Genomic DNA, 144,179 nt, shown 5'->3' with positions numbered 1-144,179 from the left:
AACTTAAACTTCGACAGCTCAATATATTTTTGTACATGTTTTGTGTATAGAGAGAAAAAAATCTCTCTTAAACATATCTGTTCTGCTATGCAAGATTTGTCCCATTTTACCATGTTTTCGTGGTTCTGATGGTGAATTAGGGTGTATGGTAGCCGTTTTGTCCTATTAAATCACAGCACATAACATTGTCTGATGATTTGAGGGGCCCGGTGCAATACGTTTCACCCAAATTAGGCTGCGATAGCAACTGGAAACGTAATGTAAATGTCGCATTAGAAGGGAAGGTGAGAGAACGCATTATCAAGATCCAGGGGTGCAGCGCTGATGCCACTCGTGCCTCCTCTGTCTTATTGAATAATGCATCATTATAACCACAGGCTTGTTGTTAGAAGGACTTTGCTGGTTTCTTGACATAATGATTGCCCTACTTTTATCATGTGCAAGAGGGGGTATTGAATTGGCATTAATGTTTCAAATGTTTGCTACCAGCCAAAACAAAAGCCTAGAGATAATATAAACAAAAAGCCTTGCTAATAAAATCAAAGATCTAAAAAAAAAAATCATGCTTTTAATAAGAAGAGAAATGTGACAACCACACTGTATCCCATCAAGCAGTCTCCATTTATTTAGGATCCTGCATAAGCTATGAAAGATCAACAAATCAACAAGGTTCATATTGTAAAGTCAGTTTCAACTGATTTTATGAGTTATTGTTTTGATTGAGTTGCCTTCTTCTTACCGGCCAATTTATCAAGTACACCTGTAAATTCGACTAATAAGAACCAACGGTAACTAACAGTTACCTTATTTAGCTACTAACTATTAGGAATAATACTCAGTAGGCGGAGCATAACTTTACAAATTATTATTTTGGTACACACCCCTCTCTTCGACAACGTTTTAGGAAAACCTCTGAAAGGGAACATATGAAAAATTGACTTAAACTCTACAGATCACATAATTTCATAAAAATAGGGTCTCTGGAGTGTCTGCCCACCCATCAGCGTGACATTACAAAACCAAAGTAAATCTTTTGTCATCTGCTTATTTCCGAAAATGTATCAATGAGCGAGCCATTCTGCACTTCCGCTCCACTGTTTTGTAACAGTTGACACAATAACTAGCCCCAAATTGAGTTTTTTTTACCAATGACTCGACAGCCAGGGTGGACAAAGTTCCATTGCGAAAGAGCCGCCTTGAAGCAGCTGCCGAAGCACTGTCATGTATCGTCATGGTCCAGGTCGGCATTGCAAATGAGAATGTGTTCTCAATTGCGTTACCTGGATAAATTAAGGTTTAATTCATGAATTAATTAAAATGTAAAAGACCAAGGTAAACACAGCTGCAGTGTTAGCACAGATTAGCCTTAGCTAACAGGGTTAACAGCATTAGCGTCTAATAATAACGTTATAATATTGTTTTTCCCAACTTGTGGGCCGGAGTGTGGTGGGCATTTGTTTTTAATTATATCATGCACTACACAAATTGACAAATGTAATTCAACTGCTTGGTAATGAAGTGCTGCATCCATCAGTTATAATGCAATGGAATCTCTATGGGCGCTCACTTTAAGTGTGTATTGTGGGGAGGCTATAGTTAAAAAAAAGTATAATATGTCACCTTTAAATTGTTTTTAAGTAATTCTGTTTAAAAAAAAAACAACAACATGTAACTACATGGTGAGTAGCTTCACAATGACGATCAAATTTGAGGTCATGACATTCTATTATGCGTTATGAACTTGAAAATTTAAACAATCTTCAATTTAGGTTTACAATTTCAGATACAAGGAAAAGCTGAACATGTGATAGTTAGGAAAGAACAAACCTAAAGTGGGTTGAATGACTGCTTCTTTTTCAGTGGAAAAGCTTTATGATAAAGTGTTCGCGTCAGCCTTCAGGACAAGGGAGCTGCTGGGTTCTAAACACATAACCTTGTTAAGAAGGTCTTTGAATGGGCCCGGCTGACCAAAAGCCGTATATAAAACCTTGTTACACTTCCTTTGATGCACAGCCCAGCTCACACAGACTACATTCTGTCGCTAAATTATGTCACAAGACAATCCTGATGATTAGAAAGCTTGCTTTTTTTACATTTGAGTTTGGATCAGTGTTCCTGATCTGTGCCACTCAGATGGAAACATAATGTAATTTGCCACCTGTTACAAGTGCCACAGCTTTATGAAAGCGGCCCGCTGCACTTCCTCCTGCCATTTGTCTGACAGAACAGAGGTCATCTCCTTATGACCATGTCACAGGGAAGAGGATGTTCGTGCATTTGTATTGGATGTATGGTAACCCAATAACAAGAGATGATGGTAGTAAATTATGCTACACAAAATCAGCTCATTTGGTTAGTACTTTTCTTTGTGTTCTTCTTGCTTTTTTAAATAAATGCTGAATCCAGAGTGCTGTTTGGAAGCAAATACTACAACAGTGTATTTTTTTTTGATTACCTGAATATGACTCAAATGCTCCCCTCCTGGAAGCCGTCACCTTATCGTGGTGGAGGGGTTTGTGTGTCCCAATGATCCTAGGAGCTAAGTTGTCTGAGGCTTCAGGCCCCTCGTAGGGTCACCCATGGCAAACAGGTCCTAGGTGAGGGACCAGACAAAGCACAGCTCCAAAAACCCCTATGACGGACAAAATGAATGGATCTAGGTTTCCCTTGCCCGGACGCGGGTCACCGGGGCCCCCCTCTGGAGCCAGGCCTGGAGGTGGGGCTCGAAGGGGAGTGCCTGGTGGCCGGGCCTGCCCCCATGGGGCAATGCACCCGACCCCTATGGCCCTTTCCCATGGTGGTGAGCCAATGGGAAGGGGGACCCACGTTACCCTTTTGGGCTGTGCTCGGCCGGGCGTCACCATAAGGGGTCTTTGAGCCGTGCTTTGGCTGGTCCTTCACCTAGGACTTGTTTGTCATGGGTGACCCTGCCAGGGGCATGAAGCCCCAGACAATTTAGCTCCTAGGATCATTGGGACACACAAACCCCTCCACCACGATAAGGAGGGGTTCCAAGGGGTTCCAATCCTAATACAGGAAATGGATTTTGGCATAAACCTCGGAAATGTCCAAATTAATAGACAAGGCCTGGAATAAAATTAATCTAGCTCTTAAATAAATTGGAATACATTTTGTACTTTGTAAACAGCAAAGAAGACAATATCCCCTTATCTCAATAGAATGTTCTAAAGTAACCTTGAGTAAACAGAAGACATTTTTGTAACAATTCTGTAAGACTTTAAAAGAGTTTGAAAGTGACAGCAAAATCAGCTTTCCAAGTGGTGTCATTTAGGAAGAAAGATGTAGCCTACTGTCAACCTGAGAGATCAAGGGGGAATTATTTGTTGACTTTACATGCATATTAAAATAATAATAATAATAATAATGTCACTATCGTTCAAACAATATACAGTAAATCTCAAAAGTGATCATTTCTATAGTTGTAAAGGCAGTACTTTCTAATCAGCTCTAACTGCAGGTGTACCTAATTAAGTGTCCAATCTTCTTACCTGTCAGCATCACGTCTGGCCTTGCAGTTTTGTCCAATTGCAGGCATCTCAACCTTTGCTCGTGCAGTATTTTGAATTCCTTTAAAAGTTGTTTCAGGGGGACAGGCTTAACGTAAAGCAACTGCCTTTTTATCCTCATGAGTGTAAAGTTGTTGTTGTTTTGTGCCTGGGCTTTCGTGAAGCTGAAGGAGCAAAGACTCATAGTGGTGTGGTAAACAACAGTACCACATCTCGAGACAGTATCTGTCAGTTGCTGTGCATTTTAAACGGTTATCTTTTTAGCACTGCATTCGTTTATAACATGGTCTCTATGTGTGGTTACCACAACAGAAAAAGTACAATACATTTGATTTTTAAGGACACGCTCTCAATACAAGTTTACCGTCGCGTTGACGTTCCGTGACCTGATTGGCTACATTTCCCTAGCGTGACGCTTATTTGTGACGTTTCATCACACCATTGAGCCAATCCTTTTATAAGGCGGGATCTATGTTTGCTACCCGGAAATATTCGGTGTCGTCTGTCAGGATTACAGAAGAATTCCTCGTACACATTGAATTTACCTTTTACACCGTGAAATGGGTAAATATTTACCTTCTGTCTCTCGGAAACGAGGTGTTTTTTTTATTTTATTATTTTTATTAAATCCAATACGTAATCTGCTCCAGAACGCCCTGCTTGTTTTGAATTGCATAAATGTATGTACGTGCCGACAACATCGACCTTTTGTCAGTACTGTCAAATTTAGTATTGTCGTCATTTGTTATATTTGCCCCCCGAGATTAATGAGACCACCACGAGAATGCTAGCATTGAGTGCAATGTGATGCTAGCATTGAGTGCAATGTGATGCTGCACCGTAAACTTGCACAATATTTGTCACACTCCTCCGGTAATCAATGCCAGGGATCAAAGTCTCCGACATGGCGATTCAAGGCTAAATTGATTTTATTGATTTTGGACTATTCACTTCATCATTTCTCATCCCAATCATCACTCCTCTATACTCTTATCCGACCTGCGATTATAGCTGCTTTTTTTTTTTTTTTTTTTTTTTTTTTTTTTTTTTTTTTTTCGCCAGTGGCTTTGAATGCGCTGCTTTCACATAAACTAATCCCCTCTGTGATTATCTAATAATGCTCTCTTCCTTATTATCAAAATGGAGCAGATTTAAGGGTTTTCAAGACTGATGGGTGCCAAACAAAAAATAAAAAATTAAACCAGGAGACAAAGCAATTTTAAGGAGAGCGTGGAATGCGACTCAGATGAAAACACACGCCTCTGGAGCTTAACGTTTAGGGTCTCTCAATGTATTTTGTTGTTGTTTGTGTCCAATGAGTGTGTCATTCAAGTAAAATTGCATTGTAATCTTAATCTGGGGTCATGATGGGTTTTTACCAGAAATGAAAACATGTCATGGGATATATATCCACATATATGTTCCTACAGGGCATAGTTTATATTATATATCTTACTGTTATGTGTAATAATGTAGTTGGGCCGTTGATTTGATTCACTCTAACAATCAAATGTTTACGTCAGGTTTACATAGATTTGGACTACTCGGGAGTCTACATTCACCAATAATGTGAATATAATGTAAAACATGACATTACTTTTTTACACAGTGCAAAACATGTACATCGCGAGGGCACACATACATGTACATCTCAATAAATTTAGAATAGTGTCAAGCTTAATTTAGTTAGGTAGTTCAATTCAAAATGTAAAAGTCATTATAATAATGCTCTACTGCTGTTTGCTGCCAGGTTGGCATGACAAAAGAACGTGTTCTCCATTGCCTTACCGGGATAAAGAGAGGTTAAAAATAAATGATGGCTTCAGTGACGACAAGCAAACGAGCTCAACTACGGCGTAAGCCACGATGGAGTGAACGTGTGCAGTTTTGAGAGCGATACACACAGTAGATAGCGATTACGTCTCCAAAGAAGAGGTCAAACTTTCTTCCTATAAGATCGACTCTTACGTTGTCACTCCCAGTTGTACTTTCTTAAAAGTCTGGCAGGATTGTTAATGAGCAGGTTAACCTACTAATGTTGTCTGCACTTTAATTTAAAAAAATAAAAATAAAAAAATACTACCGCTGGTAGCTATTGTATAGCATACAGTAGTCATTTTGTGCATTGGTCCATGGCCTATTGTAAAGCTATTTGACATCAACATTTTATTTAATATTAATTATTCTTAATTAATTACTTTAAGAACTCTGCGATGTTCATGCAGCAACCTGTTTCTGCACTTTTCTGCACTGCCAATTTAAAATATTGTCGAACTTTTTCAATAAAGAGATGGAAATTAACATGTTATTTTTTATCTGATTAATCAAAAAAACATTCAACCGATTCATCGATTATTAAAATGATTGTTAATTGCCGCCCTACATTATAATTTACAGCAAACAAAAACCCCAAATTCCCCATCTCTAGGAATTAGAATATTACCTAACAAACAATCAAGAAACAATTGAAATAATTTTTAATGTAGAATTTAGGGAGAAATGTTTTCTTTTGAAAAGGATTTTACCAAGTGTTTAATGAATCTATATACTGTATGAGTACTGAAATACATTGAATTTTCTGCCATTTATTGAGATGTACCTGTAATTTAGATGTACCTTTACCTTCCAAGCATAGTAGATTAAGTAAAGCATAAAACATTTTTTGCATGTCAAATGTTATGTTGTAACTAATGTATATTCTCTTGGTGTCCAGATGTTAATGTTGGCCGTACCCCATGGCTCAAAGGAGTCTTGGGTGATTAGAGAAAGAGAGGAGACTTGATCGAGCATTAGTGTGTGAATACACAGACATGCCTCGAAGACCCCTCTGTGCATTTGCACACATTCATTTTTCATGAAACCCACTCATAACAATTAGTCTGGTTACCGCCTGGGTAATCTTAGCATCTGCGCAATGCATTTGGTCGGCCGTATGACATGACTCTTTTAAAAGTTTTGAGTTTGATGTCCTCATTCGTTTTCATAGCGAGGACATTAGCAGCTCTTGGCTAATAGGGCCACGAGCCTTCCTGGCCAAAGAAGAGGAATAAAGGGGGTGCGGTGGGGGGGAGGCCATGACAGTCCAAAGTGCTCAGGAAAATAAGTTTGATTTGCTCAAGCTTACATACACATTAATTTACATGAGAAATAGAAGTTGGAAAATTGGAAACCAGCACACTTATTTGCTTCATCTATTTTTCGGTGTCAATATTTTACACTAACGACGATGGCCAATGCCCCTTTTTCCATTGCAGGTTACTCTACTTGCTTCAGTTTGGAATGGTCAGTTTTCCACTTTGAATAAGTACCCTGTCAGTAGTCACAGGAAACTGTAAAAGCCATGCCATGCAGCGTAGCATGGCACACTAACAAACAACAAAAATGGAGAAGGGTCCAGAATGGAGCCAGATTGATTATAAACCGGGGAGATTATCGGCGCCGGTATTCGGCATTTTGACGCATATCGGTATGGGCCTTATTTTTTAATATAGTTCTTGTTGTTGTTTGTTTGTTTGTTTTTAAATCCCACAGCTGATCGGTGATCAATTCAGAACTGGGTTACTGGACTTTTAGTTAGATTTTTTTAAAAGAGGAGTTCTGTTGCCTAAACCTGTTGCAAATCTGAAAAGCTGTTCAAGAAAAAGAAAATGCTCAAAAGCATTTAAACAAAGTGTTGGAGTTTGTACTATTCAGAATTTTGATGCCAATATTTTCCCTTTATTGCAAATGAATATCTGCTCCAAATATCGGTTATCGGCCTCCCTTACTACTAATAATCGGTATCTGGATGGGCCGTGAAAAAAACATATCAGTCTGTCTCTTAATTTGTGAAGCAAAATGGAATTGCCTTTTTAGCATCCCCCAGTTTCCTTTAACCCCCTGCTCTTAACACCCCCATCCCGTCCCAAGACACCAAAGGTCAAGAAGAAAGTGATGTCTTCCTCTGCCTATAGGGTACTCCCTGGATGCCTTGCATCTCACTATGGCAGATATGCTCCAGGAATGTTCTTTATTGTGACCGTCAGTCTCAAGGTCAGCTCCTATCTGTCGCCCCCCCCCCATTTTCTTCCTCTTCAGCCATCTTTGCCTCCAGTTTTTTTCTTTCACTGTATCAGTAAACAGTAACACCCCACCACAGCTGGGGGTTTCATGATGCCTTGTCTGACGTATCTGTCTTTTTAATCAGTCCTTTTGCCGCTCCATATTTCTTGTGGGTGATTGAAGCAGACTTTTTAGAGGACTGGGGCAGCTGGGAGGCTTCTGTGTGCGTTTTGTTGCCTGGCATCTGCCTTCGTCACACCGGTCATAGCCCTATTTAGCTCGGAGCAATATTGCACTGTGTTCCCGCTGTGGATTGGAGATTGTTGTTTTTGTCAGTCAGCCATGCCATTCAGCTTTGAGTATCTGCACTCATCTTTTGTCTGAACAGCATGCACACGGGAAGAAACAACTCTCATCCGACCTGAATCACAATAAACTAAATACTTTTAAAAAGGTTTTATCATATCCCTGCTAGAATTTCTTTTTTTTTTTGTCCTGTTTCGCATTCCTGACTTTTTCCACGTAGCCTTGTGACTCTGCAAACGATGGTGTTTTGTGTCTGCATTGATTGGTTGCCTGGCTGACCCGCAAGAGAATTATTAAGTAAGTCGACCACATGTATGTGTGATTTTGTACTAGTGAGCTTCCACTTCTTTTTGTGCAACTGCTATACAATATGGCTCGGACGCCCTGTACTCCAAAACGGTATGTGACATTTGACTATTACACAAGAAGCATGGATTTTTAGATGTCCACAGTATAAGCCCTGTAAATTCAAATGCTTAATTTTTATAGGCACTCCAGCATTGACTGAAGTGTCTGCTCGTTATATATCTGGCAAGTGCTGCAAGTCTGAAAGGAAACTGTCAATAGTAATCCCCAGCTATTGATATGGCAGTGGGCCGGAGATGTAACTTGGCCCCCCGACTCTGCGCTATCCCTCAAATCCCACTACATCATAATTACATTAATATTGACAGACTCTTGACAATAGTCACATTACTATTGATAGGTAGCTGTCAATACAGTGTTTTCACAAATAAAACATATTCATTCATAACTTGTAAACTGCTCGATAAAAGGCTTTGAAAAGAGTATTGGACCCGGCTAGGTTTACTCCTCCTAGCAGTGCTGTTGTTGATACTGTGGTGGGGATTTTCAGCACCTGGCTATGTGTGTTTGTGCATCTACGTGTGTGTGTGTGCATGCGCGCACATGCGTGGCGACGGATTGATAGATTACGTTATCGCCGTATTAGCGCTCCCCATGGATCAAGGCTACTCTTGACAAACATACTGTAAATAGTCCAGACACACACGCCACATAATCTGCACTTTTTTCACATGAAGGCAAAACTTTAAGATTAAGTTAAACAAATGAAGCCTGTTTATTGGTTGAACACACTTTGAGGCTACTTTTTTTAATCCAAACTCCTCTTCCGTCACAGGCGAGGTTCTAGTCACTAAACATGGCAGCCTTTTAAATTCACCTCAATGAATTTGTCACACCTGCTTACTTAACACAAATTTCCCCCCCCCCCCCCCCCCCCCCATTTGCCATTTTGTATTGCTAATTCTGACTTCGTTGGATAGTAAATCTTCCATCCATTGAAACATCATGAATACACGGATGGGACCCAACCATTGCTACACATTACATTAGATCTTTCTTTTTTTTTCTTTCTTCCACCTCTGAGCCTTCTAAAGTGACCATCATCTCCCTCTCTTTCTGTCAAAACTGCCATATTTACCCCACTGAAATATCAAAAGCCTCATGACAAATCCTGTTCAGCGAGACACAAAAGCCACTGTCAAAAAGCGCCTCTCTCTCGCTCACTCTGTCACTCTTTTACTCTGTCTCTTCTTGTGTTAGTTAGTCGCCCACATCCTAAGCGTTTCAGTTGAGGAAAGGCCAGATAAAAACTGGGGAACCGAGAGCGCTTTGCGGCACAAAATGGCCCAGACGTCACAATGGCGCGATCCCATATGGAGTTGACTCCGGGGAGAGGAAGATTGTTCCACATTTGGCAGATGTTTACGGTGTACCAGAGACTGTGCCGTTAGCCTAATCTCTCGTGATGTGATTTGTATACACACTGCTATCTCCAGAGGTTGCAGGCACCAGGAGCCCCGGGCTTCGCCGTGTGTGTTTCTTGGATTGTGTGTGTTTATACACTGGAGAGAGACGAAGACCCCTCCCTACCCGTTCCTTTGGATTGCACAGCTCAAAGGTTGCATTAAGGATGGGTTTTATATGTGAAAAGTGATTTCCCTCTGTATGTATGAGGAGAAAATAGCCCACCAAACAAGATGGCCTTCACTTCAAGGGCCCCGATCCTCCTGACAACCAAGTTGTTCCGTACTTGTTTGACTCTGTAGGTACTTTCCTAAGTGTTGCTTATTAAATAGATCTGTTGTTGTGGTGCTGCTGGTTTGATAATGACATCAAGTCATGTAAAGTTTTCTCCACTCAATTAGTTGGCAACTTTGAATAGTCACTTAGGTATGTTGCGTATCCACAACTAAAGAAAGCCTCTTTGAGCTCTCTGTTAAAATGTTAAGTTGTGAAAAAAGATTGACATTTGTTGTGTTTTCTAGCAGGTATGGAAAAGGAGGACATCCAGGTAGGAGGATCTCTCACAGAAACCACTTCTGACCCACTGATCCCCGTCCTGCGCATCACCCAGCTGGATGCTCTCGAGCTCGACTCAGCCCTGGAGCAGCTGCTGTGGACCCAGTTCTCCCATTGCTTCCAGAATTTCCACCCAGGCCTTCTCACGCCTCTGGAACCTGAACTGAAGGCTTTGCTCCAGCTGCTCCTGTGGAGGTTTACGCTGTATCCTGACAGTACCACAGTTGGTCAGTCTTTACTGAGCCTACGCTACCACAACACCCTATCCTCATCTAACCGCTACAAGCCTCTGTCCCAGAGGCAGAAGTTGGCTCTGGTTCTGCTAAAAGTAGGTCCTCGTTGGCTTCACGAGCGATCCCATAACCTCCGACTGTGCCTTGGGTTGACTTCAGGAGGCCCAGTTTCTGAAGGTTACAAAAAGACCCTCCGCAATTCCCTGACTCTAATTTCCGGAGTTGCCCGTCTTGCAAGCCTTGTCAATTTTCTTGTGTTCCTCAGGAAAGGTCACCACCCAGTCCTGGCTGAAAGAATCATTAGAGCGCAAGCAGTTTTTAGCAAGCCAAACGTGACCCGGGACATTACATACCAATATATGAATCGTGAGCTGCTGTGGCACGGCTTTGCGGAGTTCCTCATTTTCCTTTTACCACTCATCAACACAAAGAAACTTAAGGCTACCATATATTCCATTGTGTTCGGGGGGGACAGATGTGGTGTGGACGGTGCACAGGATAAAGGGGGCGCGTGGCAAGAATGCACGCTGTGTGGCGAGTGGCCGACCATGCCTCATAAAGTTGGTTGTCCGCATGTTTTCTGCTACTACTGTATCAAAAGTCATAGTATTGCAAACAGTTGCATCACCTGTCCCAAATGTGGGGCAGAGGCAACACAACTGGAGCCTGTCAAAATAAAGGTGTTTGCCAGGCATTAGATGGAAGCAAATGTGAACGTGGCACCTCTGAAAATTGCGCCCAATGATGAACCAGACTTGTGGAAGTCCACAATTCTCTTCCTGATATCTTGGCTGATTGCTGTTAACATTCCCAAGTTACACAAAGAAGCAGTGTGTTTCAGGCGTGGAAAATTTCAAATACATCCACGTGTGTGTCTCTTATTTAAATGCTGTCAATGAACATACCAAAGAAATGACATTATCATTTGGGTTTTCCCAAATTGTTTAAAGGTATAGTAATCCTACTGTGAACTACTGACTTTGAAGAACGTAATGACCAATTGCCTAAAGAAAATAATAATAATAATTCTCTCATTATTCTTGCATTTAACCAGTAGAAATAATTTTGGTGATCCTAATTGATGTGAGACAAGAACGGTTTAGTCTGATTTAATGTCAGACGAGGGGGTAAAAAAAAGCTCAGGTGTCTTTTTATATACTATATGTAAACATGTGGTTTCAACTGTGTATAGATGGATACCGTAAATAGTATTAAGGATTCATTAATATCTTAAAGTGAGCGAGCAGGATGTAATGATTTTTGACCCTCCTTTTGATTCACAACTGTGTTTGAGTTCACGTTTTTATTATGTCTGTGTTTTTTTTTCTAAATACGTTAATGGTCAATGGTTAATGTATGCGCACGCATTGACAGTCCTCCGTTTCTCAGGCTGGACTTCGGACTGAACTATTTGCCTTTGATGCGCTGGACAGACTAGCGAGAACCCCACAGAGCATATTTGTAATAAAAGAATGTGTTGATTTATGCTCTAAATTCTCTTGGAGTCTGTATATGTGTGTGTTTGTTGAAATGGGAATATTTGTTCTGATGAAAAATGCAGAAAGTCAGCTGAATAAATAATGGGAGGAATTCCTGATGCCTCTCATCATGGCCAAATTAGCATTTGTTGTGTATTTTGTTCCTAAATTGTATTTCAACATCATTAAAATTGATTTGGGGCCTCCACTTGGGTGTTTATTCGGTTAAGTGGAGGAGGGAGATGAGGGAAAGTTATAACAATCATCACACTTCTCTCTAGACAGGCCTGGTCGTTCTAGCTCCCATTATCCATTTTCACAGCACCCCGACATCCTCGAGATCAAGGGGGCGGCCGGGGGCTTGGATTGACTCACACACTTGACAGCTAGCCTCTCTTCTCCCTTGGCCCTTCTCTCTTTTGCTTGCCTTTCTATCTCTTCCCCACTCGTAATCTCCAGGGCCCTTGCCCCCATAAGACTGTCGTAAACTGTACCAAACCTTGGCAGTCGTCTTCTTCCTTGCAGGCGAATTACTCTCTAATCCCTGTAATGAGTCCAAAGATGCTTATTTATGCTGGAGTTAACCTCCACCAAGTGAGCCCAGCCCCGGGCGAAACGAACCCCAGCTGCGTGAAGCCTTTCCTGGCTGACGAGAGGAGGGTGTTGGTTAGGGAGGGGGGCGGAACTCTACCGCCCAAGTCTCCCTCCACCCCCCTTCCTCCCATTTTCCACTCTGATCACTGGGATTTAATTACTGATTGCTGAAATCGTCAACCGTTGCTGTAACGAACAGAATCCTACCGTAGGAAGTTATCTCATATCAATGTGATCTAATGAGAATAAAGTGGGCTAATGCACAAAAAGTACAGCTACCTTTACAATTTAACTACTTTCATAAATACAAAGACGTGAGCAATCCGAACCCGTCATTCTAGTTAATATACTTATTTTTAAAAAAATCGGTCATCAGATCTACCCTCTCCAATGAAACACAAACCAAAACAAGCATCTCTCTAGCTCAAAAACTGTTTAGCTATTCCTTTTTTATTTAGATTTTCCTTGCTTTTGCTATGCACGGACGGAGATTACTGATGATAAAGAGGAAAAGTCAGATATTGACGATATACTGACAGCAGAAATTAATGCTGAAAAAGAAAGTCGTTACACGGTCACGCATCGTCAAAGTTGAGTGGGAAAACACAATTTGCTGTTTTTAACTTTTGATACACTTAATGTTTGCGGGAAAATATGATGCATGAAGATGGCACACCTAGTACTCCCCGCTACCACAAGATCCCCATCCCGTAGGCGTCTGTCGCTCATCAACAATTTATTGTTTTTACGTAGCAGGGTTAGCATCTTTTTACACTTAGTTTTGGGACAAATGTTTAAAATCAAAATGTACGGAGACGACACGTTATGGCAAGCTTTCTCAACATTTAACAGGCGCACGAGCGTTTACTTTACAGACGCCGAAAAGCTACAACTTCATAGTCTTAAATTGTGACTGCCCAAATTTGGATATTTCAGACCACTTCTAACTTGAGAAAACATCTTGCAGTAAGCTGCAGATGTTTCTATTGTTGTTTTGGCAGTGCATCTGGCAACATTAGCCCTAGTTTATGGTCAAATATCACAGTAAAACATGCTTCTTTGTGGATATGTGTAATTCTGTAATCTTAATCTCTCTATCTCTCTATCTCTCACACACACACACATACAATATCAATAAGTCTGGTCAGTATATAGCTTCTTCATTCAGTCATTTAAGTGAATAAAGCATATCATGTTTCTGTAGGGCCCAATGCATGTGTTGTTGGTTTTTGGGGCAGTTAAAAGTTGAAATGGCGGCAGGTGTGTGTGGACTCCCATATATTATTAGTCTTTTATTATATTTGACGTTCATGCTGTGATTTAAAAACAAAAAAAAAACAGCTACTCACCAGTTACTCTTTACTAGAGTAGGTTTTTTCACTGAGTACTTTATTTCTCTTACTCGAGTAAATATTTGGAAGATTTTTTCATTTTTACTTGGGTCATATTAATCTAAAGTAACAGTACTCTTAGTTGAGTACAATATTTGGCTACTCTTGCCACTTCTGGATATCTCGACTGAGATGTGTAAAATTTGATTTTGATTCGTCGTAATTCCAGTTCAAGATATATTTAATTCACCTCCATTCAAGATTTCTACATGTCCTTTTTCAGATATCTTGAATGAATGAAATGAATTTGCCGATATCTGTAACTGGAATTATGACTCGTCAGAATCAAATTGTTAATATCTCAAACTGCAGTGACAGATATCTACAATTTGTTATATACGTTGCAGATATCTGTAATTCATTAGCAGATAATGTAGATAAAATGATGTTGGTGAAAAAGATGAACATGTTACCTAAAACTCTACAGTAAATCAAGGTTTCATGTTGGTGGCAGTTTGATCTTGGAGCAGATTATTCCATATAAAATATTCCACTCTGATGTCTTATTGGATTTTTAGGAGAATGAGCATATCGATGTGAGGCTTACAAATGTAGATGAATAGTTTGTACAAGGTGTGTCAAAGGCTGGTATCACAAAAGCTAGAGTACATTTCATATTCACATTACATGTTTTTCCCTTCCAAGTTATCCCCCTGGAGTCTAATGCATTTTCTCAGCCTTCTGTTCGACACCTTCGTGCACTCCTGGAACTATTCCACCACAGCTCCGTCGCCACGACCATTTTGATGTTGTCCACGTTTTCAAAAAGGTCCCCTTGATGACCCATTTTTGAGTTCGGGAAAGAAGTTGCTCCAGCATGGCGATGTTCTGCTTGGCCAGGAACTGTCAGCTGCTCAAGGCATTGTAAGCAGGTGTTTTGTCCTCCTCTTCTCATGCACTGAAGGGAGCAAATTCCGCAGGCTCTACATGTGCTGGTTGGCCGGAGGACTCAACTAATTTGAGTTTGAAATATATCAGTTGTGACACCAGTCCTGGACCTTTCTGACATACCCGGGATGTAAAACCATCATCAAGTGGAAATTCCTGCCCCCCATCAGGGACATTTTGACTAATGAAGCCTGTGGTAATGCACATAAAGTCCAAGACAGGAGCAGCTGGTTGTCAATATTTTATGCACTACATTACATTCATGTACTTCGAGTCCCAGAAAGAGAGATGAGGGATGCATATATGATCACCGTTAATGCCACCGGGACACGTCATTGTCTTAACATTCCACGAGACTTACACCATAAACCTTTTACGCAGATATTATTCTACAACTCTTAATAGAGGTCCCCCAGTCCCTAGGAAAGATAAAGACGATGGACTATATTAAAGTCTGTTAATTGAGTGAGAGCATGGATTGAATTAGCCACGTGTTGGAAAAAGGCTCTGGTGGACTTAGGTAGGTAGCGAAGGCCGCATTAAGCCTATCTGTCTTTGGATCTTTTCCAATTCACAGGCTCCGTGTGGAGAAGCAAAGGAGGAAGAAGCTCCCATTCCCAGCGGCTATGCAAAGCAATCTGCACATTCACACGTAGCCATTTAGGGAGCAAATTGGCCATGTGCCCCCACTGACGAAGGTTTTAAGAGAAAGCGAATTATAGGGCATTGAAGCCCTAACTAGATCTCCTTCTTTGATGAGCCTCTTTATCCGCCGCTACCTCATCTCCATTTCTTTCATGTGAGTCATTGATTTTCCTGATTAAATCGTTTTTAAAGACAGAAAAGAATCTCCTTCTTTAATAATGGGTACTTGTACTGTATACTGTATTTTTTGTAGATTTGAAGTTAAAGATTGTACTTCATTCAAAAGTATATCATAAGCACAGCAATTATTGCAATACAAATGAAACCCTTATATTCAAAGTCATTATTTGTCTGCACTTCAGAGAGTTTTTGACACCTGTATAGTTTTTATTTTATTTTTTTAATTTATTTATCTTGTGGCTTGTCTAAAATGTCAATAAAAGTGCTGTATCGCTCATGTTTCATCTGCTCAATAAAAGACAAGCCAGAAATAAAACGGCAAAACATTCCTCCGAGGTAGTTCAATCCAAGTTGTGCTCGAGAGTTCAGGGCTTGGAGAGTTCTCTGCGCACCTGCCGGGCTTTGGATACCACCGGGCCCAATTATCGTAGTCTTCTTCCTCCTCTTAAGCACCTCTTCAGTCTAACAGGTCAGGGGGACAATCAATCACACCCAAAATAAGGAAGTCATTTGCTGCGCTTCCATCTTGTGTTTGCATCTCTGACCTTGAGGAAGAAGCATCATATTTGGCATGTACTTATAGAATTTGGACTACCCTAGAATTAGGTACATGTTCCTATGCTGTAAATTAGATATACAGCATGCTGTGGATTGGATATCCACAACATTTATAAGGAAACTAAATGCCTTGGAACATCCGATAGAACCGTTTGATGTTTTCTTTGGGGACCCACTGGGTGCAGTGGATAGGCGATGTCAAATATTGTGGCTTGTAAAAGTCTGACAACGTCAGATGAAAAGTAATGTTTGATCATGTGTTAACACCACAGTTAGGATCTGGCAGCTCGAGGCGTTAAAACACAAGTCAAGTTCAAAGATGAGCACTGTTTGAGTTCAAGTGAGGACTTTGGTGCGTGTTTGGAAGCGATAGAGATAATATTGACATCGATTCTTGATTGTTTTGTCTCGTTTTTATTTATGCATTTATTTTGACTCCAAAAAGTAAACAAGAGAAATGCTCCCGATGTCAAAGTTGAAAATATGACATTTTAAACTACATAATAAAATGTGTTTTTCTCATTTGTTCTGAAGGTCCTCCTGTAATTCCGATTTAAATTTACAGTCTTTACCTGATTTACAGTCTACAGTCTAGTCTTTTGAAGTTAGTAGAAAATTGTACGAAACATAAAGCATTATAACTAGTGCAATACTGACTTTTTTATATATGGATTTTTAAACTTTTTTTTTTTTTACACCTTTGCAATCACAACTATATGATTGTAGATTTTATGTGGTATAATTTGTGTTTAGCACAATGTGTCTGAGGCGTTTATGACATAAAACTAAAAACGACTCGTATATCTTTTTGTCCCCTTTGCTCAAAACCAGAAATAAAAAAAAGATGAAAAACTTTTCCCGACCGTTCCTGTTATTGGATGAGTTAGGACTGAAGTAGTGAGGGGATAGGAAGAACAACCAGAGGGCATCGTGGGGATTATACACAGGTGCACTGCAGTCCGCCTAAGGTCACATCTGTTTGTGTTTTAGGGCAGTGTTTCCCCAGGCTCTGAGTCAAGGCGCCCATTTAGAAAAATCTCACGGCACACCACGTAACAGGAATGGCAAAAAGAGCATGAATGCTGATATCTCCTCACAAACTGAATTAGTGGGAAATCTGGGCCTCCTTAATTGAAGACAAAGCTAATATACTCGCAGGAAGTCATGACTTATTCTGTTGTATGAAAGGTAAAAGGTGGATGCACAGGTTCATTGTACTGTCTGCCAACTAATTGAAGAGCATTTAATTGTACTGCCTTGTCACTACAGTACCGTATATACGTTGCTCGCAGAGATAGATAAAGATAGCAGCAGCTAAATGAGCAATAATCTGGGTGCATACTTATCGTGTCATGTGCAATAAACTTTGTCAAAAGATAAACTGTCTGACATTGGGGTTTTTTCACCCTGGTTCAAATAAAATTTGCCAAAGTTTAGGCACTTTTGACATCTTGAGTTTGAGTTAAGAAATTAAGTTATTACTTACTTAAGTGGAGATCTTGAATTAATTGCTCGAGTATAACATTTTTTTGCAAAAAAATAAATAAAAAATACGTGCAATATTTGGGGGTACGTAATATACATATATAATATTTACCAAAATCTGTCACATTGTATAGATGTTTAATGGTTAGTAGGTTTGTGAAACAGGTGTACTTTTACTTTCTACTTGTGCTACATGTGACCCACCAAAACCACTTGGAGTCCTAAATGAGCAAACACAACTGTGGTCTACATGGGTTGCCCAGGTGGAACCCACATAAGAACCATTCAGATACCAGTTCAAGCCAATATAGGCAAACACACGTGGTACACACCTGGTTCCCACGTAAAATTCCCCACTTGGAACCCACCTAAGACCCAGTCAAAAACCCACGCAAGCCCATGTGAGCTTACACAGGTGTGCACCGAGCAGAACCCAGGAGCAAAACCAGATGGAACCCATGCCCATATGCCCATGTGAAACCCCACACGGGGCCCAGATGGAACTGTTAGCTGGGTTCCAGATGTCCCAGTGAATTTCCTGTGACTTAAGGCACCAGCTGAGCTCTTTGAAACTCCTGATAAGCTCTGCAAATGTGATTGAACCGCTATTTGTTCAGGAATGTGGTGCACGTCTCAGAATTCCTTTTTGCCCTCAAAGAGATATAAAGGAAGGCATGTGTTTGTCTGGAGCACCAGCATACCTGACTTAACCTTCATATAATCACATGCACTTTCAACTATGGTGAAAGAACAATGTTTGATTCGATGAGTGGTTCCATGAGTAAAAAGAAAGCTTGCAAATACATTTGCTTGTGTATCAAATCAACTGTCCCTATTGAAATGAATTCAAGTGCCATTAATTCGTTCAAGCCCCCAATTAAACACAGCCGATTTGTTGTTTGTTGTTGTTTTAATAAAGAAAAATATCACTGTAATAAAAATGAGGGCCAGAGCATACCATAGAGAACATCCTAACCAACTGCATCACTGTGTGGTACGGAGCCTGCAACGCATCCTGCCGCAAGACTCTCCATCGCATAGCGAGGACAGCTGAAACGATCGTCAGAACCTCTCTTGCCTCCCTGCAGGACATTTACAGCACCCGCCTCACCCGCAAAGCCCTCGGCATTGCGGGGGATGCCACACATCCGTCACACGGCTTCTTCAGTCTGCTGCCATCAGGCAGGAGACTGCAGAGTCTGCGGGCCAGGACCAGCCGACTCAAAGACAGTTTTACTCATCAGGCTGTCAGGAATCTGAACACTGCCCCCTCTACCTCTTCTGTCCTCTGCCCACCTGAACTCAATTGTTATTTGTAGCACTGCGGGCCCTTCAGTACCGTAATTTCAATCCTCTCTATGTGTTGCACATATTGAAGAATTGAGAATAAAAGCATCTTGACCTTGACCTTAAATACTGTGACAAGGAAGTGAAGTGAGCGCTGTAGCAGCCTTTTTTCTTGTTGTTTTTCCGCCGTCATTGTGGTGTAGCAGCCCGGTCATTATCATACACTGACTAACATCATCTGCGACTGACTGGCGACCAGTTCAGGGTGTAGTCCGCCTTTCGCCCGAAGTCAGCTGGGATAGGCTCCAGCGTCCCGCGACCCAAAACCAGGATAAGCGGTGTTGAAAACGGATGGATGGATGCATGACTAACATCATCTGGCGGTCCAGATAGACCGTAATTGACGACAGGCCAATCATGGCCCGCGCGGCACTCGTTGCCAATCTCTGGGCTGGTGAGTGAAATCGGGAACAGGGAGTCAGCCAGGCGGGCAGGTGTGAGAGTCTCTCTCATCCTTCTTATTAGTGTTATCAGTTTGAATTTGTGTATTTGTCTGTTGTATCTGTGATATATACATAAATCTGAAAAATGTGATGTTCATCTGGATTCAGCCCCCTGTTAGACCTAAATACAATCCAGCGCAGTCATTTGCCTTCAGAAGTCTCGTCCTAAGTAAATGGCCCACCTGTGTAACTTACTCTCAGTATAAATATACCTGTTTTGTGAAGGCCCCGGAAGAATAGAAAAGCACTTCTTGATCCATTCATTCTTTAAAACTCTCTTTTCTGAGTCAACGTCCGAACTTTGAAACGGGCCATGTCTCCGGTGTCTCCGCCGTCAAATCCTTTCCGCAAATCTCACCAGAAAAAAAAACGAACAAACGAAGACGTGTCAGTCACCGGTAAACAATTTTGACCGATTGACCGTGAGTCCACATGAGACCCTCGTTTGCGCCAGGCGGAACTAGAGACTATCCCAGCTGACTACGGGCGCGAGGCGGGGTACACAGTGGCCTGGTCGCAAGTCAATCGCAGGGCAGTTATTCAGTCATTCATTCAGCAATATGTTTGTTAATGTGTTTACAGTCTGCAATGTTGTCGAGGTGCTCTCTTTCATCGTGAGATACTGTATATTTCTAATATCTTGGTTACATAATTTCACTACTAAAGGTAACGAACGACTTTCTCAATGAAAACGTTGAGGTTATTTTTTTTCTATATGTAAATGCAGATGCAGGTAGCGGACCTTTTTCGAGGATGCAGTTGACCTATGGTGCTAGGAAGTTTCGATACAATGCAAAAAAAAAAAAGAAAAACCTAAATAGATAACATAACATACTGTATGTACAGTATGTAGCAAAGAGTCGTCAGCTGTTTTTATTGTCAGTTACAAACGAGCCAAACGTTTGATGTCATCGCCCCAAACTGACACTGTGGACTCACTGTTGAGTCTTATGTTCTCTGTGCCAAGCTGCAGGAGTGTTCTCTAGCCACAAAGCCACACAGCATTTATGCACGTCCACAGTATGCGGGAGAACGCCGCGCTCTACCTCAAAGTCAAATTTAAAAAAGGCATGCTATAAAAGGGAGCATATCAGCAATTCAGAACACATTTTCTATCAGACAGAAGATATATTGCTGACTAAGTATTGTCAGATGTTGGCAAATTCCACATATTTTTCATATCCGGCTCCTTGAAACGCGGGGGCCGGCGCTTCAAGACTCAAAGCACATCATCAACAAAGATGCTGCCTGACCTCGGGAGCAGAAATGCAGCAAATTTCCATTCTGTTTTTTCCCCCAAATAGTTTCACCAATATAAATGCAATATCACAGGCTATAAATCATTTAGGAATTCATTCGAGAAAACACATTTATTTGTGGGCGGTGTGCTCATCAATAAAGGTGGCTCCCGCACAAAGTTTTATTTATATATTCATGCATTCAATAGATTCAGTTATTCATTTATTCACTCATTCACAAGGCCCAACGCATAAGCCCCCATGTGTGTGTTTACGGCTCTGTATGTGTGTGTGCGCGCGTGTTGACCTGCGGTGTAACTGTACTATGCTGCGGGCTAGTGCACTTCCCCAGGGGGCTCTCATCTTTTACTGAGCCCTGACAGAAGACGGAGGCTGGGAGAGGGGGTCCGCTGCATTAAAAAGCCTTTACCTAGCTCTGATTTATCACCCTCAGCCTCACACACGCACACACACGTTCACACACCCGCTAACCTCACACCGTCTCACCATTCCTCGCCGCAGCTCAGCTCTACAACACTCTATCAAACGCACACAGATGCACATTCACACACCATCAAACACACTGTCGTTCCATTTTAAGATGGCCGCCTTGGAGACAAGGGAGAGAACCGCCGATGCACTGTACCGCAGTGGCGATTTTACATTTGAATGGTAGCCTCCCCCCAGCCCGACATACCCGCCCCCACTTCAGTTGATGATTTTGGTGAGTGATCGGTGGCAAAATCAGCAGCGACCACGCCGCAGCAAAGCAGTGTGAAAGAGGACAGCCTTTAGTGATATTGCACGCTAACTGCACAGCAAAGGGAGAAAATATGAATATTAGTGTACGGGGGTTCTGAGAGTCCACATACATTCCTGCAAACACCCCCATAAAGCTACATAGCAAGCACAAATATATATTTTGCCAAGCGAAATTCACCGAAAATCCATTGTTTTAATTTGCTGAAACTAAAAATGAACAATTGGATGAAATGTTCTTGAAGTGAATCTATAAGCACTAAAACTTGTGCACCCATGCGTCCACAAAGACAACAGCACATGCTGCACTTTGTCCTTGAGAAGCTCCGAGACTTGTTAATCGTATTCATTCATTCATCCATACATATGGCTGGAATACATTTGCGCCAGCGCCACTCGGGTTATTGCCTCCGTTTTGATAAAAGGCAAAAAATGGAAGAGGAAATGAAAGAGAGAGAGAATGAATTTAAGCTCAGTGTTATTCCATGAAAGCTCTACATGAAAGCATGTGAGTGTTTTGCATTAATATTGGTCATTCAATAGTTTTTGAGGGTATCTTTTAATTGGGATTTGATTCTGAATAGTTGGAGAGACAGAGAGAATGACATTTATTAAAACACCTCAACGTATTTATTCATTGCATGCGATTGATAAAGACATTTATGTGACATTTGTAGGAGATCAATAATTTGGTGCATTTGGCTCTTGTATCCATGCTGAAGGGCGAGCGAGGAGGGCGACACCTGCAGCATCACACAAACATTTACGGGCATGCCGCAAAGATCCAAGCTGTCCGTCAGGACGCGTCGAACATCATTGCAAAAGAAATCTTTTTTTTCATCTGATTTTCTAAGTCTTGCGCAGTGAATGCCAGTAAACTTGACGCCCTCATATTTGCGGTTAAGCATTCGCAAATTCACCTATTGACAGATTTTCTTTTTTAACCTATCCCCCATTATTCACAGACAAAATGGCCTTTTGATGATTTTCTGTAACATGGCGAAAATTGTCAGAATATTTTCTTTGTGGCAAAATACTGTCTACAGTATGTGCATATGTACTTTGTGAGAACAGCTCTGAGATTGCAATGTGAATATATATATATATATATATATATATATATATATATGTGTGTGTGTGTGTGTGTGTGTGTGTGGGAATATTTTCACGTCATGACGTGTGCAAAGTCGGCGAGAATGTGACGAGTATCAGTCCTCCTTCTGGCCTGCTTTATTTATGACAAAACCAGACAGAGTTGGTAAATATTCAGCACCCACCGCAACGATTGTTTATGCTATGCATTACGGTAGCACGCCGCCAACGCACCGCAAGGGCCAACTTCAAAATAAAAGCCTAACAAGTAATACGTGGACATCAATGCCTGTTGTTTTGAAGCTGGCCCTTGCAGAGCGTTGGCGACATGTTACTGTAGAATCATAAAACACAAACCGTGATGTTAACTGTCCGTTGTGCCAATGGATGGTAGTCCCATGACTAGTGGTGTTGTGTCTACTGAGTGTACTAGTCTTGACATGCCTAAAAAGTCAACAGTAACTACTCACCCATGCGCACACACAAAGTTTATATTGATGTTCCTGATATTGAAGTCACTTGTTTATAAAAGCAATCACACTTTTGCCAGTAATCTGCATGCGGCTTGTGTGTAGAAAATGGAGGACGAGAAAGAGCTTTTGCCTCAAAACCATAATTCATTGTTGGGAACGCTACAATCTAGATTACATCTCTGCATCTTAAAAGTGTACTTTCCCCCATAAACAGCAATCTACAGCTCATAAAAATTCGCTCTGCTTCAGCATAAACACTCCCCTCGTCCTCTCACCCCTGTGCGCGTGCGTGTGTGTTTGTGCGTGCGTGCATACGTGCATTTGGCCGTACGGCATAAACAATCTTCTTCTCCCGTCAGGAGCACAGAGTGATCCATCAGCTTCTCTACGGAAAACCAATTTCACTGAAGATGTTCAGCGTTTCACACACACACACACACACACACACACTCAAACATACATCCACGGAGAGAAGGAAATGAAAGTGAAGGAAGAAGGACATAGGATGGTGAATTGAAAAAGAAAGATAGTAGGCACAACGAGAATACGGATGACTCGCCTTACTGTGTTTAATAGGACGTGCTGTTATTCGCTGTCTCATCATTTCAATGTGTTTACCCTAAAATGTTCATTATTTGGCCCTGCACTCATTGTGCCGTGCGGGTTTTGTGTGACTTCGCACTAAAAGGCAACCGTTTCGGCCGCGACACTCGTGTTTATGATGAAAAACGGAACAAAACCGGGTCGAAAAAGAACGAGTGGCTAGCAGGTTAATGGGCTTAACATAAAACAAGACAAGAATGACATTCTCCTTTTTCTATTTTTTTTTTGAGGATCTCCATTGCTGCTAATGACCGCCGGGCCTCCAAGTGCCATCTAAGTCTGTTCGAATTTAGTTTTTTGAAGATGAATGCAAATTAAAAAGCATTAGGCTACATTAATTTGTGGTCTTGGGCATATAGGCCACTTTCGGTCTGAGGGCCACTTAAGGCTGCCTTATTTTTTCAAATGACCTTGAAATCAAAGAGCAAGTTTTAATGATTTAGAGGGCTCTTAAAGGCTCGACAAGAACGGCAAGACACGGCCTCATTAAAATTTTCGTTTAAGCATTAAAAAAGCTTTTTGGTCCAAATGTTCCTGCCAAGATGCTGAGTTGATACGCAGACGAAACTGTAAGAATGGACGGCATCTGCTTTAATGTTAATGTATCTCTTCGGCCCTTTATCAAAGATTGTATAAATTACAAGACATGCATTTGGCTGCTTTACATGGAGGTAGCTACTACTTGTTTTTGGGTGTGCGCACGCGCGCGCGTGCGTGTGTGTGAGATAAATGACCAGCATTGTGATTGGGTGCAGGCTCTGTGAATGACCTGGGGAATGCATAGTGTCTCTTTATATTTAGCTTCTATTTCTTCACCGGCTGCTCTTTTGTTGCGCGTGGCATAATTTCACTTTGTGAGGTGAAGTGTGTGTGTGTGTGTGTGTACTGTATGTGTGTGCGCAAAAACCTTCCTGCACCATCTCGTTCTTCGTTTCCTAATTTCTGCGACCTGTCTAAAAATTGGGCTGGGCTGGGCAAATGTTTTCAAGTCACATAGAAAATGTCCCACCAAGACAACCCCAACATCTGCTGTACATACAGTACCAGTAAACAAAAAAAAACAAAAAAATCCTGGTTCTGTAAAAATGTATAATATAAGACAAAAGATGTTCAATCCATCAGTCCATGCATTTCCTATTCAGACCTTGTTCAGGGTTGTCGGGAGCCGGGGCCTATCCCGACTGACTTTCGAGTGACTCCGACTGGACGGGCTGGCAGTAAATTACAGGGCAAATAAAAAGACAGACAAAGGTGAGCAAACTGTTTGCTGATTTGTAACAGGTGTAGAAAGACAACAACAGCAAAAAAAATGTCATCTATTTTTCAGATTTACGCTCGTACCTCCAGCCGCTCCGCAACTTCTTGTCGTCTTGTGTGTTTAGTTATTTACAGCACTGACAATCAAAAACAACAACAACAAACTGCAAACTACACAGCACCCTTTGTGTCACAAGCAAAAACAGGAAATCAGGCTTTTGTCCGCTGGAGATGGCATCAAAAAAACACCTTGTTTCTTATGTCTTAAGCAATCCCATCTTGACGCCTTCACGTGTTCCCCATGTGGCGCTGTGGCGCTCCTCACAACACGTTGAAAACAGCACAAATGATCTGGCAGGGGAAGTCCCAGCGGGCAGCCATAACACGTTCATTTGTCGACATAGCTCTGCTGCACGGAGCCCCCGCTTGATTCCTCTCAGGTCGCCCCTCTTCTTTCTCTCTCTCACTTCACTTCTATCACCTGCTCATTTTGCTGTCTGTAGCGCCTACTTTCTTTCTTCCTCTCTGTCACGCTGTCTGTTGGCCTGTCTGTCTCCGTTTACTCCTCACGGGCCTCTTCTCACACCTCCTCCTTCCCTTTCACTTCAAAACACGTGCTAGTTGTCTGTGTGTCGAAAAAAACACCGGCAATGATTGCATCTTGTAATGCACATCGCAAGAATGAGACTGTGCGCATCTGAAATTCAATTTTTCCCACCTGCCTTCTTCGTTTGTTTGTTCGCGCTTCATGAATGAGAACAAGTAAACCGATGGGCCAAAAATAGACACGTCTACAGGGACAAAACGCACTTGCAAGTCACCTCCTCTACTGAGTCATTTGCTAAAACAAGCAACAACTTGAATGCCACTCAATTAAACCCACCTCATGTACATGCCTGAATGTTGTCTTCAGGATACACTACATGCATTATTTACTGTGAAAGTCAAGAAAATGTCAAATGAAAATCCATCTTTTACACTGATCCATATATGTAGATGAATGCCAACTTGTATTGCGACATACTGAAACTGGGCTGCATGGCCGTATTTCAACATAACGGCAACGCCCAAACGCACCTACAAGACGACCACTGCCTTGCTAACGAAGCTGAGGAAAAAGGTGATGGACTAGCCAAGCATAATTTCCAGACCTAAACCTATTGAGCATTTCTGAGGCATCCTCAAAGAGAAGGTTGAGGAGCACAAGATCTCTAACATCCACCAGCTCTGTGATGTCGTCAACGAGCAGTGGAAGAGGGTTCCATTGCATGTGTTGGTGAGCCGTGCTGGAAAACAATGGTAAAACACTCAACATTTTCACTTCCTCACTTGGGGGTTTACTAATTTGGTGTAAGAGCTGCCCCTTGTCATGAATATTAATTATTCCAAAACATTCCCTATATTCATGCTTTTAAATTATAGTATGTATTGTACCAAAATACATCAATGACTTGACCAGCAACGAGTCGACGTCGCAAAGTGTCATTTCTTCAGCTGTGTCCCATGAAAATATTTAGGTGACGGGTGCACTCATGTTTGTGTGATACTATATACACATATATACTCATGAAAAAAAAAAAAAAAAAACAGTGAGGTGACAATGAACCCTGCAGACTGCATGTTGGCGTTTACCCCCAAACAAAGACGCAGTAAATAAAAGCATGAGTCGGTGTCGTGCGTGTGAGCACAGGGGGCTTCCAGATTCCTCATGTGTAAAATGGTGGTTTTATTGCAGGTGGAGGAGATGCACTGTACGTTGAACGGAACCCAGGTGGTGGTGGTGTAGTTATTAATGGTATCTCCTGCTAATCACCATCCCGATGCTGAAATTGGGCTCACATTTGAGTGGGTTTAAAATAGAGCTCCCCCAGACGACATAGACTCAGGTAGGGGGAATAATGATAACAATAAGGGCAGAGAGACTAGAAATGTTTCAAAAGAAGGTGGCCTGCAAAAGAGCTTCTCTTTTGTCTTCTGCATGATAATGAAAACTCAAACATATCAGATGCTTGGCGCCTCTAACGGTGATTTGATTGATCCAAATCTTGTGAAGAAATCAAGGCTTTGAGGTAAGGAGATAATTAGCAACAAAATTCAGCGGGAGCAGTTTTATGTGCACATGAAGCAAGGACAAAGCCCTTTAAAAAAGATCAAAAGAAAACTCAAACAAGACATAAAACATCTTTGGATTTGCACCTGACTATTGATATGGTCTGTTGAATCAATGAACTGCTGAACTACAGGGGGTCCTCAGTTTATGTAAGTGATAAAAAGTCCCCTTCCTATGACTCCGACATAACATGGTGTCATAGTAGGGAGTCGCAACACATAAAGACTATCACTAATCTATTCTAAGGCAATAGTTAAGTCATAATTACAGGAAATATTTATTGGAAAAATTATACTGTAGTGATCAACACATTTTCCCTCACAATGAATGACTTTGGAATCTCGGCGCGCCTGCAATGCCGTAGGTGTCAACCTCATGCTCGCATGCCTCACGTACACACTGAATGTGCACTGAGCTGTGCAAAGTGTAGCATAGCTTGCAGCCATACTATACCGAGAACGCCCGATTTCGTCTGATCAAACATGGGGCCGCAACTACGGTGGCTGAGACAGGTCACAACAATTGCAAATACCACGACACGACGAGATTAACACACGACGAAAATGCAAACGCCTCAACGTAACGACATTAATCCATCCATCCATCCATCCATTTTCCGAGCCGCTTCTCCTCACTAGGGTCGCGGGCGTGCTGGAGCCTATCCCAGCTGTCCCGGGTGAACCCGGGTCCTCAGAACTGTGAGGCTGACGCTCTAACCAGTCGGCCACCGTGCCGCACGACATTAATCCACAACACGAATTATGCAATCGGAGGGAGCGGGAGCTCACTTCCGGTCTGCTTAAATGCTGCTATGTTGTGGATCAATGTTGTTATGTTGTGGCGTTTGCATTTCCATTGTGTCTTAATGTGTGTTGTGGTTTTAATACGTTGTGGGTTTTGCGTTTCCGTTGTGTGTTAATCTCGTTGTGTAGTGGTTTTAATGGGTTGTGGCATTTGGATTTCTGTTCATAGTGTTGTGTCGTGGCATTTGGAATTGTTGTGACCTGTATCAATCAGCCACTGTATGTAACAGTATGGCGGCAACAAATAGGAGACCGGCGGTACCGGCATCAGGTCTTGGATCCTCGTGGCAGGAAATATGTCACTTCTGGCTCACACTGGCTCACCATCTGCTCATTGTGGCGTATCGAGTGTTCGACCCGCTGCTCATTCCACGATATCGTATGTGTTTAGAAGCGGCTTGTTGTTTTTGATAGCCATATTGTGACAGTCATTACTGTGCGACCCTGGGTGCTCATCGCCGAGGAGGTTTCGAGTCCTGCATAATGTTTGATGAACAAAATTCCATGGGTATTGAGCACCCACTGGCAGAAACATCAATCGGCGCCGCTCTGTGACAGTGTTGTGTTTTCTGAAGAAATTGTATTAACGTTCATATTTCCATGGCTTTGCAGAAAAATCGGATTGCACATCGTGTATTATAGCAGCAATAACGAAGAGGAAATTAAAAAAGTCAGCAAATTTCATGGCAGGGGGATATAGATGGGGTGGCCTTCTAGAAAATAACAATGTCACATCACTGGAGAGCTATTTTTGAAAAACAGGCTACAGAGCTACTCATATGGTCGTCGGGGGCCCGCGGGCACCACATTGGAGACCCCTGATGTAGACAGTTCCCCACAACATCGCTACCAATAACCTAAACAAAATACTCGAGAGTGAGTCTTTGAGTCAGCGGTGAGCCGGCGATGGGAGCCGGCAGAGAGCCGCGGCTGAAGAGGAAGTGATGTATTTCATTCCACGATTAGGCGGCAATTAAGGAGCATGAAAATGACAAAACATGTTTTATTTGACTGGAGCATGTATTAAGATGGGGAAGGTTGCACTTACACATATACAGCACTGTATATTGACCACTATACAAAAAAAAAAAAAAAAAGCCATTATTAAACATCGGCTGCCCAAGCTGCTCCGAGCCATTGGTGGCTCTCGGCATTATGAGGAATAACTGCCTCATCTACGCTGTCTCTAACAAACAAATACTTACATAATGTCGTCTTAATCAGCCTCTGCACACGAAATTTACAATAATCCCAAAGGCGATGTTGACAAAATGATCATCTTGCCATATAGAAACTATATTGACAAATGAACTCAATCTAAAACTCTTCCACTACTCCAAGGTAAAAATAAAAACATCAATTTTAACATTCAAACCTATAGAGAAAAAAATTGTGTAATCATATGGCCTAACAGCAGGTATTTTGGATGATTGTACTTGTATACAGTACAGTACATGTACTGTATATTGACCACTATCAAAAACAACAAGCCCTCTCTAAACACCTACAATGCCGTGGAAAGAGCAGCAGGTCGAATATGCCTCGATATGTCGTAATGAGCCAGAAGTGACGTATTTATGCCGCGTGGAGCGAAGACCTTAAGATGGCGTTCTTGACTGACGCGTGTATTAAGATGGGAATGATTGCACTGGCACGTATTAATGTACAGTACTGTATATTGACCACTATCAAAAACAAGCCATTTCGAAACACACGCAACGCCATGGAATGAGCAGCGCGGGTCGACTACGCCTCGATATGCCGTGATGAGAAGGCGGAAAACCAACGTGAGCCGGAAGTGACCTATTTCATACCGCGAGGAGCCAAGACCTTTTTTGCCGGTGCCGCAAAATGCACTAGCCTTTCCTGCCGGGTGCAGCATGTCATCCTGACAGTTCTGATGTTCAAGGTTGAAAATGCGTGATGTGGTGGTGTGCGGTGTTCCTGTGTGGTGTTTGCATGTTCTTGATTTTTTTAATCGGTTAATCCGGCTTCCTTTCATATTCCAGAAAGGTCTATGCTCGTTAAAGACTCTAAATTTGCTATAGCTGTGAGTGTGAATGTTTGTTTGTTTATATGTGCCCTGGGCTATGGTCTGAACCAGTCCAGAGTCTAGCCCACCTGCACCCGAAGTAAGTTGGGACCAGCTCCAACGACCCTCATACAAGACAAGCAATCTAGAAAATGGAAGGGTGAATGATTTTTTTTATTTTGTTTTGTACTTGTGGACTGTTGGTGACCTTGTGAATTAACATTTTATTACACATTTGACAAACAAGGAAATTGTCACTTTTTTAGACTAGACACGTCATCTGCGAAGTGAAGTAAAAATTAACACCCATAAAACACGCTCATTCATAACGACGACGAGCGATCAATGTTTATCCTGAGCGTTTTGCTGAGGCGTAGCGCTTGACAGACACAGCTGACATTGAAATGCAAACTTGTTTCTTCTTTTGTTGTTTTGATTTATATGTTATTGATTTGTTGTCACTTTAGCCACATTGTACTAATCAGCTAGGACAGAAACATGTTTTCTCTTGTCTTTCCTTCATCACAATTAGTTTTATTTCTGGTTCCTTTGTGAGCCTCCTATTTGCCCTCTTTGCCATAGCATTTTTTCGAGGAAGTCCAGTTGCTTCTGTTTTGAGTTGCAGAACAGAGAACCAGACGAAAATGAGAATGCAGATCAAACTCAATATAGAAATACCGTTTTAATTCGAGATTCCAAATAGGACTTAAAAGTATCCTCAATTTTCACTGTTCTTCCATTCTCCATTCAGGCCCACTAATACTCAGACAAAGGTGCGTACGTGAAACCGAATAAATATGTGATGATGAGTTGTTTATCCTTGTTAAATCCTGACAACATAGCAACGCCAATACACAAGTGGCCTCAGATGTGATGCTAGTCAATATCTATTGACAGGCAAATCAGCATTGTTGTTCTTTGGTTCCGTCATTGTCCAGGCCCGATGCGCGATGGGCTAAACTGCGAGTAAATGTGATTGGATTTTCAGTCTCTGTCATTAAATTCCCATGCGGGGAATACTAATTCTAGTATTTAGTGTGGTGACGCTAGGGCTTGCTTTCATCTTAAACTGATTTCAGTCTAATTAGATTGGCCATGTTGGGGGGGCGCGGGATGTATCCGTCTGGACTAATCCCTGCCTCTCTGTCCCAAACATTGTATTATCCAGAGAAAATCCATTGACTGCAGGCTATTCAAAGCCAGATCAGCCTCTGCACTATATCATGGAGAGAGCCGAGAAGGGCGCACCATGCAGTGAGGGTGGAACCTAATGGTCATGAGTGATGTATGGCTTGCAGAAAATGCCATTTAGAATGTACAATAAACCCTTTATCATGCATTGGAAGCAAAACACATGCATTTTGACTGCTAAGAACAGTGAAATTTGAGATATATGTGGTCATTATAGCGTTTCTAAAACAACGCAGTTCATGGTGCCTAATATCCCATTTTCTATTACTTGGTTATCTATGCACCCATTGGCAAAGCAGGTGCTAAGCAGTATTATTTACAAGTTGCTGAGCCGATACCACTTGCTTGATTGGGCTCATTGGTAAAGCAATTTTTTCATTCTAACTTATGAGGATTAATATGGCCACACGGCAAAACTAAACACGTGCTAACATTAGCATCACCTGACGCTGTGCCGCGCGGTTGTCCTTTTTTTCTTGCCCCCCTCAGTCCTTATTCGGTAAATACAGGAGACCTTCGTAGTCATCTGTTGTTGTTTATTAGCATGTCTCATTCCGACTGATTTATTCAATGCAATGTGGCTTTCTAGGTTTCCCGCTGTACTATTATGAAGTGCGGAAACAAATTTCTCTTGACCGTGGCAGAAAAAGCAGCGTAACATGTGCTATTCTGTATAATTTCAACATACCGTATGTACAGTATGTGGTGTACTTCACCAGATCATAATGTCTGTGATTTAATGGCAGGCCACAGTGAACACAAAGTGTATAGGGGTCCTTCTTAAGGCGTCTGAGAAGGCCAGAAATATTGAAAGGCCTCGAGCTATTGTTCTCCACAAAGGTCAAATGCAATTCAATCCCTTAATATAGCAGGGGGGAGCCCTACCTTGGCAACAGCCTGCACTTGAAGGGTGGGCAACGGGAAAGGACCATTCAGCACAAACGCTTGCCCGCTGTGCGCCAAGCACATTTGTCAAGGGCGACGAGTGAAGTCGGAAGGGGGCAAAAAAAGCAAAACAAAAAAACTGTTTTTGAGCCTTTAACACACACACACGGATGACCTTCCATCGGACAAGGCGCCGCCTCACATTGGCTTAAAATCTCCAATCACAGAAGGAAGGAAAATTGAGCTCAATATTAGCAGAAAGTTCGACAATTACTGTATTCTCTGTGCTTTAGTCTTGTACTGCGTTCAAATTCAGATGATCACAAACCACATGACAGGTACACTTTGTACAATTTGGGGAATTTTCTCATTAACTCGAGGGGGATTTATTAGGGAGATCATTTTCTTTAAAGTAAATCCCTTTTTAAGAAAATCGATTTTCAAATTAGTGTAGTAAATACATTTTCATTTTAGAGTAATTATAAAAAGTCCACAGATCCCTGCTCAAATGAGATTTTTGTGATATAAAAGATACATCATTTCAAAACGTTTTCCACCATTAAAGTGACCTGTAAAACTTACAAAAAGAAGTTAAACCAAACAACTGAAATAATGTGGTGGCACAAGTGTTCAGAATTAAGACCAATCTATATATATATCTATATAGAACAATCCATTTTTGGTACCGCTTATCCTCACTCGGGTCGCGGGCGTGCTGGAGCCTATACCTACTAACTTTGGGCGAGAGGCGGGCTACACCCTGAACTGGTCACCAGTCAATCACAGGTCACATATAAACAAACAACCATTCGCACTTACATTCAGACCTACGGGCAATTTAGAGTCTTCAATCAACCTATGTGGGAGGAAAGTCGTCCATCGCACCCCCATATATATATATATACACACACACACACACACACACATTCTATAAAAAAAATTATATTTTATTATTTTTATGACAATGGTGCCATTATTACATCCAGAGTAACTTAAAAATATTTCCTTAATTTAATACAAATTAATTTGCCAATAAATAGTAATTGGACATTTAAATGCAGTGTAAACTAAAAATCGACAAAAAATTTACACTGTATATAGAAAGAATAACCTGAGAGACAACAGTGGTTTGCAGATACAGTTTTTAATGTATCACAACAATGAGCAACAAACATACTTGATGAACTATTTCCAGAAGTTGTTCAAATACCATCTACAATAAACGTCATTTCAACTATGACAACAGGTCTGTGACAAATTAAAAAAAAATATATAATAAAATTAAAAAAAAAAAGTTCCAAAACCATGTTATTACCGTGATACGGTACAGTTGAGACCTCAAACAGTACAGTAACAAAAACTAATGCAACTACTCTCTATATATAAAACATCAATAACATTTTTGGTTTAGTTTATTTAAAGTTTTAGCCGTAGGGGCTTCTTCTTAATAAAACCTCAGGGTGCATTTCCTATGTTACCCAGATGTTGAAGAGTACATATTGAGTAGGATGTGACTGCGCCATGAAAATCCCTTTGACATCCAGAAGAACAATTCCAATTTTCAACCTTTTGAAGGCTGTCCTTATAAACATGACACAATCGGTCCACTTTTTTTTTTTTTTTTTTTTTTTTTTTTTTAAAGTTCTTTTTTTGTTTTGTTTTTGGCTGCTGTGCAGTTGCAATAACTATGTACAGTTGCTGTTGGACCATCCGTTTTGTTGGTTTGTTAGCTTTTACCAGTCCTTGGTGTGGAAAGCGTCCTGTCTGTGATGCTAGCATCTTAGCACACGATGCTAGCAAAGTGACAAGTTCAGTCTTAAAATGCTGAGCCACCGAGTGGGGAAAGGCAAAAAGCCAGGTTGTGAAAGCCTTTGGAATTAGGACAGTCGCTCATGTTTGTACAATGGCAGAATTGCACCTTGGGAGGCCAGAATGTCTTTTAGGAAACACAATCGAAAAGTGTCTTCAGGATTAAAGTAACGGATAAAATACTACAAATTCAAATAAGGACAAAAAGCTTACACAGAAAATCAAAAATGGACATTTTGCTTTAAAACTTTGGGAAAGAACACCTTTACATTAGTAAAACATAAGAGGAGATGTTACTTGATTTAATTGTTTGAAACAAAAACTAAGCATGATTTGATTTAACCTGTCAAACAGTTGCATTACATGCTACTTGCTCATCTCAGAATAGGAAATACCAAAAAGCAATACATTTTTGCATTTCTTCATATTAATAAATTTGTACCATGCACAGCCAACTATGAATATGTACAACAGCTTTGCTCTTTTTGTTCACAAGCCTTTTTTCTTTCATACAAATAGCCTTCTGTCACTTTGGAATGAATCACATTAGTTTCAATGACCAAACTAGAAGGTGATTCTTAAAACAACAAAAATAGAAAAAAAAACTCAACTGACAACTGAACACCCTTTGACAGTTTTCACATTCTTAGTTCCACAGCAAAATTAACAACATAACATAAAAAATAGCAGAAGCAAATTAATTCATGGATCAGTATTTTGTCTGGTATAAGTTTTGAGAGAAATAATGGCAGGCAAAATACAATTACACAGTAGCAGCAAAACTTTTGTAAGGTAATACTTTGCAATGTTGAAATGTTTTTTGTTAAATGCAGATGATCACAAGTGCCCAGAGAATTGATGGGAGGATGTCCACCTATGTACTCAATAGCAGTACACAGGTATAACACTATTTTCAGTCCTACAAGTACACGCAATTTTTGAGTCTACAACACAAATGCTGTGTTTTTTAAAGCAGCATATTTGCAAACAAATGATCATACCTTTTTTTTTTTAAATCATCGTGACCAACTTGTACCTTAACAGTTTCAAGTATACAGTACTGCTTTCATGGATGCACCAATTGTTAAATAGATTGTTAGGCATCAATGCTGTAACACATATGGACCAATATGCTGCTGCAATTAACACAAATAATAATTAAAACACATACATACGAACATACAAAACAAACAAATAAAAATGTTCTATTAAATTAACAAATGGCCTACTTATATGATAAAAAGACAAATAAAACAACAAAAAATAAGTGCACTATAGTCCAGACACAAGCAGGTACCGTAACAGTACAGCAATTCACCAAGGAAAAAATGTTCTATTCACATGATCGGAGAGTCTATCAAAACTAGAGTTATTACCTCTTCAGAAAAGGGTGTGAGCAGAGGTACAAGTGAGAAGGTTGGCACAGATTAGTATAGAGTACAAGAACAAAAAGGGGGCAAGGAAATAGTTACAGCTTGTATTAAAAACTTGCAAACACGGGGTCATCATACACATTTACTTCAACATCCTAAATTCCCTCAATGGCAAAACCACGCTGTCTTTGTAGGGCACAACTAAAAGAATATGCACATCGTCCATTGTAACAGTTATATTGTCTCTTGGTACTCTATACACACCAAGGAAATGCGTCCGATAAAGCTTGACATGTTTTGGTTATAAGCCAAGTGTACCCAGGCTTGCTGCTTTAACGAATGAGAAATGTTATGTTATCTGACCTGAGAATTTAAAGCTACTGAATTACACCTATCTAAAAACTAAGAGAGATTCTCTTTGAGGGTTCTGGATCGTCATCCCATACAGTACATGCTAGCATTTGGAAAACAATCCAGCTGAGGTGCAATTTGCTATCATGAGTTTTTGGCTTGAAACAAGCCCCCCCCCCCAAAGAGGGAGCCTGTGAATTTTTTCCTATTCCGTGTTTTTGTATACAATATAAGCTCAGTCAAGCATCTGCAACAGTTCTGTCCATAACAAAAAAAAAAAATAATTATAATAATAAAAATAAAACAAATTTAATCAATATCTTGCCAGCATATCAATATGGGAAAAACAATCCTGAGTCAATCATTTGGTACTGAATCTTTTTGGGTTAAGAGAAACTTTGGAACTGCAGTTTAAAAAGTCTTATTTTTTTTCTTTAAGCAAGGGATCCTTTTGTCACTCCTACACACTGAACATATCCATTCTGATACTACTGAAGCTCGCGTCTAGGCCAGAGGCCGGCTTCGCCTTGACTTCCAACGCGTTATCTAAGTCATCCAGCTTCTGGCTTAGCTCATTGTCAGACTCATCTGAACAACTCTCGGTGGGTAGTGAAGTTGGAACCCCTGAGGTGCTGCAGGAAGTTGAGGTAACCGTTGACGGCGAGGACAGAGGGGGAGGAGGAGAGGGTGATGGGGAGGAGGAGGAAGCAGCTTTCTGGGCTGTGGTGGTGGCCTGGAACAGGACATTAGGCCAGGACTTCACGGACAAGCGAGAAAGATGAGGAAAGGTGTTATTAGAAGAAGCTGCAGACTGCGAGGTAGATGTGGTGTTAGGAGTAGGGGAGCAGACAGAATGAGGTAATAATCTAGTATGCTCTTTGGCATTTCTCATTGCTTGTTTGATTGTTTTCTCTTTGTGCAAGCGCGACTGAAGGTGTTGGCCAAGTGCTTCATTCCCATTGACGACCACATTGCAGGCGATGCACGTGTAGTTGCTCACTGCCTTTCGAAGCACCGTCTCTTGTGGGTCACTAAAAGCGTGTCCAAAGAAACAGAGGGATTTTTGATGACGCAGCACAGAATCTTCATCAGCAAAAACCATCTGGCACTTCCTGCATATAAACTCATTCTTGATGGACGGTACAATAAACGCATCTGGAAAATCCTTTGTGATTTTGGTATCTTTTTTCGGTTCTTCTTCTTTTGTGCTTTCTGTTGAAGAGCCTGTGTTGGTGTCATCCTTAGTATCATTAGCTTCTTTTGGTTTGAAAGAGTTGTTTGCGGTGCCCTTTATGCTCTGGGGTGTCTTCACAGGGGTTGATTTCTGTTGCTGCTTCTGCTGTTGCTCTATTTGTTTCTGCTGCTGCAGTTGTTGCTTCTGCAGAGAATCCTGAAGGGACTGCTGGTACTGCTGATACTGCTGCAGAAGAGCGGTTGGGGAGAGACCAGCGGCCATAGCAGCTTGTGGGACTGCTGCCGGGCCGTATGGGAACAGGTTCTCCATCCCACAAAGCGGTGGGAAATACCCGCCTGGTTGGATCCCTCTGGGAAGCTGTGGTGAGAAGCAGTTAGGGAATCCAGGAAGGAAGTAGGGCAGGAACTGCCCTCCCAAAAAAGAGCTGGGATCACCTGTGGCCAGAGCATTCTGAAGGGCCTGCAGCTTTGCTGTGTCCAGTGGAGGCTCATTTCCTGGTTTCCCTGCAGCTGGTTTCTCCCTCTTCTTGGCCGTGCTGGGGGTCTCAGGACGTGAGCCGCTCTCTTTCTCGCTGCCCTTCGTCTTCATCTGTGGTGGCTTGTCTCCTGTTGTTTTACTGGTGTCTCTCTCTGAGTCTTTACCTTGCTGTACTGTATTATTTACTGCTGCCAAAGGTGTGGAGGGAACAGGAGGAGGAGGTGGAGGAGGAGGAGGAGTCTGCAGAATAGTCTTGGGTGGGGTAGTGCTGAGAGACATGGCAGGAGATGGGGTGGCTGGTGTAGGGAACCCAAGCATGCCAGCACCAGGAGATGCTAAAGCTGAAATACAGTAGTATATAGATATGGAAATATTCAATATTTAGAAATTCAACCACAAATTGGGGAAATTTGTTGTGAAGTAAAGGTACTTAATTTGTCTCTGGTCATTTTTTTTCAAACCTCTTATTCAGATTTTGTTATGGATCAAAACTGTCACATGTGCTTTAAGACTTCAGTCAGTCTTTATATAATACTATAAATATGCTGAGCCAATAATTAGGAAATGAAAACAAAATGAAAGCCATGGTAAATATACATTTGTTGTACAAAAATCTCATCAGTTCAACACTGTTGATGAAAATCATGCATGCATTATACCAACCATTTGTAATTTCAAAATTGTATTTAAAAATAGGACTTGCTGACTAACACCACTGTGATACAGAATAAACAGCAGTATTAGAGAATAAAACAGTGCATGATCAAATCAGTTCATAAAGCGTGTAGTCTATTTTGTCATGGTTTGTCATACTAACTCACCAGGTGTGTTGGGTGGGAAAACAGGAAGTGATGACGGCCCGTTGACTCCAGGAAGTAGTACTGGCGGAAGGCCAGAGATCCCCGGGTAGCCTGAGGGAAGGCTAAGGCCATGAAGTGCATTACTGTTGTCCACTGCTGTCTGTTGCTGTTGACCAGGCAGACTGAGTCCCTCACCAGCTTTCTTCATGCGATCAAGTTCTTGCTGAGCCATCAGCTGTCGGACAGTGGTTGGTGCAAGGTAGTCCTTTTCTCTATCCACCTGGTTTCCCAGGGTTTCTTGCACTTTGGTGATGTGCTGTTTGGAGAAGATGTGGTCTCGTATGGACATCCGTGGAGTGTACTTAATACCACACAAAGTACACTCTGGCCTCGGTCCATCTGGTGAGCCTTGACTTATCATGAATGGTTTTCCAATGTTTATCTTGAATTTCTTTTCTTTAGCTCTGGCATTCTGGAACCACACTTGTACAACACGCTTGGGAAGTCCAATCTCATTGCCCAACATCTCACACTCTTGCATTGTAGGAGTGCGGTAATCACTAAAACAAGCTTTGAGGACTTTGAGTTGCAGGTTACTCATCTGCGTCCTGAATCGTTTATGGCCTGACCTATCCCCAGCATTGGTGCCTTTACTAGACTTGAATGGGTTGCCAGCCCCAAACGGACTTGGAGAACTGGGATCAGCTAGGCTTGACGATTCACTTCTGTCGTTGAAATCATCCAGGTCATCATCTCTGGAGCTATAGTAAGAGTCACAGTCTTTTCCGGAGAAACTGAGGGCAGGGCTCACCATGCTGAATTGGAATCGGTCATTCCCGCCATCAGAATTTGACACCATACCAACCTTGTTGTTAGTCAGCTTGTCCCCTCCATTAGCTGTGAAGTTTTCAACCTCATTGTTATTGCCCTCATCTCCAGTTGTAGCATCACTAATGGCTGTATTAATTGATGACGTTTCATCAAAGTCCATCTTGTTGAGATCGTAAGATGATAGATCTGCTGAGTTAACATTAGGCCCATCATTTTCATCACAGTTTTCAGCTTTTAATGATGAAGGGCTTAAGAAGTTTTTTAGTTGCGCTTCAGATGGTTTTACTGGGGTTGATGACGCAGTAGGCAACTCATAGTCACATGGCTCAGTCTTTGTAGGCAGCTGTGAGAAGTCAAAGAAATTATACTTTGGGCTATCACCTCTGTCATTGTCTTGATTCATCATTGGGCTTGGTGGCAAACTAAAGCCTGCCTGTTTTGCCTCATGCCAGTGTCTAGATCGTATATGACTATCAAGAGCTGACTTAGCTTTGAACAGTGCCCTGCAAAAGGGGCATTTTTTGTGGGACTGGGAGGGTCCCATAGCTCGAAACTGTCCCTTTCTCTCTCGAGCACGAGTGTTTTGGAACCAAACTTGTACCACTCTCTTTTTTAAGCCCACCTCCCTTGCAATATGATCCAACATTTTTCTTGTTGGGTTTGAATCAATTAGGTATTTGTCATAAAGGACCTCAAGTTGTTCAGGTGTGATGGTGGTTCTCAGGCGCTTATCTCTGTGTTGTTCTTCGCTACTGTTTCCACCATCTTTATCATTGACACTTTCATCCTTCTCATCCAATTTTCTCTTCATTGACCCTGATCCTGCAGTGGAGGCCAAACCAGAACTACCCTGTGAAGAGATTTGAGAAAGGCCTCCAGATAAGAGCTGGCTTGCCATTAGCGGGTTGTTTGGATCAAATATCATATAGGGCATATCAATGGGCCTTTCAAGGAACTGTGAGTGCAGAAATTGGTTCTGGGCTGCCAAGAAATGCATGTGTTGATGTTCCTGCCAAAGCTCAACTGTAGGGAATGCAATCTTACACTGGTCACACTGGTATTGAAGCATCTGGTGGGAGAGGCTGTTTGTGAGGGAGGAAAGGGCCAGGGAGAGAGGACTAGAGGGCACTGCGGCTGCCTGTGGCTGGGAATGGGGTCTTGACATGGGGGGCTGGGCAACTTTTTGAGGGGGTGGTTGGGGTGTGCAAGCTTTAGATGGTCTTGGTTCTGGTAGTGATTTTACCACTGGTGAGGGTGCAGTCTCAGTTTGTTTTGGTTCACTTTCAGAACGAAGTTCAACGTCTGGCTTAGGAGAGGCTTTTCCAATGCTGGCATGAGGAGAGGCCATCACAGGCGAGCTCGAGCCAGAGCTGGTAGCAGTTCCCTGGGAATGTTTGGGTAGCTCTACTGATTGTTGGGTCATTCTCATTGGAAGTTGATCATCTATGTATTCTTCACAATGGTTTTCCTCATTACCTTCTTCATCTTCATCCTTGTAACACATCATCTTCTGGTGAGTGATGAGGTCAAAGATACGTGGGAAAACAATGCTGCACTTTTTACACTGGTACTGCATGTTGCTCGTTCTGATGTATCGTTCATTAGTCAGTTCTTTTTTCTCACTGTCTTTAGAATCAGCCTGGTTCTCATAGCTCTTACGAGCTTTCTGGCGTGCATTTTGGAACCACACCACAATGACTCGAGTTGGGAGATTGAGGACTGTGGAAAGCTGCTCAATTTCATCATCCTTGGGATAGGCATTGGTGTCAAAGAAATCTTGAAGAACCCTCAATTGGTAATCTGTGAATCTGGTTCTGGAAGACCTCTTGTTCATGGCTGAGTCAGTCCTGTAGTATTCGTGGGTGCTTAGCTGAGTCTCTATTCGGATGTCATCCAAAGTAGTGATGGGAGGAATATTAAAATTGTAGGGGGAGTCTTTGCTCCGCTGCCTCTCTTTGAAGAGGGTGTTACGGAACCAGTGCTTTATTACCTTTTGAGGCAAACCAGACTTCTCTGACATCTCCTGAATTTGCTCTTCATTGGGGGAATTGTTGATGTCAAAGTTGGCACGGAGGATTTTAAGCTGGTCATCAGTTATACGAGTTCGTGGTCGCTTGAACTGGGACTGGCGGAGGAAGTTTGGATCGAGTCCCAATTGTTGCTGGCAGAGTTGTGTAAGGTCTGTGGGGAGAGAATCCAGAGTAGGCAGCTGGAGGGCCAATTGAGGGGGCAATCCTGGGTGCTGGACGGATTGCATCATGAGCGGTGGGAAAAGGGGCAGATCCAAAGGAACAGGAAGCTGCACTTGGGGAGGTGCAGGAGGAGCAGTGGATGTTGGGGGAGGATGTGGTGGTTGCAGAGGTGGTGTCTGGTGAGTAGTTTGGTGTGAGGTCTGGTGGGGCACAGGAACTGCTGATGGTGTTGGCGTTTGGGGCTTCGTTATTGATGTAGAAGTTGGCTGAGGTGTCGTCACTGGGGCAGTAGCAGGAGGTGGCGGAGGAGGTGGAGGTGGTGGTGGTGGCGTCTCAGGTGAAGCAGGGTTAATTGGGTAGAGTTTGTCATAGGCCTCTCTGTACTGCTGGGCAAACTTTTCAAGCTCTACATACGGGAAAAAATGACTGTGCACATGCTCTTGATGGCTTTTGAGAATGAGCATATTGGAGAACAGCTTTCCACACATTCCACACTCAAGCTTATCAGTGTTCATATCCATTTGCTCACCTCCATCTTTAGTTTTCTTTTGATTCTTCTGTCTATTTTCATTGTACTGGATGACCAGTTCAAATCCAAAATTCTCCAACAGTGCTTTGGCTGCATTACCCCTTGCCCCTGACACAATGCGAGGAGGAGGAATCAATGGCTCAGAGAATTTTGACTTTTTCATGTCTTTGTTGTCTTTTGCTCCATCCATTAAAGCATCACACCCATTTTCCAACTTTGATCTGCTGTCTTGTTTTTCATGGTGGTCGTCTGGCTCTTTTGACATTTGAACATCTGAGACTGACGCATTGCTGGGATCCATTTTAGGTTTTTGGTTTAGCATTTGTTGGTTCTTTTGCTGCTGAATCTGTGACTGTGCCTGGGAGACTTGCTGCTGCTGCTGTTGTTGTTGCTGCTGAGCCTGTTGTAGTTGGTGCTGCTGTTGCATCTGCTGCTTCAAATCTTCTAGGAAGGATCCTGTAAGACCTGGCATTCCAAACGCTGCTGCTGAATGCAGAGCAAGCTCCGGGCTGAGGTTGAACTCTGCTCCCGGGATGTAGAAGGGGAATAAGAATTGTGGTTGTTGAAATTGCAGCAATGCTTCTGGGGTCATTGGGAAATGAGGGAAGAAAGCCGGGTTAAGAAACTGAGGCTGGAAGAAGGCAGCCTGTTGTTGGAGTTCATGTTGAAGCTGCATTTGCAGTTGCGCTGAGGACTGGGCTGACTGGTGGCTGGTTGACTGTGCTGAAACATGGTCAGTAGTTTGTTTTATGTTGTTGTTGCTATTAGTGTCTTTCGGTTCCAGAGTATTTTCTTTATTAGATGATGGTGTTTCACTTCGAGCAGATTCTGTGTTGCTGTTGTTTCCTTGGGTGCTTGGAGCAGGACTTTTAGCTGGCACTGGAACACTAGTGCCAGTGCTATTGCTGCTCATTTCAGATTTGGCCGTTCGAGCTTTAGTCTGGTGGAGAACCGACCTCATGTGAATCTCAAGTGTTGAACTTTGGCTATATGCAACATTGCAAATATTGCATTTGAATGGTTTATTGTCAACGTTGTTGCCTGTTTCTTGTGGAACTGGGCTCGATGCCTCTTGAAGCACTTTCTTCAACTTGTGCAGATGGGAAACAGAATTATAGTGGACTAGTAAAATATTCTTCTGAGTAAAAGACTCCTTACATACTGTGCACTTGTAAGGTCTAGAAGGATCTAAAAATTTCTCCATAGTAAAGTTTGGCCCTTTCCTAAATGGTAGGGTCCGTTTTGGTTCTGCTCCCGTGTCATCTATCAGAGAGCTACTGTCACTTCCAGTAGGACTGGGCTTCTCTTCCTGATCCATTTCATCATCCTTGTCCAAGTCTTGCTCAAATGCCTGAGCTTCCTCTAAAGCCCTGGCTTCACTCTCAGTGATATCGCCATTCAGAGGGAGATTTCCAATCAGTTGCTGCACTTCAGCCTCAGTGAGTTCAGGATGTCCATTTTCCAAATGCTTCCTGAGGGCCAGGAATGTCCTGAAGCTCCGCTGGCAAAGGCTACACATTGTGGCCGCTCTGATGGCATGGTACTGAGAATGTATTTGGAGCTTCTGCATTGTCTTGAAGGCCAGGCTGCAGTGATTGCAGCGATACTTGTAGACATGGCGGTCAGACACTGACAGCTGCTGCTGCTGCTGTTGGAGCCTCTGGAGTTCACTGAGATGATCCTGAAGGGTATCAGGGGTCTTGCTGTCATGCCCTAACCCACTTGCTCTCCTCCAGTCCGGAGCCTCTGAGGCCTCCTTTGGGGGCTTCATTTCCTCAGCTCGGAGGTCTAATTCGTTTTTGTCCTGACTTGTCAATTCATCTTTTGAAGAGTTTCCTTTAAGCAGACAACACAATTTAAGGTGTTACCGCACCATCATTAGAACAGAATACCAATGCACAGATGATGCGATTACAAATGTAGGTCATATCAACATAATTGAGCTAAATGAACTGCTGCTGAAAGAGTCGTTTACCTTGTGTTTTTCCAGACTCATCAAGAAAGGCTGATGAATCTATTGAAGGCATTCCTTTGTCGTGTCCAGTTTGGGGATGAATAGTACTATTTGATCCTGTCGTATCAGGACCAACAACCTATCAAGACCAAATAGTTTTTCACACATAATGACAGCTTCAAATTCAAAAGCTTCAAAAGTTATACGACAAAGTAGGTCACCTCTAATTTGAGACAGTGAGGACAATAGTTTCAAAGGCAAATGTTCTGTAGAACTTTTGTAATTGGCAATGAGGACAGCGAGGTTACTCTGTCGTCCTGAGGAAATTATGCCATGCAATTACAGGCAATTACACGCACACATGCAGACAGTCTACATACCGTTATAATGAGCTTTTCAACACAGTCAGGTGCCACACTGTGAAGGTGGGTGAGATGCAGCTGCAGGTGAATCTTGTTGCTGAGGACATCCTGACATAGTGGGCAGCGGATCACTGGCTGCATAGAATGCTGGGACATCACATGGAGCTGCATACGGTTGCCATCTTTACTGCTGAAGTTGCAATAGGGACACTGCTGAACCTACAAGAAAAATGTACATGGGTTGAGTTGGGTTTGCATGTAATCCAGCCAGAGGAAGTCACAAATGATGCAGTTTTTTCCATATATTTTGCACTTCTAGGGGTGAAAATACCCATGCACCTGCAGCATGGAATGTCTTTACATGATGGTCTTTCTCTACAGAGAAAATGTAGGATTACCATGTTTCATGTAATTCACTAAAATCAACTCATTCCATTTTATTTAGCCGAAAACATAACTGTCCAGAATGTTTAATAAGGAGATAACAGATGACAAAGGTGAGCAGTCTCCCAAGATACACCGCTCATTACGGGGAGTATGCATAACATAGCTGCGTCTCTACCACCTGCCTTAATAGAATCTATTTCTGAAATGACAAAGTCTTCCGTTCTTATAGTACCCAGACGGGCTAATACTTCATAATCTAATTTAAAAACATATAATTTAAAGAGATGCAAATTGGGAAGCAGCAGGGAGGGAGCCACAAGGCGAGTGCAGGTATTCTATTTAAGAGCATAATGACTGTTCTTGATAGTAAAAAGCTCTGCCAGGGAGGGAAGGGAGGGCTGCGTTTAACCCTCTCCAAGGAAACTGGAGCTTCCCATCTTCCCATTTTCTGGACTGTTTATTCTGTTCAGGATCATATCAGGAGCTGGAGTGTATCCCAACTGACTTAGGGTGAAAGGCAGACAATACTATGGATTGATCAGCAGTCAATCACAGGGGATGTGAATGGAGTGGCAATTGATACCACTTTAACTGCATGAACGTCAGCTTAGTGACTGACCTACTACACTACCAAAGGCCTTGAAACCAGAGCTAGCAATTACTAACTACAGGGCAATTTTCCCCAAACAGTTGACAAGTAGAAAGGTTGGATGTAATTCCATCTTCCGGAAATAGTGCTTGTTAGTACAGGCGCCTGTCCTGCAAAAATACATTCAGATATCCACATGACCTACCAGATGTCCACTCTAAATAAATCCACACAAAGCCAAATAAACCTGCAATTTTGTTGCATTTGAAAGGGTCAAAACAGTCACAAATCCCTCCATACACCTCAAACACTTTGAGGATCAGTTGGATCAAACCTTCACATTGATAGGTCAGCTTGTGTTGCACAACTGAAAGATTCTGCAAACTGGTACCTGCTCAGAGTTCTTCAGCTCAGCAGATTTGGGCCTTTTGGGAGGGCTTTCAATTTGTTGAACGGGCTGGAGTGAATGTTTCACTGCTGCGTTCTGTCCAGTCGATTCTTTGGGTGTGGCATTCACTCCTAAAGTGGGGGAGAGAAGACAATTCATTTAAAAAATGCCCCCCAAAAAACCATGTTAAATAAATTGCATAATCTAGTGAGCTCATCTTCCAAAGGACACAAGGCATGAAACCAAGCTTTAATGTTCTATTGTTTCAAAATGCATGTAAATAATACAAACGTTGATAAATAATTTAAGAAAAAATTCTAATTAAAAAAAATAATAGAATTCTAGTCTTAATTTTGTTTCTCTTTTTTATTTTTACAGAACACAATGGTATTTTAACTGTGATGTGTTCATGTACTGCAGTATACAACCACTTTTAAAGGGGACATAGCGGTGATCATTTAAAGGCTTTGACAGCAACACAACATAAGTGTGCAGGCACGGGCTGTATCACTCATGCACACCCACTAACACACACACTTCCTGCCCTGCGGCCATGTGAAATGGAGAAAACTCAGGCAGGCTCATTATCACAGCACGACATACATTAAATGTTATGGTAATATTATACACTTCATTAGATCATATACATTTCCCCAGCTGCCTCAACTATGCCTCTGTCTGCACGAGGGGCAACATTTTCGGGGTCGGGTTGGGGGGTGGGGTCATCACGGCTGTTGGTACAGTAGTGTGTGTGTCGACTTGTACGTGCATGTGTAAGTGTGTGCGATGTTAACAAACAGCGCCCAGTGTGGGGAGATCAGCCTCTGGTTGTATTTAGTGATAAATCTTTCATTAGCTTCATCCTCACATAAAGCCACTGCAGCTCTACACAGCCGGCGCAAAACAAAGACCCAGCAATAGAAAACTCTGCCCCCCCTCCCCAAGTCATCATCCACAAACCCTCCCTTGCCTGGTCACTCAAGGCAATATGCGAGCCTCACTCTTGCGAATCAACGCTTCATGCTGGATGCACAAAGGGAAAAAGGGGGAAATCAAAGCACTGATACGTGGAGAGGGTGTAGACGAGAGAGAGAAAAAAACATTTTGTATTTCATATTATTCCGTGCCTCATGTTTTTATTGGGTGCATATCAATTCCTCTGGCCAGTTCATGCATTTTAATTCTGTTGCATTAAGTAGGCGTTCCACTTATTTTATTTGTAATCCTCTATATCTGGAGCCTGAAATATTGGCCTGTCAAGGGAAGTGACAAGAGAAAACGAGGAGGGAAGAAAAAGGGAAAAAAACACAAGGGCATAATGTGAATTTCCAAGAACATACGAAAATTGGTCCGCAGCTCAGAATAGCAAGATAATTTTGTTTTACGCCGTTTGCCAGTGCCCCTGCAGGGCTTACATATGTGTTAGTGTGCATGTCTGTGTGCACATTATGTCTTCCGCGACGGGCTTCTGACACTTCATTGCAGCCGTCATATAACCTGACCTTTCTGCTTTGTATCGCCCCACCTCCCGGATTCATTATGACAAATTTTAATTTCAACTTTCAATTTTTGCCTCCGTCTTTCACTCAATTTGCAACTAAATTGCATCCATGCGAAGGGAGATGAGGCGATTGTCCGACAAGAGGCTGCAAACACATTTACATGGCGGATGGGAGCGAGCCCACACATCACCATTGATTACTGTCATCGTGAACGAATGTATGTTTGTGTAATGGCTGCACGCTCGGTTGTGTGTCCGTCCTTCTGATGCAGATTTGTCTTGGTGCTTTCATCAAGAAAAACAGTTGGGCTGACCTTGAATGCCGAGAGAGCCATTGTCTCTGCGGCCACTTAGGAGATTTAAATGGTGAACCCTGCCTGTGCATAATGAAGCTGTTTGGAGAAAATGCCTTCTAAAGTCAAGTGCCCTTCAAATATATAATGACTTGAAACACAACACAATGGGGCAAAAGCACAATTCATATGCCATCTATGGTTTTATGAGACAAAATCAAATGTCCAGTTGCTGGTTTTTGCTCTCAAAATCTGCATGGATAGCTAGAACCATTAAAAAAATAATAATGGGGTTGAACGGGAACCAGAAGAAGATGGCAACCACGTCGCTCGTTTGCCTTTGTCTAGGTGAGTCTGCATCCTTTGCTTAATGACTCTGTCCTTTTTCGCTCCTCCCTCTTTCTTTGCCTTCCCACCTTCCCTCCATCCTCATGTGGACTCCACCAGCTGCAGCCCAGTGAAGCGGCGGGGCCGAATAAACCTGACACCCTGTAACCACTGCAAGCCACCCCTCCCACCTCCACCAATGACAAATGTCTGCATGCAGCAGGACCTGGCTTGATTAGATAAATCAAAAAGAGATTTATGACACTCACCCGCCCTTTTGCATTTCAGGGGGGGAGAGCGCAGCACACTCGCCACCCATCTTTATTTGCGACTGTCAGTGGTGTTTAGGGTGTCCCGGACGCGCACTTACAAGCAAGTACGGTCTCAGATGGAGAGAAGTCAAGAGCAGTGGAGGGAGAGTCAAAGAAAGAGAATTGGAGGAGAAAGAAGCATGCAAGCTCTTCTTACAAAATGGACTTAATAATAAAAAAATGCCCTCTCATAAAGTACACACAAGGGACAGCTGTGCTATCCAAAGTAAGGGATCCCAACTACGAATGCTACATAAGGTAAAGGATTACAAGGATTTGTCCATTTTAAAATGTAGTATACATTTAAATTGTGGGTTCCACATCAATATCAATCTTCTTTATCATCGACTTGGCAGGTGCGTAGCTAGGTATGGCGTGAGAGCCAATAAAAGAGCTGCATGACAAGTATTGATAATGAATGATATAGCAGCAATATTAATTCAACTATATGCTCATTATTGTGGTCTGCAGAGAGGTAGAAATGCACTGTATGATACTGAAAACTGTTTCGAATATGTTCTCCCTTTCATACAGCTAAATACAATGTATTAGTCGCAGCTCTTAGTGCAGTTCGACACGACTCCAACGGCAATACTAAACATATGCTGTAGTTATATGAATACCACTCTGACAGCGGCATCAATATTAAACATTATTTTCTTTGTAAAAGCCCTTTGTTATTAAAGGGTATAATTTGATTGTGTGCCTAACATTTGTGACAAAAAGTATTTTATTTTGTGCAAACTTTCCTACTTTGACCTTGTGCGAGCGACTTAGCAATTACCGTTCATTCCAGACAATTTCGTGAAAATACGAAAGGCTCCACAACTTAAGCGGAAGCAGGCTGGGTGGCGGCAGCTTGGATTTAGTATTCAATTTAGCGCTGCTGAGTCCTGGCAGACTGGCTAAGGTTATGAAGCAGTAAATCTACGAGGGGGAGCTGGCCAAAATGGGCCAGGGAGGGCCGGTTGACATGATTTACTTGTCTCTTGCTCTGAGGTTACGCATTAGGCTGACCCCCTGGTCACTTGATAACATTACAACAACACACTTTGAACCCCAAACTCCCACCAAAGCACTCAACGGGCTACGGAAGGAGAGAGAGCGAGAGAGAATGCTAAAAAACAGCTGTCTTGCCATTTATGTGTGTGTTTTTAATTACTTGCCTTCCTTTCTGTTGGAGTTGCATCTGATAAGAGAAACGAATATGAACAGGGCCTTGTCACATTTGACAAATTGGCTATGACGAACAACAAGCTGTCATTATGAAAAAACACACGCATAAAAGAATAGCTGCAGGCCTGTAATTAAACATGCTAATGCCTTTAATATATTTTAATCTCATCTCGGAGAGACTGAAAACAAGTGGAGCCCTCATCTCAAATGTGCAAGATAGATGCAAATGTAAAAAAATTTAAATATGGAATACATCAAATCTAATCTGGTTCGTGTACAGTTCCATTTTCTTTCCCCCTGTTATCTGCACAATCCAAACTTGTATATGCTTTTAATATATTTGACTGCGGGAGCAATGAGTAATATCTCTGCTAATTTGAAGCAGGTAGATATCTGCAAATTTCCTTGGACCGTATGACAGGCTCATTTTCATGCTGGGGCCTTTTGTTTGGTTGGTTATTTATAAGAAGTAGACCCCCGAGCCGTGGTGACATGCACCATCTACACACACAGCACAAAGCTATCTGGAAGTAATCCACATCAGGGACATTTGCATGGAGAATGTAACATGGATTATAATTAATCTAAAGTGACATGGGATTTAAAAAAAACAATGTAAATGAAGCAAGGGAAAAGCCCACTCTGCCTTTCCGCGCACCTCCCCCCTCATCATATCTCCCCTTTTTTCATCATCTCCCTCTTCCCCTCTGCATCTATATGGCCCCTCTTTGTTTAAAGCGTCTCGGCGATGAAGTGTGCAAGCGGCAGACTGCTCACTTGGCCACACTGTAATCCCTCCCCTCCATAGGGAATCACACATACACACATCTGAAGCGAGCCAGAGACTGGAGGCTGGGGAAGGAGTCCCTAAATTGTACTATTTCAAGTTGGAGAACGAGGAGAGGGGGGGGGGGGGGGGGGGGGGGAAACAGGGCTTGTGACAGATGACAGATAGATAGATAGACAGACAGACAGACAGACAGACAGATAGATAGATAGATAGATAGATAGATAGATAGATAGATAGATAGATAGATAGATAGATAGATAGATAGATAGATAGATAGATAATTTTCAGTTGCACATAATGCGGGTCAATTTTCCCATTTCTTTCCTAAAAAACAAATAATGAACAAATCATACATTATCAGTGTCGGGCTGAAAACCTCGTATGTCTAAATTTCGTCAATTTTCATAGTTTTCTACTAGACTTTACACCGGTCTGATCGGCCTAATCGGTATCGGCTGATAATTAGGATTTTATGCTGATCGGGTGATCAGGTTTAATGTCAACGACGTCATTGACATTTACTCTGCGTTGCCATAGTGCACAGTATATTTGAATCCGAAAGCTAGTTTATTTTTAGCCTTGTCGCGTGTCTTTTGATGTGATACTGTAAATATCTGACCACCAATAAAGTTATTTTAAAAAACATGTCGGCGGTGTGGGACAGACGACACGTCTGAGACAGACAGCATGTAATGCCTGGACCAGACTACAAGACAAATTTGGTGTACAACTGCAAATAAAATCTTGTATGTATATATTTTTTTAACAAATTATTGAACAAGTCTTCTCTCTGACAATGCAATGTTAATGGATTCTTAAAGATGCTGTTTTTTTTTGGTTTCCTGAAAAGTGTTGGTTTTGGAGATGCAAGGATTCCGCCCGATATTCCGCCGATATGTTATTTTATCACATTTTAATAATGTGCAGCGTCTGTACATGTTTCGAATTCAGTAAATTCAAAGGACATTTTTTTCAGTGTAGCTCGATCGCTAGATAGAGCCATCGATCGATAGATGTTTCAAACTTGAAGACTCACACATAGTGAGCTTGCTTTAAAAGCCGTCGCAACCTGCACATTGCACATTTTTGGCATGTGTGCGGTGGTGTTAAATGACATTAGCGGTAATATATGGGGGTGAACGCATGGATGGTGGTTCCCTCCGCCAGTCGCTCTCTGAGAGATAGAACTGAAAGATAGATGACGAGCCAAACTAATAGGCCCCAGCCTCAATCGGCTCCCCTTCTGCCTCATTGAGCCTCACATTATGGAGCAAGGTATGCCATGCTCGGATGCAGGAGGCGGGCAGGGAAAAAAAAGGAGGGGGGGGTACTTTGAGACCGATGGAGGGTAGGTGTCTGCATGGTTAAGGTTGGAGAGGAAGAGGAGGACATTAGTGGAGGGAAAGAGAAAGAGAGAGAACCCCATGTGATAAAATAACGGAGTGTGAGTGAGAGAGCTAGGTGCCATGTGATATTCATTCCTAGCCGTGGATTTCCATCTCATACATAAACGACTATATGAATTCCTATTTGGGGAAAATCTCAAGTAACAAAGGCAGGGCTATCCTGACCACTGAAGCCCTCAAATTTGACCCCCTGTCCCACTGCCACCACCAGCCAGAATATACATATTGTTTCTCATGGTCATTCACTATTTCTCTGCTATTTGAATGTCTAAATTAAAACCCAGTGACAGTGTTGCATCTTGGCCAACAATTAAATGATGGATGGAGCCAGACAAAGAAAATGAAGGGACGAAGTAATTTAGGGGTTGCAAAGATGCAATATAAGAAAAACATATACACAGCAGCCACCTCACCCAGCCCCCCATCTAATCCCGAGCTTATGAAAAATTAATATGTCATCGGAGAGGGCACAAGAACGGGAAAAGATTAATGCAAGGCGCTTATAAATTACAAGCACGCAAACTGATTTGATTAAAAAATAATCTGGGCCCTGGACATTGCCTTGTAATAACCACAACTTGTCCCTCTTCTTCTCTCTCTGTTTTCCTCTTTTCCCTTCTCTTTCTCACTCTCACTCTCACTTTGTCTCTCTCTCTCGCGTTCTGACAGATGGAAATGATTAAAGCAGGTCACATGGAGGCTAGTCAGCAGCGTTCACATGTTACGCACACATGTTTTAAACTTACTCCTGAGAGAAAGAGAGCGAACAATCACTTGGGAAAGATGGGATGCTTTATGCTAAGAGGCACACGTGTGTGTGTGTGTGTGTGTGTGTGTGTGCGTGTGTGCGTGCGAGTGTGTGCTCACTGTCAGTTTTCCTGCTGTCAGTCACGTCTCGGTCAGTGAGGTTGGATGCGGGCCTGGAAGAAGAGCCAGGAGGTCTCTCACCATCCTCAGCGGTCTCCTCTGAAAATGCAGCAAAGGAAAGACGAGATTACCGTGATGCTCTGAACATGGAAGAAACGGCACTAAAACTGACAGGAAGCAGACACATTGAATGATGCATTTGCATGTGTTACAAACAGTTATATTCGAAAGGAACATGACTCAAGTTGACTCACTGTACAGTATATATCGACTGAAAAAAAATGCTTTAACACGTGTCCAGTTAAATATAGCCCTGTCGTGCGTCTTCTGCAGGGTTAAACATAAAACATCCATGGCCTGAAATAAGGCACATTCGCGTGGAAGCTGTATTTGTCATTCTGGTCACCTCGCACTTTTTTATATTTTACTGATCTACATATATTTGGAATGGTTTTTTCTAACATGCATATCCATTCGGATTGGAATACTTACAACTTAAAACATACACTTTTACACTACAGTATAAAAGTGAAAATGCTCCAGATTAGTCTGTTGTTTTTTTTCCTCCTATATACCTTTATAACATGTGTGCATGCACACGTGTGATGAAATGCATGTGTATTTGCTCACGCGCGCGGATGCACGCACACTCAGGCAGACAGACAGACAGACAGACACACACACACGCACTCTACTATTAGCAGATTAGCCTAGCCATCTTTGAGAGTTCAACCCCTTGTTTGATAATTCTGTGTATCTTCAGTGTTCTGCCAGTGGATTAAAGCCAGTGTGTGTGTGTGTGTGTGTGTGTGTGTGTGTGTAAGTGTGTATATGTGTCGCCAGCACAAGCTAACACTAATCCTAGCCGAGCTCCAGCGCTCCCTTTCATCCAGCCATCATTTGTCTCCGGCTGGGCTGATGTCACTTTGTAATGAATTTTGAGCAGTCTGAGAGAGGCCAGATAACCAGGCCTGTGGGCACGCACGCATGCACACAAACACACACGCACGCACGCACACAAACACACACACATGCACATGTGCGGGTGTGCATCTCCACATCCAGAGCCCTCCTCCATTTCAGAGCTAGTAAATGAATAGAAAATCCCAAAGTGAAACACTTACAGCGAGGCGTCAAATCACACAAACTCACACACAAACACACACACGTACGCACATACACACGCATACTCTCTCTCGCACGTGCAAAATCAAATTCACATAAAAGCAAAAGCGTTAAAACGGTCATGTCTTCTTAATGTGTGCGCGGGGGTAGGTGGGGGAGAGAGGGTAAGAGGGCTTCTTTCACCACATACCCCTTTCCTCTGCCAAAAAATGAGGTGGGGAATGTGTACATACACTATATATGTGTGTGTGTGTGTGTGTGTGTGTGTGTGTGTATACATATATACTCTTTATAGTCATATGTGTGTGCAGTTCCTTTCTTTTTGTATTAGACTACGGTGATGTGATTTATTGTATACGCATGCTCCATCCTCCCCACTCCAAAAAGTTGGACTCTGCATACCATACTGCTATATGCGTCGTAACAGGTGCAGGCTCTTGAACTCACCATTGCACTCTTTATCAATCATGGACCTCTCTTTATCAAACAAAACTATCTCACAAGTTGCTTTTGATCTTGAAGTCATTGGTAGGTAAGCTGCCTTTATTTATCTCCAGACTTCTGTCCTTTTACACCTGCCGTTTTAATACAAGATGAGCTGTAAATACGATGGTTTTAAATGTTCCTTTGATTCAATCAGAGCTTGGCAAAGCTGCATTCTCACACTATGCCCCCTTTTTATGGAATGAGTGGCAAAAGAGTCTTTGTCTAGAAACGCTCCCTACTGCGAGTGTCTTCAAAGGTATGGTACAAGTAGCCCTAAAGGAAACATGGAACTGTTTTACCTGATGCTGTTGTTGACTCGATTATGCTTCTTGCTACAGCACCAGTAGCCTGCTGTGCTTGTTTGTTTTATTTTGGATTGTTTAGTTGAGTTGTCTTTAGGCTTTACACAATCAGGATTTTTGGGGCCGATCAGCGAGTTTTAAAAAAACGATAACCGATCACCGAACCGATCACAAGATGGAGCAATGTGTCTATTTACATGACTTGTTCATTTATTGCACATACTTGTGTCCTGTATACTGAACAGTACTCACTTCAAAATTGTTCTCGAGCATTTTAGACAAAACGTAAAACATCAATGACCTCTAGGGGGCATTCAAGGATTGGCCAAGGACATAAGTTTAGGTCAAATCAACATTACAACATGACAGAAATAATGGGTGCTAACTTACTGTAATAAAATTACGTTAATAAATACTGTTAATGACATGCTGACTCTAACTTTCTCACTGTTCCGGCTATATGGACGGTGTTGTCCAGAGTTTGACTTTTCTTTCTTTTTTTTTTTTGTTGCTGTTTTTTTCCCCCACACTGCATTCCTTGTGTACATTCTTCAGGTGCCCGATCAAATTAGTTGCGTTGAAGCATTTCGATGACGTTCCCCACGACGTACTTCAGTTGTGCACAGACTGCAAATAACCTGTTGTTTGTCTGAGACACCGCAAAATAGTCCCACACCGACGATGTGTTTTTTCAGTGACGAGATTGAAAAAGCTTGATTGGCCGTCAGATAGTTACACGACTGCGTCACAAGACACGTGACAAGGCTAAAAATAAACTAGCTTTTGGATTCATACGCGACGAAGACGTGGAGTTAAATGTCTTGTGCGGAGCCGATCGACGACGTCATTGATCGGACCGGCGAATTATGACATGAAAGCCGATCAGCATAAAATGCTAATTATCAGCCGATACCGATCAGATCGGCATAAAGTCTAGTTGTCTTAATGTTGTTGTTGTTTTTTTTGTGGGTGTTTTTGTGTTTCATGTATATTATATATGCACTTATGCATGTTTTTTTTATGTTGAAAACCTTTTATGTGCCATCCTGGCCTAGGACTCCCTGAAGGAAGAGATCTTGTATCTCAGTGGGACAACCTGATAATGGAACTTTCAATATTTAAAAGACAATCAATATCCCACATTATTATAACACCTGGTTCCCATTCATGCAGTTTTTATACAGAGCCGATTCCTAAAAACTTTCAACCAGACGGTTCATCCTTTAAAAAGACTAGATTGCCCTTAGGTTTGAATGTGAGTGTGAATGGTTGTTTGTCTGTGTGCGCCCTGCAGTTGCCTGGTGGCCGGTCCCAGGAGTGCCCTGCCTCTCGCCTGGGGTGGGCTTCAGCTTGCCCACGACACTAATGGGGATGGCTGGTATTAGAATTTGATGGATGGATGATTTTTTTTTTCTCTCTTCAACAAATTCACTACCCCCCAATGTGCTTGCTCAGCATCAACTAGCACAACTCTATGTACCACCCCCAATCCTTTGTTTAGTAATGTCTTATGTTGCTTGTTCGATTTTGTAATTGACACTTGTCCCATAATGTTGCATGCTTTTCCTATAAAATGTGCATTAATGTTTATTAAAGAGTGTTACAAAAAAAAAAAAAAACAATAGAAAAGTAACCACATTGTATAACACAGACACACGCACACACACCTCCACCCACCCACACACACTAACACTCACGGTCATATTCATCGAACTAAGGCAAAAGGGACACTGAGGTCAGCTTGCAATTTGCATACAATCAACTTTGGCAATTGAATGACGTACACCTCCCTCTTTGCAAACATGATATCATTAACCCTTTCAAATACAACAACGCATGCAAAAATAGGCAAATGTATCAAATTGAGGTATGTGAATGAAAACACTATTATAGTATTCATATTTTACTTTTTGCTCGTGCGAGCATTTGGTACATGCAGATGAACAGCCTCAGTCAAATGTATGTCCTTTTCTGTGTGTGTGTACAGGGGAGAGGATAGACAAAAGAGAGACTATAGGAGTGCTGATGTTTTATTAATACGTGGGTGACAACAGGAATGAAATATCTCCTGTCAGCCAAAAGAGCCCCAGCTACAGACACTGCAATTTTCACTGCCGCTGCTGGTGCGTCCATCTTTATATTTATTCCCCCTGTCTTCATTTAGGCAAGAGGAGGTATGTTTATTATTATTATTTTTTTTTTTTACTGCAGCTATAAATGTGTATGTGTTGTTTTCCAAAAATAAAGAAGGGAACCATAACATCATAGGAATGTGAATACAAATAATATAAACAGTCTACAATATTATTTGATGTTAGTTATCCCATTCAAGATGTAATATTGTGGTGTACGCTTGGCAGGCAGTCCTGGATGGTTACAATCCCCAACAGGGTTCTTAACCAACCTCTAGGGGGCACTCTACCTGTAAGCAGAGTGGGAAAAACACGAGAAAGAAAGACAGTGAAAAGAGAGGGAGGAGGAAGGAGCGGGAAAATATAAGAGGAGGGCGATCAGAGGAGGGCGATCATCTGGGCCTCATCAGTGTTTTTTTTTCTCCCTCCTTTACCTCCCCCCTCCCCACCTTCTCAGTTAGATTAGTGACAAAAGTGTGTGCGTGTGTGTGTGTGTGTGTGTGTGCTCGCGCATACGAGAATGCGTTTCCATGCTGAGGACATTCCCAGACGAGCTCTCTCAATACATCAGCACAGCGTCTGCCCTCTGACTGACCCTGACAGTTACACACCACATGATAGTGTAGATGCATACGACTCTGTGCGTGTGTGTGCGTGGATGTGCGCCATTGATCAAGTGAGTGAGACAGTGACTGCATGTGTTTGCATGTGAGCTGTCATGTGCAAGTGCGTGCGTCCGTGCGCGTGTGTGTGTGTGTGTGTGAAAGAGCAGCGACTATCAACTTAATCGCAACCAGAGCAAAACTTTCACAGCCACCTTCCACCGCCTTGTGCACACACGCACACACACACACACACACACACACACACATTCACATTGGGTGAGGCAGTGGGTGTGATTTTGGATTTTGGCAGCCTGGCGAGATCCTCCTTTGATGTGGCTCGCTCGGAACATTAAAGCCGGACAGTGAGCTTGATTCTAACCACACAGCCCGGGTCCGATTACCCTGGGCGACCGACGCCAGCCTATATTTAACTGCGAGGAGAGGAAGAAGAATTAAGTGACTCTTGATCAGGTACACACCCAAGTTGCCGTGGTTTTACATTTAGCTATTAATTGGAAGCACTGGTCGTGGCCATGAATAAATAAGAAATCCACAAGGGTAACGTTTGGCATCTTTAAAAACACGCAAATTGTATGAGAGCTGTAATGTGAGTATAATACACTTTTATAGTGTGCAGCTGAGGCTGTTGCTTTTCCAGGCTCCTGATTGGGTAACTCACGCTTCACTGACAGAAAATGTGTTCACATTTATTTATTATGTTACCACAGAGGTAGGGAGATTTCAGTATTTATTTTATTTTTTTTAAATACCCGCACATGGATGGCCAAAATTATCTACTCAAGCAACATTTTGCTAAATTCATCTTTAAGTATTATTTTAAGATTGCTAGTAGAGCGCCATGCAAGTAAAAACAATGCATGAGGACGGAGAGCAAGACAGAGATGTTTGGAAAGAAAATAGAAGAATAGACATATGGGAGATGGATGATGGAGGTTGTATTGTGAATGTGTGTGTGTGTGTGTGTGTGGGTGCGTGTGTCTCTTCTGGCTGTATAATGACCTGCTCTGAGACCACTCGCTCCCCCTCCTGTCAGCCCCTAAGGGCCCATAACCACCATTCCGGGTCATTATGTGCCCGGTGGAGGACTCGGTCGCACAGCACAACAACTACAGAGCAATAACACGCAACAAACTGGACTCGGAGACTCCAAAATGGCTGAATTCATTAGTGGGGACCAAGCTACCACTAATGTGCTTTTTTAGGGGCTGGGCTAGTGCTCATTAAAGAGGAAAATGAGCATAATATATACGTGTGTACAGTATACATACACCGTATATATATATATATATATATATATATATATATATATTTTTTAATTTTATTTACAAATTTATTTTAATTTACAAATTTATTTTATTTACACAATTTTCTTTGATTTACACATTATAACTGCATTTGAAAAATTCATTTTTGAATAAGCGGGGATATACCGCAAATAAGCATTTTCAGGGTTGGTCCCCGCCCAAAAAAAGAAAGAATAAAATGGGTAAAGGGGGAAAAATGATTACAAAAAAAAAAGATTTCAATCAGCGGGTGCCAAAGTGTGAAGTGTGAACTAACTCTAACAGTACTCATAGCTGTAGCCAAAGAAAAATACTTTATAAGGGAGATGAACTTGAAGCTTGAGCAGAACACAAAAGCAGTAAGCCTTAAATGGTGGTGCAGTGCAAACACAACACGGTCTGCCTCTTGAGCTCCAGCAATGAAAAACTCCATGAAAACTCTTGTATTTTAATCATAATTGGATTGAATCACAATGAGAGTTGCTTTATACATCTTTCCTACCTTAATAACATTTGGAAAATAATCATTAGTGTGTTATGTTTGCACGTGGAAGTAATGCAGCCTTGACACCCACGACCACCATGTCTCCTGCACTTTTATCGCTGATGTTGATTTCCACTTACAACTCCGGTCACATATGTCCCTTGCGAGACTCTCTGCGTGTGAGTGTGCACGTGAGTGTGTGAATGCAAAGTGTGATGTCACATTTCTGTGCAGTGCGCACGGCTCCAGTTTGGCCTCTTGGTTCTAAAGGGGAAAGCTTTGAAACATTACACTGTCCCACGCGGACACCCGAATATACGCACGCACGCACGCGCACACGCACGGAGTCAAGGGCCAGCGGTAATACTGTCACAGTAATAACCTTATAGACTTACTGATCTCCTTCCCTCCTGTTCTCTCACCCTCAAATCTTTATTTACCCAAGTCTCCCCTTTTTACACCCCCCCCCACCCCACCCGCCGGCCCATTCTCCCAGTACCTTTCCCCGCCGAATTTCAGCGCGTTTAACAAGCATTTAGATCTTAACCAGATGTTGTTAATGTAGCATGTCTAAAATACTAAACATCAACCCAGCAGAGAGGGGCTGCAGCTCCTGCACAACAGGGCCTCGGAACAACTCTCTCACACACACACAGGCACACCCTTCACATGCACACATTTACGGCAACGTTGTGCTCCATGTATTTCATGCAGCGTTCTAAAGGCCACATGCTAACATGTAAACACATGTGTGTCCATCCACACACTCAAATCCACCCACACCTGACTATTTATCGGTAAAAATACAGCAGAACAGATTACGCCAGCAAGAAAAAAAGAAGTGTTTAGCATCAGACAATAGCATTGTCCCATTTAACGCAATCCCGGTGTGAATGTCAATGACGGAATACGCTGAAAAATGACTTTTGTGTGGAGAGGGGAGGGAAAAAAATGCTCATATCAGCAGCTTCAAATTTGCTTTGTTGTTGTCAATTACGACTTCCTGAGATACCATATTGTTTCATTTTCCCTCAAATTGCCCGCTCTGCTGTCTTGCGGGCACCTAACAAAACACATATTAATGTTTAGAAAAAAAAGAAAAAGCATTTGAATAAACATAACCTAGATTAAAGGCTCGCTCGCTATAGAGAAATAAGCTGTTGTTGCATGTTAAGAGAGGGGGAGGTTCATTTTTAGTGCTGCATGCATGAGAGGTACTGTATATGATTCTTTAATCCCAAATACAAAAGACAGGACAACAATATGGCTTCAAAAGGTTCTGCGGCGCAACACCTGGCCTTACACAATCGCGCTTGCGCGCCGACTGTCCACCTCCACACACGTAAACACCTGCGTCTTGCACAACAGCCATATTGCGTTTCGGCTGCCTGAAACAGCTGAGACGGAAGGGCAAGATTGGAGAGGCGGCACGGCAAGCTCACCGGGAGATTTAGGAATCATCTGAAAAGAGAATTCCCCTCCTCTGTTTCATCTCTTTGCTCTGTTTTCTTTTATTCCCCCATCTTTTATCATACCTCGGCGCAATATTTATTCAGCCCCTGATTATAAACATCTGGTCGACGAGGCGTTCTGCACAGCAGCGGCCGTAAAATACACACACAAGCACGCACCGTGAGGTGGCACACACAGTGGAAATATCGCACACGCTCACCAGGCTGACCCTGGATGGAGGGATCAGTGGATGGATGGAGGAAAAGAGGGAGTCGTGTGGGAAAAACAAAAAGTGACAAAAACAGAAAGGGAGATGAGGGTTAATGGCGCTCCCATCTCTGTGATAAGAATTCATTCTCTTCGATTACCAGCACTTATCTACGGATGCTGCCTTGTGTCGCCGCTCCCCTCCTCAAATACACACACGATCATGCACACACAGCGAGGGTCCAAGATCGATAGATGATCCTAATGAAGATAGCAGCTGTTTCTCGGCATACCTGCCCGACTCTATCAGCCCGAAAAGATCTCGCCGCCACGTCTACGCATGCATCCATCCATTTAGTTACCTATCCATCTACTTTGAATCATTTCACACAGCTAGCCATCCACATATATCCTATTTGTCCCTCCATTTATTCCTCCTTATCTGAATATCCGTCGCCGCACTGGTTAACAGCCATACCAGCAAGGCAGATATTGTTGGTAATTGACCAGAGTGGTCCTTGTCATGTAGTCAGGGTTTATTTCGTCTTCTCGGAATGAATAAGAGGCCCTAAAAGAGGATATCTAATTTTAAAAAAGCGGCGGTTTTAAGAGCATATGCCCTCTGTTGTCAATGTGTGTGATGGCAGGAGACGAATAAATAATGTTTCAAAAGATCTTTATCCCATCAGGCTGTTGTACTGTTTTACCTACTTTGAAACCGACTGCTTTCATTCCTCAAATGCAACAAGGTAATCGTGCATGACAGTCACAGAAAAGTATGTAAGTGTAAGAATGCAATGTGTTGATCTTCGAGGCCTTATCTTCTTCCTGTATTTGTGTTGCATTCAATGGAAGTCACATTAACAGAGAATGCATTCATGTCACGGTAACATTCCTTATTGATGGGCGCTACCATTTAACAATGTCATACTTATGTGACCTGTCATTTCCCTTTAGAGAGGAGGGCAAGAAGTGTCTTGTGTTATTATGTGTTCTGGAGCGCGGCGTGACTTTTCAACATAGGAAGAATATCTCCGGGCAGAAATATTCATTAGGTTGCTCAGAATCAGCTTCGAAATGACCACATGGAACCTGTAATACGCAGGCACACAGACCTGGGGCAAACGCCCTGGAGATGGTATTCCCAGATGGTTATAAAGCAGGAGTGCTGGCTTTCCTTAGACCTTCTCAAAAACATGCAAAAAATGTCCATTTCATTACTAGCTAAACAATGTCATATGGGCCCCCACCGGCCCTAATAGAGGCAGACAAAGACAGAGCAGCGCACATATGCTTCGAATAAATCAGATTACCCAGGGAGTGGGGGCGAAGAGGGGAAGAGAATGAGGGAGCGAAAGAGGGAAAGAAAGGGAGACACCGCCAGACACTTAGAGGATTGACAGTATTCCCATTTCTTGCTACCTCTCTCCCCCTCCCCGTAACCCTCACTTTCCTTTCCTACACCTCCCTCCCACCGCCCTCCCTGCCTCCTCCAGCGGGATCTGTTTTAGATTTGAGCCAGAGCTTCAGCCGTATCGCTCCCTTATCTCCGCTAGCCGTCAGAAAACAGAAAGATCCATGTTTCCATGCATTAGACTCCCAGTTCCTGACACGCCACTTGAAAATCCCCTTAGCCCCTCAAAATGGCCGAGCAAAAGTGCAACGATATGATTTCATCAAATGAAAGGCAGGCTAGCGGCTCGCATTCTATACAACTTTTTCTGGATTGATCTTTGGGCCAGAATCACATATCGGATAATAATTGAGCCTTTTCGCAAAAGAATTTAGGAGATTTCCTATTATTATTATTAGATTTTCGAGTATTAATTAATCCCACGCTCTGAGAATAACACGTGCCACCAACCTTAAATGTTTTGAACTTACATTTTAAATTCAAAATATTGTGTTTTCAAAAAAACGTCCGTTTTTTTTATGTTCTTTATTATTACTTGCACGGGCGTAAAGTTGCTCAGTTGTACAGTGACTAGCGTTTTGCAAAATTCCATCAAAATAATGTACATAATTAAGCATAAATTGCCCCCTTAGTATCCTCCAATTAGATTATGTTTTGCCATCTAAACCAGCATACCGTTGTGTTTAAAATAATTACAATTACAATTTGAGAGGCGTCGAGACGCACTGTTGTTCTTTTCTCCCCAATTAGCACTTTTGATGACAGGACATGCAAGTATTGACTCTCCTTGAACTTTGAACAAAAAAACATGGGAAAACCGTAGGATGTTCAAAGCAAAAAAAATAAATAAATAAAATCTATATTCAAATGACTCTTTCTATTGATTTATACTTAAGTCTTAATTACAGCTGGACTTGGACATTCAAACTGTCACAATAGCCAGGAAAGCAGATAGGAGAACATTATTGATACACTTTAACAGCGGTGGTCGCCCAGACATTGATTCAGACATTTTGCGGTGCCTTTGGCGTGCTTGGAGGATTTAAATGAACAGGTAATTGAGGAAACACACACACACACACACCTAAGTGAGCCACACAGGATAATTAACCTTCATCGGGGAAAAGTCAGAGCTGGCTTATCTGCAAACCGAAATGTGTGTGCGTGTGTGTGTGTGCCCATCAGGTGTAATTACATTATTAGGTGAGGAGCTGATTGACTTCAGGTGGGGCTGCAGGAGGGGAAAAAACAAATACATGTGTGCGCGTGTGTGTGCGCGCGAGTGTGTGTGTGTGTGTGTGTATCAGGGCCCATTTCTTGGTGGCTAAGGTGCTTGTGGCATCTTTTAGCGGCATCAAGCCACATGGTAGTGTATGTCCCCACGGGGCTAATCAGGTTTCTGATACCTTTTGTTTTGGGAGCTCATTGATGGATGAAATCTTTATCTGCGCTATTGATCAGGAAAGGGTGCACGGGGTCCTAAACTGTCTGTCTAGCAGCCCGCCTGCTCCGGCTCTAACAAGATCGCCAGGGCCGAGTATATCAGTTAACATTTAATCAATGACAGCTTAAGACACTGGGGCACTGGGAGAGAGGCCCACCGCTTCAAGCCTTCTGCCCCAAACCATTACCCGGGATTGAAGGGAAAACGTGTGCGTGAGTGAGTTGGGGGTCCAGCAGATGATTATAAGGGATTTGGAAGGTCAGATCCAGATCGTAGGGGGACAGCAGTGTCTCCGTCTGTGTGGTAGTGCATCTATAGGACAGACGTGAGTGCTGATTTGTCAATACATGTCAATACGCTCTAAACTATAGAAGGGATACGCAGCGTATACCGTCAATGTTGGGCGAAATCCTCACACCGCCAAAAGGACTACCTAAATACCACTTTGTTGAAATTGGTATCATATCTTATATTGCTCTCATGTACCGTTACACACAAACATCAACACAACACCATCCCAAAATCATTTTCAATCACTAATTTAATATGCTAAAAAAAATGTGCTAATTTATTATGCTTTAGCTATTAGATAGAATACAGCGTCACCACATCACCAGCACATCAAAACAAGCCTACTCAAATGTTTCGAACCTTACTATTTCACTTATTATCATCTAAAAAACATTCAGACTTTCAATATAGGCAACAAATATTCTGCACTGCTTCCACAGAACTAGAAAAGAGGCAGAGTTTTACAACACTTCTTCAATAAATTTGCGCTTGAGCAATTTTCACCACTTTTAAATTGGTTAACATTGGCTAAAAATAACAGATGAAGTGGGGACAGACCAATAGTATCCATTTTGGAAACCAGGCAAAGCCATTTTCTTTCTTACAATACAAAAAAAAAAGAGCCTTGAAATAAAAAATCAGTTTAATTGAATAAATATTACTTTCATTAAAACACTGTTAGATCAGTGACAAATATCTCTACTGGACCCCAGCATCATCAAATCACAATTTTAAAGACTTCAAATAAGAGCACCTACAATGTCTTGTACGTGTGTGTGTTTGGGCTTGTTTGACGGGGGAAGCCCCTCGTTTTGTCCAAAGCCTGGGAGATTCCCACCACCGAAAATCAATGTTTGTGAGAGCAGACTACGTGAGGTAGTGTGTGTGTGTCAAGGTTTTGTAAGACAAATCTCTCCAGCGCGCGTCGCTTTAGTGCTATTGAACCAAGCTTCGATCACTTGGCTGCTGTGAATAATGCAAGGGAGGCTACTTGCTCACTTACAGCACAGGACTCTTGCGGTCGTGCGTGTGAGTGTGCGTGCGTGCGTGTGTGACAAGATGGTCCCTTTCTCCTCTTTGCAAATGCAACAAGGCAGTTCCCTGACATTCTTCCACTTGGCCTTCTTAATCTAGTGTCAGATACAGGAACTCCCACATTGATATTGTCGCATTGAGTGTGTATATCACATATGTGTGTGCACGTGCATGTGTGTGTGTGTGTGTGTGTGTGTGTGTGTGTTTGTACGCTGGAGGCTCCGAAAGCAAACGGAAAGAGCTTAACTCAAGCGGACAGCTCCGTGGCACGCACTTTGACACAACCTGAGTCATTGTTACATTGAGCTGGCACAGCGTGGAATATTGTCATTAAAAAAAGACAATTAGAGACGATAATGAGGAAAAAAGGGAAACACTCGTCTTGATGTCCTCAGGTATGTGAAGCGTAGATATTAATAAACCGGAAGCTCCAGAGTAATTATTCTGATTATACTGTAAAGGATGAGAGTTGTGTGTCTTCCTGCTAATTAACCTGAACGATGCGGAATGACACAAACTGCCATACTTTAACGGTGTCCTATAGTTGATGTGGCCGGGGGGCGGACACAATGGACACACAGATGCTTGATGCCCCTGTCTATGAACAACATCTTCTCTTTGGCCATAAGCATCCGTGTCATCACTTATGAAGCAATTAAACAAAACATCACTTCCAATTTCCTCTTATCCTCCCTGTTTCGTCTCTTCCACTCTTTCTTTTTTTTTGAAGCAGTTATGGCTCCTCTTCCTCTGCGCCTCTCCCACTTGGCTCCTCGTCCTGCCTTCCCATGCGATTCCAAACAGGGTTTCAATTTCAGCATGCTGATTGTCTCATTGCAGACTCCATGCATGTCTAACACTCACTGGCACTCTCGGGACTGGCCTCTTTGACTCCCACATGATTCCGCTATGTGTGTGTGTGGGTGTGTCTGTGTGCGTGCGTTTGTGTGTGTGTGTGTGCAAAGGGGTGATGAGGGTGCAAAATGCCTATTACGTTGAGAGTGTGGTCCCTCTTACACTGGAGAGAATTCTCTGGTGGCTAAAAAGCAGAAAATTGCAATGCTCCTCTTCCTCACTCCCTATTAACCTGTGTTTGGAAACAAAGCTCTGGCCAAGTTGGGCGTGTGCGTGCGCATGTGTGTTTCCTGGTCAAACTCGGAGCGCTGGATGTAACTGTGGCATCCTCCTTTCTAGGAGTGACAATTGCAGAGTACCCCACGGTAAAATATTTGGAGATATTTTGTCAACAATAGTATCACGATATATATCAGTGATGCAGACAAAAATACAGTCGTGAAAAAAAAAATCATTCAACCACCCTTTTTCTTCAGTTTCTTGTTCATTTTTTAATGCATATCAAAGTACTACTTCGATAATAACTGGGAATACAATGAATCTTAAGCATGTCAGATAGGACATACAGCATGATAGAATCAGCTGCATTTTTGTCATGTTCACAGTATTTTTCAGGCAATATACCTTTAGTGGTATCAAGCATTCAAATGAATAAAAAAGGGTGGTGTAATATTTTGTTTCCAGACCATACAATGATACATCATCCAAATATTTTAAACATATCAAAAACAAAACTTATTGCCGCATATCTTTGTATTGAGAAATGCAATTTTGGAGCTTGTGAATAATCTAAGGGCTGACTTGGAGCCAGTATAAGAAGGAGTCTGAAAACGCCTTTCAACGCTGCATATCCTTGCGACGGGTCATTTGATTTCAGCGCACTGTGACAATTGGTTCTGGCCTCTCCCAGAGCGGTTATTCAGGTGTGTTGTCCCAAGTGTTAAATGCAATGCCATGTAGGATGGGCAGCTACATCCAATTCCCACACACCTGGGGGAGAGTTAAATCAAACAAAGCACGGCTTTTATTGTGGTTGCTGTCTTCTCGAAAATTGTTAGAGCTATAGATTTCTTTTCTGTCAGCGTTTGTTTGTCGTCTGCTAACACTTCCACTTCCATCACTTCAAACTTGCGGCCGTCTCCCAAATTTTCTATGGTGCGCACACAGTCAGAGCTACCTGAAGCGCAAAACCTTCTTTTTAAATTGCGGCAAGCTCCATGACGTCTACACGTATCCAGGGTTGTTTAACACTTTCTTAACATGAAAACAAAACTGGGTCGTAGGTGTGCAAATGTTTAGACAGTGGACATATTGTATGTGATGCTGGTGTATCAATACAATACTTCAACAAGAGCTTTGAGTACAAAATATCACGCTATTTTGTCCCAACCCTACTCCATTCTTTATTTCATGTTACTTCTATTCATTTTTCAGATCTGTATATATGTGTTTCTACATGAAGTGTTTCCTCTTTTTTGGTTCCTCACTTCTGTCCCTTGTTATAAAAGAGCAAAATGAGAAGATGTCATTTTATGAAGAGCTTGGAGATGAATCCAAGGAGGCATATTTGTTTAATTTGGACAAAGACATCCTACATCAAAGTCGAGACCCCCAGATCATTCTGTGGATTTTTATTTTCTTTTTTTCCCTCCCTTTCTCTCCCAGCATCCTTTTCTGATTCGGTGTCACGTTTTTTTCTGCCTCTCTCTATTTTCTCAGTGTTATTAGGACATGATAAAAGCCAAAAAGGGATGTCATGACACGGGACCCCCTGTAAGCATTAGGAGGTGGGAGAGAAAACGAAAGAGAATGAAGGAGAGGGTGGGGAGGGTGCAAAGGGGAGCGGCAAAGATGAAAGAGATTTTGTCTGGAAATGATTGCTCACAAGGCATTGATTCTGAGCTTTAATCTCACACCGGGTGCTCAAATTTCCTATTAGGGAGATGAAGAGAGAGAGAGAGAGAGAGAGAGAGAGAGAGAGAGAGAGTGAGAGAGAGAGAGAGAGAGAGACAGAGTGAGAGAGTGAGAGAGAGAGCGAGAGAGCGAGAGCGGTTGTCATCACATACTGTACGTAGGGAGGTGAAACTTGGCAGGACTCACAACCTGGAGCAAAAAAAACCTACATTTGCCTTATTCTAGACACTTGCTTGGCCAACATTGTACTATTTCCTTTTACACTACATTACAGCAAGCAAACGAAGACTGACACGCACACACATCGACGCACACACACACAGATCCCCCCCCCCCTCCCCCCACACACACACACGCACGCGCACACACAACAAGCCATTGACAGGGGCTATTGCTGCAAAGCTTCCTCCAGTTAGCGACGATTAGCCTGAGCTATAGGTAATCAATAGCCTCTATCAATGCCATACCTCCCGTTGATGGATGAGGTAAAGGAAAGAGAGGTGGAAGGAGGGAGGGATGACAGAAATTCTTCCTGACAATAACAATTTAGCATGTGGATCTGCATGTGTGTGTGTGTGTCAGCCGCCTCCGATGTCCATCTGCGAATTGTATCATCACCGTCTCAGATTAGCGGCTGCTTGGACCAAGCCCGAGCATTGCCTGGTTACCGTGGCTCCGGCCCCACACGGGCCCCCTCCCATCACCCGATTGTTTGTCTTAATGCTGTGTGACACGGCTCATTGTTTTGTCCATCTGTGGTTAAGAGTCAATGGACAGAGGGTGTATGAGGGGGTCAGGGAGGGGGAGAAAAGAATGGAGGTGAAGGAGGATGAAATAACGAAGAGTGGGGGCTAAAGAAAGGAGGGGGGAGGGCAGATGAAAAAAAAGCTGAAACAAAATGAAACGAAGGAGACTCCAAGTGAGGGAAAACAGTCTATAATAAGCGTTCTGCATCAAAACTAACTTTCTATTCAACACTTCCTGTTCCAGAGGCTCCTGGGTCCATATGGACCTTAAGGGAGGCCTTTTGTGACATCACAGACGTACGCGACATCCTCTTCAAAAGGCTTAAGTCATATTTAGTATGCGTCCTCAGAGCCCTACGGCTTTGTATTGTAAATAAGGCTAATGTGGCATTGGTCAGGTATGCTAATTCAGATAATCAGCGCAATTTTTGCAAATTATAACTGTCAGTGTGGCAGGGCACAGAATCCTTGGCGGAAAACATGAGGGAACAATTTAGCGCGGGTAATACCCCCTCCACCAAAGAGCTGCCTCCACTCAAAGAAAAACAATCAGGCCAAGCTCTGACCGCCCCCCCCCGACACACCATTTCAAAAATAGTTTATGGTGAACGAGGCTCATTTCTTCAGTCAGGCTCTCTACAGTATGTGCACACACAAACCACACGGTAATGATCATTTGCTTGCATGGAATTATTAAAAAAAATTACCACACTGCCTCAGAGAGCTTGGTTTGGGGGAATTTGGGGGTAAATTACTGCTTGCCCAAAATATATTAATAATACATATATTCTGCATTTGAGTGTGGCTTATTCTCTTTTGGCTAATTCATCATTTAACTTGATTACGTGCGTTGTAGGGCAGAATTGGACTCCAATAATAATACTACTTACTTTTCTTACTTACTACACACACACAAAATACACGTGATTACTGGCTTTGTAAACCTCAGTTATGGATATTTAAGTTAGTACGAAAAACAAAAACAGAGCATACACCTATTGAGCGGCCAATATGGTACACAAGCTCAAGCAATTAGTTTAGATTGCTTTGATGCAGTTGAAAAAAAAATACAGTTTTGTTGTTTGCAGTGGTGTTTCGACTGACACGTTTTTCTGCCTTTTATGATGCAGCAACCACAGTAATAACTATTGTTAAAGGGAGACTGTACTTCTTTCAGGGCGATTCTTTTTCATTGCAGCAGCGAAAAGTGAATGTTTTTTGTAAAGAATTTGAAAATATGGTCTGATTTCCATGCACATTTAGTACATTTAAAAGCAATTTAAAAAAATATACTGGGCACTGCCATATTAATCAATCCGGATAGCGACGTCGCGTGACAAATGCCTACGCAAATGCTTCTCCCTTTAATCCTGAAAGGAGGCTTCATTGTTTCAAATCACCATGACCAAATACCGTAGGCCTAAAGAGAGATTTATTCCTTTGGACGAGGAAGAAGCAATGGCGCATGTCATGTTTTCAGGCACAAAAAAGGACTATGGTCAGGCCACAAGGATTTTTCATTACAGTACGGTCGCCAATGTGCTATGAGGGCCAACTTCAATATAAAAGCCCAACAAATCAGACACGGACATCAATGCATATCAATCTATTTTGAGTTGGCCCTCACCATAACGCATCGTATGAACAATTGTTGTGGCACCTGGCTTGACTTGTCTTTTCAAATGAAATTGCTAAGTTAAATCAATAAATAAATATGGTTCATGCAGTGTAATTGTGAATGTGGCCTTCTCGTTCCTACCGTTGTCCTTATTTTGGTCGCTCTTCTTATGGAACTTGCAGTTGTCAACAATCACCAGGAATAAATCCTCAAATTGGTGACCACATATTTTCGGGATTATTGATACATATTTTTCAAGCCGTATGAACCTCCCCAGAGTTTTAACAATCCCCCACCCCATAACATCGACAATACTCATATAAACACTTTTTATACTCTTAAACACTTTTCAACCTTTTAAACATACAGTAAGGCACAGTAGTACTGTACACAATGTGCATTCTATTCCTTGAAACATGTTTTAATGAATTTTATTCTCGTTTTTAATATTATTTCATATTTAATATTTTGGGCTGGCAAGTGTTCATTTTACACAAAAACAAAAATACAGCATACAATTCCAAATCCCGCGATATGCTGAATTATGCGATATATGAATATGAAAATTTACCAGAAAAAATATCACAGCATATACTCCAAATCACGCAATATGCCGAATTATGCATGCTATGAATATGAAAAAAAAAACAAAAAAAAAACATCTGCAATGCACTGAACCCGCAATAGGTGAACCGCTATAAAGCAAGGGATTATTATTATTCATGTTATGATTATGAATTATGAATTACATCAATCAAGCCACGTGTTAATTTGCCCAGTGTCCCTTTCATATCGCTCAGGCGGTGTGAGATTCTGCAAGTGCACTAAATGTGGTGACCGGTGAGTATAGAAGATAGTAGGTAGGTAGTCTAACTCGTAATGTGTGTAACTTTGCAAACCAAAGGAGGTGTGTGTATGTGTGTGTGTGTGTGTTGCATCCCTTCTCTCGCTCCTCCGACCATCTGTGCATGTTTATGTGATGGCCGCAAATTACGGCGACAAACCCTGGAAATTGATGTCTGTCTGAAGAGAGACCTTCGTGGAAATAAAAGAGAAGCAGTGGAATGGTGAAACCATCCCCACCGAGCAGAAAAAAAAAACATAAAGGAGGGAAAGTGAGAGAGACAAACCAATAATGCCTCAAAGACATCTTGATGTCATAACTCGTATACATAGAAAATTATCTACTCTCTTTGTTGAAAATCACGTGATCACATGCTCACAAATGCACACGCACAGCTTGCCGAAGCGAGGATTCATCAAGGAACACGCTCCTCATGCAAGTCCACATCTCCATCCATTTACAAGCACATCGAGGGCTAATAAGTGTCCATTAGGCTCATTTTAGCCTACAGCCGCTCGGAAAGTGTTTAGCACGGCGACTATAATTTGACTAGGACCAAACATGTCCCAGAGCCTTATCACTCAATAGAAAACAAAAGGGCATACAGAGTACACGTACACATGTAATAAACGTATTTTTGGTCTTCAAGTTAGAAGAGGTCTTTTGTTTAAAAGGGGGACCCAGACAAAGAAGGTCATCTCCCTCCCTGTTTAATGCATGTTGTGTGGTGGTGGTGGTGGGGGCGTGCAGTGGGAGGTGGGGGCTACGGATGACAGGCCTTGCTCTCACAAGTAATTACCTCCATGAGATCCCATCTACCATCGTTTTTTTCATGGAGGATAGAGGGGAGTGAAGAAAAGAAGAAACAAGTACGCAGGGGGAAGAAAAGTGCGCCCTTGTGTTTCTGCTTGATCTGATTTATGAGGAGCTTTACACATGATGGTCACACGGTTGGCTAATGGGCGATGAGACACGATCACACGCACACCTCACGCACCGCACACACACACGCGCGCGCGGCGCACACCTCACAGTACGGTGCAGACAGAGCAGCAACACAGTCATAGTCCGAGCAAAATCTCGTCACTTCAGAGTCTGCACAAGTTTAGCTAAAAATTGTCATGTCGTGCAGGCTGTCATATTCCACTTCTTCTGCATGGATTTGATTACACAGCTCCATTCAGGGCATAATTTCATTACTGAGTGCAGTAGCGCCCACACAAAAAGATCTAATTTCTCTTAACAACTTTTGGACAACCCTCAAAGCAAAATGGCCTCCAAAGTCCTTCCACGCTGAGAGGCAATTCATTTAAGCTAATTCTTATGATGCAAACTGGCTTTTTCCCCCCTTTTTGAATCAACTCAATTATCTGTAACACTTCTAACTGTGCACACAGAAGCACAATTTATCACAGTGATACCGAGACACAGTGGGCTTTTTGTCTTTGAGGGAAACCACTACAGGATCATGGGAGGGTGTAGTAATGGAGATGGGAATTCAACTAATTGTCCTTGATGAACTATGTGGCGAATTAATATTAAATGACTTGATAAATTGTGTTTTTGTATTTTTATAGAATAGAAGACAGTGTCTCTGAACGTTCTGAATTCTTGTTCCCATGTCAGTGTTGTATTGAGCAGAATCATACTGCCATGGCGGAGGCCTGCACAGAGCGCAACTTCCCGTAGCTGACGTAGACGACAAACTAGTTGAGCTTGAATCCAGAGCGCCTCCATTTGCCAAGATGTGATTGACCAGCAATCTTATATTGTGATATATTATTTAGTTATATTTTTTCCCCCCGAATATATCCATTATGACAAAACACTCTATCACTAGTATTACTTTTACTGTTAAACCAATAAAATAAACTTGTGCAAAGAGGTGAACAGACACAGGAACAAAGCAAGCCCAGGAGAAGTGTTGCTTGCGTACGCCTGTCAAAACACCTCCTCCGCTATGTTGCGGCTCCGTAGTGCTGTACCCTTAATTAGGCCATAAAATCAGCACCCAAATTGTTTAATGAAAGCCATTCACATGTACATAAAGTCTGGAGCATTCGGGCCCTTACTCCCAAATGGGCCTGTAATTATCTGGCTCAGTGCCAGGTCCCGGCTTTAAGAGAAAGATACCGGTCAGCACTTAAATTAATCTTTTTCATACCGCTCTCTAATGAACCAAAAGTGCTCGAGTCAGGAATTGCAGCCCCAGAAAAATAATAGCATGCGCACACAAACGGACGAATGCAGGCTCTTTAAAGCTCCCATATTTTGGCTATTTAGACCCCCATAAAGTGACTCTCTAACATGGACTTAGTATCAAAGTGTCAATTTCATTTGACAAAACACCTTGGTTTTGCCATACAAGTGTCCAGGAATGGCGCCTCTGACATCTACTTCAGTTTGACCCAGTTTTGTATCCACTTTGTCCATATTTGGCTAAGACCGCCCCCTTTCCCCCGATTGGCTGCGTCCGTGTAGAAGACCCACATGTGAGAACACGCGTGTTTGTTATGTCGACAGCGCTGGCTCGGGAGCAGAGAGGTAGGCGGAGAGCTTCACTAGTGATGTAGATAAGCTCGTGAAATTCGAATGACCTGATTTCTGGTCTCTCGGCAGAAAAATGTCTGGAACTCAGGAATGCATGGATGATTTATAAATCATATTTCATATGTTTACTGCGGCACCATAGTGACAATATTTCATCCCAAATACTCGAAAAAGTTGGTTTGCCGAATTGCGTCCCCTTTAAAGGGACCACTGGCTGGAAATGTTCCCTACTCTGAAGTTGTTACAGTCAATGGGGGCTGTGCAACACCACTTAGTTCCCCCTCAATTGTATTTAAGACTTTCTGCTTAATTGCTTGTGCAGAACTACTTGAGAGCCCCTACCTCAACCCCATGAAACAACCTTTGTGATTTGTAATAATTTGACTTCAAGTTTTGTCCATGTAAAAACTACTACTACTTTCTCTCACCATATGCAAATAAAGATGATTCTGATACATAGGCTGCAATACCCTATTTTAATTACTGACTATCATAGGATTGAGCTTTGCTTGACAAAAAAAAAAAAAAAAAGAAAATACCCTTGACATATCTGCCATCCACCCGGATCACTTAAAATATACAGTCTGGTCAAAAAAGAGGGCAAAAGGGGGCCAAAAAGTGGTTTGGATGCTGTGAGCTTCCTTTCAAGCATTGCAGTAGTTTCCCCTTGGAAATTCCCCATCGAGAGTCAAAAACAACGCATGAAAGGAGGCAGCAGTGACAAATATGATGCATTTGAGGAGCACAGCTTTTGAACTAGGTGCAGGGGTCAAATTTAGCTTCTTTTTTTTTTTAGAAATCTAGTCGCGCTCACAAAGACTTGGAAGTGTGTGTGTGTGGTGGTGGGGGCGGAGGGGGGGACGGAGTGCGGAATCTAATCTAAAGAGTGAGATAGAGAGATGCGATGAGGAAGTGGCGCCGAAATGCAATGGATTTCCTGCTGCGGCTCCAAATCTTACAGAAATGTGATCTGTGTGTAATTAAAACCAAAGTTACACCAGTAATGAGTGTCCACGGCAGGGTGGGGAGTGTGTGGTCAAGACTGGATACTTTGGGAAGCACATGCACACACAAATGTCAGGCCAAACGCTATGCTGGAATGCTATTCAAAGCATGCTACCTTCCTCCCCCAACCCTGCCCGCTCCTTCAGGTCAAGCAAAGCAAAAACAAGTTAAGCGCTCATTTTCTCCCTACAGCATTAACATAAGGATGACTAAATAATGGACCCTGACTCTTCTGGTTTAAATTACACCACAAGACCCCCACTCTCCTCCTCCTTACACCCTCACCAACCATCAAGCCCCCACTCAAAGAAAAACGATTAATCTTTCTTCTCTTTTTTTTGTTTTTTTTTTTGCTCTCTCTGAATGTTTTACAGTTCTGTTACACTTATTAGCTGCTGGCAGGACGGAGACCCTTAAATGAAAGCCAAATTGCTTTGGTCATGAGAAAGGAAATGAAAGCTCACTCCAGGGAGAGGCTGCGTGTGTGTGTGTGTGTGTGTGTGTGTGTTGATTGTAAGCGCGCACAGGCTGCGAGATCCTCCCAAGGTGAAATTTCATAAGCTGCCCGCCTGCCCGGGATGTCCCTGTGCACGCAGCTTGTGTGCGTGTGTGTGTGTGTGTGTGTGTGTATGCGTGTGCGTGTGTGTTTGTGGGAGATAGAAGTGCGGCAGCCTAATAGGAACAGTATGCTCATTTTGGAGAGATTAGGAGGGAAGGACGGCTCTGTATCAGGAGACGTGATGTGGATAGGAAGGCCAAAGGCGAGAGGGAGGGAGGAAGATTTGACAGCATGTAAAGGGAGTGGTGCGAGAAAGACGAGATAGCAGGACTGTTAGGGAGGAAAGTAAGGTGGATGTAATTATAGCCAAGGGCAATCACACTGGAAAAAAAATAACAGAAGTGGAAAAATAATTTTGTAAAGGTTGCAGATGTAAAAAGTCTGCATGCCTGTATGAGATAACTAGGACTAGAAGGATCATGTGTGATAACTAATCCTTATTTGAGGCAACGCCTTCATTGATAACTATCTTGTGTATTTGCCTGAATTTTGACATGAAGATTATCCAATGGGTAATGTCAAAACGTTGACCAAAATGTATTGGGATTCTGCTTCCTTCTTGGTATTTCTGCTACTTTACTACTAAGAGGTACTAAAACAACACAGACCTTGGCTGGATAGACACTCCTTGACCTGGAACAACTCGTGGAGGCTGAATCCGTCGTCGTCCCCTCTCAGGCCTTGCTGGTGCAGTTGCAGCTTCTTCAGGCCTTCGTTCTGCTGGTGCCGGGCCGAGCGGGCGTGCTGCACCAGGTTGAGGCGAGCCTTCGTGGAGTAGTCGCACAGCATGCAGTAATAGATGCACGACTCTGGGCTGTAGGCGCTGTCCAGCTTGTGCAAGTGCTGTTAAAGAGAAGGGAACAGGCAGGCAGCTTCTTTAGACGTGTCCTCAATGTACGAAAGAACTTTTGGGAGAACATCAGGGAAAGACGTTGCCTTAATTATGCCTATATCATTTACCACTTTATTACCATTAAAGCTTTTCATTCTGCTCTGGTTCCAGCACAGTTCCAATGATCCACAGCCCAGAAATCCCACTTCCCTGGCTTCAAACAAGCCAGAGACGTCAATGGATAATGTCCCAGCCACTTTGTCTTTTATTTCCAGCTATACATGTTAATTACACACTGCAGTAAGTGAGCTGAAGCAGCCCTAATAAAGCAAAAAAAAAAAAAAAAAAAGAGGCCAAAAGCCACTTTTGCTTTTGTGCTTAATTTTGCGTTTTATGGAAGCATCATGTAGCGGTTCCAACATACAATGTATCTCCTATAAAATATTATATGATAACAAAGAAAACTAGAAGAAAAACAGAGCTGTGTTCATGCATACAGCCTGTAATTCATTAATTGGATAAGTCTGAGGTGACGTGCAGACTCGGCACATAGAAAAGTCAAAATAAGGAGCTGGGAGGAAAAAGCTCTTTTTCTCTGAACATTTACATTGTCCAGCTCTCTTCATTGTTGCCAGCTGCAGGGGTTTCTCATTCAACGTGTGCTGTCAGTTGCAAGCCCTGCATCTCCACTTGCCTCTTTAATGGCATCGCAGCCATGCAAAGCCGCCCCCTACCTCTCGCCCTGCCCTCAGCGCCCGCATGTGCACAAGCTCAGAAACATGCACACACAGCACAGCGACCCAACCCCCCACCCACCCCCTGGTCTACAGCAACCCACCTTGTCCTGCTCTCATACACCCAGTCAAGCCAAGCATATCGAGTGTGCCTCTTGTTGCTGCCGGGCTAATGAACAATGCACAAAAACAAAAGAGCGGGCCAAGCTTTTATTATCTGATCCTCTGTGGTGGGAGGAGGGAGGCTGCATAGACACACGGGCAAATGCTGCATTTCCTTCGTAAAGCGCGAGCGAGGTTTCAACGCATGGATCCAGCATTCTTTCCTGCGACGTCCAAACATTGTTGCAGAGACATAAAGAACAGGTGGGGACAGGGGTGTGGGTGTGTTGTGTTTGTGTGTGGTGGGCTGCAGGTGTGTGAGTTCTAACCCCCCATTTCCCCTTCCGTCTTTGACAAACAGGGATTAGAAACTTAGGTACAGCTGCTAACACGTCTTTTCTTCATTCGTTCTTTCTTTCTTTTGTCGGAAATGTGACCAGGTTTTTCTCATGAGGCGGTGGGACGTCCCTGCGCAGTCAGAGGCCCTTTCAGACATCTTAAGTTTTAATTAAGTCCGAGTTGTCAGAAGAAAGCTCCCCGAGACCAGAGCTCAGGGCCATTAATTACAGCTATCTTTGTTTCTCTAAAAGGAGGCCTCCCTCGCACTCTTTCCCCCTCTCGCTCCGTTTTTTTTTCTCTTCTATGCTTCTTTTCTTTCCTGCCCTCGCTCGAAGGAGACAAGTGAGCTGCGGTCATCGCACATACATGTGCTCGTGGACACACATGCATATACCACATGCAAGAGTTTCATATCTTTGAATATCTTTTCTCCCAATACCTTTTTTAGTGAAACCAATCATCATGTTCTGGCCTGTCATAATGGCCTTACATAATCGCACCATATGCTATGCAACATACACAAGAGCCCCTATAGATCCTCGACATCTTGCATTCTGTCATCAATCATTAGTACTTCAGTGTAAAAACAATGGTGCCTTTCAATGTGCCTTGTTTTGTGTTCTTTCTTGATTCACTCGGGATTTCACTCCAGTTACTTATTCTGTACATAAATGGGAACTAGCTCCAATGAATGCAAGTCCTTAGCATCGAATAGCGAACTAGCACTCAAACAAGACCTTGATTTTGTCCAGTGACAACAACTGCAAAAAAAAGAAAGAAAGGCGCCGTGTAAATGTGACAAAGCCTGTGTTCTTTTTCTAAGCCTTGAGCCACTGATAACTCTGCGAAAAAGTGCGAGGTTTCACTCGAGTCATCCTTGACTGCTTTTCAAATGTTTCTTCTGGCAAAGCCATCCAGGTAATTGAACTGGTTGGAAATTAAAATGCTCATACAAATCAGCAGCGGCCCCAAAAATGCGTCACATGGTTCAACATTTTGACTTATTTGCTTTTAGGTTTATGAAGCTTCAGTCAGACAGAGTTGAATGATACACTTGGGGTTGAAGCGGGCTGCCAGCTAGGTTTAGACCTAATATTAATTCTCTCGCCATCAGCACATTCCAGAGGGTTTGTTTAAGACTTAAACTAGAGGGCTGTCTGTCTGTCGCTCTGGCACTCGGCAGGCGCTCTGGAGATCGTAGGCCAGAATATCCATGATTTATGAATGTTTAAAAGAGCACTTTGACTCCTGCCAGGCGTGGGCTGCGTAATGCATATTCAAACACACAAACACACTGTTCCTGCTCCTGGGTTTGCGCTTGTGTCTGTATTCCATTTAAATGTGGATATAATGGATGAACCTGCTCTCGGGAGACATCAGTAGGACTTAGTTGTTTTGAATGAGTTGGAAACTGCCATTTTCTGGGGTTACGTGTAAAAGACGATCATGAAAATAAACTCTAACTCTTACCTTCGAAAGGTGTGGCTGTGGATAATCCCAGTGTATGCTGCTGGGCATCATTTATAATACTGTATCAGCACCATAAAAGTTGTTCACTCAAACAATGAGATTCCATTAAAACAAAGTCTGCAGTTTCCACTGATATGATGGCTTTGTTTGTTTTTACATAGACAAGACCGACCACGATATTATGACCGGAAATGAGAACTAATACTGTACATAAACTATATATGTGATAACGTCATCAAAATAGATGTTTTTTTTTCAGCAAATGTGAAATCACAAGTACTGTTACAAGGAAATAATAATAATAATAAAAACTGTGACCTGTGTCAGGGCGTCGGCATGCTAATGGAAGTCAAATTTGAGACTTTTTAGTTAAGGACGGAACACTTTGTGAAGTGCTTCGGTGCAGCTGCTGGAAAGATTCCACTTAAAACGTAGTGTAGTACTTGGTTATACTGTATACAACGTTCTACCGGATTCTCAGGAGAGCCCTTTGCATTAATACAATAGTGCCACCTTATTGCCTGTGTGTGTCCACAGAATTACAAAAAACACTCACACGCCCTTTGTGGCTTATGGCACCTCATCACAACTCCTGGTGGTGGTTAATTGTTGGGAATTAGTGTTTGGCAAACAATCAAATAAGCTAACATTCCCGGAGGCCCAATCAAGCTCATAAACAGCCCCCTTGTCATGGGTAGACCATAATGCAGCATACACACCTCTCTGGATGGCGGCGAATGTGCACGCTCACATCCCCCCCAGCCCCTCACATGGAATGCAAATTACCACACGGGGGACTTACTGTTTATTTGTCAAAAACACAACATTGTCAATCTTGTCCATAAAACACACACACACAAACACACACACACACACACACAAACACAAATTGGGAGAGGGAGGAGGAGAGTTAATTTGACAGGTGTGGGAAGCTCCCGTGTGGTGTTTTTGCTCCTGTGTGTGTGCGTGTTTGTGTGTGTGCGTGTGTGTGTGTGTGTGTGTGTGTGTGAGTGAGAGAGAGAGCGGCTGACACAGGACTACATTCATTATTCTGAATGAGATGTTTACAAAACACCTTTCTGGCACACACAAACACAAGTACACACACCTCGGCGCTCACTCGCTTGGTTTGTGGGGCGGGGAAGCGGCGGCGCTGCATCACATTCATTTGTTCTATGTGTGGTGGCAAAGCTGTCTCATTAACTGAATTCTTAATAAGGCAAGGCAAAATACAGCCTTCCAAAAACTTCTTTCATCTTTCTTTCCATTCTGACGTGTGTGTGTGTGTGTGTGTGTGTGTGTGTGTGTGTGTGTGTGTTTATGCATCAGTCATTTCCAGAGCACTTTTTTTATTTTTTTATTTTTTATTTTGCGTGTTCCAATTGCGCGCCTCCCTTTTTGTCTTTGCCTCCGATTGTGTGCGCAAACTTGTAACGACAAATATATTTCAAAAGCGGGAGGCTCGCTATTTCCACCATAAACCATACGACAAATTAAGGTATCCAGCACAAACATGACCCTTTCCTGTCATTGAGTGCAGAAGCAGGCCACTAATGAACACATACTGCCACTATAGCTATGTCTTAATAACCGCTACATGCGAGTCAGATCATTTGCATACATGTTTTAAATGTAAAGAACCATCACGTACAGTACATTTCTGTGTCCGCTGAGGAGAGGGGTGCATACATGCAAATGTGCCCCCGTCACACTGCGACAAGAATAACCATTTCATTTCATCAGTGGGAGCAGGGCGCTGGTTGTCGGCTGTACCCTCCTTGTGGAGCGTCGCCAGCTTCCGGTGCTATCCCACGGGCCCCCCGGAGCCATCCGAGACAAAAACAGCCCCACTTGGCCCAGCAAACAACAAAAGCGTGTTTTGTTCCTTGAAAGTATTTTAAACACATAGCAGCGCTGGCTGGAAGGCTGCCAAGTGTAGAATTCCAACCTGTGCTACCATCTCCCAAATACGTTACTGCCTACCACCGCTCAGCCCGCGGGAAAAAAGGTGAGTGAATAGCGAGATCACTGTCGATGAATCTGCGGCGCTAAAAAAAGAAGCTGAGGGCACAGGTGCGTGTCACCTTACTTCCACCGTTAGCAAGAGTAGCAAATGGAAAGACAAATTTGAAGCCACAAAAACACAAAAACTGTGACTGCATATTGTCAGATGAAAACTTGTCAGATTTTTAACAAGTATCTCTCTCTTCCTGAACTAGTACTTCCCCATTAGACCACACCTCGTCCATTGACTTTCTTTTATCGCAGTCAAGATAATTACCACATTTACTTGGTCTTCAACAAACAAAGCGGCAACCACTTCGGATGGTGATCATAATGTATTGAGCAGTGGCCTGTGATTGACTGGTGACCAGTCCAGGGTTTAGTCTGCCTTTTGCCTGAAGTCAGCTGGGCTAGGCTCCAGCTGTCCGTGACCCTGAACAGGAGGAGCTATATTGAAAATGGATGAATGAATAAATAGATAAATACATTTTGAGCAGGTGCTTGACAATAAATGTCACTGGCTGATTGATGCACACAGGTAAAAAAAAATAATAATAATAACTGGCCATTAAAATGAATTACACTTCTTTGAATGTAAAATATCAATGCTTTCGTGGAAGCATGTCGTTTAACCTTGCTGCCCATCATAACATGGTGAGAGAAAGATTAAAACTGTTTTATTTATTTATTCAGCAGTACTTTTTGAAACATGGATTTTCTGGCCAATTATGCTCAAACATTTCCAAATATTAAATACACAAAATACAGGCATGGCTCTGAAAATCTATATTTAAATTTCTAGTGCTAAATCTGCCTAGAAACAAGGGTGTCTTTCCATGTAAAAGAGTGCTTTTATTAAAATACTTATATCATCAGATATGTACTGTAACTACATACTAGGCAAATCTTCGGCTTTATTTTTCACATCCTCAAGGCAACGGTGTCCTTTTGTATAATTGCTATGCTTAAGACTATATAAAAAAAAAAAATCCTAAATAGTACTAATAAAAAAACTTCTTTCTTCTTTCCTTATTTTGCTTGCAAAGCTTCCACTATCATAAATGCTAAGAAAAATATTATTTCCTCAAGCTAAATTGCTTCTCCTGTGTCTCAGTCCTGGCTGATGGCCGTCCCATGTAATCACAGCTCTGAGGCCCGTCCATGAGGTGCATGAGGGCCCATGGGCGAGCTTAGCTTAGGTCACCCAATAATAATAAGCATCCATTGCATAATGGCTGCCAAGGCAAATAAATGAATTATCACACTGAGTCTTTCGAATAAAGCCTCCTGCCATCCGTCTGCTAGCATGCACTCTCCCTCTCTCGTTCTCTCCATTCTGCCTCTACTCTTTGCTCCTTGTCAGCAAGACACAATGAGGACGCAAAGGCGATAAAGCTTTGGGAAAAATAGTATAACTCCTCAGGCCTACCGACCGGATTTCTCTTTCTCTCACTTCCACACACATGCATACATTATACACACTTGCAGTGGTGATGTAAGCATATCTGACATATGGGCCAAAGGTCAATCTTGAAGTTCACAGCTTCCTGACCTTCTTGGCCCCCTTTCTTGGAAAAATCACTTCAGTCTCCCGAGCCCTCATTTTTCTCTCTCCCTTTTACACAAGCACAGTCGTCACCCCCCCCCCCCCCCCCCACACACACACACACACACACACAGCCACCCCCTCACAAAAGGAGGAGAGAAACAGCCTTGCTAAGGATTTACATGATCCATGTCTTCTGGTTTTAGTCAATGAAGCCTAGTCACACATATTTTACATTGTACTGAGCCAACAGTTGGGAATAACAGACTCAAAGAAACACAGACGCCAGATGAGGGCTTACTTACTCATCAGCGCTTGTGTGCATGTGAGTGTGCGTATGTGTGTATTAGATGTCTTAAAAGCCAGTTTACCTCCACCCCCACCAAAATGGATGAGTATTTACATTAGCATTAGATTTAGACAGCAAGGCTCAGCCACTTATTCCCTATTAGCTATCCTGACCTTAACCCATTAGGATCTAAAAGCTCCTGCTTGTCTCTATTGCTGCCAGGTGACTCTGACCAGACCTCCCCATATCCCTAAACCATCTTCTCCGTCATCTCACAATGGGACAGAGATCACAAATCGCCAAGATCAAGATGGTTAAAATGCTAACATGCTCACAGGATTATATATTTTTTTCCCCAATGCTGTGCAAGGGGGAGGGATTCTGCACAAATGCTAACAAGCTCTTGGGCAGGGTTAATCATTTTCCAGTTTTTCTAACATGCAAAGATGCTTTGGGTGAAAATCAAGGCAAGGCCTAATTGACAGGATCTGTGAGAGACGTCAAGAAAAACAAAAATAAAAGGAATGGAAATCTGGGGCTTCAGCTAATTGCTTGGTACCATCAAAGAGGTTTGTACTACACTGATGTTGTTATATTTAACTAAAACCGAAAGAGAAGGGAAAATAATTTTGGCGCCGGGAGGGGCTGCATTTTTTACTTTATTTTTTGCCAAGTTTGGTTTTCTTTGCTCTCTTCAAGCTGCATGCTTTCCAAAAGAATATATATCCATGAGTAATAGTTAGACAAAAGGAATGGTAAAAACGGGGTGAAGCAAAGTAACCGATTGGTTTGAGAGACAAAGAGAGTGAGAAATTATAAGAGGTGAGAACAAAATAACATGAGACAGAAGGGAAGAGAATGATAGGGAACAATCTAGACAAGCGTAGTCGGGTTCAAATCACTAATTACACATTCCTGAGCCTGTGAAGGGAGTATTGTTTTCCAGTTAGCCCCTACCCTGTCACATGGTTTCACTTAGTACAAAACAAAAGGTACAGGGAACAAAACACGTCTCACACCGAGAGTCCTGCTAATGAAAGAGAAATGGGAGAAATTATCCCCGGGGTGGATCCTCATGAGAAATCGGGTGGTGATTATAGGCCAAAGGGAGTTCATTTTGAAACTGTCACAAAATGTCAGACTGCCTGTCTCTTTCCTTGAAGAAGTGCAGTAATTGAATCAGGCTCTCATCATGTAGTAACACTACGCACATGACATACTTGAAACACACCTTGCAATCTTTATTTAATACGAGCTGTTGTTGTTTAGCGTGCCTTGCGAGTGATTGGAAAGATGGCACACTTGGTTTTTGCTCGTCTCTGTTACAGAGGTCCAACTGCCTTTGTCTGCATACTTATCTGTAGGTAGAGACTAAAATAGAGATCGTGTGTCTCCAAACACACGTAGATAATTCCTTTAACAATTACTGGCATGTCACATAAACTCAACAGACCGCATTTTCAACAACCTGATTTGTTCTGTCTAACCCCATAAACTGGATGCTGCTATCCCAAACCTAGAGGAGAGGAGGCTCCCGTGGCGGCATGAGCGGGGAACAGTAAGATGATAGCGACGGCACCAGAGGGTAGAGTTGCCTGGCCGGTGGTGTTTGTCCAGATCCTGGCAGTGTAAAGGAAGGATATTGTTTTCCCTTCAAAAAGCCTCAGCCGTAGTCCACATACCAGCGTCCACTCAACATACCAATGGACTCTTTGAAGATTACTCAAATGTTTGCCTTTGTTCCCCCACCAGCCCGCAACCGCCCAGTCTGCTAGCCCTAACCTAGACTCCTGCTTGACTGAAGAGGAGGAAGGAATATGCAAAAAAAGCAGCATCAAATGGCTTTTACAGGGAATGCCCATCCAATAAAAAAAAGGACACTGTCTACCAAGAAGCTAAACAATAATCATCCAAAATAAAATTCATTAATAAGAAATCGTACAAAAAGTATGCGCACTCCACACCCACTCCACAAATATGGAAGACATGCTGTTGCAATAATTATGGGGCTGCTGCGGAACATGCTTTAGCAGAGCTAAGCAGCCCATTTTACTAATGCTCCTACTTATTATATATCATAATTCATTCATTTATTCATTTCCTGTACCGCTTATCCTCTCTAGGGTCGCGGGCGTGCTGGAGCCGATTCCCAGCTATCTTCGGGCGGGAGGCGGGGTACACCCTGTCCTTGTCGCCTGCCAATCGCAGGGCACACATAAACAAACAATCATTCACACCTACGGGCAATTTAGAGTCTTCAATTAACCTACCATGCATGTTTTTGGGATGTGGGAGGAAACCGGAGTGCTCGGAGAAAACCCACGCAGGCACGGGGAGAACATGCAAAACTCCACACAGGTGACGCCGGATTTGAACCCGGCAGATGTGCTGACCAGTCGGCCACCATGGCCGACTGGTCAGCATATCATAACTTTTCATTTAATTCTTTATTATTCTGACATTTTCTTCCAGACAAAGACAAAATGTATCCTACACCAATCAAAATGTGTTATGGATGCACTCAGACCCGAACTATTTTCTCATATAAATTTTGTGTTACCACAGTAATGAAATTCCTTAAAAAAAACTACCAACAAACTAATAGAAAATGAATGGGGCTGTTGAAATGAGTCCCTTTTTTCCCCAGGTATGCTGTTCTAACTGTGAGACGTGTTTCTCTCATGTCATCGCATTTTGTTGACACGCTTTGGATCTTTATCTTTTCTGAAAATGAAAACTCGCCCTTCTGTGTCAATAGAAATAAGTCGAGCAAATTCAGCAAACAAACAAACAAAAAAACAGAAAAAAAAAAAGCAGATTTCGATGAGTGTGTATTGACTGGGACTATGGAATTTAGGTTATGAGTCAATAGTATAGCCTTTCAAAAATCCTTCAATCCTGTTGACTGCTAATTTGGTGATTACCTAAAGACAGGTGTCTTCTCTCAGGAAAACCCACTTTTGTGTCACAAACAAGCTACAGTATTTTCTACCGTTTATTTCACATTAAGTGAAGGAAAGTCGATCATCTCCGCAATATTATTTTTTTTGCTAATTTCTCTACCAAACCTTCAGTCAGTTTTTTACCAGTATAGAAAATGAGCATTTTCCTCCATTCTCCATTCTCCGTGCTCACAGGAGTTATGTGGAATTAATATCTCAAACGGTTTGATGGTGATCACAATTTTTTTATAGGTAAACGTTCTCAGCAAATTACATGGAATTAAATTTTTCGCAGTTCGTGCTACACAAGTGTAAGCAATCAACATGAACCAACTGTCACATGACACAGTCCTTACCCCTAATTTGGAGTTTCCTCAGTTTCACTCAGCCTCACCAGTTAGGCTGTAACAATATATGAAAGGTAAGATTCCGTTCAAATCTCGATTTCTGAGCAACAGTTCGATACACAATTACATTTGTTTAAATGAATAAATTCATATGATAAACATATCTTACCAAATATCCATCCATCCATCCCTTCACCAGAGACGCAGGTGTGCTAGGGCCTATCACAGCTGACTTGGGGCGAGAGGCGGGGTACACCCTGAACTGGCCGGTAGCCAATCGCAGGGCACAAATAGACAAACAACCATTCGCACTCACATTCGGACAATTTAGAGTCATCAATTAACCTACCATGCCTGTTTTTGGAATGTGGGAGGAAACCGGAGTACCCGGAGACAACCCACGCGAGCACGGGGACAACATGCATACTCCACACCGGCGAAGCCGGATTTGAACCCGGCTACTACTATGTTAATGCCCTGAGATTGGCTGGCGACCAGTCCAGGGTGTACCCCGCTTTCGCCCCCCAGAGTCAGCTGGGATAGGCTCCAGCATGCCCGATACCCAAGTTAGGATAAGCGATATGGAAAATGGATGGATGGATGGATAATAATAATAATTATTATAATAATTAATTGGCATTTCTGCCATTTCCAAGATGACCCGGGTTCGTGTCATACGGTACAGCGATTTTCGGTTTCGATTCTGTATTGTTCCAGCCTAACTGATTGGGTTTTTCAGTGAAGTTGCACACAACCAGATATACCGTAAGCAAATGCCTGAGTGCTTTCTGTACTCAGTGTGACATCTTGCTATTCTCTTTCAAAATGGTACCTGTTCAGAGGGCCCAACATAAAATCCTCACCATCCTTATCCTCCTTTGCACTTTCTCTACTGAGCTTGCCATTTTGTCATAGCATCTATACGTTAGCATACCAACAAATGACATTTTAGCATTGTTGAGCTTTTCACTTTCAAAAAATAATACCTGACCACAAGTCAACGACGTGAATTCCTTATTGCTGTACCTTAGGGCTTTCTGCATTATGTGCACTGATTGCACAGTCACAATTCTCATAATTAATAGGTTGGAAGCACAGGGGAAAAATGAAAAAATATCTGCGTTTTCTCCACTCAGGCTGCTATCTTGCTAAATGTTAGCACAACCACTGTAAGCAGACTAGCGTTTCAGCTATTCTCTTACACAATAGTACCTGACCAAAGGGCACAAAGTTGAATGCCTTATCGATCGGCCTTTGTGTTTTCTGTACTCAGCATGCTATCTTGCTATATGCTAGCATAAAAACTGTTACCAACAGTTGTTTGGAATTGGACCATTTTCCTTTTTGTCGAGGCCAAAGTTTAAAATAGTTCCACAAGGCAAGCCCAACCTCACAATATTGCCTTTGCAAATGCGGGTTACGGACTTGCAACAGTTAGCAGGTTCATTCAAAATTTGGGTGGGAATTTTTCAAGCTCTAAACACTCTTCAATCTTTCTGCTTCATTAAAACAATGAACAACTGCAATTCATTGTCAATGTTATTATTCCCGTGGGCTTGTTTAATGTGCAGAAAAGCCACAAATCAACACCCCCCTACCCACCGTCGTCCAACCCACATTAATCCCGAACAAGTAAGTGGGCTTTCTATCAGGTCTATTTCAAAGCATTAGGGATTACTTCACAGAACCTAAGCCGCTTGAACTCACAGGAGGTCAGGAGCATTGTGCTGCTGCTGGGGGCATAGGGGACCAATGGGTAAAGGTGGATGGACTGCAGGACAAGCCGGTTCCTCTTCCCCCTCCTTTCATTGGCCCACCAACACTATTCCTCAAGCCTTGCAGCTCTCGTTTGATTCCTGCCTCCCTCTTCCACCATATAATCGAATATCTCCCAGTACTTATCTATTCACTGAGCACCTAATGGTTAAAATCAATTAGAGCTGGAATGCTGAAATGCCAAATACTGGGCCACATGCTGATAATGACAGAGAGCACGTGTGAGAGCGAGAGAGAGACTTGGGACCGGTCCAAGGGAGGAACAATTACCTCCAAATCGATTGATTATTGATTTGGTAGGGCGTTGAGGAGTATTTCAGCTCAACTTTGTCCAAATCAATATCTTATGGTTTCACAAGAGAAGAAAAGTAGGGGAGAGCCAGGATCTAAATAGCTAAATTGCGAAATAGGATGTCTACTTTAGCGCCACTAATTAACACATAGTCGACAAAGATCAGAGATTGTGCATCCTCTTTTATTATCATATTCTTTAGTCAAACACAAAAATGCCCAGCCAACCTTCCTTAAGTTATGAATGTGACAACACTACAGCGGTGGGAACAAGTCATTGCGTGTTGCAAGACACAAGTCTCAAGTTAAGTCTCAAGTCGAGACATGCAAGTCCTACGATTTGAGTTTCGAGTCCTTTTCGAGTCATTTTACTAATAAACTAAAAAAAAAAATAATAATAATAATATATATATATATATATATATATGCCGGCACGGTGACCGACTGGTTAGCACATCTGCTTCACAGTTCTGGGAACCGGGGTTCAAATCCTGCCCCCGCTTGTGTGGAGTTTGCATGTTCTCCCCGTGTCTGCGTGGGTTTTCTCCGGGCACTCCGGGTTCCTCCCACATCCCAAAAACATGCATGGTTGGTTGATTGAAAACTCTGAATTGCCCGTAGGTGTGAATGTGAGTGCAAATGGTTGTCTGTGTCTATGCGTGCCCTGCGACTGACTGACGACCATTTCAGGGTGTAGTAGCCCAAGAGGTCATGAACTGTTGAAATATAATAATAATTAACTACTACTAATTATGGCTTGGGAGATGTTGAACTAAATTATAATCAGTCAGATCTTTTAACATTATGTTGACACTAATCATTTATTTCGACAGTAAAGCAGTGAGGTGCACATACAGTTGTAAATAGAGAAAGCTGGGTCATAAGTCACTGCTGTTCAAGTCCAAGTCGAGCTGCAAGTCTTTTAACATATTGTCAAGTCGAGTCATCAAAATTATGAATCGAGTCTGACTCGAGTCCAAGTCAATTGACTTGAGTCCACACCTCTGCAACACTAAGCTTGCGTTCTTCAGAAAAACACTGAGGAGTAATAGGGCTCAACTGCCAAAGAGAGCAACTGAATAAAGCTTGGTACAGTCCCCTAACATACTGTATTTTCAAATATCAAAAGCATTTAAGGGAGCCCATTGGAGTACCAACTAGGTAGCTAAAAGGTGAAGCTAGACAAAACACGTTGTTTTCTATTTTGTCGCTATTTACATGGCTGACACGGTTATTGCTATCCCAACTCCACACCTGTAGAAAAAAAAAGCAGATCAGGATGTGCTATTCCAAACTGAGCTGAAATCAAATTGTGGAAATTTGGTTATGAACACAACACTATGCGTGAGTTGCAATTCGGAGTGTCAGCAAAGTCTAGATTGTGCACACCATACACGTATAAAGTCATGCACACTAAAGCTCTGCTACCCATCTGGTTGAGGCCTGGAAAGGAGAAACTCTTATTAATATCGTGGAGGATTATTGAGGGATAAAGGCTGTCCACTCAAACACACAAAGCCGCACTGTACACACACACACACACACACGCATACGAACAAGCACCTGTATTTACGCTTTAATTAGCCGTGACCCTCCCCCACTTCCCCTAAAGCTCACATATATCCATTGTAACGGCGGCAGGTGAAAGGTGAGACAGGTTGTACCATTTACGAGGCATTGGGATGAAGAGGTGAAAACGAGGGGACAGAAGATGAGGTAGGTTGGCTGACAGGGCTGCATCATGTCAGAAAGTGATGCTCAATTGGTGAGCAATGTGTTTAGAACAGCAAGTATTTGAGTTAATGGGAGGCAAGGATGCAGTGATCAAGCAGACAGCAACTCAAGTGGGAAGACTTCATAATGGAGACCAAGGTTGAACGAGAGACTTAACTGTAGATATAAGTACGCCTCCATGAATATATGCAACGCTACGCCTCTGTAGGAGCATATGCGAGCGACTGTGTCATGAACGGCGTAATGCATATGAAATAGATCTGTCTCTTTACTATTCCTGAGGACCAACACAATGGGTTTTTATGCAAATCTACAGGAGTCAATCTTCTGTCTATTTCCCTATCACACTGGTCTATATGACAGTCTGATAATTTGGGCTGCATTTATATAGAGAGATATTTGATTTTTAAATGAGAGTAGGAAAGGTTGACCTTCGCTAATAACCAAGACACAGCGTTTGACTTCATGCCACAAATACATAAACCGAGCTATCTGCATTCTAAAGAGATGAGCCGAATACAATATGCATGCATGAAAGGCAAAAAAAAAAAAAAAGAAGAAATAGAAAGAGTTGATGATAATGAGAAAAGGGGTGTCTCTTAAGATGCTTCACCAAATGCATTCTCTTGTTTAATTGGCACCTGTTGCTTGCCAAGGGAAATCTGTGTAATGAGAAGGCCTATCTGCAATTTCTCAAAGCAAGGAAAAATAAAAAATGAGTGTTAGAAGCAAACATACATTGAAACATCCATTTATCGGAGTGTACTCAAGCTCGACATCCTCTGCCCTCTCTTTTCCCGTCGCCCATAAAAACGTTGAGCTTTTTATAAAGCGGAGTTCAAAGAAGGACACAGGGGACAAGAAAGACGAGTGGGAAAATAATGAAAAGAAAAACAGAAATATGGAAATGCACACTGGATCCCGGATGTCCATTTCTGCTTGAATAATGACGGAAAACTGGACAGACGGGCAGACAGTGGGACAGACGGTGGAGGGGTAGTGGCGACTCAGGACAGTTGAAGATTTATTCAGACAGCCATCTGAGAAACAGGTGCTACGGCCTATGAGACAGTGTGTCTGTGTTTATGTGTGTGTGTGTGTGTGGTCCCTGACCACGCAACATTGACCATGAACATTCTCCACTCCTAATGACCCAAGGGCACAGCCCTGATCGCAACCTCAAAGCCCAATGGACACACACACACACGCAGTGGCTACGAACCGACCCCCCCCCCCCCCCCCACCCCCGTACTTAGCCCTGCAACACTTGTGAATGGCACTGACAGATTTATTCCCGTCTCTTGTGTGCATTAAAGGCCACTGTTTGTTATTACAAATCATAAACGAAACCATACATCATCATATTCAATGCTAAGCTAAACACCAGCTCTGGCCAGCGACAGACAGGCTACGCTATGACGGTGTTTAATGTTCAACTAACCACATATGCTACTGGCACAACATGCGGACACAGACTTGCACTCAACAGCTGTGCTAATATTGAATTTAAATCATACGATGTGCAACTCATAATAAGTAATACAAAATTGTAAGAAATTTGAAAACAAAACGTTTCAACCAAGGAACAGCATTTGACCAAATTTTCTTACTCAACGATGCGGAAAGGTAACAAATAGGATTAATGGGATGAATGTTTTGAACTCCTATTTCCGTGCCAGTGTTGTATTGACCAGAATTATGGTGCTCGGAGGATATACAGTAGCTCGGCCTCGCAAAGCTGATGTCACTTTCTGCTTTATTATGGACCGCACTACATTTATTTTTAACCGTGAATTTCTTCAAGGCCTAATTCAAATCCAATCAATTCCAATACAATCAGCAGAATTCCGATTAATTGGTTATTATGCCCATTCCCTGTTAGAACATTTCCGATCCTAAGCACCAGCACAGAGTGCCGTTTTTTCCAAATGAGGCCTATGACTTTTGACACTTGCTAGTCCCGGGACACCCGTTCACTTCATGTCTATTTGCTGCAAATGTCATTTGTCTCACTCTTTTTCAAAGTTTGGAAAATAAGACACTTTCAAATTCCCCTTAGAAGTGCTCCATCTCTGCTACAAAGCGGTCATAAAATCTCCTGAATATGCTTTTTGTTTTGTGTCTTCAAATGGTTTCCCATGCCATAAAGATTTTCTGTGTTTCCAAAAAAAAAAAAACAGATGGTAAAGTCGTCAACACTCGGATCTTTTATGCACCAAGCCAAGCTACCTCAATTCCCATGTGCTTTTCACCTCTGCCAATACATGAAAGAGGAGGTGTTTTTTTTTTCTGGTCAAATAAAAGAAATGATTTTTTCCTCTACTCCAGTTCTACCACTCGTTGCCTTCTCTCCCACTTGCTTGGCTTCACTAGCACATGTACCACATGTCCAAGGGTAAAATATTGGGACTTGTGCCAGATGCATTAAAAGCCTCATCTGTGGAACACATTTGTTGAGGCCTGTAGAGGTCGGTGGGTGGGTAGATGAGGTATTGCGGTGCACAGGGTGCGCAGAGGGGGCATTGGGCTGGCCCTCACATGCCTTGGTTAAAAGACATTGCCTTGCTCTCGTGGAATATATCGGGGGAGGAAAAAAATAGAAATGCTTTTACCAAAAGAAAAGTCTTCCTGTGTCAACTGTTTGCCCTGTCTGTTTTTCTTCTTCTTTCGTAATCATTTATTGTCCCACTTAGATGACAAACAAAAATTGTCTCAATAAAGCACCACACTCAAACTGGAACTGGATCACAACCACAATGGTGCCACTTCAGCTATGACAATGCTAAATGTTGCCACAAAAATACACCATGACAGGGCTCAAATGATATTTTTTGTCCGTAATTTCAATTGCAGTGGACCGCGTTTTGTGCAAAATCCTACTAAATTCTCACAGAACGTTTTATTATTTAATTATTATTATGTTGCCAATGGAGCTAACGTATGGCTTAATATATACACAAATGTCTATATAAAATAGGTATACATTTAGTAAGAAGACTAATTTCATTAACATATTGTGTATAAAAACTAATCCAATTCAATCTAATCTTTAACCTAGCCCCTGCCATACTCAGTGTGTCAATATAGACATGTTTCATAAGAACGCCAACAGACATAATCATTTCGATCCTGGGCACAGTAACTTTGAATTAGTCCCTCATTTCCAAAGAAAGTAAATTCCGAGAAGATTATTATGAAATGTATACATCATCATCACAGTGTTTTACGAGTGACAGGAGTCTACTGTTCCAAAGTGTAATTACTCTTATATGTATTAAATGCTAATGAACTCAAGTTTTAAGCTTGCAAGTCTTATTTCATCTGGGTTTCTACTACAATTGTACTGATTGTTTTTACAGCGGCAAAAGAATCAATGTCGTAATGTCTTGGAGGTCAAAGTATCACATTGCACAGTTTGTTGTATATGTATTTGTATTTGCTTTTGTTTTGCTTTGTTTTGTTTTCCTCTGCTGTCTGCAGCCAGGTTGGCATTGAAAGTGAGAATCTGTTCTCATTTGCCTTACCTAGATAAATAACGGTTAAATCAAGATATAAATAAGGGCTTTGAAAATGTATCAGCTTCCTGTTAAAAGGGAGACATCTGACAAACGTAGAGGAGACACACACCAAATGCACTTATCATATGCTACTACCAATGCAAATTAATTTATCATGATAATTACATAAAATTCAGTAAAATACATGGGCAAACTCACTAACTGTATGTGTATACTTCTTTTACCATCTTTAAAAATATATATTAAAAATATATTTCTGGCTTTTAAAAATGAAATATTTAGAGCGATCCCTTTGCTAAACGTTTTTAAAATTTATTTTCAAGAACCAACACTGTATGTGAGTTCTGACAGAAAACTACTGTGCAAATATGACTGTGTGCTGTGAGCACAAAAAAAAAAAAAGTATTCAATTATTTCACAATTGTTTACAGCCCAAAGGTCAGGCTGAAGAATTTGAAATATGTGGGTAATTAACAGCAACACTGATGCCAGCTGATAAAAAGCAGGAAATCTGCCCGTATCTGATTGGAATCATCTAGCATCCAAAAGCCACCTTTTTTCATCTTTGGCATTCCATTCTCATGGGAACTTTTGATCCTTGTGAGGGTCTCGGTTAAGATGGCAGTGCAAACTCTTCATAAACAAAAACATGCTGAATCCAAATTTTGCATCAAGTCCCCCCTACATTGTATTGGAATGGGACTGCTTTGACCGCTACATGATATGATGTGAAAAAAGACTGCGAACAGATAAGAGCTTTTTTTTTTTTTTTTTTTTTTTTTTTTACCTTGTAAAGCCGTATGGCACCCTCATGCCTCTGGTTGGTGGTATGTAGCCTCAGTTTATCCACGCTGTTGCTGTAGTAGTCACAAGCGTTGCACTTGAGGTGCACAGGGTTGCCAATGGCCACACACTTTAATCTCCACTGGTTGGCCTTGCCTCCCTGCTTGATGTGGGCCACCAGCTGGTGCTTCTGCATGTGCTTGTCCGTCTTGCAGTGCAGCTGAAAGTTGGCCTTGAGCTGCGTGTTGTAGCTGCACAGCTTGCACTGGTAGACGTCGCCGACCACGCAGCGCCACTCCTCCTCCGGCAGCGAGCGCTCCGTGTTGACGTGGGCATTAAGAGCCTCCAGGCTGTCTGTGGAGTAGCAGTTGCACACGGCGCACTGGTAGAGGCGCAGCGAGGGGTCACTAATAGGCGGCGACAGGGAGGAGAGGGAAGGGTCCACTGAGGACATGCCCCCCATTCCACCTGAGGACACCAGCGAGAGGTCGTCAGCCATCAGCTGGCCACTGGCGAGACGCAGTTCCGATGATAGGTCACTGTTCACTACGAAGACAGTGAATGCGAACGTAATATTAACAATAAGATAAAGGTGAAACAAGGAGAATAGTGTAGAACAACAAAAATATAAAAAGAGCGTGAAAATTATTGTGCAGAAAGAATTGAGAAAAAGAAAGGGAGGGAGAAAGGAGTCCTCCATGCAGGCCTCTTTTACACAAAAGGATTTGATAAAATAAAGTCTCACAGACGACGAGGGCTCCTTACAAAGTCTGGTCTATAAAAAAGCTCTAATAGGATTGAATCAGGATCAATTACAATCATCCTTTTCAACTTGCTAACTCGCTCATCAGGTAGCTTTAATTACTCCTCTCAGCAGCGGTGGGATAACGTTTTTAAAGCGCTGGGCTTTTCTCTCATCCACACACACACACACACACTTTTTTTTTTCTTTTGTCCACCCAGACCTGGAAATGAAAAACAAAATCTGCCACCCATAGCAATGAAACAAATGTTTTGTTCGATACCTTCAATGACCCGTCTATGTATGCTATCAAAGCACATCATGTCTGGTTTCACATAATTTAACACTTTGTTTGGAGCACAAAAACAACTGATTGAAATACAGTATATTAAGGAAATGTATTTCATTCATCGTTGGGTGCCTGGTGCATAGCAGTGCACATTTCCAATGACTTTCTCCAGTATTTGAATATAAAACAATCACAGTCGCACCATCAAAACCTAGGTACAGCTGCGCTCACTATAGGGAGCTGGGTGTTATCGGTGTAAATCACTGGAAGTACATCTGCTGGCTGGGCTGTGACCTCAACACTGGCAGAGGGAGTGTGTGTAACACGGCAGGGTCATTGTTAAATCTCCCTCACTCCTACGGGAATCCACTTCCTGCTGTGTGCCAGTGTATGCGTGTTCATGTGTGCATGTGTGTGTGTGTTCTTTCTGGGGCGTGGAAAGGTGGCATAGTGTGTATGGTGGCGAGGATTAAGATGATTTAAGAAAATTACAAATGAAAGATTAAGAATAATTCTCGTGTGGCGTCTCATAATCATCTTTTTAATCAGTGAGGGGTCAAACAAAAGGAGATATTGACAGGGAGAAGAGATAGGGGGAAGGAAAAAGAGCTGGAGTGAAAAACAGTGAAGAAAAAAAAAAGGATGCGAGTGGTAAAAGAAAGAGATGATACATGAGACAACAAAAAAGAATTAAACTGACCAAGATTGAGGGGAAAAAATGAAGCGCAAACTTGAGATGAGGATCAGTCAGTTTTTAAATGAGATCACCGATCAGCGAGTTTGAAAAAAAAAACGATAATCGATCACCGATCCGATCACAAGAAGGAGGAATGTGTCTATTTAAATGACCTGTTCATTTACTGTATATACTTGTGTTTGCTCAAAAAATGATATTTACAATAAATAATGTGTCTTTGTTCCTCTATTTATGGGAGTGAGGCATAGTGACAGACAGAATAAATGAATGGTCTTCTATGAGATGGCAGGAAGTACATAGAGTAATTAATATATCCACTTTTTGTGACATTTTTGTTTGTTGTTGTGCCATGAGATTTTTCAATTGTAAAATATGTTCCTTGCCTCCATAAAGGTTGGAAATTACTGCTCTGGTCAGATCGTGTGTAAACCAACATTACATGACAGAAATAATGGGTTTTTAAATAACTTTATTGGCCGTCAGATATTTACAGGACTATGCCAAAAGACACGCGACAAGGCTAAAAATAAACTAGCTTTTGGATTCAAATATACTGTGCACGATGGCGACGCGGAGTAAATGTATTTTGCGGCGCCGATCAATGACGTCATAGATCGGCTCGGTGAATTATGACTTAAGGAAGTTCTTCGAAATATGTAGACATGCAAAATCTAACACCTGGTCATTATTGTAGCACAATATATATTTAATTTGGCACATGAATTATCATTATATTAGTGACCTTTCGAATAATAATATAAAAACTATATTGTACTTTTGTTTCATTACGCTTCACTAGCCCTGCGACTGGCTGGAGACCAGTCCAGGGTGTAACCCACCTCCTAAATTCAGTTGAGATATGCGTCATCTTAGCCGCAACCTTTTTGATGACAAGCACTATAGAAAATGCATGTATGTATGGATGAATGGGTGAATGGATAGATAACTCTCAGTTCTTCCCTCATTGAAGTATTCACTGATTGGATTGGAGAAGTCACATGGTTCTACAGCATTATAGTCAGGCATGTGGTGTCCTTTTTTCGACTTAAGTGTGGTTTCTTGTTCTATAAGGGGCTTCAAATAGTTTCATAAGATCTATTTAAGATATCACAGGTTATGTATGAAGAAAGGCAAATTTAATCTGAGTGTTTTATTTGGATTTATGCGTCACTTACCAAGACCAGATCCAAGAGCACTTGCTGTCGCTGCATCAAGCTGGAAGGGGTTGATCATCATCTGGGCGTCTGGGCCGCCGCCAGGGTTCTCCAATTTGACACCCGCCAGGCCGATGTTCTGAGCCAGATAATACTGGTACAGCTCTGCCTCAGCTGGTGCCAGGCCTAAATGAAGGCTGTGCTGGATCTGCTTCATGTTCTGCTGTAGCAGCATCATGTTGTGCATGTGTTTCTCACTCGTCATATGGATTCGCAGGTTTCGGGCCACATTGGTCTCATAGTCACAAACCTGGAGGAAAAAAAGAGTTATTTGACATCTTTTAAATGTCCATCCATCCATCCATCCATCCATTTTCTGAACCGCTTCTCCTCACTAGGGTCGCGGGCGTGCTGGAGCCTGATCACATCAATTCAAACAACATGCAACCACACATGACCACACCATGAGATTTGAATATGTTTTAACCAATATTATATGAAAATGTATGAAAAATTATTTTTAAATGTATTGAGTTTTGTGGAAGAAAAACATAAGACAGTAACACAGGGTGAAATAAGTGGCTCATTGTGTCGCAAATTGCCATGTAGCTACCGCTGCACTACAATGTCGCTCTGTTGATTTATTTATTTATTTATCTTTTTTTTTTTTTGTTACCTCACATCGCCAAGTCGGTTTCTGTTTGGGTTTAGATGGTGAGGGTGCCCCACAGCTGACACCAAGGCCCGCACTAGCTGCTGGGTTGGCATGGTTGTGGTTGTACTGTGCCTCACTTCCACCATTCTGGAGTGTTTGGACATTGTTCAGATGCTTGTCCGACTGCATATGGATGCTAAGGTTGCCTTTGGTGGTAGTTGAATAGTTGCATACCTAAAATGGAAGATTTGTTATTAGATACAGTATACAGTAATCCCTTGTTTATCGTGGGGATTAGGTTCCGGACCACCCCCGCAATAGGTGAAATCCGCATAATTCACCACCACATATTTTAGGGATTATTTACCGTAATTTCTCTTGTATAATGCGCAGCCCGAACGTTGACCTCAAAATTCTGGAAAACCCTTCTATCTATGTATAACGCATTTTTACGATGCATTATTTTGCTTCTACCAATATGATCAAAACATTAAGTATTTTTTCAAAGAATTATCCTGAAGTTAAGCACTTTATTTGAACATGTAATACTTTTTTTATTTATTTAAATTCACAGCCTTATTTTTCTTTAGTAAATAATGAACACAGTTGTGCTCATATGTTTGATTACCCAGGCACAATTTGTAAGATGGGTACAATTCTTTAAAGAAAACATGAAGGGCTAGGTGAAACACATTTAATTTTATTTTAATGGGATACAAATTAAACTGTCAAGCCTTTCAGAAAAGTATTATCATTAAACAAAATATAACCATAAAGAAATGAATGATGGTTATTGTTCAGTCATATTAAAATAAATAAATAAAAATTCACAAATTATGCCAGGGTATGTAAATTTATGACCACAACTATAGATACAATATATGCAGTCACACGTACCCCTGTCATATTGGAATGAAAGTGTAGGCTACACCTTTCTCATAACCTCTAGGTGGCGGTGACATTTTAATGAAAGTTTACAGCTTTTTCATAACCTCTAGACGGCGGCCTACATTTATAAGATGTGAAAAATTTTTTTTATTTCCCCCTATACCAATGTATAATGCGCAGTATTGACTTTTGACAATTTTTCTTTGGGGGGGGGGGCATTATGCACGAGAAATTACGGTATACATAGTTTAAATCGCATCCCCACACTTTTGATTATCTTCCCCACCTCTACCATACTCCTATAAACACTTTTTTTCTCTTAAACACTTTTTAAGATCTTTAACATACAGTAATGCGCAGTAATACTGAATATTAAGTACATTTTAATCCTTGTAATATGTGTTTTAATAATTTTTTTCTTTTGTTTTTTTTACAATTCTAATGTCTTATGCTAGGAAGTGTTTATTTTACCACATAAAATTATAAGATACAATCAAAATCCCACAAAATATTTGACAAAATATGCGCGATACAAATAAAAATCCACAATTTACTGAATCTGCAATATGTGAACCCTGATATAGCGAGGGAACACTGTAGTGTATGAAAAGTGACACAATTCAGACTACGTGCAATTTATAAGGATTCACCCCTGTATTTATGTCCTTGTCAGATATATAAAAGACAGTGATGTAAAATTAGACAGACCTCACAACGGAAAGGCTTGTATCCACAGGTATAGCTTTCCCCTCTGGCTAAACGAGGGTGAGGCTGTCCTGTACGGCAGTAAACACATGATCCTCCGGACTCTGGATGTTTCTCCTTCATATGAGCGTCCAGTGTCTGCTGGTACTTGTAGTGCCAGTTACACTTGGGACATTTAAGCGTCTTGCAGGAGTTCCGCGAATGCATCATAGTCATGTGCCCCCCAAGAGAACGCGAGGATCCCAAGACTGTGTCACACTTTGGGCACTCCACACCACTTCCAGGTGACCCTTCACCTGGACCTGGTGTACCTGGTGTACCTGGGGTACCAGGGGTACTGGGGTTTCCAGTGTGTGGATGAGGAGGTCCAGGACTCTCATCATCCCTCCGCATCAATATCATGTCAAGGGGATGGGAAGATGGTGATGACCCATCCCGTCCCATCAGCGCTTCAGTGGTTGAGTCATTACTGCTCTCCCGTTCTCTGGCAGAAGCCAGGGCAACGGACAGACAAGTCTTTTCCATCTCCAGCTTCTCAGACATAGGCAGGGAGGAAGAGGAGGTGGGTGCAGGACCTTTGTTGTCACTGTTAAACATTAGCACACTGTTGGAAAGAGGGGAAATACTTTGGTTTAAGAGAGGGAAATCTTTGCTACTGGTGCTGTTGGCCCTCTGGCCTTTCATGAGTACACTCATTGCCTGCTCCTCTTCATCCTCTGCCTCAATTTCTTCTCCGCCACCATAGGAGTAACTGTCCTCATCCTGCTCTGGACTTTGTTCTCCCACTGCACCGGGCTCCCGCTTGATGGGTGGGTAGTGGCTCAGGTCCAGCCCATTGGGTTGCAAAGTGCATGTGTCCCTAATGTGGCCCTTACTGTTAAGATTAAAGTTCCGGCCATCCAGGTTGCCACCAGTGGCAGCAGCAGCAGAACTCCCACTGGAGCTTCTATGGGCACCAGCCCCTCCCCCGAGGTTTGGGTTGGTCTCAGCCTTTGGCATGGTTTGGGATCTGGGATTTTGGTCATTGGAGGAGCTGCTGGCACTGCCCTTCAGGAAAGCAAAGCCTGCCTGAAGTGACTCGGCATTCTCCCCACTACTATGGAAAGCATTCCACAAGCCGCGGAGCCCAGTGTCTGGCCCTAGGAAGTTGGCAGGTGTGGGAAAGTGGGATAGCACAGATACAGGGGTTTTTTTTGGTTCCAGAAAGCTTATAAGAGGTTCTTTATCCTTCCCGATGCCCTGTATGATAGCAGAAACACGCTTGTTGCTCAGCAGCTTCTGCTCCTGCTCATTTAGGGTCATACGGTGGTCATGGACAGCATGTGTCACGAAGGACCGGCTATAACCAAATGAGAGCTTGCACAGGAAACACATGAGCACTGGCTTCCGCCGCCCATCGGCCACACAGCCCTCAAATTTGGATAAGTCCACATTGTTGGGGACATCTTTGGACACACATGAGTTTTTGGCTGTACCATCCCCCGTCAGATAGTCTTTGTCATTCCTGTGGCGGAGGTCATAAACACGAAAACTGTGCAACACAGGACTAGTGCCTGCCCTCCCTCCAGTTGAGGTATTTGATATGGAGGGGGGGTCGACCGCCAACGTTTTACCTCCGAAGGATGATGCGATGTGGAAGGAGTTAATGATCTGGGGATAGAAGGACATGGGTGCAGCAGGCTGCTCCAACCGCTCCCCCCCTTGGCTCAGACCACTTTGGCCAGTGGTGGTCTGGGCATTGGGGAAGGTCTGGGAGGATAGCAGGCCCCTGAAATGGAGAGCCCCAGGGAGCCCTTCCTGGTTGCCACGCTGCTCTTTGGAGTCCTCCACGATGAAGGCAGAGCCATCTGGCTGGTAGATGATCTCACCGCACAGGTTCTCCACATCACTCTCCTCTTCCATCTCGCTGTTTATTTCCCCTCCATCGGCCGCACCAACCCCACGCTCTCCATCATCTTCACTCTCCTCCCCTACCATACCTTCGATCTCATCAACGTCTTCATGACCTCCGGTGGTAGGCAGTCGGGCGTTGGGGCAGTGGTGCTCCATATATTTTTGTAAACTGGAGAAGGAGCCGGAACATTCGTTGCAAGGGATCTCCTTTGCCGGTGCCACAGGAGACGTGGCAGGGGCAGAACAGTCTGAACCCAAAGCTGCTCCTCCTCCTACTCCTGGTAAAGTCCCGGTAACACTCCCTTTGTTACCGGTTGTAAAGCTTTCTCTCCGACTCTGTTCTGTAACGGAGTCAATGGTTCCACTGACAGAGGTGAGGCCAGCTGTGGACCTCAGTGGGCTGACAGTGGGCTCTCCAAGGCCATTCTTCATCTCTCTGGCTACAGGTGATGTTTGGTTGTTATTAGCATTGTTGCTGTTGGCGACACCGGTCTCCATGGCCACAACGGAGTTGTCCTCAGCAGCAGAGAGCCTCTGACCACCATGTTCCTGCTGCCGTGACGAGACCATAGGGGGAGAGTCACAAGTTGCCATGGTGTCCACTACATAGGGATCTCATCTCATCCAGCCCAGCAGGGACCTGAGTTAGAGAGAAAAGAAGGGTGGAAAACATTAGAGGTAAGTGATAAATAATCAGAAAAAGTCATTGACATCTGGTTCAAAACTTGAACTGAAATTTATCCAATTAAATGAGCAGCTTCCGTGGAAGGCGCTTTAAAGATGATCATTGTGCAACACTTGACAACTGGTGGTGTGCAAAGTTTGTTTTTAAAACATTTAAGGCTTGCAACCCAGATGACTAAAGAACTGGATGATATTTAGAGCAGCCTTCAGTGGATGAAAGTGAAGTTAAAGTGCTACTTTAGTCTCAGTGTGTTCTTACCAGTAAGGAATAGTTAATTAGATGGCACATATTTAGCCCATTAAGTCCCTTGAGGCATCAGTTTGAGTCTATGTGAACAAGGGAAATAAATTTGATTTACTGATAATTCCTAATTCTTCAAGTATCTTCTTTCATCATTTATGATAATTATTTTCATGTTTCATGTTAAAAGCAGAAAGGAATGAGGGCATAATTACATAGAATGACATTTTTGTTTGGTGGTGTGCCGTGAGATTTTTCTAAAGTAGAAAGGATGCCTTGGCTCGAAAGAAATGTTTGGAAACTGTTCAAAACCCCGAAGCTTCTTTGTTTCCCTGTGTTTTTATAAGTACCCGACAGTCAATCAATTCTGTAATCACGAAGACGTAAAATAAAATTAGACAAAAAAACGACACTGAGTGCTAATTAAAGGAAACTGTTTTCTGCTCAGATAAATGCAACAAATGAGAAACGGTAGTACGTCTTTTTACTTGGTAGAGTACCAGCTCCTCTCAGGTAGCTTGCGTGTAAATGAGCTGACATTAAAAGAAAGCTTTAAAGGGCTATGTTGACCTTCACCCCCCCCCATCCACCTGCTGTTTAATTCTCCCTCGCTTTTGCTACTCTCTCCCTGACTCACAACAAAGCTACAAAGCAATTAGAGGATTAATCCGTACCAATCCAAGGCCAAACAAAGCCAGTGGGAGGGACAGTGAAAGCGTGAGGAATGGAATCAAATGTGTGTGTGATTATGTTTGTGGGTGAGTGCATGTGTATGTGCACACGCTATAATCAAGTCTAATCTGACATATCCAAGAGATGATTTCATGGGGACTAGTGATAGATTAAAAGAGAGAAATTCTGTTTTTGTTCTCTGTGTCCCACTCAGGTATTGTCCTTATATACGCTAGGCAAAATTAAAGGGGGAAAAGGGCCATCACAAGGAGTTTGAATAATTTTAGGTTTTTTGGGGTGAAAGTTCCAGCCTATTAAATAGAAAAATCTATTCATTATTTTTTGTGAACAACTTCAAATTGTGCTTCAGATTTACGATTAAAGACACTTTCTCACACTGACCCCATAGAACTGCAAATAAAAAAAACAATTTAAAAAAACTTACTATTAAGGCACCCTTGCAATTGTGGAAAAAATAGCAGAAATAAGCTTTACCTTCTAAACAAGCCGCAAGTTGAAACAGGCCATAAATAAGTGTTATGTCACAGGAATGCATGACGTTATCAAGCTGTTTTTTTCAATGGTTTGTGTTGCACTCATACCAATGTTCCTCGGGAGGACACTGGTTTCAACAACATACATTAGACTATGATGGGGGAAATAAAAATAATGCATTCAGAGATTACACATTATAAATGTTGCTATGAAACATACATTGTATAAAATCAAGAAAATATGTTTGCTGGACTAAAAACACAAAATGAAATAAATTAATATGAATAAAAAAAATAACTTGGATTTATGTCAATGTTATATTTAAAATTGCTCTCATGAAAAATACATTTTTGGGAGCTTTGTTTAAAATGTGACCACTGAGAAACAGTCAGTTTACAGGCGTGCTCACAAAGCAACCATTTTAAAACATCTGCATGTCTAGAATTGTATTACTTGTATCCAGTCTGGCTAATCTATGGCTAGATAAACATATGCAGAATGCTGCGTGTGTAAATATAACACTATGTGTGTGTGTGTGTGTGTGTGTGTATTTACACTTATCAGAGTCCCCTCCTTTGCAAAAGAAATCAATAGTTAAAGCCGCAAATGTTTTTTTTTTTTTTAAATTAAGCACATCTCCTCGCTTTCACCTGCACAAACATACAGTACAGTACACTCAGGTAATTAAAGTGGCAGATCAGATCCAGTGAGAGGCAAATAATAGGCCAGGAATTTCAGCATTGGACACTGCATGTTCTAATGGGAGAGAGGGGCCCAGAAACTTTTGGGCGTACAGTTTTTGCTCTCTCCCCCCTCATCGCTCAACCCCTTTCCATCCATCTGCCTTTCAGTACTTCCCTGAGACATAGACAGCCAGTCTAAAGTGGGGGATTTCTTCCATTTCTTTTCCCATTTTGTCCAGCTTTTCTCTTCTCTTACTTTTGTCCTTTAATCACGAGAAGTCACAATTGTCAGAATGCTTGTATATTATTGATCAGCGTATTCTAAATATGCAAACCTATTTCATAGAAGTTGGCAAATGGATCTGGTATGTGTATGTTGTGAGGCCTGTCATAAATCACATTGTGTAACCAGAGCACAAACCAAAGAACAAGACAAAAGACAACATTGCATTTCAGGCTCAGACATACTGAGCTCCTGTTGATGTCACAGTCTCCTCCGGCTTTTGTCCTCCTGTCACACTATCATCCGTAAGACGCACCACTCTCAGCCTGTTACAAGTGAAACCTAATTGCAGTGCCGCCACACTGTCATCTCTGTTTATGCGGGAATCTGTTTTATGTCCAAATTGCCCATTTAAAACTGGAACCAATATGGTGAATATGATGCTATCCAAACAAAGGTGATTTCTGCAAAATTGCTCAATTGCGTTTTGCCCTCCAAGGATGCATCTTCCCAACATTTCGTGTCTTACTGGTTCATTTGAATCCGCATGAATGATAAGTCAAAGGAGTGGCCATATTCCAATCTTTGAGGTCGCCCAGAAGGTCATCCTTTCTCACCATGTGCCCCCTCAGTCAAGCACCAAATCTTCTATCAAAATGTCAGCCAGCGTTAGCCAAAGACAAAAGACCGAGGTCGCTGTGAAAGCCTGTGCATCCATCTCCCACTGGCACTGGCTTGAATAGGCCAACTCTGGTCTAATTAGGCCTGTTTATTTGTTGCCATGCGTAAGCGCAGGGAACAAAAAAACAAAGTGGATGAAGGAGGAGAATTACCTTCTTCCTTTAACGAAAGGAGACACACATGCATTCAATAATAGGGCCAAGTCTAGTTCTTATCCGCAAAGCTTGAATCGAGGCAACTGGACTGTTCTTGTTTGTTGAATACATGTTACCTTTAAACCAAAAGGCTTCTTCAGTTCTAAATCTTAGGCAGTTCTTGTGTCTTAAAGAGAAAACAGGAGCAAATTAGAAATGGGAATTACATTGTGACCAAATATTTCCGGTTTGCATGCAACCATTGGTTGTTGCCTAAAGGCATGAGAGCAGACACAAGATAGCCTAGTTAGCTGCACATCTTTTACGAGCCAAGCGTTACTCTGTCTTCGCTGTGTCTTCAAACCAAAAATACACCTATTTAAGATGATGAAGCATGACTCATTCTCAAAGATAATACAACACATACAAATCTTGTCTGAAGAAACATCCGATCCCGTCCCATCATAGTACCTGTACACAGGAATTCATTTCTGTTCCTAACGGTACAGTCTGAGGCTAATTAGGGTAGCTACATGTATGTTTACAAGCATTTACATTAGAGAGTAATTAGTACCCAAAAAAAAAAAAAAAAACTGTATCTTTGAGGGTACCACTGCAGCTGTTTAATGTTTGCTTTTCCACTTTACAGTACAGGCTCCGATCGGCTGAGGTTGCCCCTTTCAAGATAGTGCCCAGGGAAACTGAGAACATCATACTGCATTGAATGCACCAGTTAGAAAAAGACACACATTCAATTGGCAACAATCGCGGAGAACAAATGTATTACTTTTAGTTTACTCACTCAGCATGTTGGTCACGGTAAGGAGAGAGTGGCGACCGAAGGAAGATAGAAAATACAACACTGCAGTCAATCACTGCTGAATCCGTCAAAAATTACAAACAAATATGCTCGACCCCTCAACAACCAGCAACGCTTTATGTCACCGCCACCGCTCCGCAGGCTTTGAAACCTTGTTATCTGCTTTCGCTCCTGTAAAAATGTCAATAATCAAGTACCGTGCAGAGGAAAAGGACCATGAAGTATTTTTGAGTGTGATAAGGCCCAAAAGAAGGGTGAGTTGTCAGAGGGGCTCCTTATTTTCCACCTCGAGCAGGTATGCAGCACCTATCATTTAGCTTGTTGACAGGTAAATTGGCCTGACTGGATGCTCAGGTAACATTACACGAAAGCGCCCTCAGGTCCACACCTGATAAAGTCATTGTTCGTGCGAGACAATACCTGGCTGATGTCGGAAAGAACCCCCAAAACCCCACACCCCCAAATAGTTAGTTCAGAATCAGAGGCTGTGTTGACGGATGAAGTCACAGGTATCAAACTCAAGGCCTGGGGGCCAAATCCATCCCACCACATAATTTTATGCGGGCAGCAAAAACAAATCATGTGCGTAAATTTACATTATTCTTGCTAAAATCACTACCAAAATGTTAAATCGGCATATGTAATAAATAATAAAGTTGAGAAAAAGCATGTTCGTTACCAAACCCCTTTTTTACAGTAACTTGATCGGCATGGGAGGGATTAACAGTAACTGTGTTTAACGTGAAAGGGCGCTGGAATCAAATGCCCTACCTCGGCAACATCTTTTGTATTTCACGAGAACCGACTGCGCATGTCAAATATTTCACGAGAAAACGTTGATGCGCCCTAAACCGGAAGTTGCGTCATAAAATGAGATAACCAGAGATAAACGAAACAATTTTAATTATCATTTACGGTGTACTATTTATCCTACTCATCTGAAAATAAGTATACATATAATTTATAATATTTTCATTCTCATAATTTGTTTTCATTTTCATGATTTTACTTTTGTCCTTTTCAAGGTGACTCAGCAGCAGTGGGGAAGCCCCCTGGCGTCCTCTATTGTCCAGCCGCCACTGAATACTATGATGATGCGATGAAACATTTTATATGGCTTCACAGTCATAACGGCCCTCTGAGGGAAACCATACCAACAATGTGGTCCATGACAAAAATGTGTTTGACACCCCGGCATTCAGAGATCGGAGTTGTGGATGGGCCAGAAAACGTGACCTGGGGTCAGATTTTGTAGACCTAAATTTAACCAAGATAACGGGAAAATACGTCCTTGGTCCACCAGTTCCTCTTTGTAAGCAAAAACCAAAAGACCTATTGTGTTTCCCATCTGAGCCCTGTCAAAGGTATTATGACTGTTGGATGGTGGGTGAACATATACAAGACAACATTGACTAGATTTTATTCCGTATCCAAATGGGCTTACACAGTGCAGCCTAAATATGCGTATAAAACTCCACAATATTTCAGACTGAACCAAAGCTCAAACACGAAAATAAATAGTCAGACATTGCTTGGTCACAGTCTGCAATTACGGCCCTTGCTAAAGATTTTTTTCAGCATCAAAGGAGAAGCCAATCTACATAGCTAATGCCTCCACTTTTTTCCCCTTTCCGTCCTCCAACTCAAAACAGCAGCGGCTGAGGGTAAAAGGGAGGTGGAATGAAGGGGGTGGAAGCGGGGATTTTTCTTTTGCTGGCAATCTGGAAACACTCTCCAGTTAATTAAGGTTGATTGGAAATGAACCGCACAAACAAAGGGCAGCCTATGCCCCGAATATTATGACTTGCGCACATGTATGCACGCGAGCATGAGGGTGGGGGTGTATCGGGTTGCTTTAGCCACCTCGGGAGCAGAGGAGAAGCTCCCCTCTTTGGACCCTCACCCTGATAACCCCCCCACACTTGTACCGCCCACAGATTAAGGGAATGCACAGCCCAAAGAATGTGTGACGACCTCCGCTGCCACAGAGGGAAAAAAAACTTTCAGCTCCTGATGCCACAAAAGGCAAGAAGGTAATTAAGTTTGAAAGAATAGAGGCACTACCACAAACAATGCAGCAGTGTCCATGGGGAGGGATTGGAGAGTGTGTTTGAATGAGGGGGCAGAAAATCCATTAACATTCAGCGGCCGAGTGAGCGAGGTGAAAGAGGGCAAAGGGGAAGTAAGGATGGCATTCTCTCTCTCTTTTTGCTCCCCTTGTCTTTTCTCTAATCACAGCAAAATTCATCTGTGCATCCTTTTTTTTCTCTTGTCTTTTAGGCTTCTCTCACATCTGCTTTGGAACCCCCTCTTTCCCTCACAAATCCTTTCCCCTCCCTCGCATCAGCCCTGCGGTGATCCTGTTTTTGCTCTTTTCCTGTTCCTTGGAGTGATATATATATATATATATATATATATATATATATATATATATATATATATATATATATATATATATATATATATATTAGGGTCAGACCGATTGACCGGCCGATATTAGCCCTTTTCAAATCAGCAAAAGTGTTGTTTTATTTGCCGATTATTTTTATTTATTTATTTATTTTTTACATATCAACACATTATATCATAAGACAGCGATATTGACATTCAAACAAATATATTTTTAAAAAATCGTCTGATTTTTGACGATTACTTTCTCTCTGTCTTGAGAGAGTTTAAACCGATCTGATCGGTATCCGCCGATAATTAGCATTTTATCCTGATTGGCTTTAATGTCATAATTCGCCGATCCGATCAATAACGTCATTGATCAACTCCACAAAAGACGTTTACGCCGCGTCGCCATCATTTACAGTATATTTGAATTTGAAAGCTAGTTTATGTTTAGCCTTGTCGCGTGTCTTTTGACGTAGTACTGTAAATATCTGACAAACAATAAAGTTATTTTTTTTAAAAACATGTCGGCGGTGCGGGACAGACAACACGTCTGAGACAGACAACATGTAATGCGTGGATCAGACTACAAGACATATTTGGTCTTTCACGATTGCACAATGTCAGACTACTGCAATAAAATCTTGGATTCCGATACCACCGCATCCCGTCTTTTACGATCGCTGGGCTTTATCTTGTCAACTCGTAAACGGGACCGGATACACTCGTTACCATGGCGACGACATCGCGACGCGTGTATTATAAGAACAAAATGGGGAAAAACGTGTGCTGGTGGTCACCGGTGCTCGGGAGATTACGTTCATTTAAGGCTTGCTGTATTTTTAATGCGATACGGCTCGCAAGCAAGCAACAAAACATTATGTAGCCTAGCAAGCTAGTGCTAGCACTAACGGTGGTGCGGAAACATCCTGGCGTGATGTTTCTGTGTGTGTGAAGTAATTAAATTTTTATTATTTCTGTCATGTTGTAATGTTGGTTTGACCTGACTGATTAGAATACATGACCTGACCAGAGCAGTGATTTCTAACCTTCATGGAACGAAGGCACATATTTTATTTATTTATTTATTTTATGTTATTCTTATTCTCATATACTGGTACTCATATACACAGTGCCCCCACTGTTATAATCTGTTTTATTTAATGTTTTTAAAGGGGGGGGGGGGGGGAGATCTGTATTTTAACAAAAAAAACAACACATTGAGCCCTTTGCAAACTGCTACATGAGAATGATCTTGGAATGTATTTGGTATTACAGTTTCAAATTAGGGAAGCGCAGTTGGCTAAACTTCCTTAGTCGACAATGGGGAAACTTAAAGATCTATTAATTGTTGCTTGTTGGGGGGTAGGTGATTCTATCTGAATGTTCTGAACTCCTGTTTCCAAAATAATTCAAGCGAATTCTAATTAATCATCATCATCTAATCATTTAACATTATTATTGTTTTTTTCCGCCATTGTTTTGGGGAATATGTCATATTCCTGTTCTCCGTTGCAGTCACAGATGAGTGTTTTGTTCAGACGGGAACAATAGCACAGCACTTTTTTTTTTTAAATGTCAACATCTTTCGGCATTTCTCTGAAATGCTGTTAGTATATAGACGAGCTACCAAAATTGCACAGTTTCATCCTTTTTTAAGTTGGACCGTAGACAACCCACCTGAGAGTGCTAAGCGATAACAAGATTAGCACCTGGGAAGAAAATACAGCAAGAAAAGACATGCACACATTACTTTCATGTCTGTTTTTTTGCCACTTCTCCAGCACAGCGGTTTAACTCAATTAGCAAAGAATGTAATTTGATTTGCAGACTCAACATGGAACTTCGCAAGACGCCTGCACTCTCACGCAGTACAAGCGAGCTACCCCTCTGCTCCCACGTGCTCGCAGCTAAGAAAGAAAGAAGTATTCATTGCTCATACATGTGTGTCAGCCTGAGTGTGTGCCTGCCTATGCATGAACAGTGGAAAGATCATGACACACATAAGTGTGAATCAGGCAAATGACTGCTGATGTCAACGTGAGTGTCTTAATCAGAGACAAAAAGAATGCAAAGCACAACAAAACAAAAGTCAAATTGTGTGCCAGCAATGTGTTAGCACGTCTCCTGTCCAACTTTCGTTACAGTCAACAACTAATTGTGACTTTGTGGTGCGATGTCTTTAGTAATCTGCCTGGCTTTGTCTCTGCATCTCACCAGAGATGTGGATTAGCGCTAAAACGATGACTGCTTAATCCTTGATTTACCCGTACTAAATAAATATTAATCTAGCATGCTCATCATGCTCTTGTAAGGTACAACATACACAATATGAAAGAGTTTAGCCGTTACATAAATCATGTCCTTATCTTTTGGATGAGTCTAAAGCATTGGGCAACACGCACGCACGCATGCTCACACACACACACACACGCGCGCACACACACACACACGCCATACTGGGATTATTTGCCAAGTGAAATTATTAATCCTGCTAAATACAAAGTATGAAAAAAAACATCTAAAAATGTTTTCTCTGGGGGTGTGTGGATGCACACAATTATGAACCAGCACGAGGGAGAGCAAAAAACAACACATATCACTCATTTGTGTTGATTCAGAACCCTCTCACACTCTCACTCAGCCTCTCAGCAGGTTTGTTTAGCGAAAATACTGCTGGGAATAGAAAAAAAATGAAAACTACCTTTGCTCCCTCTCACTCACACATACACATTGCAAGCGTAGCCCCACACACACTTAAGTTGACAAGGCCATGGCAGTGCAGCGTAGAAGAGGTTAAGCAAACAGTGTCCACGTCAGTCAAGGATAGCACACACTCACGGGCAGACACAGAGCACAGTCTCTGACGCAGGCATTTCACATCCACCTGGCAAATATAAAAGGCCGGTTATACTGTATCAACTAGCCAGAGCCCCAAATTCTTTGCTTGTTTTGTGCGATCACAACTGCCCCACTTTCCAAACAACTCATATTTCCGACTCATTGATTTGTGAAGAAAAAAAGATAGAAAGCATTTTTTTTTTTTGGAAAGAGTGGTACAATTCTGGGAAGATAGAAGAGGTAGCAGTGTAGCTACGTAGACTTGGGTCCATCATCCAAATGGATTTGAAATACAACAGTCAAGATATTGATGTCGAGACTTTCATCTTGAATTTGAAAGGTTTCACAAGAATTTGACATTTACTATTTAGGAATCTACGTCCATTTTCTCTAGATTTTTAGAGGCTTTTTAGATGTTTCCTGCAAAATCTAATCTGGCTTTCCTGTTCTTTAATATTACCAGTGGTTTGCACAATTTTCTAAGTCCTCTATAAACCTAAATGCAGATTTTGACAATGTTTGACGATTTTCGTCACCAAGGAAAGGATGTTTGCTGGTTATCCACTTTCACTGGCTTCAGTGGTGTTCCAAGTTTATTTTGTTCCCTTTTTTTGTGTGTTTTTTTTTTTTTTACCAAACTGTTGATTTGGTCTAAGCCGCAAAAGTCAGGTTTTTGCTATCCCTCCTTTTTGTTTTGTTTTTTAGTTTGTCATGGACAGGGGTTATTCTCGGAGCAAATGTTTAGCGGTGCTGAGCTCCTGGCCAGTCAGGATAAATGTTGTACATTTTAATGCAATTCCATTCCCATATTTCTGAAAGAGAAGCAGCACTTTTGGGTAAGATCATGTTTATATACAGTAAATGTTATATACAGTAAAAGGTGCTGTATTTTTGTTGTTAAAATCTTGTGTTTCGAACAAATAATATATGGTTATTTATACACTTTAGCTTGTTTAAAAAGGACATACAGTAAAAATCTAAATCATCTCTCAGGTTTGGGGGTTCTGGGTTTCAATTCATGTCGTGTTCTTTCCAGGTTATCACTAAAGATGGCTCAACTGTCAGCCTTGCCTTACTCAGGTTTTGTTATTTTCTTCGTAAACATAATCATAGGGCCAGTACCCCGACAGATGCCACAAGCTATGTGCCCCGCACTTAACCACCAGAAGAAAAAATAAAATAAAAAATAAAACAAAGAGCATGAATATGTTGCTGGACATTTTATATCACATGATACTGGTGCAGACAACAAAACAACACAAACCTTTGGGCTTGAATACTCATGACAGGTCTAATTTCTGGACCCAGGGAATTACTAATTAACTTAAGCTTTTGGCTCTATATTTAATTAGAGAGGTCTCCAAATGAACTTTAGACCAAAGCCATTTGTTTTTTAAACAACCTTGATGCCCCCTTTTTTTTTTTTTTTTCTGACAGCTGTTGTTAGTTTGCCTGCTTCTCACACACACACAAAAAAAAAAAAAACAACACAAGGAAACCACAGTTGTTACTTAGGCCATTGTGGGTACATTTTCTGGTTACCATGAGAGGGAGTGAAGAGAAATTTAGAGGGGCTGAGGTGGTGAAGGTTGAGATGGAAAGAAAATAGTACATTTTAATTTAACTACAAACAAACAACTGTCAGATGTAATTAGTGTGGTTTTTGGATTAGTGGCGAAATATCCCTTTATCAAATAAACAACATGTCACGCGAAATCCAGAGCCGGTCCACTGAAAGGAGAACCAAGATGAAATGGACGCATTACCTTTCTGCTCGCTCTAGGAAATGATGCTATTAAGTACAGTATAAGTGACATAAAAAAACACTGACATCTACCATTTAAAAACGGTATATTAAACGCTTAAAAACAAAACATTTTTGGAGTTATCTTGTGACAATAGTGAGCGTGTAATTTTTACATTTTTTAACATTTTCAAACACATTGATTGATTACGCCTTACTTAAAAAAAAAAAAGGAGTGCATAGTGTATTTAACGGGTTGTAATAATATTACAATTGTAAATGGTTTCCCAGTGATAGTTTCTGCTTTTGCTTTTAAAATAACACCATACAAACTCAGAACCATCCATCACCATTTCCTGACACTTGTTTGGTATAGTGTGCTAGGCAAAAGAAGCACGCTTTGCTTTTTTAACAATTCCTGCAGAGCCGTCGTGTATCTGCTTATCCAAACGGGGATGAAACAGGACAAAGCTCCCCCTCTCTTATTTAGTCTCGGGGCAAAGAGCTGATTCATCAGCCAAAACCACTGACAAAAACCGCCCCTGCTAATACCTACAATTTCATACAGGAACATTCCTCCACCCGCTCTGCTCTTCTTCTTCTTCTTCTTCTTTTTCGCCACTGTCACACAAAAAGCCTCATTTTCCCCCCTCCCTTTTAAAAAGCAAATAATTAAAGATTATTCCACGGATGATGCCAGGCAGGAAAAGTCCGGGTTTGAGAGCGATACTGTTGGCTGGAGTCTCCCCAGGGGAGATGTGGAGACGCACGCTTGCCTGTTTTAGATCATTCCACCAGAAAAAAAGAGATCTTTTTTAAACACTACAAAATGGCACGTACACTAACTACCCACTCCCCCGTATACTATTTAGTTAAATTCTAACTTGTTATTGGGAATATTACTTGAAATTACTTCTCTAACATGCTTATCATTTTCAGTGGTAATGTCTTCATGCAGCTCAAGCTAAATTCGTTGGTAAACCTTGTCTCATTTTTCATTACACTGTTGTTTAAGCCCACCAGTCATGCATATTTAATTAGCCACTTATTCCCTGATGAGCCCCGCCAATGGCCCTGGAATTCGTGTGCAATTGCCTGCAGGAATAGCAAATGCCAATCATCACGGCGTCCACTTGCATTGACACTGGAGAACACGCACGGAGCGACGCGGCGGGACGATAACTGATTCCACGCGGATGACATATATAAATGCGTGGATTTCTTTTTTTCCCTTTTTTAAATCAATTTGATGTACAACATCATCCTCTCCTCACGAATGTGGAAATGTCCTGTGACTGTGCTCTTCAATCTGCGTCTTTGTCTTTGGCTCACAAGGAGGAGAATGTATCATTTGTCATGAGACATATTGTGCTATTGTGGCAAAAGAACCTTCTGCAAACTTAGTCATTCATTCAGCAGCTTTTCTTCCCCATAATTTAGGGCATCTTTCCAGGCTCTGTTGGCTTGACCTTTAACCAACAGCTGGAGATTCTGCATTAACGCTTCTTTTAAAAGTATTCTGTTGTCCTGAAGAAAAACATAAGAAAAGCAGTGCGCCAAATGTACAGCATGACAGAAAAAGTTTAGAAAAGTGGACGAGTGTTCGGGATTAAGAGCCGCTGCCAATGTGACATGTCATAGCTGTCAACAGGGAGAAAAACATGCAGGGGAGCAAATGAAAGATGACAAAGAACATGTGACAGACACCAGCAGAGAGACAAGCAAATAGACAATATAACATAAAAGGGGAAGCCTCTTTTCTTCCTTACAGCAGTCCGTTTTGTTTGACCTAAGACTGAGAACCACAGCTCAGTTGGTCCATGAAATCTCCTAACTTCCACTTTCAAACGCAAAGATTCAGCATATTATTCTGCATTAAATAGCCAGACCCATAGCTAATATCCTGGAGTAGATGCTGAGCAGGCAGGAGAGCCTGAGAAAAAGGACAGAGAACATAGTGAGAGAGAAGGAGAGGAGGGGGGGGGGGGGGGGGGGGGGAAATCCCCTCTTTCTGTTTTCCCTGAAGAGATTGATGAAGGCCCAGTGAGATGAGAGCGAAAGAGGGGGTAACACAATCCCGACTGGCGTGAGACCAACAGCAACAAAAACATTTAGATAACCGGGCTCAATAATGTACCATTTCAATGAGGACAAAAATTACATTTCCTACAGATAACATGGCCCTTCCCATAACACAGCCTTGAAAAGAAACCAGAAAACCGTGTCGCGCTAAAACACCGTTGCGCTGGTGTATTATGCTCGCTAGCACGGCGTTGTCTTAACTGCATTAGTATCCTTTTACCCCACCAGAGAATGTGATTTAGGCTGCGTCCACACGGGAAGTTTTTTTTTTTTAAATTATTATTATTATTGTTGTTTCCACAGCAATGGCATTGGAGTGGAAGTTATTAGAATATAAGGCTAAGAAAACGATGTAAAATTAATCAATAAAACTTTAAAATTGGCTTATGTAAGGAAATAGGGGATGTTAGTTTTTGACATATTCATAATATTTTTTTCTGTGTGATTCAGTGACCTCAAACACAGTGAAGGTCAAAGGTAAATTACCTTATCTCAATCCTGAGGTGTTATTTGCTTGATTTTACATTAAATAGTTTTGACAAATGAGATGCCAGAAAAAAATGGTACTTTTCTGTCATCACATAAAATATCAAATTTCTTGCTACCTGCCCTATAACGCGCTACTGACAGATAACTATCAAGCATGCACGATCGAGGTGCTACATCAGCCGTGGCTCTTGTGCATAACCATACCGCTTAAGCCACTGGTGTCAAGCTCCAGGCCCGGGGGGCCACATCCGGCCCGCCACATCCATTTATGTGGCCCGCGAAAGCAAATCAGGTGCGTCGACTTCATGTTTCTTGCTAAAATAACAACATTGCAAATCGTCTTCCCTTTTACATGACGTTTTTTGCAAAAACATTTGTTAGCAATCCCCATTTCAAAATAAACTGAATTAACAACTTTTGACTGGCTTCTGGTTTCTAATATAGTTATTCATCGATTTATTTATTTTTTGCGTGTATATGTAATAAACTGAGGCAATTGTACATTTACTGTATATGTGTTCGCGCTCATGACGGCCCTCCGAGGGAAACCATAACTACGACGTGGCCCGCAGCAAAAATGAGTTTGATACCCCCGGCTTAAGCGGTCACCCATGTGCATGATACAACAAGGGCCCACTCCACCTAAACACTCAGGAACCACAGCCTACTTGATCCTGGCAAGTGGTACGGGTCACAGCCAGATTGCTATCGCCACCTCTCCAATGCACCCAGCGCTCACTTCCTTTCACGCCAATGTCTGTCAAGTTGCTTGAGAGGGGGAAGAGGCAAGAAAAAGAGGAGATGCAGCAAAGAGAGGCAGAGAGAGTCTTTGTCCTCCTCTACTCAGCTCCAGCGTGTTTCCTCCTCTGGTTTGGCCACCATTTGCATATGAAAGGCGAAGGAAGGCGTGCAAAAGGTCATAGAAAGAGGATCCTGTCCAATAACAGACAACAAAAACAGGCCACATCGGCCTTTGTGGCGTTGCATGTTCTCCACCATATCACCTCAACCCCCCCGCACTGGGATCATTTCCATACAGCAGACTCAATGGCCGATGATGACGGTTGATCATAAATTAGTCACAAAAGTTGGGTCGGGTCACATGGAAGTCACGGTGGCAATTTGAAGCTGTGCCATCCGCCCCGCCGCGCTCATACGCACAGAAACATGCACATAAAACACACCAATATCCCAACAAATCCACCTCAATGTGGGAACAGTGGATGTGATTTTGGAATGTGAATGTTACCTGACTCACGACATAATTACAAAGGAGGTTTGACCTGAAGGGGGCCTTATACATATTACATGACAGCTTACGTCTGCCGGCATCTGAAACGGACCAGAGAACACCGGCCTAGCGTTTCCGTACTGCAATTTCTCGACCGACAACAGCGTCCGGAGGCAGCGGGACTGAGGCAAGGGGGGTGCGAGATGGCTGTGGGGGGGGGGGAGTAGAGCATTTCATCTCCCTTTCATCTCTGTCACCCAGTCAAGCATTCAATGCCCCATTCAGCGCCCGGCCAGCATTATGCAAAATAATGCTAATCCCCTTTCCCGTGCTCTCACACTTGTATAAACTGCCGATCCTGCCTCTGAAAAGCAATTATATCAGTTTACGTTGCTGTCAAAAAACAGGATTAGCATGCAACTACTAGTAGCAGTAGCGAGGCCCAATCTTTAGCCACCTTTGGCTAGTATCCTTGTCCGCCAGAGGAGACTGAGACTTATTTGGATAGAATATAAGTTTTAAAAGGCAGAACCCCATCTGCCGTTTTATGTGTGTTTGTTTGACTTGACAGAAACCGAGTGATGTCCCATAATCAAAAACAAACTCAGTGATGTCTCCGTGCCAGTCTGATCAGACGTTACACGTGTGACACGCCACTGAACCGCTGTCGTCCAACCAAAGAAACCCACCCGCCACACATTGACAGCACATGCAAACGCACACAGAGCAGAGAAGCAGACATAGTGGGGGATTATTTTGGGGGGAGGGGGGGGCAGGGGGTGGAATATGCAAATGTGCGTACAAGAGGAGCGTGTGTGCAAATAGGAGCTGCTTTAATCTGGACAGTCGGGCCTCTCGCACTCTAACCTTCTCGTGTTTGTGCGTTTCTGGGGGGGGGGGGGGGTGAGGGTGACATCCATCCTGACTGGCAGCAGATCATGGGACATTAGTCAGCACAATTAAGCAGGTTGTCATGGCGACTAATGAAATTTGGCAAAGCAGCCAGCCAGAGATTTACATAAGTGAGCTGGTTATGCGCTCGCCATTATTCTTTCTCCCTGCCGTGGCGTTACAATAGAACCACTTGTATCCCGGCCCACATACCCACCGGCGCTACAAGCCCTCCTCGCGCCTGACAATTTGCATATGTTAATATAATTAAGTGCTAATTACACTAAAACTCGCATATTCACAAGCAACCTCCCCAGGAGCTACGTAGAGGCTTGATCTTATTCCAAGTGTTTAACCCTCCTCAGTGATAGGGAGAAACCGTGTGTGTGTGTGTGTGTGTGTGTGTGTGTTCGCTTGGTGGTGCCCCAGGCCTGACACAGGAAACCCCCCCCCCCCCCCCCACACACACACACACACACCCACACACGCAACCACCACCACCGCCTGCCCTTCCCTCCTAGAGATGTAACGCTGAGCTGCAGCACACTTCCTTCGCCCCTCACAACAAGGAAATAAAACAAGTACAGCGACATAGCACGCGTCTAATGGAGCCCAACCGAAATTCGACCAAATAGTTACGATTACAATTAACCTCATGCATTCATTCGGCTTCTGCTCATTTATGAGGGAAAAATGCCGACATTGAGGTCTACGAGACACAGTCCAGAAACAAAAGTGGACGGGTGTGTAGGCTCGGCATTTTGATGAAGCAGGACATGGCGCTTGTGCCTTTCAAATTGTAATGGCCGTGAATCGAGAGGAAGCCAAGCGGTCGTGCCACAATTAGAGCTCCTTTGTGCCTCTTCCTCTGTCGCTTTCTCGCTTTCCTCGCTTGTTTTCTCTCTCTCCCTATCAAGCCGTGTGTTAAAAAAAGCCTTCATAAGCAAGAAGAAAATATTTGGGGGGGTCCGGGGGGGCTTTCCCACCCTGCACTGTGCTGCTGCTGGACACATATGGATGCAAGCACCCGGCAGATGGTACAGGAAGGCGGATTGAATAAACACACAGCTATAGGCACACACGCTCCTTGATGAACGTCTGGAGGGAGTCAAAAGGCCGATTTAGTTGACTCTCAATGAGATACATGCAGCATTATGACTATAGTAATAATATGCTCCTCTTTTTACTCATCACCACTGTGGTTATTGTGTGGCAGCGCACGCACATACGCCAGATGTTGCTTCATCTTGACACGCTAGTCTAGGCAAAATATTAAAGAGAATGAGCGAGAGGATGGAGAAATATCGTTAGAGCGAGCAGGCCGGCGTGTGGTAAGCTATAGTGTTCGCTCAGCCATGACAGTTTGGATGTCGCGCTATAGGAGAAGAAGACGGTGTGCGTGTTGGGGTGTGGGGGGGCTTTCCCTTTTACTAATACCTGCTACTTGGATTACACAGCGTCTTATGTATTCAACCGGACTCATATTTTCTCTTCCTGCCTTTTTAGGCAAATTGGGTGTCTTTACGGTGTAAAGCAGCGATATAGCCCTCCTTACTGAAGGCCTATGGGGATTGACTGAGATGAACATTAAAATGCAGCGATAGCCTCGTTCCAAAGCTCCTCTCTCTCTCTCTCTCTCTCTCTCTCTCTCTCTCTCTCTCTCTCTCTCTCTCTCTCTATTTCTCTCTCAACAGCAGCAAAGGCTTCTAAATCATCCAGTCTCCTCTATTAGACGGGAGACTTATTGAGGTAGAAACCATAAAAAATGAAAAAGGGAAATTTAATCCCTGAAATATTGATTTGCACATTAATATCAGATAGGCAGAGGGCAATCTAGCTGGGTGGAAATGACACATTGTCGACCCCTAGGAGAGGCTCGAGCCAATCTTCTTGCTGCATGTGTCTCGGGCCCAGGAGTTATAGGACAGACTCCCCCCACCCCTCCACCCCCCAGTCTCCCTCTCTCTCTCTCTCTCTCTCTCTCTCTCTCTCTCTCTCTCCATCTCCCATCATCTCCTCCTCCCTCGCCTCCCCCCTCCACCCTGGCGTGTGCACCCTTAATGAAGGCTGCAATACTGCAAACGCATTAGCTTTTAATAATCAAGAAGCATTTTCAAGCCAACAGCTATTGTCCTCAGCCCATCTCTCGCTCTATGTTTTTTTTTTATTTTACCCCCTCCTCATCGCTCCCTTCCTCTGCTATGGGTGAAATGAATACAGCAAGCTGCTTAACTAACACGCAGAGATACACGCTCAGCCCTTTGATAGAGCTAAGACATCATGCAAAGGAAAAACAAAAACAAGGGACTCGCTTTTGCAAACAAACCTTTAAAAAAAAAGAACTCATTTGCAAGACAAGAAAATAAGGGTGAGACAATGGGATCACTAACTGATGAAATTCAGTGCAATTAAGAGTCATTTCATCTCGTATATTCAGATTTTTACTCACCCAAATGGGCCTTTTTTAATTTTATAATTCAAATATATTTACAAAAGGATTATCCATCCAATTAAAAATGCCTTCAAAATATACAAATTGATCTGATTAATGACATCATTTATGACATCATGAGTGGAAATTAATAATTTTTATATTCAAAAAATGAACAGTTTCATAATCACAAAAGCAATGGTAACCATTCTATTTTCGCTCCCGTCTTAATTCTTACAAAATCTGTAAATTGCAACAATACTATTTTGCAAGTAATATTCAGACGCAGCCATTTAAATATTGTGGAGTTGAATAAATTAAATAAAAATGTTTAAAAAAAACAAGTAATAAAGCAAGTACGGAGTTAAATTCATATTAAAAGACAAGTAATACTCCGAAGAAGGCTGTCCTGCACTGAAAGATACACTTTCAACACACACACACACACACACTCGGTTATAAACTCGGTTTGGAGACAGGCTGGCCCCTTGGCCCTGGTGTTTTTTGATTTGTTTTTTTCTGTGCGATCGATGACCTCCACCCAATCCCACGACCTGTCACTTGTGTCCCACTTTGAGACGTCTTTTGTTGTTGTTGTTGTTGTTTACCCCCCAGCCCAGCCCCCCCCCACCCACCCCCCACCCCAGCCCCCCAAAAAAAGAGGAAAAACAAAGAAAACAAAACGTCTGGCACGTTGAAAATAAAGCAAACGGATGGATGGGCGGTTTAAAGATGGATAGCAATTGGCAAGAGTAGAAATGTACGTGCACAATTGCTTGTTAAATTACGAAATTCGAATGGGAAATGGGAACTAAAATGTTTGGATTGAATTAGATGACGGGAATGAAGCCGATGGTTCTCCAGCCTCCCCCCCCGTACCCCCACCCCACCCCGGGTCTTCCTCACGCTGACACCGGAGAGGTGATAGAGCTCTCCCGCCCCGGGACTCGCCACAATCAGCGGCCGGGCAATGGCTTCTCCCTCGCGGGCAGCTCAACCGGAACACTTCCCGCTAGTGGAGGTAGGACGACTTTTGAAGCGGAGCAGGTGAACGTATTTGTTGTTTTTTTTAAAAAGTCGTTATTTCAGAAAAATCGAATCAAATTGCGTATTTGTTGGCGTCGCTGACACCGGAAGGTTGCTTCCTCCATTGGACGTGATTCCGAGTTGCGTCCAAAAAAATGGGGATGAAACGTGAGGAAGTGAAGGGAATTGAAGGGAAGGGGGAGGAGGGGTGGAGGTCACGTCCGAGAGAGGCTTCACCGAAAGCGGCCAAACGTTTGCTCCCGTCGTGGTGCGGCGGGACACTTGCGAGTATTCGTCCGGCTCTTGGGTCCCTAAAGGCTCGCGTCGACGCGGTCGCGAAGCCGCGCGTAAGAGCTCCACCGAGGCAAAGTGGAAGGAGATGCACGGACAAACCGGCGTCCACATCCGAGTCCACTGCGGGCTCGTTTTTTTTTTTTTTTTTTTTTTTTTAAACAAACAAATAAACAAACAAACAAAAAACGGCATCCGACACCTGTTCTCCAAACTGACCCGACGTCAGTGAACCGGCAGCCTGATAGATAATCGATAGGCGAGCCGCAGATGGAGCGCACACGCCGAGCCGAGTGCTCGATAAAAGTTCAAGGAGAGAACTTACTTTCTTCCCCCTTCCAAAAGCGCCACCTCCGCTCCTCTTCGCTCGAGCTCGGACCCCCAAAAAAAAAAAAAAAAAAAAAAAAAAAAAAAAAAAAACAACACAACACTCACATCCAGCACGCCGACGCGATGACCGAAAACAGACGGAATTGGAAATAATCCTCCCACTTTGTGATGGGCAAAGGAAAAAAAAAAAAAAAAAAAAAAAAAAAAAAGGGAGAGGGGTAAAAATCACAAACGTCAAGCGGTCTTAAGAGTCCCTTATTTTGGTTCCGGCGGCGGTGAGACGACTTGACGACGGGGCTGCAAACGCGCTCGCTCCTGTGGACGGACGCTCGCCAAACGCCGAGCTTGAATAGGAAATGAAAATCCGATAGCGCTTTATTCTGCTAATTATTATCCTTTTAGCCCTGGGTTTTTTTTTTTTTTTTTTTGAAAAAAATGGCTGATTAAGTTGAGTGCGCATGTCTTTGTGTGTCCATTTCCCGATATGCACTCTGGGAATGGGTCGAGAGACGGCGAGAGAGAGAGAGAGAGAGAGAGAGAGAGAGCGAGAGAGAGAGAGCGAGAGAGTGAGAGAGAGAGAGAGGAGGGTACAGAGGAAGAGGAGGCGGAGAGAGGAGGAAGAAGTGTAATTAGTCAGTTGATCAACAGTCGCCGCAATGCAAATGAGACGACCACAGAAGGGAAAGGAGGGGAATATAGGTCGAAAAGAGAAAGAAAAGAAAAGAAAAGAAAAAAGTAAATAAACATTGTTTGACATTGCATGCAGAGGCGGAACAATGGAAGAAATAAAGCAGGATGGGCAAGAAGAAGTGTATCATTTTTTTCCATACCTGGTACGACATGTTTTGTTGGGGGGAGGGGGGGCTGGGTCACCATATGTTAAATTTGAAAAAATTAGGTTTAGCACCATGCAAACATATCCACCTGTAAGTAAATATTATAGATATATTTTTAGTTGTTTTTAAATGGAGATGAATGTATGAATGAAACAGCAAAATATCACGGGCACACAAAATAGTGTGCACTAAATCCGCACGTTGTGCTTACGTGTGTGACGTGCACGTACACGTGCTGCACCTTCAGGACCATTAAGGGTCCCGTTTGTGGGTTCACAAACGCCCCAAAAATACTGTACAAGTTCAGCCCCCCCCCAGCCAAAAGTGCCCCTATTGAGCGTTTCCATGCAAACTGTTTACTGTGTGTTTTCTCAATGGCGGCTCAAGACTTTCTCGACAGAGGAGAAAATCAAGAGATCTGGTTCGCCTTGTTGTTGGGTGGGGGGCGGTGGGGAGGGGTGGCGGCGGTTGGGGGGCGGGGGGGGGGATCAAAACTGGGGGGTGAAGTGAACCGGGGCTTGGGATGTGATGATAAGGCTGCTACTGGCAAGTGAACTACTTGCTCCACTTTGCAGCGATGCACGGACCGGACCGGATCCTTAAGAAGCCACACGACCCCGGGCTTGGTTATTCTGGTTGGAGACAGGTCTTTTGACACCAAAAGAGAGAGAGAGAGAGAGAGAGAGAGAGAGAGATGGGGGAGAGGGGAGGGGGGCGCGAGGGGGTCGAGGCTCTCACTTTCTCGACGGATCCGAAGCTACTGTTGCAGCTACCTCCGCGTCCTCCAGGGGGGTTCGCAGCCTGCGAACGCCCGGCGACGCTGCGCGCACAGGCGGCCCCGAGACGAGCGCCGCGGCATCGCTCGAGTCGCGTCGCGGCGGAGTTGAAGTGAAAGCGCGCTGGCGCCGGTTCGCTTTGCCGAGCGTGGACCTTTTTTCTTCGTTGCGTAAATTAAACAGCGAAACCCGAGGATTACGGTATAGTCATAAAACAGCCATTTCTCCTTTCATTTAAAGGAGCATCCTTTAGGTAAACGATGCTTTTCTTTTTTTGCTTTTTCTCCGTTCTTTTTTATGTTCCTCATTTTTAAAAAAAAAAGGGGGGGGGGGGGGAAGCTCATGTAAGGAAGTAACACTGGATACCGCTTATCTTGAAGTCCACCCCCCCCCCCCTATATTTCTCCCTCTCTGCGCTTTCTCCGGTGTACCGCTTTATAATAGACAACATTCCATCTCGGTCATAATTGGTCATTTATCCGCAAAGGCCGCTCTGAATAAATGTGTGCGTGCGCGCTACAATATAGCCACACGCCAAAAAACCAAAAACAAACAAACAAACAAAAAAAACACGTTCTTATTTGTAATTTCAAAACAATATAGTCGTGAAATTGTCCTTATAAAGCACTGAAGGGTGTTGCGTTTTATTTGAAAGACACGCATTAGCATATATACAGTGTGACTGTTACAAAAACAAATACTCATCAGTGTATCAAAATTGGATCCCATTCAAAAGTTGTTGTTTTTTTTCTTTCTTTGCCGCGCTTACATTAATAATGAATAGAAAATGTCCTGTATCACTTCACATAAACACTCCCAGTTTAGTGTGTTTTAAAGGAAAAAAAAAAAAAAAAGCACCTATTTTGCCCGATGGGTGACCCACTGTGCCTCACAAAAAAAAAAAAAAAAAAAAGCCCACAGCTGTGACCCACAACCTGACACAAGCATTGACCCACTGGCCAAGTCTCACTCTTCCACACAGTCGCACACACTGGTGTGCAACAACGACAAATAAAGTGACAAAAGGCAATTCAGCTTGAAAATTAGGTGCTGTGTGCTATATGGAACAACACGAGGTGGAGAGGGGGGGGGGGGGGGATGCATCTCAAAATCGATTCATAGAAATTCTTTCCATTTAAATCATAAAAGTCAAAGTGGCAAAGCAAAGTTGCGTCCCAGCAAACAGCAAAGTAAATCAAAGAGAGAACAATCAGCCCCTTTTCATTTCAACAGCATTTCTGTCTTTCAACGTCTCGGTCTCCCTCAATCGGCAACACGATGCATTTAAGCCATAAAAACGGAGGAAAATAACATTCAAAACACAACCGGGGGGGGGGGGGGGGGAAGAGTTTTGCCCTTATATATGCTTTAACATCAACTCTGCATGCTCACGCGTCTTCCCCCCCCCCCCAAAGCCATCAGACAGTGTCACATAAAATATGTTATCTCTTAAAAAAAAAAAAAAAAAACAACCTTCAAATGTACATTTTCTTACCTCGTTTAAAATCACCCATTTAAAAAAATACAAAAATCACAAACACCACGAAGCCAGTGAAAGGGAGGAAAAATGGAAGGAAACGATGTAGATGGTTAAGGTACCTTTTGGTATAAAGCATTCCGTTTGGCAGTCTTTCTCTTGCTCAGTAGCGATCCGATAATAGCATATGGAAAGTGTTGTTCAAAATGCGCACATTTGGCACATTTGGCATTGAGCGCGGAGGAGCAGTGATGCGCTGCTCCAACACGGGAAATGAGTTGCGGATTGGACGCAGCCCGCCCGGGTGCCGACTTATCCCACTTTAATTTAATATTCCGCAATCACACACACTAGTGATGGCATATAATTCAAGGAGAAATTCGCAGGGAAGGAAATGCTTTGTGCGTGCGAGCGCGCGCGCGCGCGTGGCCGTGCGCGCGTGTTTTCACACCACTTTATTTGATTAAGGAGACGCAGCACATTTTGGATTTTTATCTTATCCCAAATCAATCCGTATTAATATTATTTAGTCATATTTCCATTTTTTTTAAATTTAGTATTCCAATTATTATTTTTTTTGGGGGGGGGGGGGGATATATATTATAAAACAATCTACAATCCAGACATGTTTGCGCCTCTTCGTCACACTGGAAGCAGTCCTAACACAAAAATCGAGACCCATAAACGCTTGTTTGTAAAACACTGAAGCCAAAATCAATGTATTGGGACATTTCGATCGATTATATAAACGAAAATCCATACGCAACATGAGACCGGTATCAGCCCACTCTTCCGCTTCACTTTGGGAGAGAGAGAGAGAGAGAGAGAGTGGGAGTGGGGTGGGGGGAACTTAGAGTGTCTGCACTGAAAACAAAGAGTACCAGTGCAGACCTTTGCCTCTCGCTTTTAGCCAACAAGCCCCCAAACGTGCACCCCACCTTTTGTCAGATGGATTGCGACATCAGCACCCCCAAATATGGCGCATTTCACTGCTGAAACAAACAGCATCTTTGTTTTTTTTTTCTCCCTTAAATGGCTAAATTAAGTCTTTTGAAATGTTAGTGAGATTTCCCCTCCGCACACTTTTTTTTTTGGGGGGGGGCGGGGGGGGGGGGGGGGGGGTAACCACGGACTTGAAAGTACTTCCAGATGCCCGCTGATAGTGCACCACACTGATGACAACAATTAAATGCCCCAATCAAAGGGGGGCACAGTGGATTATGTTGCATTTTAGGGGTCAAGGGGAATCATTTCATCAATTCATCCCACCCGCCCCCCTCCCAAAACAGCCACCTACCCCCACCACTTTGACATTTGTTTTCATAGCAAATATCACATTTCAGCATCATGTAACCTATGCAAGCAACAATCGTGCATTGGGGGGGCAACACAATCTGGTATGCAAATGGCTAAATGGAGTGCCCTCCTGTGCACTGTCAGATGAGATATTGCATAAAGTGCATTAATATGCAACATGATATGGAGATGTGTGTGCATGGGTTGGGCTCGAGGGGCGGTGGAGGTAGCGGGGGGGTTGTAAAATGAGGTACCAGTCATGTAAAATTTACATGCATGGGACCACAGCTGTTTAGGCTATGGAGAAAGGAAAGGGAGGGGTTTAGATCTGGAAGGTGGTTGGTTGGGGGGGGGGGTCACCTGGGGTGGTGTGTCCACACAGCCTCCAGTCCAGTTCCACTCTGCTTATTTTATAAGAGCAAATCAATGGCCTCAACCTGGCTCACGCATGCCGAGCAAAGAAGGCTGCCATGTTGGCGGCGTGGAGGAACATGTGTCGTGCGGTGGCGTGGAGGAAGTAGGAAGAAGGCGTTGGGGTCACTCAGCAGAGGTCACCCCCTGCTGATTTCTTTTTTTTGTGTGCCTTCCCTCACGAGAGGATATCAACACAGACAGGAAGATCCAAAGCAGCGCCGGCGATTCCTTTTCAGCTTCAGCTCGCCCTGCTGCCCTCCTCCCACTTGGCCCTTTGCGCCTGCCATCTTTTTTGATATTGATGCCTTTTTAATAGACACGTGTCCGGTCACTGTCCTCCATATATGGACCCCCAAACACACCTGCTTGATGCCCCAACACACACATCCACAGCGAATCCTATCGATTATCACTCAGGAACATGCACTTATAGAGCCGTAACACGGCAGTAGATGGGAACAATAGCACCTGTGTGATTCCTGCTCAAGGCAAGCAACTCAAGCCAAAATAGAAATAGGAAGTAACTTGGCCAACATATTTGAATGTGTGACGCAGAAATAGGACAAATACATAAATAAATACATATCAAAAGCAATAAAAAAAAGAGTAAATGAGAAGGCCCGCCCATATGGAAGTAAGACTCTATATGGTGTCACACGGCTTATTAGAGTGCTTCCTTCATGACAACCCACAAGCTTGAACATGTCAATTTGGTGGTCCAAGAGGTCCTTTTAGATCTCAGGCTCTCTCTGGGGGACTGTCACCCCTGCACTTTCCCCACCCCATCATCCATTCATCCATGCACCCCCCCCCCCCCCCCCCTCTCTCTCTCTGTCTTTCTTAACACGCAGTGGGCCACCCCAATGCTGCAAATAACCCGGCCTAGTCAGTACCAAGAAGTCAATTTGATGTCAACACATTGACATCCCGGCATCAGCTTATAGCCATGTGGTCTGTGCTTCGCAGAGAAATTCTCCAATGAGTTTAGCAACAAACGTACTAAAAGCTTAATATTTAAGTCATACTAGTTTGTATATCCATCAGCGTAAACGTCAGTGCACCTGCAACGTGAGCCGGTCCAACAAAAGGGTGCTATAACCGTCCAGAAACATCGTTACAAATAAGATAAAGAAAGATAAACAAACCCCAAACGATGAATTTTCCACAAATTACCAAGCACTACTTTTTTTTACGAAATCACACATTTTCCGTCACAATTTCAAAGAGTGACTATCAATTGTGAGAAAACTTTACTATCATTTTTTTGGGCTGAATTCTACAGTGATTTACAATAAATATTTAAATATATACGCACATACAGTGTGTATATATATATATATATATATATATATATATACACGTGTGTGTGTGTGTGTGTGTGTGTGTATAGCTATGCTGTATACTAGAAATGCATTGACACAGGAAATGATATGACGCTCCAAAACACTTGTTGGCTTCATCAGAATGTTAAACTAAAGTCTGCATGAGGGCTCTTCACCTGCCTTTCGAGTGGCCATCATTCATTTAACCACATGACCTGGGTTTAAGCAATCATTTGGGTTGCAGTGACCAAGCATCAGTTAGCAAAACTGGTCCAGATGTAACATTTGGACACCAATATGATTCCTAGCAATCATTTATTATGATAGCCAAAACAGATGGCATTATTTTAAAAAGCAGTCGTGCTTTTGCAAGAAAGAACAGCTTGCATTCATACATGCAAAATAGGTCGATAAAAGTTAACAAATGTACGTGATCAAAACTTCAACAACAAAGTGAATTTGCAGGCTTCCGCTTCCACTTCCACATCATTTTTATATTTGCCAATGTGACTGCATAAAACAACAATATAACATGTAATATATTTCATTAGATTTAGGGAAAAAAGACAAACGTCTATTTGGGTAAAAGACAAAACAAAACACATTTTGCTATGAAAAAAAAAGAGTGGATAGGAATGGAAGCAACTTCACACACACGCAAACATGAACCTTGTTATGTTTTCAATTTGGGTTGAAATGCAGACATTTTCTCGGGTTGCATAACTGACTTCTCCCTTCAATTAAATACTATTTCTCCCAAACAAAATGTCGCAATCATTGCACACAGTGCAGTTCACCAGTGATTTGTTCTGAAAGCTGTGTGTCTTTCTCAGAGCTGTGCATTTTTGTGTGTCCTGACCTCGATACTCGCCGGGTTTACAAAAAGGACGGGGGAAAAAAGACATTCTAAAAATACATTTAATTGATAAACAATTAATTCAAACATTTAAAACAAACAGGAATGAGTAGTGAAAATTGTGAGTGGACAAAAAACAGAGACAATACTGATGACTGATTTTAGGGAGGACTGGCTTAAAAAAAAACCACAAAGACTCATTTACACATAGTTAAAGAGCTTAAACATGATATTTATTGTTCATTATGAAGATGTAAATTTAGGGAGCCCTGCACTCTAAGAACACGAAGAGAGGCTACAGGCGTGAGTCGAGTTTCTGTGGCAAAACCATCACACTCACACGCTGCGTTCGTGTCACTCGCTGACTGTGATTCCAAGATGGCCGTGCACCTGTCATGGTGCATGGTCACCGTTGCAAACGGAGATCATCTGAAGGCCTTTAAAAGCGATACGACACACACACACATACACACACAGTACAACTAAGGGTGCTGGTTCAACACTGCTCCAAAAGCCTGCTGCTTTTTTTTTTTTTTTTTTTAAAGCCACTGTCTGACCCTGGCAGGCTACCTCTTTCTGTGTCTCTCTGTCTATTTCTTTTTTGGTCCCTCTCTCACATCAGAAGCGTTGAAATGCACCCCAGGGCCAAATAGCACGGAACAACCCCTCTGAGAAAGAGGTGGGGGGAGCTGGAATCCGTTTGCCCTGATATTTCACCAGCACTAGCCAGGAGCGTGGGGAGAGAGGGAAAGACGGAGGGGGAGAGAGAGGGAGAGCCATGGGATGGATGGGAAAACGACAAACCAGGGCTGCATTTATTTGGGGTGTGTGTGTGTGAGAGTGCCACACTGTAGGCTGTAGGATGGTCTGGAGAAGTGTGAGGTGCCGCTGTTAAGTGGGAAAGAGCATGCATAGGCTTAAAGAAAAAAGGGGGAAAAAGGTGGAGGTGGTTGTTGTTGGGGGGGAGATGGAAGGATTGGTCATGCGCAAGGTAAGAAAGAGGCTTTGTTTGATTGTATGTGGGAGGATGAGGAGGAGGTAAGGGGATGGGAGGGAGGTGGCTGAAGCTGTTGTCTGGGGTTATTATTATTGCAAGCAATCTGTGTGCGCGCGCGTGTGTGTGTGTGTGTGTGTGTGTGCATGTGAGAGAGAGAGAAAGAGAGCGAGAAGGTGAGATGAGGCGATATGAGATTCAGCTGCAGGGTCATTATATATATATATTTTTTCATTTCACAAGGCTAAAAGGAGGTTTGAAGTCACACATTTCCTGTCACCACTGATTGTACAGGCTCCTTTGCATTGGTTGGTGCTAACCTGACATATGACCTCCCCCAGTAAAGGTAATCAACCAGAGTGAGCACCAGGCTGATTGATATTTCTCGTAATATCACCATAACAAACAGACTACGAGAAAAGCAATATTAGACAAGCAGTGTTGAAGAGAGTGCTTTTTGGCCACTTTTGGGGCATTCCACCCAATTTCATAGGGAGACAGTTAATGGGCCTTTTTTTTTTTTTTTATAAGGCGCAGGCATCAATCAAGAGGTGTCAGGCGACTGCTGAATCTGGGCTATGCTCCTCTTCACAGATGACTGATTAGCAAGCCAAAATCACCAGATCCATCTTCCGACGGTCACTTTTATTACAGTCATTTTTAAAGTGACAGCAACCTGCCTTGTCTCACAACACAGGCCACCGCATATACAGTATATTCTCATCCCTATTCTCATCCCGGTTGCCCCCCACCCAGCCGCATCTGTCTTCCTATCCCCTTCTGTCACCCGCTGTTTGGTCACTAACTCTGCTATTGTTTGTTACTCCTGCTTCTTCTTCTTTTAACTACTTGTATCTGACTTTTCCTTCTCAAACACACATACATACACACACACACACACACACACACATCTACTGTGCTACTCATATTAGAGTTAGTCTCCCACTCTCCTGGGCAGGTTGTGGTGGGTTATGTTTGGTCAGGGTTGTGTGGAGAGGACGACACGGAGGGTAAAATAAAACGTCCATTGTCTGAAGCAAGTTACAAGAATTTTGTAAGGTGTTTGTATGTTAAGGATACAATCATTTGTACAAAAGGGCCAATTTGTATTGTAAAAGTAATTTTCAATCAATGGTAAACATAAATGTATCATTTGGAAAATACGGTTTTGTGGCAAACTACAGTGCTTGCGTTTTAAAGCACAGCATGTCCACCATGTTTAATTAAGTATGGAAGATAATACATCGCTCAAATTTTCCAGGGAATTTCCTTCGAAATTATTGACCATGTTGGTGTTTTGTTATCAGAGAGATGTACCAGGGCTCAAAGTTTACCGTTTTCCAGTTGCCCTCGCAATGTCAGAGACAGTCACAGGCAACCTAGCAAAACATTCCCAATCGGGCAAGTGTATGAAAAAAAATATTAGATGATCCAATATTCACGTAAACGTGAAATTAAAAGTGTGGAATTGGTTCTTTATACATTGGTTTTGAGGCATTTGCGGCAAAATTGAGAACACTACATGGCAACAACCTGCAGAGGCGCTGTTGATTCAGTCTCAACGAGTTTGCTGTCTAAAGAAAACAACATAAATCAAGCTAAAGTTGAGCTACATCTACTCCGACTAAGGCATCAATCCTCTGGGAAGCAATTTTTATGCTCACTAACATTGGCAATGAAACAGGAATTCACAACATACACAGATCTACCATCTCATTAAAATAAAAAAATAGATTATGTCGTTGTGTTGTAAACAGAGCTTTTCAAATGTAAGGTCGTCGTGTTGTCTTACATGAGAACATTTCCTCTGTGCAAGATAGCCATAAAAGAAACAGAGTACATTGCGTAGGTCACAGCTGCACTTGCATGGCAGTATTCTAAGAAAAACCCGGGGGACACACACACACACACACACACACAGACACACACACACACACACACACACACACACACACACAAGTGTTAAAATATGTAATATGTTAGAGGAAAAGGGGGTATCAGTCGGCTGAAATTAGTTTCACAGCTTGTCAGTCACATTTGTCCTCCTTTTCTCGGTTTACTTACAAAGGCTGCGTTAAAAAAATATATATAAAAAATTGCAGCATCAAATAATGATTGCAAAATTGTTCAAAATGGCAGCCGAGCTACATATGTTTACCTAACTGTTTGGGTACACACGAGGCTTTGGCACTCTCACAGAGCTCTCCTGTGTCTTGGCAGGAGATATGCTAATCGCAACTGACATCAATCTGAAAAACATCAGGCCAAGTAATGTGTCTAACATTACATTTACAACCTCTCGAGCAAAGAGGCACACACAAACACACACACACAGGATACACGTGAAGTGGGTCAGGTGAAGCATGCAACATATTTCAGAGAAAGACTGCCATTTACAATGCCCTCAAAAAAAAAAAAAAAAAAAACCCCAAGAAAAACTGATTGAACAGTTTGTCACAAACAGGCCTCAATTTTAAAGAGCTTTGGAGTCATGATAAAGACAGAACGCATTTGTCTTTACTTAGTTGCATTAATGCTGAAACCAACACAGCTAATATTCCTTCCTTTTGTTCAGACACTTAAAGCTATGATTTCTTTCCTTTCCTTTTTTTTTTTTCTTGGAAAAATGAGTCATACTTTTTTAAAAGCTGCGATATGCATTAGGCGTAGAGGACAACCTGTGGCATATTTAACAGCTAGAGACCCACCTGAACATCAGAGTGACTCCGACGTGTGTAAAATATTTCTTGCTCAAACCAATTTGGTTATAGTCATGAGACGTGTACGTCTGCGTGTGTGCGTGTGTGTGTGTGTGTGTGTGTGTGTGTATTGAGGGGGCCGATAGACAGACGTGCACACAGGAAATCATAGTAATGGTGCTAGCAGCTGTGCCTGGCTAAGTGAACACATACGACTGGAGATATAGTGGATCAGTCCTCCCGAAAGCTTGGGATCAAGTGTGTGAATACGTGTGGGTGTGACTGTAATGTAAAGTTTGAATTGGCCCTTTAAGGTGCAATCTTGGAGTCATTTGTCTGACAGAATGTCAAAAGCTTTTGAAATAGCAATATTTTTTATCATTTGGTAAGAAACCATACAAAATATAATACAAATTAAAAAAATAAGTGCCATATCACAATACGATGTAATAATAAATGTATGCACAGGGAATGTGAAATTCTGCTTTTTGTGCAACATGCTCCAAAAAAAAAAATATTATATTAAAAAATATATATTTTAATTTCAGATCTTAACCTTTGTACCATATTCTAAATTTCATGAAGCACATACACATAAAATAAAATCAAGTGCATGCTTAAAGGACTATCAACCTTCTTGGCACACACCAGGGTTCCAATAGTGAACCCGTTCTGAACTTTAGCCAATGAAAAGTATTTTATGTGAGAAACCTTTGATGACAGCCAGTAACGAGTGTGAAATTCCCCTTAGATTAAATGTCCTAGGAGTTGTATTCCCATCCTGGAAACACACACCTGTGTGAGCATGTAAGTCTACACAACAACATACACATGCACTGTGATTCTCAGTCAGGGTTTTACCCCTCTGCAGGGGACGACACAGGAAAAAAATAAATCCTGAGAGGCATACACGCATGCACTGTAGCACAGTGAAGTGTGTGTGTGTACGTGTGTATATATATATATATATATATATATATATATATATAAACAGAGAGAGAGAGAGAGAGAGAGACACACACACATAGTGGAAGCCCCTTTAGTCAAGTAATTGGGAATTTTACCAAGATTTTGGGGGATAATAGGCCTCCAAATCATGCAAAGCCTCACTTCAGCAAAAAGAAATTACTGGACACAATTCTTCCAAAAGTAGGAGCAGCCTCACCAAGTGATGCTAAGACAAGAAGAATGTGACAAGAGATCAACAAGATGAATATACATTGATAAAAGTTGAGTGTATTAAAAGTGAGTTACATATTTTTGAGTCTTATTTTTGCGCTTGTATGTCATTAAAGACACGTTATTTTTTTTTAAATTATTATTTATTTCACATTTAATAAATGTTGTATGATAGTGATATTTTGAACCTGGAATGGACTATTTCAATTTCAGTTATTTCCTGTGATTTAAAAAAATCCACGGTCCTAACTGGTTTTAACCTGGCGAAGATGATCCACTGTACTGTAAATGCTTGATAGTGGTAATACTTAACTACTTCACCTGGTGTAGATATTTGAAATAACTAGGAGTGTATGTCAAAATAATCTTCAATTTTATATTAAGTTTTGAGGCTCAATCAGATTAACTCATGTTATGGACTTTCATAACAGTCACCTCACCACTTTGCAATGCCACGTGGTTGTGGTGAAAGGGTTGTCTGCACTTAAGAGTCAAGGCTGAGCACGAGGAGGTCAGACAGAAATAAGTCTAAATAAAGTCTCGAACTAGAATGCTTTACAATCTTCAGCTAAACATATTGATCAACATTGTGCTTAGCGAAGAGAAAGTTGCAGTTTACAGCTTGTATGTGCTTACCCTCTCATGGCATGCGCTCCTTTTTGCCACAGTTCTGCACCATAATTACATTAGACTTATGACCCCTCACAAGGCTGGGGAGCCGGGCCATTAAAAAAAAACATCTTAATTTGATTTTATTTCAAACAAGAGAGACCAATTATGGAAGAGGAGGAAAACGCTGCACATATTACATATGAAAAGGAGAGGGGTGCCCTGTTTTTTGTTTTTACTTCACAGTCTTCAATGAAAGCTCCTTTGTTGTCTTCTGCTTGACTGACTTTAATAAAAAACATTCCATTGTAATGAATGTTACTTTTACATACTGAATTTGTGTTCCTCTTCGAAAGTCAAATTCCTAAACACAGCCGACTATGCTAAATGTTCACTGAAGTCAAATGACAGTAGCAATGGGTGTTGAAACAGGCAGAGTACAAACTCCCATTCTAATAACTGACGCACAAGCCTACATTTGTCTTCTGAGGAAGGAAACAAAATATAGGACTGATGAGATTTTACACAAATAAGGTGTAACTAAATGTCTTTGGAACTCCATCCATCCATCCATCCATTTTCTGTACTGCTTAGCCTCATTGGGTTGCGGGCGTGCTGGAGCCTATCCCAGCTATCTTCGTGCGAGTGGCGGGGCACACCCTGAACTGGTCGCCAGCCAATCGCAGGGCACATACAAACAAAGAATCATTCACGCTCACATACACACCTACGGGCAATTTAGAGTCTTCAATCAGCTTACCGCGCATGTTTTTGGGATGTGGGAGGAAACCGGAGTGCCCGGAGAAAACCCACACAGGCACAGGGAGAACATGCAAACTCCACACAGGCGGGGCCGGGATTTGTCATATTGGAATGAAAGTGTAGGCTACACATTTCTCATAGCCTCTAGGTGGCGCTGGCATATTAGAATGAAAGTGTACCGCTCTCTCATAACCTCTAGATGGCGGCATACATTTATAAAATGGGAAAGTTTTTTTCATTTTCCCCTACACCGATGTATAATGCGCACCATTGATTTTTGACATTTGTTTTTGGGGGGGGGGGGGTGCGCATTGTTCACGAGAAATTACGATAATTTACAATTGCACCGGATAGCCACTGATGCGAACAAAGGCTGTCAGTTCTTATATTGAGTGGGAGGGGTGTGTCGTGGGGTGCTGTTTTAGCCACGGCCAAAAATTCAGAATAACTATAATGGTGAAAAAGTGTTTCATGTGTCCCTGCACATTTGCAGCAGCATCTTCAAACACGTATAATGTATTTAGAAACAGAACTGAATTCACTTTTCAGGGTCTTTTAAGATTCCACTGAAATAGGATTTTATATGAAAAGTGGTACATAAAAATATAAGGAAAGCTCGTACCAAGCTGACTCTCTGAAGCTGTATCTAAACTTGTGATTTACACATAATCCTCTAGCTCCTGAAAGATGCAAAATATGGCCTCAATAGATGTGCTTTTTAAATAACATCATTTTAGCAGGGATGGAGAAAGATATGGAGGGAGAAGAAGACACCATGAAGGAATTGGTTCAAAGTCCTAAACTTCAGCATTCAACCTGTTACTGCCAAAACTGTGTGTGCACGTGTGTATGCGTGTGTGTGTGTGCGCGCGCGCGCGTGATATCGACAACCACATCCCTTGATCTGTGAAGAGGAGGTGATGTTTCTTAACAGTGTACATTTGCACTGGAAACAATCGTGTTGCATTTGTCTGTGTGTGTGTGTGTGTGTGTGTGTGAGAGAGAGTGTGTGTGTCTGTGTGTAGCTACTGAAAGCAATTCCTCAGAATAACCAGCGACTTGGGCTACCTGCTGGCATGAGCTAAGCTGGAGATCAATAAAAAAGCGTTTGTGCATCTATGTGCAAGTGTTGGTTGTATGGTTTTGTGTGTGTTTGTGTGCGTGCGTGCGTGTGTGTGCGTATGTGTGCGCACACAAATGTGTTTGGGTGTGGGTGTGTGCACTGTACACTTAAAGGAAGACTTTCTATATTTGGCAGGTTTTATGAACGCAATCTGTCTGAATCACAGGCCGTATATATATTTACATCAGCCCAAAAATCTCGAAAGTGAAACTAACAATTCTGTCAAAGTCATTATACAATTACATGTGAGCTGGAGCAGATTAGATGTTAGAAGCGACGTTTTGCTCAATAACACACTTTGCACATTTTAAATCAGTCCACGCACACACACACACGACCACACAGAATCAGTTGCTATGGTTTCTGGATGCTTTTTACATGTCGTTGTAACTTGAAGGGCACAGTGACCCAGGCAAGCAGACTCCTCTCCTCCTGCTGACACGTCCATTATGCCCTGACAAGCCGCAATGAGAAACCCGGTAGCATCTTGTACACAATTGTGTCACATACTCTCACGGGTGTGCTAATCTTGCATCGTCAACAGTAATGACCCAAAAGACTCCACTGAAGTTGAATGTTTGTCTTAATACAGGGGAACTACGAATGTCTTATGCCCATTGTCGTACTGTGACGATATCATGCACTATGACATCAACGAACCTCAAGAGACCTTAATTCAGGTAGCATTAAAAAATAAATAAATAAATCATAACAAGAAGGAGCGTTTAAAGAAGAATAACTTGAGGGGAGAAGAAGTTTTATATTACATTAATTAGGTAATGTCAGCAGACAAACATTCAAAACAGTAAGAGCCCTGATATGTCCAAATACTTTTGTCCAGTCTCACCATGCGTCACTAGTTGCCATCAATGTTAAGGTCAAATGTTTTAGCGGTTTTACATTTCACAGTGATTTAAAGCTTTTCACATTTGAATGTCAACTAAGAATGTTGAAAAAAATGACCCAAAAAAAAGAATCACAAGAGCCACAAATAGCATTCAGTCCATGTGTTTTTAAAATTATACTTTTACATTTTTTTGTGTTGTTTTACTTTTAACTTCACCGTATTAAAACAACTGTATCTACAAGATCTATCTATCTGTCTTTCTGTCCATCTGTCCATCCATCTGTGCATTGTTTATATAATATACTGCATCTTCAAAACTGAAAACAGCTGGTCTATAGTTTTCTTCTGGCTTCTGCCAAGCTTCATTACGGACAAATAAACAGAAGATTCATGCAATGCCATAGTATATAATGTAACACAGTCGATCAAATGAGACCACTGAGCGAATGACGTCGAGCTACACGAGATCTGCCTGAGATTGGTTTTAGTTGGGATTCAGCAGTGAAATGGGTCAGATTTATTAACAGCCTCCGCAAAGCTGCTTGATGAAATGTGTCAGAAAGATTCCAGGACTGGTGTCACAAAAGATGAATTTCAAATCCAAACTACAACCTACGAGTTTCCTCCTTCATGGTGGGCTAGAGGATCAACCAGCACAATTTGGAAGAGCTCCTGCGGTGTTCACTTCGTTCAATGCACGGGAAGAGGCGAGGAGGTGGCAGGACAAGTCGTGGCTGCTTTACCATAACATTACCTTTCTAAGAGAGCATGAAGACGTGGCAGAGTAGGCTGAAGACTCCAGGGTGATGACTTCAAAGAGAAAAACTAGTTTTAGTTTGGCTTTAAAATATATGACACCATTCCTGAAACCTTTCTGACAATCCTTGTACACTCACTAGGCTCAACACTAACACTAGTCAACCTAAAACTCTACATTTCGATCATGTCAGACTGGTCAAACTGCAAAGATGGAGCAGAGCGTAGATGGAGTAGCTCAAATTTTTGTGAACGGCATAAATCCAGCGTGGCGCGCAACACAACTTTGAGGTGGGTTAGACCATTTTTTCGCAGGCGAGGGCAGCCCGGTGGATCTAATAGAGGCCGGGCTGCACCACTGTGGGAGCCTTACCAGCCAACTTCATTCGTCGCCAATCAAAGCGGCTCCTCTCATTCCCTTTAAATCTGTCTCCTGTCCCCCCATCCAATTCACCAAAATCACATTAGACCAGCAGTCTAGCCTGCCCCAGGACTTAGACGTGGTCCGAGCAGGCATACATTTAGATAGACTATCTGCCACTCTGCTTGGCGCATCTCCATGGACAATCCAGCCCAGTTTGGCACTAACTTACAAATTCTTTCAAATTGGGAAACGCACAACAAATCTTGCACCTGCACAAAACTCGGGATTTGCCGCAGATGTGCTGTCTATGGAGTGGTAACACTGGGAACTAATTACTATAGTTCCTAGGTGCCCACCTTCCTGCTCAACTCCTCCAGGTGCCGTCTAGGGGAAACGACCCAAAATCACAGGAAGAGACAACTAACAGATAAAAACACAACTCAGAGTGGATCATGACAAAAATAAAACAATAAAAGAAAAGTCGAGCTGCTGTGGAACTAATTGGCAAACAAGGCTGCAAACTAATGTTGGTGCTGTACTTTTCCCTTGAGACTGTTTGTCTGGTGACTGATTATTCAAGTAAAGATACAGGCAAAGATGTGCTCATGCTCTCAGAAAGAAAGTAGAATTGTGCAAAAAAAAAGCTAACCTGTGTTGTCTTGTGGTCACATTCAGAGTCGTGTGTAATACAACTGACTGCTGCCGATGTGTGTGTGTGTATGAGTCGTGAAAAACTGAAGGTCTCAGTGTACTACACCGAGATACTGAGAATTACTAATTTAAACAAAGCCAATAAACACAAATAAAAAATACTAAACAGAACCTGCCATCTAAATTGATTCAACATGCACATGATGTGCTTTACATTTGTACACATTTATGCATACTGAATAGGACAACATCAAAGTAACACAAAGTAAGCTACCAAAATATACCGGCCAACAGACTGAAAGAAAACTCTTAACACTATACCCCCTGGGCAATTATACTCCCAGCGTAGCACTAAATGTCATCACCAAAAATAAGGCGAAAGAGTTCTGAAACGGTGAGCGACTGGTTAGCACATCTGCCTCACAGTTCTGGGGACCGGGGTTCAAGTCCGGGGTTCAAGTCCCGAGTGAGGATAAGCGGTAAAGAAAATGGGTGGATGGAGTTCTGAAAGCTTTTTTTGGAGCTAGCTGTGACTTGGACATGGTAATGAGGATGTTGATTTGGTTCTGATGATAAAGAATTGTGCCACTGTTGTTGATACTGCTGCACTGTGTACTTCCCTCCTGCCGAGCAACATGGACACCAAATTGCCAACGTTCATTTGAAATTACTGACTGTCCAATTCGTCACCATGATCAGCAGTTCAATGATCAAGAGAACATTTTGGGACAACATGTTATTTCTTATAGGTTGGGCCCGACTTGTGCTAGCAAACAATAGTTTTATCAAGGGGGAGGTGATAATGTCTTCAGATATGTCTGAAGGTGACAGCACTTGCAAGGTCAATACACTGTAGATATAATGGCAGAAAGATGATTGAGTTATTGTTATTTTCTTTTGTATTATTAGTTTTAAAGTGAGAATCGTGTCAGAGTCCTACTGAACAAAACAAAACAAAAAATGTTAGACATAGCAGAGGTCTACATGGGTGAAGCTCACCTTCACACTTAGCTGATCTCATGTTGTTCTTCTTTTGACCTCAAATTTGTTGAAACTCATTGCTCAACTCACAGCTCAACTCTGCTAGTTGAGTCGTGGTAGTGTGCTGAATTTTGCCTTAGGCCCGGCGCACACGTAAAGATAATCGGGCTGTTTTTGTCACGATTTTGCCCCTTCCCGACCAAAGACAACAAATGCCAGACTATTTTATGTCTTACAAGTTGTTAACGCAGGCCGTGCCAAATTGAAAACATCTTACAAATTTATCCCGACAATAGGGTCCGCAGTGGGTCGGGGGCGAGGATATTAAATATTAAACGTTCAATACTGATGACCAAAAATCTTCATGTGTGTGGGGATTCTGGGGAAAGCTGACTACTCCTGATTCCTGACTCTGTGAATTGTGACATGGAACAGAATGTAGCCAATCAAAGAAGTGTCCTAAGTGAGGAACAATGAAGCGGCCAAGAATCAAAACAAGCGTGTCCCATCCAAGGTTGTTTTTTCTATAACAGGGGATTCCCCAGACGGCAAGAAATATTATTTTGTCTTTTTGGACAAAATCACCATTCTACAACACTCTCGCCTTCGGAAACACTCGGGAAACATTGCTGCAACATATTCAGAGGTGTTTGTTCTTCGTTCTGGTTAGCTCACGTAGGATGGAGGACTTGTTTCTAGATTGTCGGCGGAACAGAATCTTTATGTGTGTGGTGTTCTGTGTTGAGATTATCAGAGCACACCTCACACAGTACGATCAAAACAGTTAAATGCCTGATTTTTTTTCTTCTTCATGTGTGGGGTCTGTAACAGATAAACAACCTTGTAAGATTAAGCCTAAATTGCTTCAACACTCGGGCAGCACTGGGCCGAAGTGGTTAGCATGTCTCCCACACAGTCAGAAGATAACATTCAAAGCGCTGTTGGAACATCTCTGTGTGGAACTTGCATCGTTTTCAAGCAGTATAGAAAAAAAATGGCTGGATGGATGCTTCACTATTTGATTCATCAACAATCAATTCTACATAAAAGCAATGCCTTCTGTACAATTAATGCAACTCAGTAGAGGTGACAAACTGCCAAGCCATGTGCGAAGCCATTTCTGTCTTGGCTGCGCTTTCAAAAACTTCCACTTTAAGACTCAAATATTCCTGTTCTCGGGCTCCAAAACGCTGTTGTCTTAGAAACGATTGACAAAAGTAACGCTAGCATTATCAGTTCAGTACTGCGGTAAAGGCTAATAAAGAACATTTCAACATGTCATTTCATCACGTGCTCTCGAATGATGACAATAACTGTCAACAGTTCACTATTTATCATGTGAAACCTGGAAAAACAAAGATGCAAATGTGCCGTAACCACACAGTCACACACACTAGGAATTTGAAGAAGCTCTTAAAAAAGTGGCCAGGAACAACTTAAAAGATCCTCAAATGCTCTTAGTAAAAATGCTAAAAATCAGAGCACTCCCATTATACATAATTTAGGGGAATCTATATTCATAGAAGTGCAGGGCGTGTTGTGCTCAATGGGGTAAAACGCCCCTGTGTGGCTAATGGAACGGCCTGAGTTGCGTGATTGAGTGAAATGTGCTGGAAAGATTGGGAGGAAAAGCACAGATAAATAAAGAAGAAATTCTGCTTCTTTGCCGGGCTCAGCATTAATGCAGCATCTCCCCAGGTGATCAACACATTCAAATGAGGGGATGGAAGTAATACGGAGACAGAAAGAAGAAGAGAGGACGCCAGGTCGAAGGGGAAAGAGAGAGGGACGGGGCAATTGAAGAGATAGTCCTGCTCCACATGCACAAGGGCTATAATATCTCATATATCATCGTAATGTTACTGTTGGAAGGTTCAAAGGGAGAGGGGGGGGGGGGGGGGGGGGGGGGGGGGGGATGGCAGTGAGAAAATGGATCTTGGCAAATTCAAAGTAAAAAAAAAAACCTCAAAAAAACAACCAAGGGACATTACCAAGCTTCTACAGTAGATGACTTGAGAAGGCCAAGGCTGTCACATGCATTTCTTTTCTCCTTTTTTCTCGTCTTACCTCCCATAATTTTGCGTCAAATATGAGGGGGGAGCCCTTTCTTTTCACCTTCCCCTCTTCACGTCCATTACCTTTGGAGAGATGCAAAGTGAACATTTCAATTGGATTGCAATGGCCAGTTAGCGCTGCTTTGATGCCCACTGCTATTTGGGGCCTCCATTGTTCCTGATTTGCTGCCTTGATTTGTCTGCTCGTGGATAATGGCCACAGAACTGCAGTCCGGCCTTCACCCATCTACCAATTTTTCCTTATCAGAGTGTCTGAAGCTAATAACAAATGGCTGCATGCCATGACATACAGTAAAGTACCATGTGGACTTATACATACTGCGTACACTGCCATTCAAAGTCTTACAGCGTTCAATCCCAGTGTGAGTTGACAGCAACCACATTAGGCATTAACTCCCAAGATACCGCATACCTTCGCTCGAGAGAAGGCCCAGAATTCACAGACGCGGCTGTTGGGTTGCAATTTTGTTGGGGACGCATCGTCTTTCATTTTCGCAATCAAACACTGACAAGATGAAGATTGATGCCGCGCAGACTTCAAGCATGCTATGCACCCATCTCGAGATTGTTGGAATTTCACCTTTTCAGAACCGAATAGACAATTACGCACAGCGTTGTTGGAGTGCTTCTTCTTCTTTTTTTTGTCTTTAGCACATCTATTTATTGTTCGGTGGAAAGTCAAGGATGCTCCTTGGTATTTTTTTTGTTTTGTTTTAACAGGGTAACAGGCTTTTTGTATGACAGAGTTCACAGAGTGCTGTTATGCACATAGAGGTAGGTGTAATAAGCAATGCATTCAGCCTACACACTGAATCACTCTTGGTTTTTACTGTGGGAAAAACAAAGACCTTCAGTACACCATGTTCACTTTTGTGTGTGTGTGTGTGTGTGTGTTAGGGTTAATTGAAATGCTCATTTAGCGGGGGGGTGGGGGGGGGGGGGAGTGGTGCCAATTTCCAGGGTCCAGGAATGAAAATAGTCATTTTAATTTGCACTTTTTTTAGTCGTTGGCCACAATTTGTATTTTTGCACGGGGCTTCAGGTTCCTAATACTAGGGGTGGGCATGATTTATCCAATATTTGATCAATTTAATGTTTGTATAAAGTTATATTTGATTTGTTTGATTGCTTTGCATTACAGCAAGCAGCCAAATGGCCTAAATGGCTAAAGTTAAAGATATTTTCACATGAGTGTAATACTTTTGGAGCTTCTCAATTGACTATTTTAAATAAGAAGGCTGGAGTTATTGTACTTTAAGTAATTTAGTTCTGAGAATGCCTTCCTTTTGTTTAAGAAGGTGTTTGATGTCTGTTAATTGAATGCAGTATGATTTTTTAATAGTTTCTACAATAGAAAATGTAAGCTTCTGGACTGTTGAGGTTTACGTTCACAGCCAGCACATTGCTGTTGCATCACTAAAGCTGCAACACCGTCTTGCACTCAGTAACACTTTAGAGAAAAGGAACAATCTACAATAATTAATATATTTTCCCTATGACCAGGTAAGAACAATGTCGTTTCAAATATCCATCTGTATTTAATGCTTAAACTCTAATTCATGATGAACTTTCAGCCTTGATATGGTGCAGTGTGAGAAAGACACAAGTGGTTCGCAACACACACACACACACACACACACGCGCACACACACACACACACACACGAGTGGAATTGAGCTGAAGGTGATCAGTGTGCGATTCGCACGTATCTGCGGCAAGTTTAAATAGAACCTGCAGCGAGAATTTGCTCGAGTGTCTGGTCTCCTCCCAGATACAAATGAACAATTTGTTTTCCAATTCTTTGCAAACCTTCATTTCAAACCTTCAGCTTTGAAGTAGATAGGGGGAAAGGTGGAGGAATGGAGGGAGGGGTCTGTTCAGATTGTACGATGCCGTGTTTGTCTTCAAAGGGTTGCTTACAAATGCAGCGGTGAGTGCAACACCTTCAAGGTAAAATTGATAAATCTCACTCTTTGATGGAAAAAAAAAAAAAGAAGCCAAATTTGGATGCTTTTTTTATTGGGAAGTGGGGGGGGATGTAAATGTTGTCAAGTCATAACCAACAAAATCAATGCCAAGTAGATAAGAACATTTGGGGGAAAACCTGGAGCTAATTCCATTCATACCTGCTGCACTGACAACAACTAAGGAGCAGAGTAACACGGAATACAATATAAAAAACAATATTTTGCCTGAAAGACAACGCCAGTATTAGAGCTAAACATCATCCATCCATTGATTATACTGCTTACCCTGTTTTAGGGTCAAAGGGAGCTGGAGCCTATCCCACAAGACTGAAAAAAAGGTTATCTAAAACCTCCGGACTGTCCGGCAGTTAATCATCGGGCAACAATGATCATTTTCCATATTTATTCATACTTAATAAAACCAAGTTACAATAATCAGAGATTATTTTTTTTCATTAGTTGTGTGTTGTCTCGGCAAGGGATGTGTATTGCTGTCACACCAGAAAAAAAGAAATTCACTATCGCGTTAGGTAATACATTTCATCTTTCACCGTGATAAATCCCTTGTTTTAACATGATAAGTTATCACGTTAAAACGTGATAAGTGTATTCAGCTAAACAAAACGAAGCAATTTCTTACGGTTCCGGTCACTGGCGGAGTCCTGTGAAGGTATGTGTGTCTTCTTTTTAATTCAAATCTTTTTAAACGCTTGGCCTTATTTTATTTTATTTTTTTGTTTTTTACAATATTATAGAAAAGCAGCGGAGTTACGTAGTTAGTAACCTTGAGCTAAAAGACACAAAAAGAATGCCCACGTAACTTCATCGGGCTCCGCCAGTGACCTGAACCTGCTCCGTTTAGTCTCGCCAAATGTGAAAGTGAAACTCGTCACGTTATAACATAATCACGCATCATGGTGAAACGGAAATTTTTGTGAAAGCCAAATTTATCACGTTACATCGTGATATTTATCATGTTAAAACGTGCGCTATATCCCGTTGTAACGTATATATCCGGTGGTGGAATATGACTTTGACATCATATCAGAATGTCAAAGTGCTCTTTAAGTGCACAAGTCCAAATTCTTTGGACATCATGCAGCAACAAATTGCCCATGTTTGACTTGATCGCTTGATGTCACTGTGCTCACTCGCAATGTAACTTTCCAGAAACGCTTCAAGGAAACAAACAAGGCAGCCACAAGAACAGAAATAGGAAACAAAGCAGAAGAAAAAGACAGCGAGAAAAGTCATCAATTGTCCATCTGCTGTGGATGACATCCTTTGCACCCTCTCTGTCATGTCTGTCTCATCTGCTTGGATGGACACTCTCTTCCTTTTCCTTTCTCTGCGATGACTGCCTCACTCAAGTCCCACAAGACACCTTTTTTTCCTTCTGTCTCTCGCCTCTTTCTTCCTCTCAGCTGCTGCTATCTTTCTGAAACTTTATGAATTAGTTACAACCCCCACTCCCCCACCCCTCTCCCCCATCCTCACCTCTCTTACATTCTCATATCAGCAGGGCTGCGAATTCAATGTGCACCTCGAGACAAACTGTCTGTCTCTCTGTCTGTCTGCCTGTCTACCAATTGCATCCACCTCAGTTGTCAAACCAAAAACCTTCTTGATGAAAAATCCAAAAGACTGATTAATTTTTTTTTGGGGGGGGGGGTCATATTGAGGTATTTTGCACCCCCAAAAAAGTTCAGCCATTCGTAAATGAAATGCAGCTGTGGATCGAATGGGCTCACAACTCCCTGCCGTCCGCGCCGCCTTCATTTAGTCTTTTTCCAAGATTGGGCAGACACAGGGGTATGTGTATGCGTGTGCGTGTGCGTGTGCGTGTGCGTGCACGCATGTATGTGCGTCCGCCTCCTTTGTGACCGCTTTCCTGAACCCGGAGCCTGCCCGCACAGAG

General features: G+C 42.4%; 2 protein-coding genes across 4 annotated transcripts; one reads left to right on the top strand and one right to left on the bottom strand.

Moving 5' to 3' along the window:
• The first annotated feature begins 4,010 nt into the window (after positions 1-4,010).
• On the top strand, positions 4,011-12,039 carry pex2 (peroxisomal biogenesis factor 2). 3 transcript variants are annotated; one of them, XM_061666535.1, is made up of 3 exons: positions 4,028-4,091; positions 8,095-8,171; positions 10,169-12,039. In XM_061666535.1, the coding sequence occupies exon 3, from the start codon at positions 10,171-10,173 to the stop codon at positions 11,128-11,130; it is 960 nt and encodes a 319-aa protein (XP_061522519.1). In that variant the 5' UTR covers positions 4,028-4,091; positions 8,095-8,171; positions 10,169-10,170; the 3' UTR covers positions 11,131-12,039. The 3 variants fall into 3 exon arrangements, with proteins under 3 accessions (XP_061522517.1, XP_061522518.1, XP_061522519.1); XM_061666533.1 differs by lacking the exon at positions 8,095-8,171 and having other exon boundaries at positions 4,011-4,091; positions 10,166-12,039; XM_061666534.1 differs by lacking the exon at positions 8,095-8,171 and having other exon boundaries at positions 4,018-4,091.
• Positions 12,040-33,012: 20,973 nt separating this feature from the next.
• On the bottom strand, positions 33,013-120,328 carry zfhx4 (zinc finger homeobox 4). The gene is made up of 12 exons (XM_061666105.1): positions 120,273-120,328; positions 98,005-100,534; positions 96,430-96,642; positions 95,775-96,063; positions 92,876-93,417; positions 74,773-75,007; positions 51,793-51,891; positions 45,125-45,252; positions 43,776-43,976; positions 43,417-43,534; positions 37,911-43,277; positions 33,013-37,430 (listed from the first exon to the last, which is right to left on the bottom strand). Exons 2-12 carry the CDS (start codon positions 100,486-100,488, stop codon positions 35,878-35,880), a joined length of 11,229 nt encoding a protein of 3,742 aa, XP_061522089.1. The 5' UTR covers positions 100,489-100,534; positions 120,273-120,328; the 3' UTR covers positions 33,013-35,877.
• Between the last annotated feature and the right edge of the window lie 23,851 nt (positions 120,329-144,179).

The sequence above is a fragment of the Phycodurus eques genome, chromosome 21, assembly GCF_024500275.1.
Source record: "Phycodurus eques isolate BA_2022a chromosome 21, UOR_Pequ_1.1, whole genome shotgun sequence".
NCBI lineage: Eukaryota > Metazoa > Chordata > Actinopteri > Syngnathiformes > Syngnathidae > Phycodurus > Phycodurus eques.
Note: the sequence above shows the minus strand (reverse complement) of the source record. Positions and strands in the feature narration are given on the sequence as shown.

Coding starts and splice junctions, on each gene's coding strand:
- zfhx4 (XM_061666105.1), bottom strand. CDS start 100,488: ATGGCAACTTGTGACTCTCCCCCTATGGTCTCGTCACGGCAGCAGGAA. Junction 45,253..51,792: donor TGACAGCAGGAAAACTGACA/GTGAGCACACAC, acceptor CCCCCACTTTAG/GAGTGAATGCCACACCCAAA. Junction 37,431..37,910: donor TTTCCCACCCAACACACCTG/GTGAGTTAGTAT, acceptor ACTGTATTTCAG/CTTTAGCATCTCCTGGTGCT.